Source organism: Anastrepha ludens, chromosome 5 (genome assembly GCF_028408465.1).
Source record: "Anastrepha ludens isolate Willacy chromosome 5, idAnaLude1.1, whole genome shotgun sequence".
Classification (NCBI taxonomy): Eukaryota; Metazoa; Arthropoda; class Insecta; order Diptera; family Tephritidae; genus Anastrepha; species Anastrepha ludens.
Window position 1 is genome coordinate 5,807,965 of NC_071501.1, and position 144,179 is coordinate 5,952,143.

Here is a 144,179-nt window from a genome sequence, read left to right on the forward strand (position 1 = left end):
CATATGCATATCCATCTCTCTTATTATAGGTTCACATATAAGTAGATTTTCTATATTTCTGGGCCTAACTCCCAATCCGTAATTAAAAAGCGCGATTAGTCACAGAAGATTTCTCTCCCGAAATCTGAGATTATAAACTAATCTCTGGTTGTAAATATAATTTTTCCTGTACAGCCCTGTGTTTTGTGTGTTATCGATAATTATTGTTACAAATATAAGGAGAAGCGTAAAAGTAAAAACGAATTAAAATGGAAGCTGGCACAGAAAAGAGGTTTGTAGACATAGCTCTAATAAATTTTTTGCTATATATTACAATAGTAATTTTGCATTCATATAACAGAAAAAAGCGTGTGTCTATAAACGCTTTGTCCTCTCATTACTTATTATAAAATGTTATATTCAATTTCGTAGCCATAATTTTTTGCAACCTCAGTAGACGTCGTTTACGGATCTCCTCCAACTGTCCATTACTAGCAGCCAATTACACTTCTCTTTGCCCTTACTTCATATCGTTGATAATAAATAAGCTAACAAAAAACCATAAAATATTCCAACAAACCAATTTCTAGGAAGAAAAACCTCTCCAAACAGTCTTGGCAGGTAATTGTCAACTTTGGAGCTAATTTGCCATATGCGAACGGGTAGACAAATTTTTGTGGATTTATTGCTAATTACTGCATATGCGAACGTACTTTTATGATAGATTTCATAGATTTTAAGCATTTTCAAACACAGTGTACCCAAGGATTCCAGAATTTCAAAAATTTATTAGAAATACGGGTCTATCAAAAATATTATCGACCAGCAGAATATAATTCTCGAACTATTTCTCCATTCTTTTCGCGCCTGTAACTGAGTTAACTCACCTAAGAGCAATCAATTCACTTAAATCACTTTGAATTAATATTCAAATTAATAAAAATAAAATAAATAATTGGCGCGTACATTTCTGTTAGGTGTTTAGCCTGAATGAATAAAAAATTAATGAATTTCTGTATATTAATTTAGAATTAAGAATTTTATATATATAATTTTGAACATTATTTGAATGACCAAATTTTATGTAGTGAAAAAGTTTATTTCATAAATACACGTTTCTAATTGAAAATACTAATCGTTTCCAGTGCTTAAAAGAAAATTGATATTTTAAGGTCCGTTTTTTGAGCTATCAAACGTACATACATTTGAAATTTTGATGAACATTTTTCGTGTTTTTTTTTTAATTTTGTAAAAATTGTGAAGGTTTGATGCATATGTTTTTCGTTGTATTATAACCTATATTTTTATGAAAAAAATAAAACTGATGAATAGTTTTGAATTTTTTAAAATACTGTAAAAAATGTGAAAATTTTAGATATGATTTTCGTTGTAGTAGAAGAAATATTTTTATAAAACAAAAATAAAAAATTAAACTAAATAAATGAGTAGTCAACACTTGAAAAATGTCATTGTGCTATTATTGTGACAACGTTTGTGCGTTACATTTTTTAGAAGCATTTCTTGAAAGCAGGAAATCTTGAATCAAGGGACTTTATGATATGCGAATTTTTTATATATTTAATACTTGTTGTATGAGTTTTAATATAGCTGATGAAGCTTAGTGCAAACCCCTTAACTTCAAGAATTTTTGATGGTGAAAAAACAAAGGGCTTACAAAATATAAAACATAAAAAAAAAACTTTTTTGTACACACAAAAAAATATATATATTTTTTTATTATATTTTATTGTACAAGCAAAGAAAAAAGAAATATTTTTGTATACACAAAAAACAAAAACTATTTTGGTACAAACAAAAAAAATTTTTTGTACAAAAGAAAACTAAAGGGTGGTTAAATTTCAATGGCCGATGTTGAATGTGAACCACACCTAAACGTCAACGACACTGTTGGACTTCTTTCTTTGGGGTTATTTGAAAGAAAAGGTGTACGTCGATAAGCCAGCAACAATTCAAGAGCTAAAGGATGAGATAATTCGGCACATCAACGGCATAGAATCTCAATTATGCCGCAGCGTCATCGAAAATTTGGACCATCGGATGGAGGTGTGCCGCCGAGGCCGCGGCGGCCATTTGGCCGATAATTTGTTTCATACGTAATTGAGCCATACCAATATTATCATAATAAAGAGAAATTACAATGATTCCCTAAAACAAATTGTATTTTATTCAAAATCAACACCGGCCCTGGAAACTTAGCCAACCCTTATTAGATATTTATTTGTAAACTTTCGCCGAAGATGAACACCACAATCAAAAATGACCATTTTCTGCTTATGGGACTTTGAACCTTTATTGTCTAGAAAAAAAATAAAACTATTAAATATTATATGAGTTAACTATCGTCGGAACCAGAAAAGAGAGAACAAAAATTTTACTTTCAATGCCGATTTTTTTTTTTTTTTACATAAAATATCAAAGTTACTAAAGTAAATAAAAAGTATGCTCTCTGCAGGGCCATTAGTGCACTGAAAAACTCATAAAAACTTGCATTAATTTGGTTACATTTTTTTCCTCCGGCCCTGCAGGCAGCAATAGCTTGGAAATGAGTGAGTTTAAAAATCGAATCATGTCTAATTGAATTTGCGAATTGTTCGCTTTCTGCTAAAAAGGCTATAAAGCCTAAAAAATCTTCAATATCATTAGAAAAAATGTAACTATTCATATATTATCGAAAGCCTGTAATATTGCAAAATTTTTAAAATTTACATTTCTAGAAAATTGTAGACCAAAAATCATCTTATTGAAATTTGAGGTGCAATTTCTTAATGACTAATTAACTGATTAGTCATTTATAGTCGCGCTTAGTAAAATTAATTTCATTCAACCACTACTGCCACGTTAAATATTAATCGCTCTAAATTTGTATAGTAATTTCATTATCGCTTTTGAACGCTTTTATTGTTTTTATCAGCACGCATTTGTGGTTTTGTAAGTTTTTTTTTCAAAAATACAATTTATGCTCGTGTGTATTATTGCACATTCGATTCCGGTTTAATATTTTATTGTGGTAATGATTGCTTGCTAATGATGAACAAGTTTTGTTCGTTATGCTATCGATTAGTCGATAACAATTAAAAAAATACAATGCATTAATGCGTTACTTTTTTATATGAGGCATTTTTAGTGAAATTTTCGCTTGTAATTTCAAATTTTACTTTTATTTTTCGTTTTTCAAATAATTTATTTTTTAGTTTTGTTTAATTTAATTTGTTTTTTTAAGACTGAAACGCCAAATTAATTTTTGTTAAAATTACAATTCTACTCAACCTCATTCACTGGCGTGTCATTTCTTTATTGTTTTCCTCTAAACTCTATTTAAAATCAAGCTACTGTTGTTTGTGTTTTTTAATTTATAAACTAAAATTAATTTGTAGCATCTATGCGTGTAAATTTTATTATTAAACTATCAAACTATTCCATATTAGCATTTTAAACTATAAAATTATTTTAATTAAATTGAATATTAAAGTTAATTGTGTATTCATTTGCTCTACACACACACTCTCATTTTTTGCTCAATTCAGTGTCTTCTCCATCAGCGAATCGGCTGCAATGATGCCGTGCTCATGCAGCTCCTCACCGTTGTGTTGCTGCTTCCCCGCCTTTCCCAACACTTTGCCATTGTCCATCAGCGCTGATGTACTGCTACAGGCCGTACCATCTTTCACTTCATATCATCGACTCTGACATGAGCTGGCAGCTGACGATGATGAGAAACCTGATTGCAGACTGGTCATGGAGCCTTTGTAGTTGGCCGAGCTGAGCACTTCGTAGAAGAAGTTCAGCTGTGCTGGGCCTTCGGGGCCGCAAGACGGACTGAACCATTGCATTATGTAGGAGTGCGTGTGATGCATTACATGGGAGCCCTTAAATTATATGACAAATAAAAATTATAGGAATTTTGATGCCTTCGGCATAGGCTACTACTACTCACCTGTACACTTTCACGGTGTCGACAAATGAGCGTTGGTTCCTCCTTGAAATAGTGCTCGCCTTCGATGAAATCGTTCAGATCAAATATGGAAACGGCGGTATCTGTGATGATAAGAAATAGTCTTTTTAGTGTAAAACCTATCTGTATTTTTACTTTATTTTTTCAATAAATTTACCGGTTTTTGGCGGCAGCTCCTTTGTTGCGCGATACAATGTAAAGTGTAGGTCACTGCGCGTCACATCAAAATCCCATGTGAGTACACTTTTCGGATCCTGATTGGGTATGATCACCTCGTGCATATAACCGGTTCTCAATTCGACTGTCTTATACAGGCTACGATGTTCGTGCACTAAGGCGTCAACCTCTTGCGGTTTCTTCTCCTCCTCTTCTGCATCGTCTTCCTCCAGTGAATTCATTTTGTAGAGTGTTTTTGGCACAAGTCCTCCCTCATGAATGAGTGTCTGTGTTTGTGTAATTGTAATGAGAGAAGCGCAAAAAAAAAAGAAAACATTGAGAACCGATATTTTTTGCACGTATTTTAATTCAAAATTGCATCATTAACACGTATAACAACACAAGAAATTTTATGCAAGTGATATTGAAATTTGATGAGGGTAATCGTGAATTGTTATCAGTATAGGGTCTGGTGGTGAACGAGGACAAAACTAAGTATCTCCTGTCATCAAACAAACAGTCGGCGCACTTGGGTATCGGCATTGTTGGCACCTATGATTTCGAGGTTGTAGAAGACTTCGTATATTTAGGAACCAGCATTAACACCGATAACAATGACAGCCTTGAAATCGAACGTAGAACCTCTCTTGCCAATAAGTGCTACTTTGGACTAAGTAGGGAACTGAGTAGTAAAGTCCTCTCTCGACGAGCATAATTAACACTCTATAAGGCGCTCATCATGCCCGTTTTATTGTATGGCGCAGAATCTTGGTCAACATCTTCTGAGGCGTCACTTGGAGTGTTTGAGAGAAAGATTCTGGGAAGATTTTTGGACTTTTGCACGTTGGCAACGGCGAATACCGCAGGCGATGGAACGATGAGCTGTATGAGCTTTACAACGACATAGACATAGCGCAGCGAATAAATATCCAGCGGCTACGCTGGCTGGGTCATGTCATCCGTATGGATACAAACGCTCCGGCTCTGAAAGTATTCGATGCGGTACCAGCTGGTGGTACTAGAGGAGGAGGAAGACCTCATCTGTGTTGGAAAGATCAGATGGAGGAGGACTTGGTGTGTCCAACTGGCGCCGGTTAGCACGAAAAAGAAACGACTGGCGCGCTTTGTTAAAATCGGCCAAAATTGCGTAAGCGGTTATCGCGCCAATTAAGAAGAAAAAAAATCGTGAATTATTGACAGAAATTTGAAATTTACGAGTCTTGCTAAGTTTGCATTGGCATTTATTATTATTATTATTTTTATTAGGCTACTGCAAACTGCGACCAAGAGAAACCTGTATTTTAAGGCTTTTTAGAAACTTTAGCACATTCTGTGGTTTATTCATCATATTGGCATTACATACAGTCCGGGGTGGACCATTGCTTCCTCCTCTGTGGTTTATTGTTCCATAATTAATATGAATGCACAACAACACCACCAAACTGGTGTAGCCGTTTTCTGCCTAGTGCAGGACATTCAATAAGAATGTGTTCTGAATTCACTGAATGTTCACTGCCCATTTCATAGAATCGGCAAATGATTGGGTCAGAGAGACCAATTTTGTTTAAGTGAGACCTAAGTGAGACCTAAAATTATCAGTTAAAAGCCTAAAAGATTAGACTAATATGCTGAGCGAAAGTATCATAGCTTATTAGAAATTCCCCTGTCCGGCATGCTTCGCTTATCGCTCACCGCTAGAGTTTCGCCAGTGTTCAACGAATTTCTTCTCCTCACACTTTCTTCTCCTACAACTTTTGTAAGGATCAATTAGGGGCATGCTTACCACTTTTTTTAGCTAAATTTCATTTCTCTCGTATCCGTCATGTCCAGGAATAATTCTAATAATACTGTGTTGAAGTTACCTAACGTGTTAAGAAGGCTCATGACAGTCATTAATCATTTTTCAAAGTCACTTGACTATCTGAAAATTGTAAATGTGGGTTCCTCTCATTTTCTTATGGCGACATTGCATGGCACATATATCGATGGCATGAATTTTTGACTAGCAGTTTGTTGGGTGAAAACCCATTGGATTGATTTGTTAACCATCTTCTAATTTCGACCCATCAGCAAACCATATCTGGGAGCCAGGCTTGCAGTTTATAGAATTATTTCTCTAGGCCATAACGTTCATTAATGAGAACTAAAAAGTTCCTGAAGAAAATTGGTTTGGGTGATAATGTATCAACCCTATAAAGAATAGAATTATGCCGAAGTCTTCTAAGATCTTTAAATGTCCTTTCAGGTACTTTTTAGATCGGAGATGCCTTTTAATCTTAAAGCGCGCAAACGAGCTTCTTTTTCAATTAAAATGTGAAGCGGTGGTATGCATAAAAGCACACCTATTGTTGGCTAGATTGTGGACAGAAATTGAAATTGAATTCCCGTACTATAAACTGCTGGCACATCATACGACCTCCTATTAACCAGTAAAGATGGCTATCTGCTAGTTTAATCCCTATGCTATTTGTTATTCAGGCTAGCTGCTGAGGGTGTCATCCATTTTTTTTGGAATGTGCATACATGATAATTGTACGATAAGATTCAAACTTAAGTTTATGTTCAGGTTGAAGTCGCGAGCACGTCAGATGTTGGAAAAAAGGAGGTGTAAAAACAATCCTGACGCGATAGAAGCTTTCGGTTTGCAAAATCATGTTTAACACACAAAAAAACCACCGGAACCAGCCCAATATAAAAAAAAAATTACGTCAATTTAGTAGGCCTGTGTAATCAATATTATATAATGTGCGCTTTTTCAGCGCGCAGTATTTACAAGTATTTCACTTATGGAAGGCTATTTAGATGCTTAAACCAAGTAATAACGATGGAAAAGATGTATGAAAAGTCATATTGGCTTAAAAGTAAAATTCGAAAAATATATTTCGTAGCAAATCGAATACAAAAGGAATGAGTCAGGAACACCAAATAATAGAAAAAGTCTTTTCTAACAGCGATCGCCTATCGGCAGGCAATGGCAAACCTGCGAGTGTATTTCTGCCATGCAAAAGCTCCTCATAAAAACCCATCTGTCATTCGGTGCCGGCTTAAAATGGAACCCTTTGTAGAAAACATCTAGACGCACATCACGCCAATAGAAGGAGCTCGGCGCAGCATCCAATAAAGGGTGTATACATTTGTATACAAAATTTGCTACAATGTGGACTGATGCGCGCTCAATTCTTATCAACGGTCTGTCAGCGGAAGTAGAGCTTATAGAGCTAATCATTTTATAGCAATTTTTAATCACTTTCATTAATTTAGTAGTTCGTAAATTTCATCATAACGAAAATGTAAGCTGCGAATTACATTTTGACATTGTCAATAGATCATACAAAAATGTAAGGGTGTCTTTTGCATAGCAGCCATCTATATGGTGATTCGCAAGCGATGATCGACGGCTCTAACAGCGTATTCGAAGGCGTGATTGTAGCAATTCAGAAGCACATATCTGACTAATGATATTTAGTTTCAATTGTTAAATGAAAAATAAAAACACAATTTTTTAAGCTTTGTGATATATGTATGTATGTATGTGGGTCAGTGAACTGCAATCGAGCGCTTTTTTATCGCTACTGTGAAATAGGAAAATCATATTGAAATACTGGGGACGATCGTACAAAGTACAGCATATGACATATTTATTTGAATTATCTTTGTTTTCTACACACACAAGCACTGGCACAAACATGGTTTTAATAGTGAATGTAAAAGAAATTTAATACGACCACTGAGTACGAGACATATGAGACATTTTGAGACTGGACGAGTGGTGAGATTTCTAGGAACATAAAAGCTAAGTAAAAGCGCCTCTTACACAATCGCAAATAGGAAAAAAGCAATGCGTAAAATACTTTTGATTAATTTGTTCCACATACGGAATGTAGACCAGTGCTGACTGAATTTTGTTAAGGACAAAATTTCATTTCGTAGGCATTTAAAAAAGAGATGTTTGATTAGGTTTAACAAAACAATAAATAACTGTTAAATTACAAACAAACTGTAATATTTCATTGCAACTATTTACAGTAGCAAACAAAATTGTCTCGACCTACCTTACATGGACCACCCAGAAAGTCTGGTATGATCTCCGAATCGATGTATTGCTCTAGGCCGTCCTTCATGTGCAAGCAGTCGGGTCCGCCGTAGAATAGGAATTTCGAGCGTGTATTTTCATCTGTTCATAAATTTAACAATTTCGATATATTTTACGATTTTTAAACATATTTGGATCTTTGCCTCTTGTATACTCACTTATAAATGTGCTAACAATGGTCCAGGCAATGGGGAAAACGCGCGGCGCACGCACCACCAGCACACGACCCATCGTTTCGGGATAATTGTGCTCGACTGTCTCAATGATATTAAGCAGAGCTTTTACGCCCGGCCGCCAGAGATGGCGCATAGAGAGGCCCTCCAAGTCTACAAGCAGACACCAACTCAGCACTGGTTGTCCCAACCTTTCAGCCGATTCCTTGATACGCTGCATGCCCTCTTCACAAATGTGTAGCGTCTGTAAAGAAATAGGTTGTCTTGTAGACGAAATCTCCCCATTCAAATCACACACCAACTCACGAGTTTCAGCAAGCCTTCAGTGCCAATAGACTTCAGTAGGCCCTTCACATCCATATGACCCAAACGTAGTATGTAAATCGGACGCCCATCCTTGTCGTGATGATGCCAAGCGCCGGGAAAGTGATTTACTACCACTGCTGGTGCCTTATATTCCTTAACCAATGAGTCAATGTTGTGTTCCTTTCGCCACTTAAGCGAGTCTTTGAGCATTGTGAATGCTTGGTTCACATGCCAATCGCGTGCTGTCAAAAAACGCAGTATGGTCTGATAACTTGGCATTTTTTCCAAGTCTTCGACACCATTCAGCATTTTTCGCAGCTCCAACAGTTTTGATGCCTGCATTGGCGTTAGAGCGCCCAAATTTTTCGCTATAAAGTCACCATCGAGTAGCACATCGTGTGAGGAGCGGCGCCTTTCGCTATCCTTTTGTTGTTGCATAGTTGGTTCTTCGCTTGCCTCACGCGTGGTCGGCGAACAGGGTGCATCGACTGGCGGCACCCAACGCTCCACTTCGGTTACACCCTGTTCCTTCAATTGATCTATGAAATACTCAATGATTTCTTTACCCTTTAGCGTTGTTTGCGTATACTGTTTCATGCCCATCTTCTCCATGGAGTGTTCGAAACCGAAAAAGTTCTTAATATCCAGTGTGGCTGTCTGGTCGAAACAAGTCCAATCGGGATTGTCGGGATGCGCATAGTAACGGCAGCGTTCGAAAATTTCAATGCGCGACGAGAAACTCTCGTTCACAGCCTCAATATTGAGTGTCCGATTAGCCAGATCGAGGTAGTTGTGTTGCAAGAAATATACAAAGTCCACACCTATTAACTTTTTGAAAATGTATGGCGCATCCACGGCCAATTTGCAGCGACGACTCGTGTTGCGTTTGGCGCCATTATCTAAGACTTCATCTTTGACGATCTCGCAGTCGAGCACGATGGGCATTTGTGGACATTTGGGGAAGCGGCATTCGTAGGCCTGAGAGAAAAAGATATAAATTATTAGGCAAAAAAGAAAATTATTAATACTAGAGCACTAAATAAAACGGTTTAAATTTAATTTTAACACGTTCAATGCTTTTTCAATATGTTGTAGACACTTTGGGTTTTCCTGCGCTCTTCCTGATACCCAAAAATTCTACTCGCAAACCACTCATATTTGAAAGTGTTCAAATTAGAGCAAACCTAGAAAAATTATCGAAATGGAGGCATTATTCGGATACAAACAAAGGTAGGTTCGATTCTGTATAAACTAAGAGTTATATCATATCCTAATTTTTTTTTTAATTAAAATTTAACCAGCTGAGTGATTTGATCAAGCTCAACTATGTCCAAGGCAAATCAGGTACTTCAATCACTCCAAGGAAGAGGAGTTTTACTCCGTCCTCCGCCATCACTAGCAGGTGTCTAAGCGAATATTGATAACTTGTTCGTTTTACCATTCTACGCCTTAAATTTATGTAAATTAAAACAAATCATTCTGCATTTTTGGATTTATATTTACAGCGGATAGGCAATCAACAAATCATTAAGGAATCAGCAAGGAATATTTCATGAAGAAGTTGATATATTGCAAAAGTATTTTGTAAAGCGAATTCTGAAGCTACCATCACATATGCCTACATACATACTTTTCTTGGAAACTGGCATGCAAGAAAATCATTTGTTCACTTTAGAACTGTTCCTTAAGTATATGCACAGAATTTTGTTTATACTCAGAAAATCGGCTGCCACATTATCTGTCTAAAATTGCTATAAAGAAAGAAGTCTTCTGGATTAGAGATCTAAAGAACTTGTTTAGTATAAACGATGGCATTTCGCGAACAGATAACATACAATCAGAAAGCTGGATAGAAGATGCAAAACTGCTTTTAACAAACCACAACCAGGCTAGGATGAATATGTACATTAGGGTGTCCCAGGCTACAAGGGGGAATTTTTTTTTCGGAATTTCAATACGCATACCCTTTATTTTTTTTCCATTTGACTCTAAAAACTTAAATATAAAATATTATTGAGATCGGATGCCATTAACCCGTGCCGACTTGATGTCAAACTTTAAGATTAAAAGTTAGTATGAAAGCTATAGGCTCACAATAGAGAAAAGTTTAACTGAATTTTTAGATTAAGTAAATAAGTAAAAATAAAACACATATTTCGTATTTATTTTCTTTTTATTATATTATAAAAAGGACATCAATCATCGAATTTTCTTTTCAAAGTTTGCTTTTATAGTCGGGATATACCTGTCTGTGTTCTTGTACGCAACGTAATAAAAATAGTTTTTGTTCCTCTTGAACAGTGACCAAATCATGGAAGTCTTGCATTAAGCCAGAATAGATACTTCATTTGTCAAATACCACAAATGCTGGCAAAACTTCTGCAAAGCTGCTTTTGAAAAGCTTTTGTCTATTGTTTCTTAATTTTTCATGGCCTTTAAAAAACACAAATCCTGACGCCTTTACTGCCAAAATACATTGGAGCCAGGGTTTTACGTAGGATGTCACGATGAACATACATACGTCCAACAGAGCTGCCTTACCCTTGTTTGAAATTCTGAATTGAGAGCTAAGTAACGATATTTTTAATAAATAAATGGCTCTCGCCATCCATCAAGCCTGGTGCATAGCACCTGGAGGCCGAATCTTAAATTCCTTCGCTGAATCTCCGCCATGAAATATAATTGAAAGCTCAATTAATTCGCGATAGTCATCTCTAACGATTTCTTTGGTTAATTCAGTTTTGTACAATTTTAGCAGTAGTTTGTCAATTTCCGAAACATTAAAACAAGATATCTTTTCTGTACAGCTTTGTATTTTCTCGGGATCGCCTTTAAGTACTAATTCGTAACGTGATGACGGCAAGCAAAAATAAGCACTTCTCTACCCAGTTTTTTTCGAGAAGCACACATGCTCCATTTATGCGGCCTGTGTTAGAAGCAGTAGTATCACAACAGAGAATCTGCACTTTGTCTTCAAGGTTCCAGTTCATAATAGCATCCCAAACTGCGTCTGCCTGTTCCCTTCCTGTCGAGCTATCCAATTTCGGAACAGCAATAATTTGTTCTTTATTATCGTATGTAATAACTACCGGTAGGCGTTCTTCTTTACTTTTACGTGAATCTAGAGCTGGCAACAGTTTTCCGTCCCAGAGGACAGTTACCGCGCCCGGGACCTTGTTTTGAAAATCAATTCTTATAGATTCAGCCCATTCTTTTCGCATTTCCGTACGAACTCTATGGATGGAGGACTTGCTTATAGGAAATTCATCCGTATTGAGCCCCAGAGCGTCAATAGTAGCTTCAATTATAAAGACAGAATCCCTCACACTTAACTGACATCTGTCTAATGCGGCAAATAACTTGGGAGTTATGATATTTTTCCGCATAGAAGTTTTATCGGGCTGAGAGGGGGCTTCTCTTGCGCTGGGCCTATTTTCTTCTAAATCTATTATTTCAGAATCAGAAGATGACTTTTCTAGTGGTGGTTCGCAAGATGATGTTGATGGTGCTAAGGTGAAAAATATTTAGCACGTCGCTTTTCCTTCTCGATGATTCGAAGGTGCGTCCTTTCCTCTTTGTTTGTTACTTTTTTGTGCACTCCGGCTAAGTGACCGGGCCCCCCTGGTTCTCTTTGGCGCTGCAAGAAGATCTTATCTTCATTTATTTTAATCAATTGAAGAGTATCGGTATGTGCGATGTCAAACCAATTGTTTAAGTTTGAAGCAAACTCCTGTGGACGCTGTTCAAACACTTCTTGAGTTTTTTTTGCATTTTTTTGCAATTCTCTCCAAACTTGGTATAAGTTAACTAGTTTCTTAACACAGTTAGGTATTGATCTGGTCGGCACGTAGCCTTTTCTCAATAAATAATACACTCACGAATTGTGAGATTTGCACTTTCATTGACACTTAAGTTCACTTCACGAATATTATAGAACAAAACTGCCAGTACTTGCCCATTAGAGAGAAGTTTAGAACCGGTGATTTGATGTTTTACATCCCCTATTAAAAATATCTCCTTTTTGGAACTTCGTAACTCCACTAACATGTTGACTACACGAAAAAAAACCCGATTACTAATAAAACAAAAAAGTAATTACACGCAATCAATCCGACAGTTCACGCGCGCCGTACTGTACAAGTACCGATAGGTTTCGACGCAAGTCGGCACGGGTTGCCGTGATCCTAGATAGACGAAACTTTATTTTTAGATGTTTTGAGACCATTCAAACAAAATAAGAGGGTGTGCGTTAAAAAAAAACACTTTAATTTTTTTGGGACACCCTAATGTACATGCAAAAAGCCTTAAGTACTAGTAGGATATATAAGAAAGTAGATTGGTCAAAAGGGCTGGTTTATTTAAAAAAATATGATATAGAATCAAGCATATGGATAATGAGGGCTAGAAGTGACATGGTAATTTTAAATAACAACAGATTTGACACAGAAAATAAAACTAGCTTAATGTGTAATTTGGGCGAGCTTGAAAACATAGCACATTTCCTGGCGCGCTGCCCAATATTAAGAGAATATAGAAAGAAAGTGAAAAGTCTTTTTCGGAAAATTTACCTTAAATGATTCACAGCTGATTGAGATTCTCAATGGGGAAAATGATCATTGGAATTGAATCACATACAGAGATTACTTAATAAAAGAGTTTAACTGGTTTTAAAAACCGTAAACCGAATAATTGTTTTGTACGAAAAATAAATCGACGTCGTTAAAGTATTGCAAATATTTATTTTTTTCTTAATATTACAATAAGTAAATTTCAAATTTTGTATATTTTACTTTTATTTGCAATAAATACTACTACTACTATTTCATTAAGCAATCATCACTCTTTCCTCCTTAGTTCGAAAGAGAGCTCTTCCTCATTTTCTTTTGTTTAGCACACGCCGATCAGTAATCACTCATGCACAAGTCCGCTATGAACGGTCATGTAGCTTTCCTGAGTAAAAACACTATTGAAGTCAGATCATTTAGACGAAAAATTCACCACTCTTGATAAGGGGATTATCACCTGCCACTAGGTAGGAAATTTCATCAGTGCCTCCTCAAGGGTTAACTGCATACTTCAACAATGGGGTTGTTTTATACTTATACAAGGTGGCCCAAAACTAATCACCCTAACGGAAGATTTATAACTTTTACAAATGGCGTCGAGCGTCAATTATATTGGACACTTGTGGTATACAAACATGCAAAATGGAGCGCGTAAAGGCCAAACTAGCTGTATGAGCTTTATGACGATATAGACATAGCGCAGCGAATAAAGATCCAGCGGCTACGTTGGCTGGGTCATGTCGTCCGAATGGATACAAACGCCCCGGCTCTGAAAGTATTCGATGCGGTAGCAGCTGGTGGTAGTAGAGGAAGAGGAAGGCCCCCTCTGCATTGGAAAGATCAGGTGGAGAAGGAATTGGCTTCACTTGGTGTGTCCAACTGGCGCCGGTTAGCACGAAAAAGAAACGACTGATGCGCTTTGTAAAAATCGGCCAAAATCGCCTAGCGGTTATAGCGTCAATTAAGAAGAAAAAAGGCCAAACTAAAGATTTTCATCACATTTTTTTTTCATTTAGTATAAAAGTTATTCAAAAACTAAATTAGATGATTAATATCATTGTATTTCTTATAGTCTTTCTTCAACCCATAAACTCAAATCTTGCAACATTTCTTCAAGTTCCGGTTACTCAACAGCGAATAGCATGAGAATAACTAACCTCCCTTTAATTCAAAAATAACTTTGTCAACCCTGCATTTCTCTTTGCGAACTCGCGCCCCAGCTGTCACTGGCACATCATTTGCTTTGAGTTTTATTATAGAAATCCGCACAAATTATGCGAAGCACCGTAAGGGCACTTACATACTTAAAATAGTTCTTACACACATACATACATTTCTAGTTAGGTGTATGTGAATGCGCATTTCTACGAATTGCGAACCCCTGCCATGCACTATTCATGCAGAAATCGTCTAAAAATAGCCATGTTTGCGCTATTGTAACTGTCACCAAACTGTCTGGGTGGTCCTCAATTGTTGCCGATACTTTTTGCGCTTGAACTTGAACTTTTATAGTACTCCTACCCCAAAAAGTTAACGCTTTGCACTCTTTTGCGCCTATTATTAGGCAACGCGCAGCAGAGTATTTTGCAGAAATGCTAATTTATTTGTACAATTCTTGAGATTGTGGTAAAAATTATATGTTTATATATATATATATATATATATATATATATGTATGTACAAGTCTTTTTTGCCGGAATTTCGATTGTTTTTAGTTTGCTTTTGCCTGTACTGCTGCTCCCTTTGTGTTTCAGTTTGTTGTTTTGTCTTCATTGGACTTCTGGCGGATTTGTGTGACGCAAATGGACGCCACTTATTATTTTTGTTTGCGTAAAACAGAATTTCGGCGCTTATTATAACCAAGTGGTGTGGAATATAAATATTTGGATTAGTAAAAAATGTTGCCAAAAAATGTTTTCTACACGCAAATGTTAAGCAATTAAGATTTTAGAAATTTTAACGCTTGCAACGATTATAGCAGGTGCCGAATAGATGAAAGGTGTTTAGGTTCTTTTCCGTCACTTTGTTGTTTTCTAAATTTAAATTTTGCAAAAACTTAATTATGTTTCCAAGTATTTAGTACGATTAAAAATTCTTCTTAGATTTTCTCTTCTTGCACTGCCAGCTAATTTACTTGGTAAACGCAATTAAAAGTTTGCTCATAAAGTATAATTAAATTCCCACAGCTTCTGCGTGTGCCCACTTACACTTATACAAACGTACAACTACCTAAACGAATATGGGTACCAACAGCTATTAAAGGTCCATAGAAGCGGCCTCTAACCGCATGATGTGCAACAGCCTGGTTAAACTTTTCCTATTCTTGACTCAGTTTTCCACACTTTTTTACAAGGCGTATTATTCAGCCTTCTACTTAACTTCGATTGCAATTTTAGTTGGTAAATATTAATTTGAGCAAGCTGGTACGCGCAGTCTTTCGTTTATTGTATTACCACAAAATACCAAATATTATTATTATTACATAATTTAGCTTGTGAGGTTTTTTTAATTACATTTGCTGTCATGCAACGAATCCGAGTTGGGGTTATGAATTAGCTAAGAAATACATATTTTTTATGTTTAAAATTTTTATTTTCTTTCAGTTCTCTGTATTGCCGAAATCTCTAGTCTTCTTTTTGCCTACTTGAATTTGTATCATACAAGGTGGCGCAAAATGAATTACCCTATCGGAAGATTTATAATTGTTGCAAATGGAATCATACGTCAATCATATTTGACACTTGTGAACTAGACAGCTGCAGTATACAACCATAGAAGAAAAAAAAATTTCCATTGGAAAATAAAAAATGTATTCAAAAACAAAAGCACATGATTAATTCTGCGCCACGTTGTATATTCTCAAAAAGTTATTAAAAAACAAAATTGGATTATTACTTTGGCGCCACCTTGTATATTCTAACAAAAAATTATTCACAAACAAAATTGAATGATTATTTTTGTGCCTCCTTCTATATTCTAAAAAATTCAGTCAAAACCAAATTAGTTTATTAATTTTGCGCCACCTTGTATGTTCTATAAAATTTATTCAAAAACAAAATTGGATGATTAATTTTGCGCCACCCTGCATATTCTAAAAAATTCATACAAAAACAAAATTAGATTAATAATTTTGCGCCACCTTGTATGTTCTAAAAAAGCTATTCAAAAACAAAATTGGATGATTAATTTTCCGACACCTTGTACGTTCTAAAAATTTTATTCAAAAACAAAATTGGATGATTAATTTTGCGCCACCCTGCATATTCTAAAAAATTCATACAAAAACAAAATTAGAATAATAATTTTGCGCCACCTTTTATATTCTAAAAAGGTTGCTTAAACACAAAATTGGGTTTTTAATTTTGCGCCACCTTGTATATTCCAAACAATTCATTCAAAAACAAAATTGGATGATTAATGTTGTGCCACCTTGTATATTCTAAAATGGTCTAAAAATAGCATAAAAATCCCATCATTTGAATTCCGTTGATAAAATTTTTAAATTATATTCGTGACTTTTTAAGGCTACACTCTTCTATTATCTGAAGCTCAGTTTTGGAAAAAATATTTTTAAGAACAAATTTTATTTAAAAAGCTCGATTTTTGGAATTATTTCTAATCAGTCCAACTTTCGTGCATCTTAATATTTTTTCGAAATATTTCAGAGAAAATCTGTTTCCTATAAGTACGGTTTTCTCTGGTTATTATTGTCCTTATATGGTGGTTACTTAACCGTATGATAGCGTGAAATGACAAGTTCATTCTCGCCAAGCTGACACCGAGAAGGGATTACTTATAAAGTAAATTCGTAAAAAAGTCTTAAATTTGTAAAAAAAAAATTATAGTAGACTATAATATTTTAATAACCTTTTAAAATCTGCAATCACTTATAACGACATTTCGAATAAACTATTCGAATAAAATTGAAACTAATATAAACGTCCAAAATTACAAACTTTTAATTTCGAACTAACTTTTAATTATCCGCACCTGGCGCTGTATACTCAATATGAATAGGTCATTAAAATGGGAGCATAGCAGCACACGAAGCGTCATGCAATCTAAAACTTATCCAACCACTGCACGTAAAATGCTTTACCTGAAAAATTCCTGCACCAGCTCGTAATTAATTTTACATTTTACGGCCAACTGGGTGGTGTTCGTAAAAAAATTAAACTGTACGCTTTAGCATTAAAAGTCGCATTTACGAGAGCCTTTCGAAAAGTCCGTGCAAAAATAAGAACTACTTACTTGCTTAGGATAAACCTTTTTTATTTTTCGGCAGGCTTCTTCGACAACCTAAATTCCATCAATCCTTTCTACTACATCAACAGCTGTGACTGGCTGTAGATATCTGCCTGTTGGAGGTCTCATAATGGTATAAAAACGGCGCTTTAGTGCTAGTTGGGAAGTGCCAGAGTGGTACTTCAACCACTAACTACCCACCTCCTTTTAGGCGTATACACTTTGTTCAACGCTGTTGTAGTTTGTTGTTCAAGTCTGAAAAATAGCCATTCGAATCTGCTGTCACGTCCTCGTTTAAATAAAATCTTCAATTGGGGACTAAATTGCAGTCCATGGGATCCGATGAGCCATGTCTGGAGAATAGGTGGGTGAAACGAGTTCAAACCCTATTTCCATTAATTTTGTGACCACAACTACTGAACTGAAGCGTAAAATTCCACACACAAAATTCTTTTTCGTCTATTTTTTGAAAATCACTCAATTTCCTCGATTCAGACGAATGTTAAATAAAAAGAAATCAACCGATCTGGCTGAAACTTGGTGTGCATTATTCCAAGAGATGCTACTAACTAAACATAACTTCGATACGCGCCAGTAGTGCCATCTCTCGGACTTTGCACGGACTTTTCAAACGACCCTCGCATGCACAATAACTTCGCACGCCATTGAAAGCAGAAAGCAAAGGACGCCCGTAATATTTACAATCAACTAAAAAGAGTTGCTTAAATACCTACTTGACTTCTTGACTCCGAAATTCAACTACAAAGCGAATACTTAAAAACTATTTCTTTACATTTTAGTAATCAAACCTGCAACAGTAAATGTGTGCATATCTCAAGGCGCTGCGGCATGCGATCACGTGCTCGCAGGTTGTAGAAATACTCATAGTTGAAACAGCTGAAAGTCACCCAAACACGCACGTGAAATTCACATTGAATGCAAAAACAAAAACTCTTGTTTTCTCCAACAAATAGAGGGCAGTCGTATCGTCCGCACCACTATCGATTTCTTTGGCTTCCATCAATGTTATTTACATATTTACGAGGGATATAATCAAGGTACGTGCAAGACACTGCATTTGTAAGTAGTTTCTCACCTCATTGGCCGCCTAAAGACCTCAGTTCATTTAATGGAGTTTGTGGCAATCGCACTCAAGGATTTCCATTGCGATGTTTTATCGGCGTACTCCGCAATTAACCTTTTCAGCTTGGCGGTGGCAGGTGTCAAGGTTGGCTGCCAGCGAATGCGGGTGCACTTGCACTTGTTTACATTTTAAAATAGGCTGCCCTCTGTCCGCATCCCTTAGTGAGGTTGGCCGTGTAATAGGCCGATATCTTAATAGAAAATGCAAACACGTAAACATACACTTGTGAATTCACACAGAGTATCTTTTTTCCTAATATTTAATTAACTGGAAAAGCTGTGGCGATTCACATGTAAAACATCGCATGCGACTTAGTAGTTAGTGGCGCTGTGGGAAAATGTGTGTGTTTGAGAATTTCAAATTATTTTACTTAAATAATTTGTAGAACACAAATAGATAATTAATTGGAAATGAAATAGAACGCATTTATTAAAATCCAATTTACCAAATTATATGCGTAGAAAAAATAATTATTGAAATGTGTAATGAGAAATTCCATGCCTTTTGACGCCTACGAAACACTGTAAGTAGCACTTGGAATTCGTATAATAAGCGCAAAGCAGTTTTTTGCTACTCCCAAATGTGTATTTCTAATAAGCAGCTACATTTTCTTTTTTCTTTTGTTATACGAATTTCACTCATTTATCAAAATGTGAACTACTACATAGTAGCATTTTCATTCAAGTGAAAAATTGGTTAATTAGGCTTTTCATATGCAGTGCATACTACCCTGCAGTAAATCGAGCTGGTATAGAACCACAGTAGAAATAGCCTATTAAGATGTGCGCTCTATCCCACGCAAAGCTTCCTACCATGGTGAAAAGATTTTAGAGATGTGCTCTTCAACATACCGTTATTTAGTTCTGAGCGAATTTAACAGAATCAGCTGATGGGCTGACGTCACTTGGAATGCATTTACAAACAAACTGAGATTGGATTAGTGATATATGAAAAAAATCAGCCAATAACGCTTCGTTGCCGTCTGAACAACGACTAATTGGACGAGTGTGTGAATATGGGTGAAATGATCGTCCGGAACTCAGCTGCCGTATCTCCAAAGTGACGTAGCAGCCGGAGTTTCCCTCACAATGTTCTTTTCCACCATAGTTAAAGAGCAAACCTGGTACGTTCCCACGACAGTTGGTTCTACGTAACCGGAACGGCCCGGATTTATATCCGGCCAAGGACTGTCACTTCAGCAGCATTTCTCGTATATGCACGGGGAATGTTTATGCTGCTACAACAACAAGAACGAACCTGGTAACTCTATTATCCTTGCTTTCTACTACGAAGTGGCAATTGTCACCATTACATAAAAAATTGTACGGAAAAAAAGCTTTCACCGCTGCCAATGGTATGTATCATAGTCACTGATCGTCATCGTCTAACTCATCTAACAGTTGGTCCAGGAAACCTGCTGTTGCGACAGATTTGGTCCAGAGAGAGAGAGATGTTAGGTGAGTGGGTTTAAGAGGGCACGTGAATAGGTGGTTACTATCGTGCGGGGTACCTTCACATGATGGACATATATTGAGGAAGTAGGAGTTTAACCTGCTACAACATCTAGACCGTAATTGAGTCAAAGTTACTCGGATCTCCCGAGACAGCTAAAGCTCTTCAGTTGTTATGGTTGGTGGTAAGACTCTGACAACAGTATTCCGGGATCGGGAGTTTAGGAAGGGGGTGACAGTCTGTCGATAAATATCGTTTAATGTCTGTTTATATACTGCCCGATTCAGTAGTAACAGTCGTGTTTGATGCTAGATCTCGTTGATATTTCACCAAGATTCGAACCTACGTTCTCTTAGAATTCCGAATGGTAGTCGCGCACCAACCCATTCGTCTAAGGCGGCCGATTTTAAAATAGCAGACCGAATAGAACCGAATATTTTTCTTGTTTAAGTGAAATTCGTAATCGGCGACCCCAAAATCCCTACTATATCAATGTGATTGTTGTTGTTGCCATATCAGCATAAGCACTTAGCATGCTGCTGGTGTGGCAGTCCACTCGACGGCTTCTTTATGGTCGTTCCTGTTGCCAAGAATACCAATTTAGTTGTGCCACTTGATTCTAGGAATTTGGATATCCTAAAGATTCGGGTTTTCCAGTCTTTGGTACATATTTTTAAGGTTTTAAGATACCAATTAAATAATTTGACATCAAATTGGCTCACATCACTGGAGATATGAGTGAAAACATCAAAACGATTGTAATTTTTGTACTGAGGCTTCAATTTGTATAAAAAGTTTTAGGTTAAGTCGATGGTTTCTTACTAGTTTTGACTAAAGGAATATTTGTATTTGTAAACGAATGATATAAGGGCGAAAAGAGTTTAAAAAATTATTAGAATGCGACGTAGGCAACACCTTTGACAACACCTCTGCATGACAGAAACAGGACCCTTACAGGGCCCCTTTATTCAATTTCCAAACTCATAGCGGTGTTCACCGATCACCTGGGAACTCATGCGAAGAAGCATGGACTTCCATACAACTCTCATTGCAGAAGCTGTAGGGATCCGGCAGAGGCTAAGCTTGAGGTTCCGTAGCGTGCCTTTTGAGGATAGTTCTCCAGCCTAGATTCATTTTCTCTCCTACACTACATCAAAAACACTGAATCTTCTTCCTTTAAGTTTTGTAATTTTTCGCAGGGGGTTGGTCTACATAAAGGTATCAAAACGACGCGTGTACCCATGGTGCTCTTGTCATCTCACCTCTCCAGGCAACACCTTAAATTTAAAGTTACACCTTACATTAAAAAGAAGTTACTTATACAGTTTTTCCTGCCCAAACCTGGTAATCTTTCATCCTTGGTACTAACTCTCCCACTAGGCATTGAACCACTTCAGAGACAGTCACGAAGCGTATGGAAGTAGTATGAAACTAACTCTTTAGAACACACTCACTATTTTTAATGCAGGGTGGCATTGCTTTATATGTGCCACGCGCACATGCGGCGCCTCCACACCACATAATTACTGCCACAAAGAGCAGAATGGCAAACTGACACAAAGAAAAATAAGTAAATGTGTATAAATGTTCACAAAGAGAAAGGATTTGTCCAGATTTCATGCAGTGCTTTTAAATAAGGATAAACTGCTGAATGCCTTTTTTGCAGTGGTTTAGGTGCTGATGTGTATGTACATACTTACATATATAATATACATATAAATGTAGAACAAAAGCTCGTGCGAAAATACGTTTCACAGTTAGCAAAATGCTTGCTTAAACGAAGGCTCTATTACGTCACCAAATATTGAGAATAAGTATTTCAAAAATTATTATATTGAAAACTCATCCCATCCGATTCTTATAAATATCATTTGCGATTCAGAGATGAGATAAAACAGAAGAGCTTTCCCTTTGAAGTAAATAAGCATAGATGGATACCAAGCATTTTTTAGGCTAATATTGTTAGTAAAATATATTTCAGCACACAAACTTCTGGTGTATATAGCACACGAGTTTTCTTGCGCTGACTGGGTAACACTCGATTTCGTTTCTCCATTCATTCAACAACCCAGCACAGTCAGATATCCTACAATTTCATTCGTTACCGCACTTCACTTTATTTCTGTCCAGACAAACAGACATAAAATTATACTTAAATGGAAGCAAAAGCAAACTTTTACTGAACGACTGCAAAAACTTGTGTTAAAAGTAGTCAAAAGGAAAATAGAAGAGAAAATAATCTCGGCGCAAGAAATGAAAAAAGCATAAACAAATCTATCTGTTTGTCTTTTACATTTACTATATTACTATAAATGAGTAAAAAAAATAACAATTATTTGCAATTTGCTAGCCATCCTTATACGAGTATGCATGACTAAGTGCAACAGCGTGAAGCAGGCAAACGGACGCCACAATGCCCAGAGTGCCGCAACCCTAGACACACTGGCAAAAACCGCACCCTCACATGCACATAGTAATTGCATGGTGTACAGCAGGAGCAGGCCAATAGTCTGCTCGTGCAGGCGCAAATGACCTGCCGCCTCCACAGAAAGTGGAAATTTACAGCACGTGGCAGCTGCTGTAAGACTCACTATCGCATTCGGTCTATATAAAGTGCCCGCATGTAGATGTTGGTCTTAACCAGGCTTAACGGGCGCGCCGTCCTTGAGAGCGGCAATCACATTGAAACCATGTAGTCGCGTGCAGTGTGCACGCATTTCCGCTGTTGCTTTGGAAGCTCCGTTTTTTCCCAAAGATTTGCAATTTCTAGCCATTTGCCGCACTTGTTGGCTGTTGCTGTTGCTGCGGTCGTTGCAAACTTTTGCCTATTTATAGCTGCATTGAAAGTTTAACACTTGTGTCGCTCGAGCATAAGCGCAGTTTGTGTTGCTGCTACTGATTGCAAATATTTGCATGCCGTCCACGCCTGGGCGTTGCCATGAATGCTAACGATGCATTTTTTTCTCGCTTTCTTGTTTTTTTTTTTTCTGAATAACTTTTTTCTGCGGTTCCTGGTTAGTGGGTGGCTCAATAGTTGTTAGTGACTGCGGCTCTCGTTGTGCTTCCTTTGAAGTTCACATCGCATTGAAATTTATTCCCACGCTACGCTCTTGTCCACCTGTTTGCTGTGCGAGCGGTTGCTGCTGTTGAGATTTTAAATTTATAACTTTTATATGCCATTAGCAATGTACACAATTTTAATGGTAAACATTTATGCACGATTGCATTACCGTTAGCCATTCATGCATTGTGCGCAGCAACGTACGTAGCATACAGGCATAATGAAATTTATATGTTTTGCGGTATTTAATAATGCATTGTATTTGCAGCCTCAGCTGCTAATTAAAGTCATTTAATTAGCTGGGCATACTAAATAAACAAATAAATATTAAATTGCAAAGAATGCTGGAAAACATAATGCTTGTATGCGTGTATATATGTGTAATGTAACATTCCCTCATATACAATATATAACCACCCTGGAGATTAGTGACCTGGTGACTGAAATTCAGAGTATTTTATACACTCCTACTCTAGCTAAAAAAACCGGACTTTTTCTTGTAGGTAGAAACAGCATATGGCACTATCTCTTGCAATTATTTGAATTCGATACGCAAATCCAGAATTGCCATACTAAGAAATCACAACATTTTAGCTAATCCCTGTAGTACGGGGAATACCGGCCACTGCGTTGTGATCGCTGAAATCAGACGAGAACTATCATGTCATGAGTTCAGGCATGAATGGCAAGCGAATGCGGAAGGGTTGGGCGCTCACGAGACGGTAAAATAGAAGACGATGAGCGCAGAGAGCTTTTGGATCACGCCTAGGAAATACAATATAAAAAGCGAACAAAATTTTGCTTCAATTCAGAAGGCGAATATATTGACTAATGAAATTAGAGAATGTGGAACTCGATTCACGAAAGTGCTAAAGCTTGACTGAATGATAGAAACAAGCTTTAAATAGTTAGTATCCCAATATTTTATTAAAAATAAATAACATTTATGACGTGCGTTTAGGTATTGTTCCACAAATGGAGAGACCCACAGTTTTAAGCCCACTCCGAACCGCAAATCGTCCCCTTTCCGTGTTAACCTCGTAACTTAATTTTTTTCGAAATTGAGATTTTAAGTGAAAAACACTCCTTAGCACTCCTGTTACGTAAAACAAAACATACAATGTTCATAATGATTATAGAATTTTTTTGAGAGCGTTTCGATTTTTTTCGTATCTACATGTTCGAATTCAAAAACCTCGTATCTACTATAAGTATCGTATCAAAAAAGTTATAACTTTTCATAGAAGTTAAGTAACTCCAAATATTTTTATCGATTTACTGAAAATTATGATTTTGTAGACACGAGGTTAACACAGAAAGGGGACGAAATGGTTTTTTTTTATGAGGAGCTTTTTCATGGCAGAAATACACTCGGAGGTTTGCCATTGCCTGCCGCTATTAGAAAAAAACTGTCTCTATTACTTTACTGTTTCATGCACGCAGATTGGAAGCTACGCACTGCCGAATGGTAGTCAGGCACCAACCCATTCGGCTGTTGACGTTGATAAATCTTCCAAATAATCTTGCAAAATCGTACGTGAATCGTATTTGACACTGTAAACTAAACAGCTGCCGTATACGAACAGGCAAGCAATAGACAAGCAAAATTATAATTGTTGTTTGATGCACATATAAAAGACAGAATCGTCTTGATAGTACAAAAAATATAAAATAAGTAAATGAAATAAAAATGTTTATGCAAAATGTACACGTTTTTATTTCTATTTATAAAATTTATAGACTTCCAATGAGCCTTTGTAAAAAAAGCATACGATTAGTTACTTTCATCGCTTTATACGATCTGTCTGCTTTAATTTCATTGGCATTTATTTCGCTAGAAGTCCTAAGAATAAGCACAAAAAATAATGCATTAGAATTCCCCATTAGGCTCAGTTGCACTTACTGCTGGCGTCACATGGAGAAACTAATTAAGATGTTGTGACCAATAACATACCATATTCTGGTTCTCAGCGAATTTGACCTAATCAGCTGAAAGGCTGACGTAGCTGGGCTCACGGAGAGGTTTTTTGACAAAAAAATTATCATTGTGTTAGTGATATACAAAAAAAAAAAATTAATAAAATGTCAATTCATTGCCGTCTGAATAACGATTGGTTGGACTAGTGTGTGAATACATGTGAAATGATCGTGCAAAATTCGGGTTGCTTCGTTGTCATCTGAACAATGGCCGATTGAACGAGTGTGTGAATGCATGTGAAATGGTGGTGCAGTGTTCGGCTGCCCAAGTGCACAGGTGACGTGACAGCCGAAGTTCCCTTCACAATTTCCTTTTTCACCATAGTTATTGGCCACACCTTGTACATAAATCTATCATCCTTCTGTCATCCTATGGGTTTCTACTTAACCGCAATCTCAGATGAAATGGTTTTGAGAAATTTTCAAAAATTAATATCTCCTTTTCCGAGCAACACGCAACCACGATGTTATCTTACTCGACAGTTTCACAAAAACAAAATACTTACACGTAACAATTACCAAGATATAATCAGCGAAGTTTTTAGCTTATCTCCTATTAACATAACTAAACTTATCACAACAGTTCTGAACTTAAAACACGTGTAAGTAATATTTACTATCTACTGCCTTTCTTCGCTGTTTACTTCTAGTGCTACTAGTTAACAAAATGTTGCATAGACAGACTCATTTGTTGTTATTTATTATCTAACCAAATATCTGAAAAGAAACCTGCCCCGCAGGAAAAACTTGAATAGGCGAAACCGATTTTTTGTTTACCGCTAGTCCGATTCCGGCAATTGAAAACCACTCCACTTCTTATGTTGACGACAGAATTTGACAGCGTCAAAGCAGAAAAATATACACCTGTGTTCGAAGTAGAAAGAGCGCGAGGATTAGTTTTTCAGTTCTTCTGGTGCTGATTTGACATGGCCGTATGCCATCTTAGTCAACCATCTTTAAACGTTTTTTATTAAATAAATAAAAAAATAAAATACAAATATAGTCTGCAATAGCCCAGGTAGACGGCGGTGTTAATCGGGACTATCGGCGTAGTTAATTCTGATTAAAATTGTAGTGCGACAGATGGTGGTTACGGGGATTAGTGAACAGTTGATTGCTAACTGGATAGTTCTGTCAGTACAAGATGGGCCGGAGGCCACATCCACGGGTATTAGCTGCCCTGATACTACGAAATAATTATTTATTAAAACAAACCAGATTATAAAGTTTGAAAGTGGGAATTATTAGAGTTTTAAGAAAATCGGGTGTAAGACCCAGAATCGGAATCGGCCTCTTGTTAAAAAACGGAACATATGCAGACCTATGTAATCGAAACTAGAACCTCCTTAACGAGACTACACCAAAGCTTCACTTCCATTTAGTAAAAACTGCAGTTTCCTGTTTCATAAATATAATTTTTTGAATTACACAAAAAAAAAAAGGAATGCAGAACACATTAATTATCATTAGTTTGAGATATCGGAAAATAGTTGCTGCGGACACAATTAACACTTCCCTTGACGGCCGCGAACCGCTCATGGTGCGGGATTCACGTGAATACAGGTATAACCATTTCGGTACTAGTCGATTTTCGTGCACTTTCAGTAGTTAAAATAGACCCATACCACACACCACACATAATTTCTTACACTCATAAGCCATTAATAATACCCATACCTTCCTGGGCCTTAATTCAAATGCCAAAACAACCCGCTTTACTACCCAGCGTCGTGACGTAGTTAAGCTCGGCGTGTCGTATGAGTGACTAACGTCTTTTGTTGGCGATATCTACTCGCACATACATATATATGTACATGGTAGTTCTGCAAGTAATAGTGCATGCATATGCAAGCATGTATCTGCTCATAAAATACTAGTCCCTGCTGCTTAGCATTGCCTCACAGCCTTGAACTTCAACTGTGGAGCAATAAATTGCATGCAGGCATAGTTGTTTTTGCATTTATGCATTCATTAGTGTTGTGTTTCTTTCGTTCGAAACGATTTTGAAAATTAGCCAATTCTTGTTTAGCGGCAAGCAGCATGCCAAAAATACAAGGGAATTACGTAGTAAATCAAGAAAACTTTGCAACCATTTTTTACAGATTGCGGGAATGATAATATTTTATGTGAAAATGTTCTAGACATTTGCATAAGGTTGTGGAAAGGTATGAAAAGACCCCACAGCTACTGATATGAATTAAAATATAAAAAAAAAATGAAAATTATGCAATAAATTCTGAATTATCAGGGGGTTGAAATTTAAAGTTGTACAATTTGTACAATATGAGAAAAATAAATTTAGAATTGATTGGGTAAACCGAGAATTTGTAACCTGAGCGCGAATTCATTAGTTAAGCAAAAAAGTAAATAAATCAGGATTTCTTCCTAGTAAAAACCATTGCGTGCATACAAATCTCTTAAATTAAATTATGAGCCGCCATAGCCGAATGGCTTGGTGCGTGACTACCATTCGGAATTCGGAATCTCGGTGAAAGACCAAAATTAAGAAAAAAGTTTCTTCTAATAGCGGTCGCCCCTCCGCAGACAATGGCAAACTTCCGAGTGTATTTCTGCCATGAAAAAGCTCCTCATAAAAAACCATTTGTCGTTAGGAGTTGGCTTAAACCCTTAATTCCGTCCATTTGTGGAATAACATCAAGACGCATGCCACAAATAAGAGGAGGAGCTCGGCCAAATACCCAAAAAGGGCATACGCGCCAGTTATAGATATATAAGTTATGAAGAGATTTAGCACTACGACTGGAAAAATCCTTTCCTTATAATATTTGAGGGAACGAGGGTAAAACAAAGTATATGCTGTCTACAACGCGGAACACACGGCGTGTAGGAACGCACGTCATTGCCGTCAACTATACTTTCGAAGTTGTGCCAGAATTTATTTATCTTGGCACCGCCGTTAACAGCAACAACGATATCAGCCTGGAGATCAAACGGAGAATCACTCTTGCTAATAGGTGTTACTATGGGCTAAGTAAGCAATTGAGTAGTCGAGCCCTCTCTCGCATGACCAAACTGACACTTTACAAGACTCTCATCATACCCGTGTTGCTTTATGGCGCAGAGGCATGGGTAGTGTCACAAAGCGATGCAGCCGCTCTTGGGGTGTTCGAGAGAAAAGTTCTTCGTAAGATCTTCGGTCCTGTGCGCGTTGGCGAAGACTACCGTTCAAGAATGAACCACGAGCTGTATGAGCTCTACGCCAAAATTGACGTAGTTCAACGCATTGCCATCCAACGCCTGCGTTGGCTAAGGCATGTCGTGCGTATGAATGAAGAAACTCCAGCAAAGAATGTGTTCGAGGGCGAAGTCCAAGAGAGCCGACGCAGAGGAAGATCATTGCTCCGGTGGAAAGACCAGGTGGAGGAAACCCTATGCTCGCTTGGTGTACAGAATTGGAGAAGGCGCGCGCGGAGCAGAGGCGCCTGGAGAGAGCTAGTGAGGTCGGCCGTAACTCGGTAACGGGTTGTCATGGCCACCTAAGTAAGTAAGTAAGTATAATATTTGAGGAACACTTTTCATTGATTACTCATGTCCAAATAATAATAATGATTCAGAGTCCACAATAATTTGTATGAAAAGTGTGTCTAACCGAAACTTTTGCAACGCAGGAAACACCCATATCCACCTATTTCTTTGCATTACTATTTTGTTTTTTATTATCTTATCACTTTGAATCATAATTAATACCAAACAACTCATGTGGGCGTTTGTTCGATTGCCAAATGCAAATATATAAAGACATAGATAACACGTCGACAAATTTAATGCAATAACAAATAATTAGCTGACAGTCACATTTTTACCCCAAAAGTTGATTTTATTATTGGTAATTCGCTCAAGGTGGTTTCTATATAAATTTGAAAATGACTGCTTCAGGCAATTGAAAGTTACTTAAAGGTACAAAAGCTTGCTAAAAGTATTATCTATGGATGTAGGCAAAAAAAGGGATTATGAATTGATTTTGCTGGACAGTTTCTTTAGTTCAGACAAGAAAGTAATGAAATACAAACGACTTTGGCTTGAATTTCCGATTGACTTAAATTTTCTTATTTAATAGTTTTTGGGTAGCCTCATATTTCTACAGGGTGTTCCGGATAATGCCAATAATTTCAGAAATAGGTTGTATAGAAATAGCAGTCTCTGCCTGGTCATAGCATTACCTATTTCAGTATCCCTGAGTACTGTAATTTTCAAGAAAGTGACGCTTTACATTTTCTTAACAACGTAACATCTCACAACGGTGTTGGTTGTTTTCTTTCATGTAAAAAAATATCGAGCATTTATTGTATGTACCGACCAGGTAGGTCTCTCTATTTGCGAATCAACATCAAGACGCACGCCACAAATAGGAGAAGGTCTCGGTCAAACACCCGAAAAGCGTGTAATCGCAACAAGACAGGCAACAAAAAAAATTTTCAGAAATCAACACGACTCTTAACGAAACTTGCACTTCATTATACGAAAATTTGATGGGCTATAAAACTGCATACTCGAAATTTTTCTAAAAATTTTTACTAAAAAAGTGTAAAATTTAGATGAAAATTTGTTGAATTTTGTTTTTAATTTACACAAATATTTAAACTCGGATTTATATGATTTTTGTAATAGAATGAATTAAGTAAATTTTCATACAAAACTTCTTAAAATTGAGTGAGAAACAAATATATTACTAAAACTACTTGTAAGTAAATTCCTGTATTTAACGCAGTGCATGTTTAGAATTTGAGATACATCGAACGATGAATACGATTTTTTGAGATATGCCGATCATAGCGCCACCTATCGGAAAATCATGTGAATTTCTTCTAATTAGCTGGAAGGCACAAACTCAACGCGAATTGAGTACTGAAGGTGACGTCTTCCCAAAACAATTACTCTACTTTTCGCGATTTCTTCAAGTCTGACGTCAGGTCCCTTTCCAATACCAAACAGTGGAACAAAACGAACAAGAGGAGAAATTACATTTTTGCAAAAATTCAGAGAATGGCTTGGTAATAATGTAATTTGTGTGAGCTAAACTAAATATATATATACACTGAAGAGCAAAACTGTAACAAAATGTAATACTTTCTATTTCAACACATTTTTTTTTTAGACATGTTTTAACAAATCAAATATTTTTTTTGCATAACTTTATTGGCATGTATGTACTCTCTCTCTCAAACCGGTTTGGTGTCAATGCAACAATAACAACACTAGTAGCAAGCAATAATGCAAATAAAGACAAATGTTACAGTTTTGCACTCACTCTTAATTTTCAAATTTTCCGTTATTTTTCTCGTAATTATATATTTGGCGGATTTTTAATTATTATAAACGTGACCGTGAATAAGACAAAATGTTAAATCGGGAAGTACAACGCCAAATAATTGATTTGCTGAAGAAGGGCGAGTCTATAAGAAAAATAGCTAAAAAATTCGAAGTGAGCCACATGGCTGTGCAAAGGCTGCGGAAAAATGTACCAGACGCTGTTCCCAGTAACAAAGGAGGCCGGCCAAGGAAGATAAGCGACCGCGATGCCCGCCATCTGGCAAATTTGGTAACAAGCAGCAAGGCGGTCACTCCCAAGGAAGCACTAAAGATGCTGGATATTGATGCCAGTCAGTGGACAGCCAGGCGCAGCCTGTCAAAACTGGGGCTAAAGGCAGCGGAGAAGAAAACCAAGCCAATGCTGACAAAAAGACATGTGCGGTTGAGGCGGGATTTTGTTGCGGCTCACCAAAGCTGGACAGTTGAAGATTGGGATCAGGTACGTCTTTATAAATGGATTATAAAAGACCTTTTTTTATAAAATTTCAAAACGATTGCAGGTTATTTGGTCTGATGAAACCAAAATCAATCGATTTCAGTCAGATGGTCGGGCCTGGTATTGGGTTAAAGACCCAAATGCAGTCCAGCCACATCACATCAAGCAGACAGTAAAACATGGTGGTGGCTCCATTATGGTGTGGGGCTTCATTTCCAAAAATAGTGTGGGTCCTTTAGTACGAATAGACGGTATAATGCGGAAAGAGGAATACCTGGCCATATTGCAACAAAATCTGCCGGGTGTAGTGGAAAGTATGGGTCTTGCTGCTGAAAAAGTAATTTTTCAGCAAGACAATGACCCTAAGCACACCGCACATGTTGTACGAAATTGGATGCAACGCCAAAAATTTCGTAACTTGAAGTGGCCTCCACAATCACCGGACATGAACCCAATCGAAAATTTATGGAGTCATGTAAAATCGAAGCTTGCCGAATATTCAAGTCCGCCCAGTGGAGTTAATGAGCTGTGGGAGCGAACACGCGATGTATGGGATGCTATTCCGACTGACTTTGCCTTGAGGTATACACGAAGTATGCCCAATCGTATCCACGAGCTGAAAAAATCCAAAGGATATTGGACATCTTATTAATATTTATTTTATTTATTGTAAAAAATAAAAAATGGGTTGAGTGCAAAACTGTAACATTTGTCTTTATTTGCATTATTGCTTGCTACTAGTGTTGTTGTTGTTGCATTGACACCAAACCGGTTTGAGAGAGAGAGTACATACATGCCAATAAAGTTATGCAAAAAAAATATTTGATTTGTTAAAACATGTCTAAAAAAAAATGTGTTGAAATAGAAAGTATTACATTTTGTTACAGTTTTGCTCTTCAGTGTATATATAATTGGCGCGTACACCCTTTTTGGGTGTTTGGCCGAGCTCCTCCTCCTATTTGTGGTGTGCGTCTTGATGTTGTTCCACAAGTGGAGGGACCTACAGCTTCAAGCCAACTCCGAACGGCAGATATTTTTATGAGGAGCTTTTTCATGGCAGAAGTACACTCGGAGGTTTGCCATTGCCTGCCGAGGGGCGACCGCTATTAGAAAAATGTTTTTTTTTTTTATTAATTTTGCTTTCACCGAGATTCGAACCAACGTGAATTCCGAATGGTAATCACGCACCAACCCATTCGGCTACGGCTAAACTAAATCAACAAATGAAAACGAAGTGACATGTGTTAAATTGTGAAAGCACGAAAGGAATATAAAACCTCCTCTTCACAAACAAGTAAATTTTCTTCCTTTTATTTGTTTATTAATGGGCTCTGACGACACAGCGAATTCGGAAGGCGCATCCTCGTATTCTATCATACTTGCCTGTGAATTTGAACTCATCTAGAACAGCTGAATATTACTGAACTTAAAAAGTACAATAGATCTTTACTATAAAATAATTATTTGGCAAACCGTGTGACTGACTAGCTTAAGCACTTAGAGAAATAGTGTTATAAAGGAGATGAGTCAAGATCAACCAAAGTTGCTAAGCCCCTAAATGTTGTAATCGTTTTAAACAAGCACTCCTTTTGTGATAGCATCATTAGTGAGGAATCTAAGTTTATGCGGGAATGTTTTCAAATTTTCACAAGCCTTAATATTTTTATTGGCATGTTGTTCTTACATTGATTTTGGCTCCCTTTGTTGGTTTGTGAAAAAATTCTCCAGACCGATAATCTGATTCGGTTTTAGAGCGGGCCAGAAAAGCTCGCATTCTCTAAAAAATGTTCGGGGCTATGTGATATAACAACAATACCAATACCATCCAATTCCGACCTTAAAAAATCGTTAATCATCTCTCGATAGCGCAATCCATTCACCTGTTACACCTGCTATTGGAAAACCCTATACTTAACATATAACTATCAACAATACCTTAAATGACAGATTACTAAATGCAAATAACAGCTAACGGGTGATTTTTTAGCTATTATCCTTGTAAACAGTTGGGTTAAACAGCTGACGCACGTTTCGTGTTTTGTTTCACTGCCGAACATCTTCAGTTTGGTCTATAATTTAACCATGAATCGTCTCACAAACGAACAACGCTTGCAAATCATTGAATTTTATTATAAAAATGCGTGTTCTGTTAAGAAAGTTTAAAGTCGAAAAATTGTGTTCAGCTACGAAGCTAAGCAGAATTGTCGATTTTGGAATAAGAGCTGCCAATGTATCCAGAAAAGGTCACAGTTTGGTGCGGTTTATGGGCTGGAGGTATCATTGGATCGTACAAAGTTCAAAGATGCTGCGAATCGTAACGTAACTGTGAATGGTGAGAGCCACCGTGAAATGATATCTAACTTTTTTTTGCCCAAAATGCAAGAGCTTGACTTGCATGACATGTGGTTTCAGCAAAACGGTGCCACATGCCACATAGCACGCGTAACAATGGACTTGTTAAGAGGCGAATTCGGTGAATATTTTAATTCATGTTCGGGACCAGCCAATTGGCCACCCAGATCGTGCGATATAACGCCTTTAGATTAGTTTTTGTGGGGCTATGTTAAAGCTCAGGTCTGTTCAGACAAGCCTGCTTCAATTAACGCATTGGAAGACAACATTAAAGCATTTATATGTGAGATACCGTCCGAAACATTGGAAAGAGTATGCCAAAATTGGACTAAGCGGATGGACCATTTGAAGCGCAGTCGCGGTCAACAATTGCATGAAATAATCTTCAAACATTAAATTGTATGGACTGTACTATCGACTTAAATAAAAATTTCATGCATTTTTCTGAATTTTAGGTGTGTTTTTTTGAAAAAAAAATCACCCTATACTTAAATGCAAACATGAGACCAATGCCAACTATTATCAGAGTAGTGGTATATTGACGCAGTTATTTGAATACTATCACCACAAAAAACACCTCCCTAAATATAACATTTTGCGCTGCAGCTGTCTATCTGCTATTATAATTACGAATTATTGTTTCTTATCAAAGGCAAAGTGTCTCAAATGAAGGGCGTTAGTTTCGAGTTATCGTTTTGTGAAGTTCATATGCCTAATAAACAAAATACATAAGCAGTTAAAAGGTATAAATACACCTCTTTTTTTAATAATACAATACTATAAAAATCATGTTCTTGCTCACTAAAGGTTTAAATTGAGTTCGAATTCGAACTCTTATCAAATTGGCGCACTGATTTCAATGCAAATAAATGCATTTAATATAAATAAATTTAGCAAAATATTACGATGTGATTTTGTAAGCATTAAATTCAGGTCTGCTTCTTCTATTATTTACAAGCACATATGTACAGCAAAATAGTATGTAATCTACACATACATACATATAACACCTAAGCCTACACAGGCAGATTGTGGTTACTTATACGCCACACCACTTCTATTTGCGCAGGCCATATTATTGAAATTACTTAGGGTATTAAATACAACTTGAATCTAATATATACTCGGTTGCATATAATCCACTACACATTAAAGATATACGTATATACGTAAAAATGTGAGCAATTTGCTATCCGATAATTAGTTCGTTTATCGAAATGCTTACAGCCAAATGTGGGTATAAGCAACACTTGGTCTACTCGATTTTTTCAATGCTACTATAATATACATTTAATTAAGCAATATTTTATATTATATTATTATTATAATTTTTTTTTTTTGATTTTTGAATATCTTTATATCAAATCGAAAAGGCAAATATTAAGAGCTTCACATAGCGAAATATTAAATATTGACTATTGTGGAAAACACAAAACTGGTTATCATTGTGGGTGAGATATCTGGAATGGAGAAATGTCTTATTGTTAAGGACCCAACTATTAATTCAATACAACAAATTTGACTACTTAATGGAACAAAAATATGAAACGGAAAGGGACCTGCGTGCCCTAACCACCATTAATTCGCACCATCACGGTTTCCTCTCATATACACCCGGTTGCAAAATTATACGCACACCTATTTTTTTTTTTTATAAAAATATAGTTCATACTACAACAAAAACCATATAACTCAAAGTTTTATACTTTGTACAACTTTTGTTTTTTTTTAATTTCATCAAAACTTGGAAATTTGCTAACAAAATTTTTAGCAATTTTCCAGGTATGTAAATTTTTACCATGGATTTTTAGTATAACAAAGTGCAAGTTTTAAGTGACTATAAAATACCACTTATTTTTGACAATTTTTTTTTTTTGTTTTCATACAGGTAAAAACAAAAAATTCAAAAATTATCTGTATTTTCTAGTCACTTTGAGCTTGCTTCCTAGATATCGAAAAAGCGTTTGTCCAAGTATGGATAGAAGGACTTATAACAAAACTTATCGGATACAAATTTCCTCTCCATCTGGTTATATTAATTTACAATATGCTCTGTAATAGAACATTCTCGGTATGGATAAATAGTATAAAAAGCAGTCGAGATTACTATATAAAAAATGGACTACAGCAAGGAACTCTAAATGCCCCCACCCTCTTTAACATATACATACTAGACCTACTGCATAAAATCGACAATATAATAGCCTTCGCAGATGGTGTTGTTATTTACCACTCAGACAATACAACTGCCAACATAAACACACATCTCCAACTTAAATACAATACTGTAGAAGAATATACAACGGACTGGCAACTCAAATTAAACACCAACAAATGTGAAAATATGCTATTCCGTCCCCTATCAAAAAATGCAACACTAACATAAAAAAAATTGGAAAAATTTCAAAATTAAATCTGAGAGCACAAATACCACAATTCAACAAACCGATAAAGTCAAATACCTCGGCATATACTTAGATAAGTTCTGGTACTACAATCACCACATTAACAACCAAATAAAGAAAACAACTAGAGCATATTATGTTTATAAGAAAATGTTCTCGACGAAATTTCTGCATAACAGGCTAAAATCAATTATGTATCAGGCATTGGTAAGACCTATACCCACATATGGGTCTCCTATTTGGTATAACTTGTCACCATCTTACATGGAAAGGATAAGAAAACTGGAAAGAAGGATTCTAAGATCATGCACTTCCTTATATAGGACAGCAAAAAGCAACTACACCAAATATGTAACGAATGCAAAAGTATATAACACAGCCAAAGTACCCAGAATCGACTGTCATACCTATAATAAATCTAATTAGGAGACACATAATGCGCTGTCTTTACAATAATAATAACACTCTAATAAGGGCACCTTACCATGAAAGCGATGAATATTTCCTGTCAGCCATTAAAAATGGATTTACACCACCGGAAACATTCCTCTATCTTGATAAGAACGGTTTTATACAAAATAAGGACCATATACCGATAATTTATCACATTCATAGAAGAGCCAACGTTAAAACAGTCACGACAAAAGCCCTTAACAGAGATACATACATCTCCCCCAGAGACAAAATAGAAGCCCTTGATATTAATAAAAAATGCTGGTGGCTAAACAAACAAACACTATTTCATGCCGATTACCCGACATAACTTCCTTTTAAACCATTTTATCTTCTATTAGAAAAGCGAATCATGCACTGTTTTTACAGGTTTTTTTCTCTGCAATATAATCATAAAATATTATAAAAGCTTCAAATTAAAGCAGACACTTCTAAAATACCATCAATTAATAAAATGTTACTATATATATCTATAAGAAGCTCGTCATGTACTTGAGAATTCGTCTAGAGTCATTGTATAATCATATCATATACTTAAAACTATTGTTTATTTTAGTACATAACATTATTAATACCAAATAAATAAACAACTTAAAAAACAAAACGAGTCACGCAACAAGCCCAGAAATTATACAAGAAATGAAAAATCAACAGAAGACGTATGCTTTAGTGAAATAGACACGAATTGCCCCGAAGACGCTATACAATTCTGTGGATGATGTGTTTTGTGTTTTTGAAGAGCTAAGAGGGAACCATCGTCCGTAAAAATCGATTTCCACTTTTTTAGCTACTGGACTTCTAATGCCAAGAGGAAACTTAGCCAGCACAGGGCAACTGCATCAACTTGCAACGTCGCGAGATTCTGCTGGCCACGGACTAAGGTCAATAAAGCCGCAGCTCTCGAATTTTAGCTTTACCGAGTACCTTCTCATTGCTGTTGTTATTTTGTAGCAATTCATAAAGCCCTTCTAGTACGGCATAGCCACTCATCATCATCTTTTATTGAGTTTGTCAGGGTCAATTCTGGATAAGTAGGAGTTTAATCTTGTACAGTATCCAGAACTAAATTGTGCCAAGTCTCACGAGGCAGCTGAAGCTCTTCGTTTGCGATAGGATGTGGTTGGACTCCGATGGCGGCATTCGGAGGCCGGGAGTTAGGAAGGTGGTAAGAGACTCCGGATGAATGTTTAATGCCTATCTGTAAACTGTCTGATCCAGTAGTTTTAGTTGTGCAGCTGATTCTACATACCGGAATGACTCGGGATTTTCCTGACCAAGAACTGCCGCCAATAGACGAGCCCTGTTCAGTGCGTAGAACCTCATTCCAACCGTCTTGTTCTCGCGTTGCTAAAATTGAGGCATCTTGGCGCTCATTTCTTTCCTACGTCTACGGATAAAAAGGCCCGAATATTAACCACCTACTGAATTTTATCAGTTGTTGCTGTTGTTGTAGCAGTAAGAAAAGCCTCGTCAGTGTAGAGTATATCACTGGTCGTCTTCGTCAGGCTCATCTAAAGGTAGGCTCAGGGAACATGCTGTTTCGGCAGGTTGGGTCCAGAGGGAGAGGGGTGTTAGATGAGTGGAATGATCGAATTTTATCAGTCGTAGGATGCGGTTAGCCCAACGTTCGTCCCTTAGATATTTGCTTCTTAACTTCACAGTTGTTTTCTCGAATTATTGATTCCCGATATTATTCACTGAATGGCAACAAAAACGCTATAACGTGTCGCGTAACGCTAGTAAAGCTGCTCAGTGCTCGTTTAGATCAGTATGAGTTAATAACTGAAGTGATGAGCAAATTTGTATGTACGTATGTTTGTATGTAAAAGAAGCGACAATAGTAGCAGCTAATAACCGTTCTAATGAGTTTTGATAAAAACGAATGCATTTGTTTCACAAACAATAAATAATAGAATCGCTTTGTTGTGGGTAATAGCAATTTGCGGCATTTACAAATGCAAATAAAAATCTCATTCGAATAAATTAGTGTGCATTTTTCTCATTCAATACACATCAATTTTCATATCCCATAACACAAACGGGTTTTAACTGCTCAGTGGTCGGCTATTGCGTTTCTGCCAATTGAATAATTTCGATTCTAACTATTTGCGCGTCATGCCACCTCCTCTTCGGAGACTAGCAGTTAAATTGCAATTTTCCCAGCTATTAATCGCGCGGCGCAATTTTTTCATTAAACTACTTAAACATTTGGCATTTTCGTTCAATTTGTTTGCTTTCACGCGCACAGCTGTTCATACCAGATATCTCTGGCTCAGTGATAATATTATCACAAGCGTCACAGCTACGGGAGCTCACAGCTAAACGCTCATATCTCTTTGATTAAATTGGCCACAACTTTCCCTCGCACTCGTGTGAGCATTTCAATACATTTAATGTATCTGGCTAATGTTGTTGCCCTATTATTGCGCATAAGTGTTGATATATGTATGTCAATAACTATGTATGGGTGGATGTATGTGTGTATATATTTTGGTATGCATGTAAACAACCTTAAATTGAGTTAAATTAACACTCAGTCGCTTGATGATGATCACAATGGAAACTTAAATTTTGCACGCGCAAAGTTGGCAGCCATGCTGAGTGGTCCACTGCGCAGATATGTATTTATGTAGGAGGTTGACAGAGCGGGCACTAAACAGAGGTGCTAACAACCTGCTGCGGTTTTTTCGTGTCATTTTAAGCAATCTACTTACTTAACTAAGCGACTCAATTGAGCGCTTTTTGCATATGAAAAATTTCTGCAAGAACTTTGTAAAGAGAAAAAAGCTTTATGAATAAATATTTAGTTATTTGCAGATACGAATTCGAGGCAATATGCGGTATAAGATGCGGAATGGAAATATAAAAAATACTGAATATAAATCTGTATAGCAAGAAAACAAAAAAACAAATATAAATATTAACAAGGCTCTGACAACGCCCTTTTGTAAAAGATTCAACGAAAAGAATTTTTCATATAATATTTTTATATTTCATTTTCATATAATACGCTTATGTATGTGTGAATATTTTCGTGGCGGCCTATCAGAATAATAGTTTATTGTCCAATACTAACATCCGTGGTTTAAATATTTTTCTTCTTCCTTATCCAAAAAGTGAGGGCGAGAGTTGCCCAACTGATTTTAATTCATCTGCGTATACAAAATAGTTGCGCAAAAACTTTAATTCTTACAAACAAAAAAAAATATTCTTCTATATTCCAATACTCAATATGCACGCTTACCGGGGACGTTGTCCTAATTACTTAAAGACATTTTTATTTAAGTAGGTTCAGAGACCCACATGCCAGAGGTAAAACTTATAAAAAAAAATATTTGTTTCGTAAAAGCTATTTTGAATGCAATGCAGTAAATTATAAAAATAAAATAAAAGCTCGTGGACGCAAACCTACTACGCCATCAATAGGTGTGAGTCACTTGGTACGCTATAGCCATCGAAATTCTTTGATGTTTTGTTTTTATTTATTTCACATAAATAATTGTTTATTTTTAATACACAAATTTTTCAATATCAAGAACTGAGCTCTCCCGAAACATTTGAATGATAATTTTAGAATAGTAACGACACAGCGATAATATTGTCAGCCTTGAAATCCAACGGAGAATCTCTTTTGCCAACAAGTGCTACTTTGGACTAAGTAGGCAAATGAGTAGTAAAGCCATCTCCCGACGAACAAAACTAACACCCTACAAGACTCTCATCATGCCCTTCCTAACACTGCGTTACAAAAACTAACTTTTTTTCTGTCCTATGAACCAAATATACTTTTTCGGAATGGGGAGAAAAAATAAAAATACACGTATATCGGCGATTTTCATGTACACGTCAGAATATTTTTTTATATGTATAAAATATAGAGTTCGTAGTTCGCCTGTGTGAAAAACTTTGGATCAATTTTTAACCCTTTTTCCGTGATCCAATCGCGCTGAATTTCTGCAGGCAGACTCGTGGAAATGTTTTTATTATGTAAAATTAAAAAAAAAAAATTTATCAATTCTCAGATTTTCTTGAATTTTTTTTTTCTAAAACAAAAAATTTTTTTCCAAATTTTCGGCATAACTCGAAGGGACTCCAAATTTTTAAACAACTTGTTAACCTTTGATTTATTGTTTCATACAACACACTCCGTGCCGTTTGTGTGTTTGTTACAGTTCCGATTCCGATTCCGAAGTTCCGATCATCTGACAGTTGCGCTAATAGGAGACGTACCTATACTTTGACAATTTTTTTAAGTTCTGTTGCGCGAAAACGTCTTTCTGTATATTTCATCTTACGAAAAATGCAGTGCCCGACTCGAAATAACTTTTGTTACGTTTGTAGCTGCTTATGTTCCTTACTTGTGGTATACTCCGGAAGTCGTGTGCGACTATTGCTATAGAAATTTATGCAAGTTTACTGATGAAAAGTCAACAATAAAGTACTCTGCACCAACAATTTGGCTACCACGTACGGAGCACTGCAGTGAACTGTGCTACTTTTGCGTAACTTTTACTCAAACTAAAGGGTACCAATACTTTCGCCGCAACAAAATTCGCTACGCTAATGTAGAATCGGTTATTCCAGCGATTCTGTACTCACCAGAAGAACGAATAGCGGCTTCAATGGAGATTTTTGATGATGTTCCCGAATTAAGGGATGGAGAACCAACAGTAGCACCAACAATGCTATCAACATTTCTTGCATCGAATGCGAGATGCGGGGAACCAGATGTATCGGAATTTGTACCAACACACAGTGAACTTGGGACTGCAGTGCCGCATTTAGTAACGCAAGCCGACTTCAATGACCTTGTACGAGAAGGAAATTTGGCAAAGAGAGCAGCCGAACTCTTTGCATCACGCTTTAAGCAGTGGAATATAGTGGCGGCTTATTTTAAAATAACAGCCGATCGTGATACTGACACAAATGTTTACAAACGCAAAAATAAAAGGCCTAAGTTTCTTTAAAAGCATTAAAATTTTTAATGTAACAATTTTTAATTTTAATATAATAAAATTAATAAAAAAAATCGGGGTTTTATATCTCTATTGTAATGCGGAGTGAAATATCTTTCTTTTATACCCACATCGGCATATCTCATGCAATTTTGTTTTAATTTCGAACAGGTGGCAACCCTGTGAAACATTGTCAGTGGCAACACCTAGGTGAAAAGTTTAGAAATGTGATACACTATCTGTGTGCCCAATTTCATTCAAATCCGTTAAGCTAATCCTGAGATCGTGTGGCTATGCAATCGTATGGCAAGATATGCATACAAGAATTACTCGTTTAAAGTTATAAAATACAAAAAAAAAATTGTGACGTGTACATGAAAATCGCCGATACACGTGTATTTTTTATTTTTTATCCCCTTTCCGAAAAAGTAAATTTGGTTCATAGGACAGAATGTGTGTAACGCGGTGTAATATATAGCGCAGAAGCTGGGACGATGACAACATCCGATGAGACGTCCTTTCCCTGCGTTGGAAAGATCAGGTGTAGAAGGACTTGCCTTCATTTGGTGTTTCCAATTGGTGCCGCGTACAAAGAAAGGACTGGTGCGCTTTGTTAAACTCAGCCAAAATCGCTTATGCGGTTATGGTACCAATGAAGAAGAAGAAAAATACGAAAAGTATCAAAACTAAGAAGGTTTCTACATTGAAATCAGTTAACTCAAGAAGGAATGAGCAGAAAGAATTTCAAGAAAAAATGAAAAGTCCAAAAGAGGTCGTCTGTTATTTGATGATAATAAATCAATTAATTGGCAACGTGAATTACAAAGAGGAATCGGTTCAGAAAAATGTAAGGAGTGCAAAGCAAAACGTAGGAAAGTTGTCTGCACTCTCTCCAATAGATTTATATGAATTTAAGCCGAACAAATGAAGAGTTTTTGTTGTTGTAGCAGTATAGAATCTTGAGTGTATATATGTTCAGAAATTGCGAAGAATGACGTTTAACAAAAGCCTGTGTGCATGGCAAGTGACTTTTTTTACATGTCTTCAAAAAAATTATTAATAGATAACCTTTAAGACATGAGGGTTTTTTTTTTAATTTTTAATTATGTGCTTATTCTATTTTGAATTGGATTGAGGCTATTTTAAAAATAAATACATGCACTCGTACATATGGAATTTTTCAAAGAGAGCCCATGGTTGTTATTTCACTTATCGTGGCTGCTTGCTTTGTTATTTGTTTGACGGCAGTTGTATGTTCTAGTCATGTTTTAGTGAAATGAACAAAATGAAAAATGGAAAAATATTAATGAATCATTAGTTTCACCAATTAAATGAGGTCAGGGACATAATTATATATTTTTAAATTGAGATTCTGTGGGCAAGAAAGAGAAAATGGTAGAACTGATTTCGGGCCAAAACTATTAGAAAAGTTCTGCTTAGAGCTTGTTGTTGTTGTTTTAACAGTAATAGAGCTTGCTTAGAGCTCGCTCCGATCAATTGTTAACATTACAAGAGTTGCAGTGCGGCGAAAATAAGTCCGCAGTTAAGTTCTTATGGCATTTGCACTTTGACGCTCAGCCTATTAGCATCGAATTAATGTTCATAGCTAGCAGGCTGATGTATGAATTTTAGTCGCCTCTTGCGACAGGCATCCGTTACTGCGGCCAAATTCTAACCCCCTAGCCCGCTGTGGGAAGAAATCTATCTTATGACTAAGACTAAGAAGACTATATTAACATTTATTGTTTTTTAGATGTAGGCGTAAAAACAATTTTCAATTGTGAGAAGTTCATGCTTGAAATGACATCATCTAATAGAGAAAGGATATTTGAAGTTAAAGTAGATATAAGATCCACTTTTAAAAGATATAGTACAAAAAACCATGTCTTAACCATTATAGGCGACGTTAATCGAGATTAACGACTTCATTCAAAATTGTCTCAGGATCAAGTGCGAATTGACAACTAGACTTAATTCTCATAACTTAATTTTCGATTGGAACATTTCCAAAAAATGACAGTTAACATGTATTGTGAATGAAAAATAATAAAACTTTTAAAGAAAAGTCCTTTGGACTCCTCGCCATTCAATTTCAAAACTCGTATACCGGTAAACAGTCACTAGACGATCGGCACACACGCGGAAAAGCTAGAGTTACCATTTAACCCCCATTGCAGAAGCTGTGGCGACCTTTTAGAGAAGGAGGCTGTAGAGCATTTTCTCTGTAAATGTCCGGGTTTGGCAGCTGACAATTAAGATCACTCGGTGCTCCTTTCTTCGACAGCCTGGGGCAGTGCGAAAATCAAAATCCCAATCCCACCAATTTCTCCATCAACAGCTCTGTATGGCTGTAAATATCTACCTGTTGGTATCAAAACGGCGCTTTATTGCTACATCAAGAGTGCCAGACCAGCACTTCACCCATTTCACCTACCTACCTAAAGAAAAGAACAAGAAAGACTGGAAGCAATACTAGTTTGCACTCTTTCGAAATTACATTAATTGTTTTGATATTTCAGAGCTGTTTAAGAAATATCAATTTTAGATTTTTTTTTAAATAAATAATTTTTTCTTAGTAACAGGGCAGCTAATACCCGTATTTGTTGTCTGCTCTCCATCTTTTACTAACAAAACTATCCTATAAGCAAATCAGCTGTTCACTAATCCTCCTAACAACCATCTGTCACACTACAATTATAATCAGAACTAACTGCACCGTAATCCCGATTAACGCCGCCGTTTGTCTAAGTTATTATACTTATGTTGGGGTTTCTTTTTTGTGTTGCCATTACAAAAACCTCAAATAAGCTGTGAACGTCTCGCCGCAATTAATATTCGGACAAGTTACTTTAACGCCACTTTTATTTTTAAAATAATAAAATGCAAGTTTGAAGTCGCTCGAAAGGGATTTGATTTTTTTTTAATTTTTTTGCATATATACAATGTTAAGCATTTTCTCGCATATAAAAGACATGTGCTTTATGTATATGAAAATTTTAATTAAAATTGTATGGGCTGTAAAACTGCATACTCAGAAGATTTCTAACCATTCTGAACAAAAGCTTTAACATTTTTGAAAAAATATTTCGAGTTTTGTGTTTTGTTAAGATTTTGTGAATTTCGTAGAAAACTTGGGGCTTTGATTCATAAGGTTTTTGTTATATTATGAACTATATTTTTATAAAAAAATAACGAAAAAAATTACAAAAAAAACATTATTGCGATTATTGTATTGTAAAATATATGAGCACAAGTGTAAGTTAGTCAAGGAGCATTTGGAGAACTCCAAGATTTTGTTTTAAGAAACGGTCTAGTGTCTGGTGCCTTCCGTGCAGGATAACTGGGCACACGCAGAGACAATGAAATATAGTTTCCAACATTATTTTCCAATTTGCAGCTTTGTCATCGAGTGTTTCACGGATACCCAGTTTTTAACGAGCGCCTGCAATACCCTGTAATCTGGACTTCTTCTTCGTTTTGCCCTTTTTAAAAGAATGTGGAAAACTGCAACACGACAATATGCGTTTTCGCGCTTGAAGCTGCACCCCTTGCGTCATTTCGTTGTTATTATTTAAATGTATACAATAATACATTACAGTTTATGCATTCCCACGCACTGGCAACGCATGAAGTAATTTCAGTCGAATTTTCCGCATTCCTGCTTTTTACGCACTAAACTTTGTCAGACAACTTGATAATCAATATTCATGTGGAAAATTCCCACATGCATGATAAAATAATTTCACACAGTTATATACTCATGTGTATGTATGTATGCATGCTCACAACAACAAATGAATCTTGTTCTGCGTCACATATAAAAAAATGTACGTAAAAAGCAGAGATTTATACTTGACTTTATGGCGCTTAATTTTTTTTTAATTCATATAAATAAAATATATACTTTTTTAAGGTAACCCCAGGTTTGCATTTGCATAAATATAAATTTAACACATTTTTAATGAATGACTGTATTAACATAAATAAATATGCAAGTTGGCATCCTTTGGTTTTTTTTCGCACGCTTCTGCGTTGTATTTTTTTTTTTTTGTTTTTTGTAATATATTTTTAATAGTGCGTGGGTGTTGCAAATGAGCTGTGCGTGCCAAAAATAAATGTTCGTTGACATTCTCAGCACTTTCTTTTTTGTTATATAGGGTGATACAAAAACTATTGAAAAAGAAAGAGAAAGGTGCAGCAATAATTTTTGTATAGTTTAGTGTGCGGTTCTATTAGGAAGAACAAACATTTTAATTTTGCATAAAACACCACTCACGTGGCTGCCGCGCCTAGGCCCCAAGACCTTGTGAACGGTATCTGGCTCTATCGTGCGAATGGCTTAGATGATATTCATCTTATGAATCAAAGAGATGCCTGAATATGTACAACCCTGACCAAAACATCTGTATCTTATATGATACAGATATATGCCTTTACAGTTACTGTACTGTAATGTACTTTATTGGCACATCAATTTCACGCAATAGTGGCATAAAAAGAGGGCTCGGTGCAAGACTCGAGGTTGTCGCAAGTACTAAGTTTTTTTTAATACAAATTGAAATGGTTGTTTTACTGATAGGAACCCAAGTTTATTTGTTTTTATTACAATATATTAATTAAATACACTCTAAAGCGTGAAGTTTCATTTGAAATTAAAGAAATTTTCGATTTTAGTTTATTGTGGTACACACTCGCTTGTTCAGTACCACTTTGTTTCTGAGACTCTGCGGCGTCATAATATCTTTAAGCAAGCTTTGTTTTGCTCTGCACAATTCAATCATACTTGTATATTGAATGCTGATATTGCCTCCTCCTCCGGCAGCGCTTGGCCGGGAAAAACCCGAGTCCTTCCGGTAACGTAGAACCGACTGCTATAGGAATGTATTCTTCATTTAAAGCTGTGAGTTCCTAATGAGGTTCAACAATCCCTTGCACGAATTCAGATTGGGAGACTTGCTGTAATGGTTCATCTTCCCGAAGCAAAGTTGCCATGAATTGAATATTGGATGCATCATCAGCTATCTGGAATCGTAACTCCGAAAGAAGAATGATATCGTTACAATCCCAGTCAGATGTTTTCCCATGCACTACCAAAAAGCATATTGCATTTTTCAGGCCGGTATTTCGTAGTGACTGATCGATAGTTTCTCCACGAGTAACAATGGGACTTAGAGAGTTTTTTCTAGTTCAATTTAACAAGCCTCAAAGGGCAATCAGGTTAAAGGAGGTTGACCTCTGGAGGCAACCTCTCAAGGGACATGGTAGCATTTTCAGGCAGTCAAAACCCTATTTCTCCGAACTTCGAACAGATCTCTCTATCCGCAAACTAGAGTTCGAGGGTCGAGGATTGGATCGAGGAGAAAATCTGCACGGAAGCTTACACCTCTGTTGTTGCTGTTGTAGCAGCATAAACATTCCCCATACATATATGGGGAATGCTACTGAAGTGACAGTCCTTGGCCGAATATAAATCCGGGTCGTTCCGATAACGTAGAACCGACTGTCGTGGGAACGACTCTGTCTTCACTGACGGTTCTAAGATGGCATCGGGAGTCGGGGCAGAGGTTTTCTCTAAATCAGCCAATTTATCTAACTCCTTTAAACTCCTCACGGGAGCGAGGGAGATATTAACATTTTCTCCGATAGTCAAGCCTCGATCAAGGCTCTGACGACGCCATGGTGCAGAACGAAACTAGTAAACTCCTGTAAGGAGGAGATCAAATCTCTTGGGCGTGCAGTAACATTTCTCTAATCTGGGTTCCAGGACATAAGAACATAGAGGGAAATGAAATTGCTAATGAGTTTGCCAGAAAGGGACTGAATTGGCCTCAGAGACCTCCTAACCGGGCATCGGAATCCCCCTGATAGTTGTTAAAGGGGAACTGCACAAATTATTTCTAAGGAAAGCACCGAAAAGATGGAGCTCCATTTCTTCATATGCTATTTCGAAAACCTTTTGTCCCCAATACAATATACGGAGGGCTCAGAAAGTCCTTTGGATTCCTCGCAAATCAATTTCCAAACTCGTAGCTGTGTTTACCGGTCACTGGGCGATCGGCACCCACGCGGAAAAGCTAGGGTTACATTTAACCTCCATTGCAGAAGCTGTGGGGACCTTTCAGAGAAAGGGACGGTTGAGCACTTTTTCTGTAAATGTCCAGGTTTGGCAGCTGACAATTAAGATCACTCGGTGCTGATTTCTTCGACAGCCTGGGGCAGTGCGCTAACCTCAATCCCACCAATTTTCGCCATTATATCAATAGCTCTGGCTGGCTGTAGATATCTGCCTGTTGGAGGTCTCCTAATGGTATCAAAATGGAGCTTTAGTGCTACTTGAGGAGTGCCAGACCGGCGCTTCAACCATTTCACCTACCTTCCTACCTACTAAGCCTTATAACGTTTTGATCCATGGGTATTAGAACCGTACAGTTTGGAGGAAAGCACATTACTGATATTTGACCGTCGTAGCTCTTTAACTCAAAACTGTCATGCTTCAGCAAATAAAAAAATATTGTGTGGCAAGTATCGAGTTCCTACTGTACAATATTTCTCGATTCGATACAGTAAACGGCTAGTCGGTTTTAGAAATATGCAAACCATTTTTATTTGAATTTAACTAAAATTATTTATTTGTTGTTGCACGGAAATGAACTTGCACCAATTTCTTAATTATTCTCCAAAAACAAAATCATTTCTTTTTAAAACTGTTAATGTATTTTACTTAAAACACAATGTTTTAAATTCTATAAAAGTGATTAGAAAAGAATTATAGTAAAAAACAAAAATAAAAAATAATATTAAAAGTAATAAACCATCACTTCCCTTCATAAACGTCCAAAATAATTTTTTTTAATTATTTAATGATAATTTGTAGTCGTAGGTACTTTCTAGACTATAACAAATAAATATACTAGATATTTTTTATAAATCGAATGTGCATTCAATATTTTTTTTCTTTTTGGAAACGAACTTACACCACTTTCGAAATAAACGCCTCACATATGAAATTTTCTTGCTGCTACAGTTTGAAGTCAAAATTATCCGATGAAAATTATAATTATAATTAAGTGCCTCATTAAATCGGCTACTTGTGTGAATGTGTGAAATTACTGTAAATCACGCGTGGTTGTTCAGCATGCGGATGTTCGCGTTGCAAGCCGCGTCATTAGCTGCTTTATACTTTGACGTATGAATGTAGCTACATATTTGCTACAGACATACATATGTATGTTTGTACCTGTGTAAGAAATTTTCAAATTCATGCATTCAAAAAAATGGTTTTTCGCAGAATATTTTACTTAAGGCAAAGTTAAAAAGTGGTTGGGAAACTTACGCATTATGAGACATATGCCGCAGGCCAAGTAAAATTTTAGGACACCACAAAAACACATTTTTCGATATTAATGGACAAGACCAAGCACTCAGTCAGGAGACCATTGTACTACACCCGGGTCGATTTCAGTAGAAATAATAGAGAGTTAGAAAAGATAAAATATGGGTTGTAAGACGGAAAAATTAGTTTGAAATCCAAATCTATTGGATTCATTAATGAATCTTAAGAGATCCGGAAGATAAAGGTGTATTACTTTTAGTGTCTTCACGAAGTAGAGTGGATTTTTGAAGTGAAACTTCTTAGGCGTCGATGGACGAGCGAGAATGGAGAGTAAAATTTCAAGGTCGTTCAACGTTTTGGGCATTTTCGTTCCGCGAGAGAGAAAAAGATATAACGTAAAGGAAAAGGAGAGAGAGAGCTATACCTTATATATATCTTAGATACACCTTAGGCTATTTTTCCTGAGTTTTTCCTTGTGGTTTGTCATTTTTAGTGAGAAATAAAACTGCCTACTTTTTCCCGCCTGTTTATGGGTACAAACTTGTAGGAAATATATTTTTGGTGCCTACTTTTTGGCGTTATATTTCCTTGATGCCTACTGTTTGGGGCGTTTTTATCCAAGGCAAGGTGCAAAACCTACAAGGGACCAAAAGTTGGCACAGCGAATGGCGTCACTTGACGAATGGCAGCGAAGATGGGATCATTCTTCTACAGGCCGCTGGACGCACGAACTTATCCCTAACCTTGACACGTGATTGCGGCGAAGACATGGAGAAGTGGATTACTTCCTTTCCCAGATGCTGAGCGGACATGGGTGCTTTCAGTATTATCTGCATAGGTTTGATCTCTCCACTCCAAGACAGAGTGTCTTACCTGCCGAGAGAATTTTGAATGCGCTCGACACGTAATCTTCTACTTTCCAAGATTCGCAAAATAAGTGAGGAGTTAGCCACTATCCTTGAAAGACAGCCAAGTGAGACTAATTTAACTGGTAGTATGTGCATTTCAAAACATTGTTGGGATGCTGCATGCAAGTTTTCCAAGCAAGTATTGCGTACGCTACATAAGCAGGACGCAGAAAGGCGAACAATAGAGCTGTTTCAGTACCGGCAGCTAGAGCAAAATAATATTAACGCCCTGTGCCGCGTCTGATCACACCGAACTCTCCAGAAGTGCTAAAGTGAAACAGTGTTGCAGAGGAGGTCGACTCAGACATACCGAGAACAATTACGGATGCTTGAGTTAATGACTCACGACCAAATCATACGCAGGCGACGGAATGCACACGACATTACCGCACACTTTCGAAGTTCCATTTACTTCTTAATGGAGTAATGGAGACTATCACCGACCTATAACCTCCATAGGTCGCAGGTTTCTTTTGTGGTTGTTCTCCACAATCACGGCTCCACCCTCGATGTAGTGCAAATGCGGCCCCGGGATGGAAGTCAGCCGAAGAGGTGAGGTCTGTTTTAGTGGGAGGGTGCCTCACATATCATTGGCGCGACGGCATCAATTGAATGTTTCTAACATTTTTATTCTCCCCTCCCACAAAAAGAAAAAAGAAAAAAGCAAAAGGACTAAGAACTCACAGCATCATACACCAAGGTGGCTGTCAATCTCAATAGGAAGAAAAGTGTTTTTATTTGTATTTCTGCTGCTGAAGTGAAAGTCCTTGACAGGATATTAGTCCGGGTTTTTACTTGTATTTCTGCTGCTGAAGTGACAGTCCTTGGCAGGATATTAATCCGGGTCATTCCGGTTACGTAGAACCCACCGCCTTGGTCACTTTTGATGCTGCCCACTATTGACAAAGTCTGACTTATTATTTATTAATGGATTTCCTTAGCATGTTCGATTCTTTAAAGATATAAGGGCCTATTTGAAATACTCTACTCAAAGTACAAGCACTTTACGCCATTTAACTACGGGTGGGACATATAGCGTTTGCTTTTTGACCCACCTATTTTTTTGAGAATGGTAACACAAATGACATGTCAAATGTGTTCATAATTTACTTAAAGGTTTGACATTTACGAAATAGGACGCTATACGCTTGAACAAAATTGGGAAATATTGAAAACCTATTTCCAAAGTGGTGAGTCTTCTTCTTCTTCCGCGGTTACAGCAAATGGCGAGCGTTGCCGTGACATGCTCAACGAGTTGTTTCCAAAAATTGAAGAGGATGGCATGGACGACATTTGGTTTCAACAGGACGGTGCAACTTGTCACACTGCCACAGTTACACTCAAACTTTTGGCTACCGTTTTTGAATTCCGATAAGAATTGGCCGCCTTGGAGCTGTGATTTAAGCCCGTTGGACTATTTTTTGTGGGGAACCGTTGAGGACAAATGATATGCGAACCATCCAGAGACGATTGATGCTTTAAAACACGAAATCGAAGATGCCATTCATGAAATTGGAGCCCAAACAATCGAAAATGTGTTCAAAAATTGGTTGATCGAATGACCTACTGTAAAGCCAGTCGTGGCAGTCATTTGAACGATATTATTTTTCATTCATAAATGACAATGTTCAATCTTCAAATTAAAAAAAAAAGTTTGAAAAAAATTAATTATTTTTTTTTTATAGCCGATTTAAAAAGCAAATTTTACATGGCCCACCCTATATCTGCTTTTCAAATCCGCAACTTAATCTTTTTAGTGTTAGCTAAAGCTAGTGATTATTTGAAAATTTGTATGCAATATTGAAGTACATTAATTCTTTCTCATACTCGTTGAAGTCATAAAGTGTGTCTTCATACTTAAGTTAAAGAGCGAAAAAATGCAGGAAAAGGCCCTTCATTCATACAGACATACACACATTCGAATGGAAATATGCATACAGCTCTACATTTCTCACTTTAGAAATTTTCCATTATTAGCTTTTAAGTCTCTATATTCTACTTTGCATGTCTTACGATATAACAAAAACAACAAGAAAAGAAAGAAATACATTCCATTTAATTTTTCAAAACCGATTTATTGCGCTTGCGAAAAGACTGCTGCACCCGTCTTTCATACAATACGAGAGTGATTATGGCTGAAGGTCTGCTCTATTGATGAGTGTTTATGACTGGCGCATTCGCATACCAGCCCACCCGGTGTGTTTTGATGGCATTGTTAATGTATTTTTTTGTAAAAACATTTATAAAATGAAAACGATTTCAAAAGCTTAAATGGTTCGTAGGTACGTACACTGAAGAGCAAAACTGTAACAAAATGTAATACTTTCTATTTCAACACATTTTTTTTTAGACATGTTTTAACAAATCAAATATTTTTTTTGCATAACTTTATTGGCATGTATGTACTCTCTCTCTCAAACCGGTTTGGTGTCAATGCAACAACAACAACACTAGTAGCAAGCAATAATGCAAATAAAGACAAATGTTACAGTTTTGCACTCAACCCATTTTTTATTTTTTACAATAAATAAAATAAATATTAATAAGATGTCCAATATCCTTTGGATTTTTTCAGCTCGTGGATACGATTGGGCATACTTCGTGTATACCTCAAGACAAAGTCAGTCGGAATAGCATCCCATACATCGCGTGTTCGCTCCCACAGCTCATTAACTCCACTGGGCGGACTTGAATATTCGGCAAGCTTCGATTTTACATGACTCCATAAATTTTCGATTGGGTTCATGTCCGGTGATTGTGGAGGCCACTTCAAGTTACGAAATTTTTGGCGTTGCATCCAATTTCGTACAACATGTGCGGTGTGCTTAGGGTCATTGTCTTGCTGAAAAATTACTTTTTCAGCAGCAAGACCCATACTTTCCACTACACCCGGCAGATTTTGTTGCAATATGGCCAGGTATTCCTCTTTCCGCATTATACCGTCTATTCGTACTAAAGAACCCACACCATTTTTGGAAATGCAGCCCCACACCATAATGGAGCCACCACCATGTTTTACTGTCTGCTTGATGTGATGTGGCTGGACTGCATTTGGGTCTTTAACCCAATACCAGGCCCGACCATCTGACTGAAATCGATTGATTTTAGTTTCATCAGACCAAATAACCTGCAATCGTTTTGAAATTTTATGAAAAAAGGTCTTTTATAATCCATTTATAAAGACGTACCTGATCCCAATCTTCAACTGTCCAGCTTTGGTGAGCCGCAACAAAATCCCGCCTCAACCGCACATGCCTTTTTGTCAGCATTGGCTTGGTTTTCTTCTCCGCTGCCTTTAGCCCCAGTTTTGACAGGCTGCGCCTGGCTGTCCACTGATTGGCATCAATATCCAGCATCTTTAGTGCTTCTTTGGGAGTGACCGCCTTGCTGCTTGTTACCAAATTTGCCAGATGGCGGGCATCGCGGTCGCTTATATTCCTTGGCCGGTCTCCTTTGTTACTGGGAACAGCGTCTGGTACATTTTTCCGCAGCCTTTGCACAGTCATGTGGCTCACTTCGAATTTTTTAGCTATTTTTCTTATAGACTCGCCCTTCTTCAGCAAATCAATTATTTGGCGTTGTACTTCCCGATTTAACATTTTGTCTTATTCACGGTCACGTTTATAATAATTAAAAATCCACCAAATATATAATTACGAGAAAAATAACGGAAAATTTGAAAATTAAGAGTGAGTGCAAAACTGTAACATTTGTCTTTATTTGCATTATTGCTTGCTACTAGTGTTGTTGTTGTTGCATTGACACCAAACCGGTTTGAGAGAGAGAGTACATACATGCCAATAAAGTTATGCAAAAAAAATATTTGATTTGTTAAAACATGTCTAAAAAAAAATGTGTTGAAATAGAAAGTATTACATTTTGTTACAGTTTTGCTCTTCAGTGTATGTGCATATGCCTGTCTGCCTGTTTGCATTTTTCCATTTTTGCAAAAAGTAAGTGTCATTTTAATGGTAAATTAAATAATAGTTGCCATTCTCTAGGTTAAACAAAGCATCTTTAAATCTTTTTATATTTGTTCATGTGTGTGTACACTACATTTATTATGTCTTTCGTCAACATTTCATCAAACAAATCATAAAATTGAGATACGAGTGCTCAAAAAGAAATTAAATGAAATTTTTCTGTAGCGAATCGCGAATCGCGAATCTTATGCAAGCAAAATATAATATAATATAAAATAATAGCTTTTCCGCTCAAACCACTTGAATTAATAGCTCACAAGTACATGCATACATACATATACATATATGTATTCGCTTGTGGATAATGCACAAGAAGACGTTAGATACAGATAATAAAGTGCGACTATGAATTGTTGGCGAAACGCAGACTGCACGTGGAGACAATTCAATAGGGAATGCCTAAACGTGCGCTCCATTCATTTTCCGCGCTTTGAAAGTAACTGCCTTCGAAACCGGATATACAAATTACCTTCACAATTGTTTTGTTAATAATTATGTGAAAAATAAGTGCCCTCTCGGCCTGCTGGCAAACATTTAATATGCAAGTCTGCTTTTATTCACATTTTTATTTAACACCCTTGAACAACAAAAATGAAAAAGCTATTCGTATGAAGTATTTATTTTCCGCGCTCACTTGGCTGTCGTTCGTCTTCCATTTGTTTTGCAAAGTCTTATACGATACTGTGACATTTTTGCTATGTAAAATTTGTTGCACTTGGACGCCTACTTTGTACATGCAAACATAATTACATATTTACGGCTATATAATATTTTTCTGTGTACGCTGTGAAAAGATGCTAATTATTCACAACAAAATTGGCTGCGAGACATGCAAACTTTGCTGTTGCCAAGAGCTGTAAATAACATCTAAGCACTTATGAAAATATCCCAATAATGAGTTGTTTTCATTTTGCACAGTGTGTCAGTTTTGTATACATGTTTACCGAGTGCTATAAAAATGTGCTTCGTAGATTTTGGCAGTCTGATATCTAAATTATCAATACGATAGCCATTGAAATATTTCTTTTTACATAATTGCAGTTTTTTATTTTCGTAACACGCTTTTGAAATATTTCATATCATAAGCAATGAGCTTCTGTCTATTTATTCCAATGCACTGGTAGTGGCTTTACTGGATTCAAGCAGCACATGAAAATATGGCCAAAACGAGCACCTTTCCAATTTAAGTAATTACATTTCAATAACAACAAGAATGGTAAAGGTGATTGCCTTAATTAATCGAACACTCAACTTCAAATCTCGCCAATTGTTTCCAACAGTGTTATGTATGTGGCACTTATAGAACAAAGTGTATACAAGTATAACCAGTTGAGAGCCAAGTGTGATTTCGTTTCTCCCAAAAAATATTGCCTTTTATTGCTCTCCACTTTTTTCGTGCCCGACTCTAAAATAAGAGTAGTCCGGCGAGAAAATTTTGTATTCAATTCTAAAAATGAGACGCTTGACGCAAAGGCAAAGGAGGCAAATTGTATCTCTTGAGTAGCATCCATTTTAAACCTACTCGTCAAACCCGCAGTAAGTGTCCGCCTTGGCTTCTTTCGAACTCGTCATTTGTTAATTGCTTTCAAGGTTATCGAAAGGACAAAACTTGTGGTCTTATCTACCGACAAATTTTCCTTCAGCACAAACGAGAGTTAAATCAAAAATCTTTCAAATTCATATTTACCGATGGCTCCAAAACTTACTTCTCAACCTCTTTTGCGGTTTTATCTGAGGATCTACTAGTTCTGAAAAAAGGTTTGATGCACATCCACTGCTCACCATTTACTAGTGAAATCTTTGCTATATATCAAGCCACTCTAATAGCCTCCAAAAAGAAAGGTAAATTTTGCATTTGTACTGACAGTCAATCTGCCATCGATGCCGTAAGAAATTTCAACAATAACAGTGTTGTAGTAACTCGTGTTAGAGATTTACTTGTCAAGCAAATAAACAAAATTAAATTGATGTGGATACCAGGTCACTACGGAATTAAAGGCAATGAGTTCGCTGATTGTATCGCGAAAAATGTTCATAAGGAACCGGCTCTGTATTTTGACGTTCTGGAAAAAACTGACTTAAAACTTCTAATAAGGCATTACCTACATAACAAGGCTCTATTGAGTACTTTCATCATTACGCGACAATTAATCCCTCCAGAGTAAAGCCTACCTAACCAACCGAATCTAAGCATGCAAACATTTTGTTGTTCTCACGACTTCGTTTAGGTCACACGCAGATCACTCACAGTTACTTGTTAAACTCTGGAGATGCATCCTGCTGTTTTTGTGTCATCTAGAACATCAGTAAAGCATATCCTAGATGAATGCACCCAGTTTACCAATACCAGGCGAAGTATTTTTGGAACAGCTCTCCCATCGCAACTTCTAGTAAATTCTATATTATCAAATGTAAATACTGTATCTAACTTTCTTGTACTGTGCAACTTAGCTCATTTATTTTAATATACTTATACTTAGACATATTTTATTTACTTGTATTACATATAAATGTATTCCTTATTTTAATATAAGACTAGCAAATATTGTAATTAATCCTAGTTTATTGTAAAACCAGGTGATGGCCTTAAGCTAGTGCTGTTCTTTTTTTCCTGCTATTTTCTGTATGTTCATATACTTAAAATATATTTAACATGATTCTTGAGTAGCTTTATTGTTGTGTTGTTGTTGTTGTTGTTGTTAACAGCATTGTTGTCGTTATAGCCGCGTAAACATTCACCATACATGTACGGGGAATGCTGCTGGAATAGCAGTCCTTAACCGGATATAAGTCCGGATCGTTCTGACAACTTAGAACCAACTCTCGTGGGAACATACAGCTAATCTCGGTAAATTTCCCATAACAATTAGTTTGAAAGCTAATTGAGAAGTGGATTACGAAAGGGAGAGCGAATTACGAAAGAGGCAGCGCATTACGAAAGAAAGAGCGAATTACGTGCCGTGGAAATATATCAGAGAATTTATAGGCTCTAAGGTCTTCAATTTCATTAAAGCTTTATCTAAGCACTAACACACTTTTACATATACCCGTTTGGAAAAAAATATAATAACTTAAGTTAAATTAAATACTACAGGTAAGTCTCCACTCACTGAGTTTAAAAGATCTATAACTTTTTAAATCAAATTAATATTTGACTAATCGCAGTTTTCCATACAGCAATGATTAATGATTACTCCATTTAATTATTTTTAGATCTCCAAAACGCTCTCTGAAAGGCATACCGTTTTATGGTATGTATGTATGTACACACAGACATCTTCTACTTAGCGTCACAGTCCTTAGTGAACTATTGCTTCCTTCACAGCTTCTTGCCATCTATCACGATTTACAGCCACTTCTCTCCAACATTGCACGCGCATTTTCCTAAGACCAGCTTCCACATCTTCTATCCACCTTTTCCTCAGGCGTCCCCTTTTTCTTTCTTCAATTGGGCGAAGATCTAGTGTCTTTCTCGTTGATCGAGCCCTTGACATTCTAGCCACATGTCCTAGCCCTCTAAGTCGTTGAGACTTAATAAATCGTATTATACCTGTAGTTTCTTTCTTAACTGTGTCCTCCAGTTCGGCATTGTACCTAATGCGATAAGTGCCATCTGTCAGTCGAAGCGGACCATAGATCTTTCGGAGCACTCTTCGTTCAAAGCACATTAGCTGTATTGGCTCGTTTACTTTCAGCGTCCATAGTTCACAGCCATAATGTAAGCACAGGTCGTATCAGTGCTTTAACCATTCTGAATTTTTGCTCACGCGATAATATTTTAGGTCTGAGCAATTTTAGATGAGCATTATATGCTTTGTTGGCAGCCCGTATTCTGTCATTGATTGCTACCGACATGTCTTGGTTGGCTGATAATGTAATACCGAAGTAGGTGGAATGTGTATGCCCTACACTCCAGATCATTGGATACAATGTTTAATCTTGATCGGCCCATATATGTATTTAGTTTTTTCTGCATTGATTATCAGTCCACCTAGATGTATTCTTTCCTCCAGCTTTTTGAACGCAGCCTGCAGCTCGTTTTTAGTTTTTGCCCTTATTAGTATATCATCTGGATAGCCACACATTTAGAATGGCTTGTTGCAAATGCTTCCATTCGGGTTTATTTCGTTTAGTATTGCATGTAGCGCCAGGTTAAATATCAGTGTTGAGAGGGCATCTTCTTGTTTAACTCCTGAGGCAGTAGAGAACGGTTCCCTACATTAACCTTGCACTATAACTTTTGCTGCCGTATTTGTAAGGGTCATAAAAACAAGTTCAATAAGCTTTGTTGGGATGCCTATAGACTGCAAAGAGTATTTTATTTTACTTCGGTCTATGCTATCAAATGCCTGCTGAAAATCAATAAATAGGCAGTGAATATCAATGTCGTATTCAAAGGTTTGCATGACGATCGTCGACCAGTTGGCTCTAAAGCCTGCTTGGTAATCATCTAGTATTTCTTCAGCATATTCACTCAGCCTCAAATATAAATAGTATATTTGTGAAGACCTTGTACCCTGAGTTCAGTAGCGATATGCCTCTGTAATTTCGACAGTGTGCTTTATATATTACATACTTATATATGAAAAAGATTTAAAAAATCTGATTACAGTTTTTGAAATTGTAATAGAAAGGTAATGTACTGATTTTTGTAAGGTTTTTAAAAAGTTTGGGAATTCGAAATATAAAGTTTTTATTAGAATATATACTTTATTTTGTTTAAAACATTTTTTACTAACTATTTCAGTGGCATTCGCTATTCGTTTTGCTCAGTTAAAACTGCCTGGTTGCAAAACAAAAATAAAAAATAAAGAGAATACAAATTTTGCTTGGTAATTTTTATTGCTTTTTTTCCTAATGTATGCTTTGTATTTCTAAATGTTGTTATTGTAAAACATTAACATTCCTCCTAAATGTTTGCGGAATACTGCTGGAGTGACAATCCTTGGCCGGATATAAATCTGGGGCATTCCTCGACTATCGGCATTCTAAGTTAAAACCGTAAAAAAAAACTTAAAAAAAAACAAAGCGGAATTGAAATTAATCTACTTAATGACTGTAGTACTCATTTTGCTTGATAATTTTATTACTATTATTTTTTTTTTGTTTTGGTTTTGGTTTTTTGTGTTTTCGTTGTTGTTATAACATTTGTTGCTAATAAAATTATTAACATTGATTGTGCAAAATAACAGGGGTAGCAGCGTTCTTCAGATTAACGATTTAGTGATACTTACTAATAAAAAGTATTTGTTTTTTGAGTCCAAGCATCGATAAGAACAGCGGTATTTTCATACACAGCTTTTATATATCAAAACATAATTGATTTAATTCACAAATAGTATGAATCGGTCATGGATAATTGGCCATATTCCACAAAGTTTTAAGCATTTGCTTTATTTTATTACTTTATTGTTGTTTTCAATTAAATTTAAGGTAATTTTATTTCATTTTTTCACATACGAAATTTGCATAGGAGGTACTTGAAAGAGTATATTATAATATCCCAAAGCGATAAAAGCTCTTACGAAAATATTTGCGCAATTTATTAGACTAAAGTTACTTTACCCTTACGCAACAAAAATATTTTAATATTGCAAAACCTATTATTCGCATAATTGCACTCGTATGTGCCCATTTCTATCTCAATGTGATTTATTTGTTGGGTGTTGGGCATGAAACAGCACTTTATTGTTCTCCAAAGTAGAAATTGTGTAAAGTAAACAATTATTATTACATGAGCATCATCAATAACGTCAGACTACCTTAAACTAATGGCACCACCTTATTTGAGGTACTCACCTTCATAACCAACTCGAATGGGTGTTTGTAGACCCTAACGGGCGACTGGAATTTCTGCACCATTGTTAAATGCTCTTCTCCACTGTTGTTACAAGAAAACTCGTGAGCAAGAAATGCGCCTAGCTTCTGCTGCTTCTTCTTTTATACTTTTATGCCACCAGTATTTGCTTCGTTGTTTGGGTTTTTTACTGCTGTTGTCTTTTAATGTGTATAAGTAGTCTTACACTCACTTTTATTGTATTTTCTTAGCTTCTTTGACTGGCGTCACTTTTTTTTTGTAGAATTTGTTGTGCTTTCAGGTTTTCCACTTTTCGTCGACACAGTTTATTTTGTCACCAATTACTGATTACAAAGAGAAGTGTAGGTAATTTTTTGCGGTGAGCGAGTTTTTCATAAGTAAAAAATAATAGGGAAATGAAAATGAACAAAAGAAAAATTAGTGGCTGGTTTCGAGCCTCCACACGCCAACGAACGACCCAGCGAGCGACCAACTGACTATCTGCTGCTTATGTAGCGGAGCGAATGCCACACAAGGCGAACGACCGACAGTTAGACCAACTGGCTAAGAAATCTCTACAAATTCACAAAGGCAGAATCGATTTCCGCTAATTGATGTTTACTTGCTGGTTGGTCTAGTTCGGACGTCGTTGTTTATTTTATTTTATATTTACTTTGTTTTTTTTTTTTTTCTAATGCTGCTGCAAAATTAGGCTAACCCTTCAACTTGGTAGTTTTCTCAACCAGTTTTGTTGGAGTTCGCAGACATTACACAATAAACCAAGGTGTTCTTTGACTATTAACTTATGTACTTATGTATGTATGTGTGCATTTAATTTTAACGCTTTTCTGATTTTATTTTTTTTTTTTATGTATCTGCCTCTTTCGCTTTTAAACGCGAAATACAAAACACTTTGCCACGACCACTTTGTACTTGTAATTTTGTATATTTTCTGTTTTACCACTAGTGAACGTTTCCGGAAAAATCATAAAAAAATTCAATTCTGCATTCTACTTGTGAAGAGTGCTTCAAAGTAGCTACAAAATTGTGCTGTTTTCGTTCTATAATTTTATGCCTCCGTGTTGTTCTCCTAATAGAAAGCAAATGTCACAAACCGTGAGCAAACAAGCTGCTCAAGTGGGTCTTCATTGATTGAAACCCCTACATTTTTGACGCCTCTCCCATATATATGTACATGCATCTCATACATAAATATTTTTTATTGGGATGTGTATATACACACACACATAAGTGCTTATGTTTGGCTGTGTATCTGCATTGAAAACCATCAAACTGTTACCACTTTTATGCACATTTTGAGCGCCAGTTTTTATTATTTGCTCTCTCACTCTCTTCGTTGTTCAAATTATCACAGAGCATCAAAAGGGATTTAAATATACTCGTAGATATGTACATACTTTTAAAAAATAATCAAATTATTTAAACTCTAAAATTCCTGTTATCCGCTTATAACTTTATACACCTCTAAAAACAAAAATACATAGGTTTGTATTTGTTGTAAATGCTCTCTTCTCTACTTTAAATAATATAAATACACTCAGCATTCGCACTCATCACTTTCGACGTTGCCCACTTTCTATTGTCTGCTTCTCACCAAAATACTTGTGCTTATGCACACATATACATATGCGATATAAACAATTGATTATTCTTATAATATATACATATCAACGCACCCACATACCAATAATAGGTGTACTATCATTTGTTTGGAATAGCGGTTTTTCAGAGCGAACAGCTGCTACTACCACCACTTTTATACACATATACGTATGTAGATAAGTCCCTGCAGGGAATATGTAAAGTAGTGAAAAAAATTTCCTGGTGCAGAAGGGAGAACCACTTTAATATTGTATTGTGAGTAGTGGCATCAATGAGACAGTGAACTTAGCGCCGTGACATGATTCCTATCTTGTTGCCGATTCGTCTCATGCTGGAAAATTACCATATATGGTGTTCTCAAATTTAATAAAAGTGAATTACTGACACAAATTTGCATATAAATAAATGTAAATCATAAATTTTGCATATTAAAAGTTATTATATCAAACACTTTAAGTACAAAAAATTAATATAAGATTTTAAAAATATTAAAGCCTTTCGCCTCTACGAAGAACTAAACCTGGCGCATATTGACCGCTGCTACACCGTATCAGCTATCCGAACAGTGGAACGTTGTGAGCTAGAACACATTTTTCTTTGTCACTAACATTATTCGAAGAACTTAACGAAATTCAAAATGTTTTAGAGAATTGATTTTTCTTAAAACACTGCCATGCAAAATGCATCAACTTCTAACACGAACAGAGAAGGAATGCGAGCTACTCATGAATACAATTTCCCTATAAGTTGTTGTTGTTGTTGTGGGATACGGTACACTAGACGGGGCTAGTTTACTGGGGCGGCAGCACTTGGTCGGGAAAACCCCGAGTCATTCCGGTAACGTAGAACCGGCTGCCATGGGAATGTAAATCCCTATAAGTAATTCGGTATTAATGGATTTCCTGCAGGGTAATGACTTCGCATATTTGCTTCTACTGGAACACTTCCCACTATTTTATATATAATTCCAGTGTTGGAAAATTGCTTAAATTTAAGACTGATTATTCAACTTGAGACGAGATTATTTGCCGACTTTTAGACTTGTTTGGCGTTCAAGTCTTAAACATGGCTTTTTGTATATTGATAAGTCAAGTTATTCCGATAGAGGCAAAATAATGGCAGAATAGGGAGCCCCATAATAATAACTTTAAGTAATGTGGGCTTCCAATGGCTCAATCCAAGCTGCTATATCCACAAAGCCTTAGACTTAACATACCCTCACAAATAAAAGACTAAAAATATGATATCACACGATCTTAGTGGCCAATCCACTGGTCCGAGACGCAGTAAATCCATAGTTTCACGGGTTGTATGGCAAGTCTTTTAGCGTCTTTTTGGACCCAAATGTGAAGACTACAGTTCACGGTCTTCGTTTTCCGACATCAAAAAGTCGTTTATTATGGCGCGATATCGTTCGCCATTCACTGTTACATTCGCACCAGCCTCGTCTTTGAAGAAATATGGTCCGATGATTCCCCCAACCCACCGAACGGTTGTTTTCAATGGATGTAATGGCTGTTCTTGAATGCTTTCGGGTTGTTCCTCAGCCCAAAATATGGCAATTATGCTTATTGACGTAGTCATTAACCCAAAAATGAGTCTCATCGCTGAACACCATAAGTTGGCCCAAAAAATTATGTATTTATTGCAGTTTAACAGTAGTCACGCGTGATCTATCAAAAACCCTTATTGGATAAAGTACCTCCAATCTGATCACCCTTTGTTATAGCTTAACCTCGATGCTACACAATTGTTAAACCATTCAGCTAACCAACGTTTTTCCAAAAGTAACACTCAGGCCTGTTCTGCAATCCAAAAGTTAATCGTTACTGTTTTTTGTCTGAATTCGTGTTGATTTTTGCATTTCCGAGCAAGATCGAATACATCCTTTCCATTCCAACGACTCAGAAGCAAAATACTTGAGTCCAGAAAATCTAATCGGAGTCATAATAACAAAGGAAGTACACTTAAAGCCTCAGAAAATAATACAGTAAGATTTTGCAAAATTCTTATATTATTTTTTATAAGCGACAATACACCGAAGCTTTCTAAAAACCCAAAGTTAGGTTAGTGTGGCTTTGTCTTAGATCGATAATTTTGGAAAGAGGCCCTCTCGAAATTTCTGGCAAGTTATCTTGGGTAAACATAAAGCACTTTTATTTCATGCCATGCCTCGATAAATCATTATTAAATTAAAATCATCATTTAATATATTTTAACAGAATAAATTAAAAAAAAACTATTACAAATACAATTCACATGGCACTTATGTAAACAATTTTTGAGTAAAGTTTTTTCTGCAATTATATAAAAATAATAACATAAAACATAAATGAAAGCTGATGCGGTGTAAATTTTTTATAACAAATACAATACCTCAGTTATAAAAAAAATCCATTTAATAAATACACCGTTATGTACAAAATGCACGATATACACAATAAAATGCCTACCCAGCAGCGTTCTCGAAAAAATACGCACGAAATAGGAGACCCAAAGCGCCCTCTTTACTTCTGACTACGACCATAGACTGCCACGCTGCAAGGAGAAAAGAATAATGAGAGTAATTAGTAAAATGTTTTCTTTTTCATTTGCCCATAAAAATCGCTTACCGATAAACGCAGGTGTATTCCAGATGTCCATGATTCGACTTGAACTTGAAACGCATGTAAAGATATTTATTCTCACACTTCACTGCGAAATTTTGCGTAAGTGGTTGTTGATTTGTATAAGTATATTCTCCCATTTTGAATTCCTTCCAGGAAGTGGCCATGATGCCCTGTAAAAATTTAATAGCATTAAAAATTTGATATGAAATTATTTCGGCAAAACTATTTTTGCGCGTAATTCTTGCAAAATACGTTATTTTCTAAATCTCGCTGCATACTTTTAGGCCACAACCACAAAACACACCGATCTGACTAACTTTAAAAATTCACCTTTCTTAGTAGAAGCAATATTTTTCGTTGCAGATATTCTTCAAAATTACTTATTTTTACAAGAACAAAACTCACATAAACTTCAAAGTCCTTTGGCGCACTCGTTGTGTCATTGTTGGGCGCATTTCCTTTGCAAAGGTGCTCCAACTCAAAACTCTCCACATATATCTGCGTGTGAATTAAAAATATTTTAATCACCATTAGTTACACATACACACGGAACTCGTATTGCATACCGCCTGCGCCAATTTAATGGTGACTACCGCATTGACGCGCTTGAAAGCGAAGCAATTACCCGGCTCCATGCCTGGCTTTAACATATTTATGGGCGGGTTCGCGCTGTATTTTAACCCCAGCGCCGTTCTCACCACATTTCCACCATCAATCGGCTCCGCTTTCACATCTAGCACCTTTGCGCCCAACTCCTCCGCCGCATAGTTGACACGTGCTGGCATTGAACGTTCCATTAGCGCACCCTCACCACCCTCGGCCGTGCTCTGTGCAGACCCCGTTGAACGCCCCATACACTCGCTGAGTCGTAACTGTTTTTTCATCGCATACAAATCATCCCAGATACCGGCAAGCCGTTTCTTCAAAATGCCATCAACGATTTCATTTAAATGCTTTGTGTCACCCTGTCCTGGCACGGTATGCAGCACAACATGCTAAGGGGCAGGAGGTAGAAAGGAAGAAGCGGTAGGAAGGTCATTATTTTTACAGTGGTTCTCACAATTACACACTCACCGCAATCTCATCCACATCCTCGCGCAGTCTGCTGAGTTTCCGATTGTTTTCCAAATTGCTCGAAACTAGTATGTAGATGAAGAAGGTAATTAGGAGTGTCGATATCAAATAGCAAATGCAAACTCGTGTGCGACTCGGTTCCATCGCCTGTGTATTCGCAGTAGAAAACAACAAAATGTGTGTTTTTGAAGTTTACATTATTTCTTTGGCGATAGTCAAATTTTAAAAAAATTTGAAGGGTAAAATTTGATTGTTTTGTGCATTTGTTTGGGTAGCGTAAAAAAGGGGACATTCACAATGGAGACCTACTGGTAGAATTCAAAATGCGATGGGTGGAAAGTTTGCAATCGGTTTTAGTTAAAAAATGGGGTTTAAAATATTATATAGTTTTTAATAACCAAATCGATAAATTTCTAGCAGAAAACTCGATCTCGGATGAATAAATATTGAAGATTTCGGTTTCACAAAGCTTCGAAACGAATTATTGTAGTTCAAAAATAGTATACGTTCTTGAGACAAATAGAATATACAGGGTTTCATTGAAAAGTAATGAGCCTTATTTTTTTAAGCAGTTTTATTAAACCTTTTGGCTTATACAACTAATATTCTTCAAAATAGGACCCTTGAGCGTCAATACACCGTTGGTAGCGGTGCTTCCACTGCAGGAAACATTTTTTAAACTCATCCGCCGGAATCGCGTTCAATTCGGCTGGCACAGTTTTTTGGATCGCCTCGATGGAGTCGAAACGCCTCCCCTTCAGCTTTCTTTTCAGGCGCGGGAACAAGAAGAAGTCCGGAGGGGACAGGTCTGGGCTGTAGGGAGGGTGGGGAAGCACCGGAACTCCCATCTTGACCAATGCAGAGGTGCAGAGGAAGGCGGTGTGCGCCGACGCATTGCCGTGATGAAGGGTCCAATTGTTGACGACGTCGGGCCGAACCCGGGCGAAGCGGTTTTTCAGCCGAAGGAGCACTTCTTTGTAAAATGCCGCGTTTACAGTGCTTCCTGGAGTTACGAACTCCTTGTGGACGATGCTTCGAGAGTCGAAATAGATGATCAGCTGCATTTTCGCCACTGCGAAATCCTAACACACTTTTAAAACAGCTTTCACGCGCGGAGCGATGTTGACTGCCCCGCTGTTGCCAGCGAACTGGGACCGGTTTCTAGTGGAAGGTCTAACGATCATTTTCCCCCACCAGTCGATTCGGTTCATCGCTTGGCAGACGCTCCGCGCGGGAAGGCTCATTACTTTTCTATCAAACCCTGTATGGCAACAAAAGGGCGCGGAGGCACTAATTGGATTCTTGGTGAATCACCACTTCAACCAACCAACAATCCAAGAAAATTTTTTCCACGGCATAAAAGCATTCTATTTATGAAAGGAGGGAACTTTGGGGGAATTACATAGAGAAATACAAAATATCGAACCATACCACAGTCAGCGCTTGTATGGCCTTTCAATGGCAAAGATTTTCACTCATCTATAGCAAACAATGAACTTTCCCAACTACGATTTGATTAAAGCGTGAATTTATTAAAAACTTTAGAAGGAATGTATGTGATTGTGTATATAGTAATTTATTTGCCTTGCTTTGCTATGCCTTTTTAAGTATATGTTTTTAACTATGCATTTTTATTTTTATTATAAGTTGTCATGCCTTAGCGCCAACGCGTAAATATCAAACGCATTAGAATACTTAAAAAAAATTAAAAAAAAAACAAGAAACATAAAAAAGAAATTAAATTCAGTGATTTTCAAAAATGTTGGTCTTTAACATTAAACGCACTAATTAACGCTATCCATCGTACATACGTATTAGGTATTCATATTTTCTACACTGCATCTCTCTAAATACATACATACATACATTTAAGTGAACTATGCAATGCCGAATTGTGTGCTGCAGAGATTTTGGTTGTGGAAAGAACTCCTCGCTTTCCATATAGGGGCGCGCATGCACTGCTACGCACATACTACAATAAATTTATGGTACATACATACATCCATGTATATGCTTTAGCTGCATGAATGTGAACTATTTAATATTCGCTTGATGCAGGTGAATGAGTGCAAAATTACAACATCCTAAATGCTATCGACTAATTTGTAATATATATTTATATCATATTTTGTTGTTTGCTTCAACATATAAAGTTTGAGTATATAAATATAATGGTGTATAATATATATGTAAATATATATAATATATAGATAAAGGAATAAATTAATTTTACATGCAACGTTTTGCAGTGCGCTTGAGCAAACGCTGCCTCAACAGAACAAACGCTAAACAATCGAGTTGCCATATTTGCTATGCCTACATACAAACATATCAGTTAATCTGTGTAAGTTGCGTTATGTTGGTAGATTACTTGACGTTTATATGCCATATGTTTAATAATTACTAGTAAGTAATACATAATTAAGTTTACTTCCGTTTGTTTTTGTTACTTCATTTTGATATTAATAATTCTATATACTCGTAGTTCTGTGTTTGAGTTTTAATATTGCATTCGTTTATGCATAACAACATCAATTTGTATATGCGTATGATTATGTGTGATTATTGTTGCCTTCGTTTGCGCATGAAATAACTCATAGTATAATTTTTATTTTTTGTTTTTTGTTTTTATGCTTGAACGTAATGTATAAAACAGCCATGCAAATCGCAGTTTCTAAGTGTAGCAGATTTAAGATTTTCTTGTAAGCCTTAAAACTCCAGCAGGATAGTACTGTGGTATCATTATATATTCAGGCAGTGCCCGTCGTTGTGAGCAACGTTGCTGCGCCTGCCGTATGATATTGGCAATTTTGCCTGTACAAAAAAGAAAAATTTTTATTATTATTATTATTATTTATTAGAATAATATAAAATATTACACTAACTTAAAAACAAAAAAAAAGCACACTAGCTGCTTGGGCCTTCGGTGCTTGGTAATTATAAGGTTATGTTTAAGTTTTAAGGTATAGGATAAATGACAATTTTACAAGTTTCAATTAGGCCAATTGCCTTAATACAGTTATATATTTTAATGACATTCTCTGTTGTGGTATTTTTCAAAAGTTCGGAGGGGTTTTTGGAACCAAAGATAGGTACACGTTTGGTATTTAAATTTGCACAGATGTCAATTATGTGTATAAGGTTAAGTTGATCGTTAGAGCAAGGACATGTGGGAGGAGACGTGGATAGAAGAAGATGTTCATGGGTTAGCCTGGAGTGACCGATCCTTAAACGCACGAATACAGAAATTTGATTCCTTGATAATGTGGATGCATATATTGCTTTTTCACACTCTGGGTTAAAAGCTTTATACGGGTGCCTGAATTGCGCCCACGATGCATATTTTTGTTGTTGTAGCAGTATCTTCGCCCTGTGAGTGTAGTGTAATCACCGGTCGTCTTCGTCTAGCTCATCTAACGGTAGGCCCAGGAAACTAGCTGTTTCGACGGGTTGGGTCCGGAGGGAGAGGTTTGATGGGGCATGTGAAAAGGTGGTTAGTGTCGTGCGGGGCGCCTTCACATGCCGGACATATATTTAGTATGTCGGGGTCGATTCTGGATAAGTAGGAGCTTAACCTGCTACAGTACCCAGAACGTAATTGTGCCAAGGTTACGCGGGACTCTCGGGGAAGTTGGAGCTCTTCGTCTGTAATAGGTGGTGGTTGGACTCCGATAACGGCATTCGGGGGTCGGGAGCTTAAGAAGGTGGTAAGGGTCTCCCGATGAATGTCGTTTATGGCCTGTCTGTACACTGTCTGATCCTGGAGTGGTCTGTCTGTTTTGTCCTGGATCTCGTCCACGTAGTTGAGGAAGTGTCTCCTGATGTGCCTGGGAGGTGGCTCAGGCTCAAGCAGGTGTCTGCATGGGTGAGGCCTACGGTGACACAGAAACTGCTTGCCGAGCATTTTGTTATGCTCCTTTACAGGAAGCATGTGAGCCTCGTCATGCAGGTGTTGAATTGGGGATATCAGGAGACATCCTGTCGCGGTCCTAATATCAGTATTTTGGCAGGTCTGGAGCTTCGTCCACTGCGTATCACTGGTTCCGGGCGAACCGGTCGGCCTATTGCTTTGAAAGTCGACAGCAATATTTCTTTGTCTTTGCCCCAAGTGCTACCGGCGAGCGACTTGAGGACTTTGATGCGATTCTGTACTCTCGTTGCAATGCCGGTTGAGTCCGCGGAGAAGGAGAGCAAGCTGTCAAAGGTGACTCCCAATATTCTGGGGTTATTTACCGTCGGTATTGGGCTATCATCGACGTGTACCTGAAGTTGCAGCTTGACCTCCTTTGTCCAGGTGGTGAAAAGGTTGAAAGATTTAGTGGGAGAAAGTTTTAGGCTTCTCGCAGTGAAGAAGCGAGAAAGGCGGGCGGGGTAGTCGTTTACTTTGGTGCATAGGCCATCAATGTCATTGCCCGATGCCATTATCGTGCAGTCGTCCTCGTATAAGACCAGTGAGACTCCCTCTGGTGGCTGGGTGGCTGCATATTTTTGTCGAAGGAGATAACTGTTTATGTAGGCTTGAAGGTATTTAGAGGCAAGTGTAGTAAATAGAAAGACTGGGGATTGGTGCATGTATTTGGCCGCTAGATCTGCCAATTCATTTCCCAGAATGCCTTTGTGACTTGGCATCCAGACGATACGTATTTTGTCTCCATTTTTTATTAAGTAATCCCGTCTTTGGGAGAGAATTTGACCACTACCGTAAATGTTGGATAGCCCTTGTATTACCAAAAAGCTATCAGTAAATATGGCAAATTTACCTTTATTTATTTATTTTCAAATAATTTGTGACTTTTAAGTCGTTAACAACTTACCCAAAACATTTGTCTCTGCGAAGCGCTTATCTAAATGCTTGAGTACCTCGAGATTTTTCGTTCGCACCCAATGTTGCAGTATGTCGGTGACTCTGATGGGCACCAGTATTGTTGAAGTCTCCTCGGAAACCTGGAAAAAGTAAATACAGGTATAAAAATAAAGTAAATAATTGGCGCCTACACTTCAGTTAGGTCTTTGGAAGAGCTCCTCTTCCTAGTTGAGGTGTACGTCTTGACGTTGTTCCACAAACAGAGGGGCCTACAGTTGTAAGCCGACTCCGAACGCCAAATGGTTTTTATGAGGCGCTTTTTCATGGCAGTAATACACTCGGAGGTTTGCCATTGCCTGCCTGCGGTATATTAAATGCATTTGTGGCTACATTCGCCAAATATTTACCTGCTCAAATTGCACGTCCACCTGCTGCCGTGTGGCAAATTCAATCAAACATTTCAGCTTATGATGGTTGCAATGCTTCTTCGATTCATGCATTAGTAAATGTTTCAAATCTTTAAGTTCTTTAACGTTTTTATGCATCTTCAACTTTAAAGGCATTGTCGTTGTTGCTGTTGTATTGGCAGCATTCGAGGCATAATAAAAGTAGGATTTAATGAGCTCCAAATTGTATGATACATGAAGTTTGTCCTGAAAGTGAAGTGAAAAAATGCGTAAAGCACGCAAATACTCAGCGCCGTTTTTCGGTTATTCTTACCAGTGCCTGCACTAGCAACTCCTCGCTTAAGTTTAAAGTGGCAACTGTGACAAATTCCTTTTCAGTCAGTACTAAGTTCTTCAGCAGCTGCAAGCAAGTTAACAAAAGTTTATTAACAGTTAAATAATCGCCCCCAGTTTTGCAAATATTTACATGCTCGTTGTTGATGTCATTCGTTGCCCGTCTTTGGTTTATTCCCTCTTCTTCGCTCTTCAAGTGCTGCAACTCCTCAGCGTCACAAGTGCGTGCACGCACACGCGTACGTACGCGCGGCTTGAGTTTACTATTGCCAGCACACGGCCCACTATCATCACAGCTAACACTATCGCCCAGCCATCTATCGTCCTTCAGCATGCGTATATCTCTGAAAGCCGAAGTCGCCCAGTCCACATTTCTTGGCTGTAAGTTATCACCGCCTATGGTTTCGAAAATGCAATCATCACGGGTATCTCTGAAGATCAATGGAGAACCACTACGACAACGCGTAGCGCCAGTCGATGTTTGTGCGGCACGTTTGAAGAGCGCTATGTTGCTGCTACTGCGTTTGCGGCAACTGGGACACTCATTCAAATCCACGGCCTTACCAATGGTATTGGCCAAAAATTCTTTCTCTAAGCAATCCAGGCAAGTGTCATCATTCGCACTCGAATCGTCGCAGTCGTTAGTTGTCGTGGCTGTGCTGGTGACTAGGCCGGTTTCCGCATGCATGCAATTTTCTGTGCTGGCACCCATCTTGGGCGCTGCGCACCGAAATTCAGTGCAGCTGGCACTGCGCTCATCAAAGCTTGCGCTATTGGAGAGCGTTGTCGGTGCATATGTCGAGCGCAGCGAATTGCGAGATTTCGAAGAGTTCTTGGAAGATGTAGATGAGGATGTAGAGAATGTTGAATAGCGTTTTGGTTTGGCGCCTGTTAAAATTAACATTGAAAAATATAAACACTTTGTGAAGTAAGAAAACATTAGTCACGGACCTGTTACTTTCGAGGGGTTGGCTTTGCTCTCCTCCTTTGTGTGTAGTACATTACGCCCGAAATTCGAGAGCAACGCATTGGGCAGCGAATGAGCCGCATTGATCACACCAGTTTTGGGCACCGCATCGACTGTGTCATCGACCATACCCAGCGCTGAGGTGCGGTCACTGTGTGTGCGCTCGTAAGCATTGCAGTCGCCATTCTCTCCCTTAATTTGATCCAAATGCATGGTGATGCGTGCGTAGTTCTTACTCAAAAGTAGTTGCGATTGAAGTGTCTTGGTTGGTGGCGGTGGCAAGCTGTCATCGATTGGCGAACTGAAAAGCAAGCGTTGCGCCCCAGTTGTAGCGTTGGTATAGTGACTCAGGGTCGCTGAATGACGACCACTCAAATGGCAAGCATCGCGTTGCATTAGGAAGGCGTCTGCGTGACCAGGCGCCGTTTCCACCGAACCGTACTCCACCTCTGACAACGGATCTGGCTCGAAATCCATTTCAAGGAAGTCTGTTTCATCATCGGCCATACAGGTATTGCTAGTGCCATGACCGCGTCCGGCAATAGCATCTAAAGCGAGATCAAAATCCGCACCGTCACCACGATATGCATAAACACAATCATCTGAGTTGAGCGAAATCTCCTCCGCATCGACATCTACATCGTCAATGTCATCGTCGCCCTCCAACAGCAATAAGTCATCCGCATAATTATCACTGGTGTAGCTGAGATTCTCGGTGGAGTTGTTGAGTGAGGCACTGCGGGATACCACTGCTGTAGCGGCAGCGGCGGCTGCTGCTGAAAAAACATCAAATGTGCACGCATTGAAATCACTGGGCGTTATTACATCAGCAGCCGCCGCTGCCATTGCATCCTGTGTCGGAATAGGCGTAGTAAGGGCAATGCAGGAGGCGCAATTTTGCTACAAAAAAAGGTATATATAATTACATGTGAGCTTTTGAATTTGGCAACATATGTTTCAAATATAAGCAAAGAGTTTCAAACCTTTAGATCGCCAATGCTCTTGGCTGTTGCACCCGCCATTGCATTGCAAGTGCTATCTGCCGTGGCAAAGCCTGCGCGTACGCCAGCTGGTTTTCTTTCAGTACTGTCATCTTCGATTCCACCACCACCTTCACTTTTAATTCCAATGCCGGTACATGACGCATCTGTTGTCGAAATTGCCAACGCAACGGTCGCAATGCTAGCAGCCGCTGCCACCCCTGTTGTTGTTATGCCAACATTGTACTTGGCCTGAACATTTGATTCCGTTGAGTTATTATTATTGTTATTTTGTATATGTTGTTGGCCACAAGTTAGCCAGCTACCACTGCCACTGCCATTTCCAATGCAATTGCAGTCATCCTGCACTGCTGCGAAATTGTTTGCTGCTCCAATGCCTGCGCCTACATGTGCCGAGGTGCCACAACGCCCAGCAGCTAATTTTTCCGTCTCTGAATTCTTTTTGAAAAAAGTACCACTACTACCGTTGCGCCCTTGCAAATTTTCCATCGCCACGGCTGCTCACTTTCGTTAAGGCGTTGGCGTTGCGTTGATAATTCAAATGAAACTTGTCCTTCACAACACTTTTCACTGACCAACTTATTTCTTCAAAATCTAGGTGTTTGCAAATTTCAACTTTTTTCTTCGACTTCAAGTCTGCGGAGTCCACGACGTGTTTACTTTGTGGCTGTCTATGCGTATTTAACGTTTTCGAACTTCTGCATTACTACTCAGCCACGGCCGATGAAAATTTAGTTGTTTCTTACCTGTTTTAAGTTTTCAACATTTTCTTTGTTTTTTGTGTAGTATTCTTTTATTACAAGAAGCGGAAAATTTTTCTTATGTACAAAAGTTGAAAACAGCAACAACTTTGACAGAATGTTTTGTGCTCTGTTTGCTTCGTCTTATTCTTGATGCCTAACAGTGATGCCATACCCATGCAGCCGCATAGGGATAATTTGTGCCCTATGCAAAATTGCTGAATCCAATAAAAATTGTTTTCATTGAATATAAATATTTTCATTTACTAATTATTCATTATTGAGTGGTTAGTATTTGTTGCCATTTACTGCGCAGTAGGCTAATAATAAATATGAATGGATCGCCATTTAACTACACAGTATATGCGCACTTGAAGTGTGCGCGATAAAATCCACCAAAAGAGAACCGATATGTGGCTGCAAGGCAATCCCGCTATTAATTTATTAATAGGGTTATAATTTGTGAAGCTGGCAGCACTGCTTATTTGTTTGTTTTTAAATTGACCGCCGTGGCTCGTTAAGCACAAAAAGCGTGCAAGGATTGGCTGGTAATTTCTTCAGGTAAAAATATCATAAACTATTTTTTCTATTTATTTTGTTCATTGTCTTGAGCAACATAATACATAACAAAACATGCTATTTACTACAGTTACAATGACCACCTATTCCTTTCGTGGCACAGCAAAAACATGGACGCCACGCCAAGAGGATGAAGCCCAACATATGGCAACAGCTGATTGTAAACAGGAGGTTATATAATTAATGCCAGCTGCCTGGGAAAATCTATTCACTAATCTCTTCATATCACTTAGCTTACGAATACATGCGGCTCCCCGCTTCCACTCAACTTAGATGCTGTCAATGATAAGTGGAATAATAATCAGCTTTTCCGTCTCCTGCGTTTCTACGCAGCTCACACATGTCTCTGGGACACTTCCAATCCTGGCAACCGTAATCGGAAACTGCGTAAAGCTGCGCTTATGGATATCACAGCGGCTATGGGCGATGGTGGAACATGTGCGCAAGTATTGCAAAAGATCAATGTGCTCCGGGCAACCTATCGTTATGAAAAACGGCGAATTAAGCAGCGCATACGTAAAGGGATAGGCGCTAAAACGAAATTAAAGTGGTTCGCTTTAGCGGATTCCTTCTTAAGAAAAGTGCCTAGATCCGAGAGAAACAGGAAGAAAGAGGTACAATATTCGATATTATTTTTCCCTTAAGTTAATATACATTCACAAGTGATACGCATATACATACATATACGTAATAGGATGCCGATAGTAATTCGGATTTGGAAGATGTGGTGGTGTTTACCATAGATCCCGACGCGCTGTTGACAGTAGAAATCAACGATTTTTCTCAATACGAAGAGGTGTATATTAAAAAGGAGACCGTGGAGGTAATGACTATCGTAACTCCATACTATTAATAAAAATTAAAAATATATAAATAATTGGCGCGTACACCCTTACCGGGCGTTTGGCCGAGCTCCACAAATGAACGGCGGCCGCCATAGCCGAATGGGTTGGTGCATTGGTACCATTCGGAATTCAGAGAAAACGTAGGTTCGAATCTCGGTGAAAGATCAAAATAAAGAAAAAGTATTTTTTAATATCGGTCTCCCCTCGGCAGGCAATGCTAAACCTCCGAGTGTATTTCTGCCATGAAAAAGCTCCTCATAAAAAATATCTGTCGTTCGGAATCGGCTTAAACCTGTAGGTCCCTTCATTTGTGGAACAAAAATGAAAAATGCCTTTACCAAAATATTTCTTTTTTTTACTAAATAGTTTGAAATCAGTCGCATTATACTCTACTAACACTACGTTTTTTATTCAGAATCATAAAACAGTGGAAAATAAAAGTTATCCAGTGAACGAGATGTCCCCGCCAACCGAAATTGAAGTCAGCTCCCCAATTAAGAGTGAAAGTGTTTTTGCTGAACAACGAAAATGGACCACGCACGAGTCCTTGCAGTTTATTTTTCTACTACGCTCTTATCCGTTACTGTGGCACTTGTCATTGAACGACACAGAAAAGATTGAGCAGCAGTCGTATCAACAAGAAAATGCGTTAGAAGATATTTCTCGCATAATGCAGCTGTCTAAGCAACGCTTGCGAAAGCGTTTACAAACTTTCTTTGCCACTTACAGGTTAGAGATGGAAAAAATCACGAAAGATACCAATTACAAACCGAATTTTGTATGGTGGCCAATGGTGCAGGAGTACATAGAGAACACAAGAATGGAGCACGTAAATGCCAATGAAAGCGATATAGATGGTAAACAGGCTATTCACAATAAAATTAAGCCTGTGGATCATTTAGCTCTGGATGCGCCTGCTTATAAATCAACTGATGCGCTTGCTTTAAGCGCATGTTCTTCCCCAACTGCGTCCCGTGTTTGTTCACCACCACTTCCAAATAACGAAAACAGTAATGGCATGAGTAGTTGCTCTTTCGCGGATCACCAAATCTTTAGCCAGCCACCTATGAAACTCATTTGGAATGGGCTGGAAGATAATCTGCTTGAAGGTAAATGGTCACTCAAGCACTCTGTAAAATTTTTACGTCTCTATGGGTCGCATCGCTGCCTTTGGGATCTCAACGATCCAGATTATCGTTCGCGCGAAATGCGTACTGCTGCTATTGAAGATATTGCCGCCGCTATGGGCTATGGCCTAGACGCTGACTACGTGGCGAAGAAAATAAAAATTTTTCGCATTACTTATATGCAGCATCGGAAACGTATGCTGGAGGCCACTAAGCAAAATCACGACCCGGATATACAATTGCGTTGGTTTCCCTTAGCCGACAGCTTTCTACGTCCGCATATTGGCTTACGCTCGATTAAGGAGCAAGAACGTGAAATGCCGCAATTCGACTTTCAATATGTCTATGCGAATTTGAATTTAATTGATCCCGGTCTGCTGGCGGATTTTGATTGAAAAATAGCAGAGTATTATACAAAAATGTACTTTCTAAAGTCCTTAAAGTAATATATTGTTTATATGTAAAAATGTTATTACATGTAATTATATGCATACATATGCACATGTACCTATATATGTAAATGTGTAGCTAGTGTAAACTCCTAGTATTTGTAATAAATATATATATACATTTTTGCTTACAGTGTACCGTTGCAATATCTGTAGTATTCTTTAGCCTTAGCAACTGATTTCCCCATCCCGATTTCGTGGAAGCGCGTGATTCCTTTGGGCCAGTTCTAAAGCACTTCTGGTAACAAACAAGCAGGCAAATAGTTCATTGTTATATTTTATCAACGATTTTCGCCCTTAATTCTGCCGCTCAGGTAAACATTTATGTAAGTCAGGCTGTACGTATATATGTATATGCAATGACACGGGCATAGCTAAACGGAGATAATGATTCTTCTTCTCGGCACTCACGAACGCAACAGAAGCGTTATATAATATGAGGCCTCTTATTTTCGCCAAGCGTTATCAAGTGGCGAATAGATGAAGAAACTGGTATAAATGAACATAGCTTGGCAACGCGGGAATTGAGCTGCCTTAAATTACATGTGTTTGTACGACAGTGAGGTATATCAGTCTAATGAGTAATAACCACACTCGCTAGCGGCGAATCTTACTCAATAACTTTGTTGTTGCTTTCGCATGCAAATTTTTGGTCAAGTTAATTGAGCATAGAGATAGCGAGCGGGGAAATGGCAGATAGAAGAGGCCTATTGTATTTTTGAAGTTTTCGGTCTTTGCCGTACTGACTAGCGGTTATATTGGCAAATACGATGTATTTTGATATATTTGTATTTATTTATTATATACATGAACATTTTCTAACATAGAATACTATATACACCACATCCTCATTCTGTTCACCCTTTTTAAGTTGCACGATGGATGCAGGCAGCATCACCACGTATTGCAATACAAATACGTCCTGCTTTTCTGATTCGATCAATATCTGCCTGTGTTCCATAGATTTTCAGTGGTATGCCACATCCACTAGGACATACAACGATACCAACTTTGCCAGTTTCCACGACAGTCGGTTCTATGTTACCGGAATGACCTGGATTTATATCCGGTTAAAGTCTTGTCACTCCAGCACCATTTCATTTCAAATTTTGCTATCGTCTCATTTGGCTGACTTGTACCACGACGTTCCAATACCTGAAAAGTCTTCGTCCTTACATATGCAGATTCGTTGTATTCCTGCTCATGTAGTGGCTGTTGATGGGCTAAAGGTGGAATTCCGATTCGAATTTTGATAATGATGCCATCGTTGTTGGTACTGCGGTAAATCATCATGCCCGCTTAAAGGTTATACGAATCGTTCAGCGAAGGAATCTTATTTATTTCTATTATAATCATTCAAGAATGGACCATAATTGGGTAGTACTTTGAGTGCTAAACTCTTGTCTCTTGTAGGGATTCGGTCCGATCTACTTGAGTATTATGAAATCTAACGGCCTACGTATGGTGTACCACAAATATTCGTATGTGGTGTGCTTGTGTGAGTGGATTTAGGAGTATTAGGACGGCTGGAGGATGGTTCCATATGTAGAAGTCCACGCAAGTGGGGAAAGTTACTGATCGCCATTCACTTGGGAGTAGCCGGGACGATTCACCTGCATATGGTTCGAGCAGCTCACAACGTCCGGGATTAGCCCATGTATCCTTTGGGTAGCTTCCGAACACCCGTTCGGAAGTGAGTTGACGTGAGAAGGCAAAAAATTCCAGGATAGCTGGTTGTGCGCTGGGTTTGGGACCCTCCACTTAAAAATATGATAAAAATTAGATGTACGTACGATCCGAGGACCCCAACATTACGTTGTTGCAGCCAAACTGCGCACACGCCTCTGTGCAGCAAAAAAAGTGCATCTATTTATGCAAAGAATGCTCAACATCGAAAAGCTGCAATCACAACAGACAGCCAGAAGATTCACCACTCGACTCTCACTGCTGCTCTCAGAGAGTGCTCCCCAACAAACCGGCTGCAACATTTTTCGTTCCCTACGACGTTGGTACGTCGAGGAATGTCGTGCTGCCACAGAAAGAAAAGATGTTGCCTATAGAGCTACGCTGCGATCGCGTGCAACGCGAGCCATGTGGGATCGCTACCAAGAGCTAAGAAAGGAAAAGAGCCATATTATCCGACAGAAGAAACGAGAGGCCGAAATATGTGAGTGTGAGGAGCTTGAGATGCTGGCCAACAGGAACAACGCCCGAAAATTCTACCAGAAAGTTCGGCGGATTACAGAAGGTTTCTAGACCGTAAGAACAAAGACGGCGATCTGGTGACTGATATTCAGAGCAATCTTAAAATATGGAGTTAACATTTCTCGAACCTGTTAAACAGTGATAGCTGCGCACGTCACAGAGAATGTGAAGATCCTGATACCCCAATCGTCGACGACGGAATTGAGGTGAGAATAGCAATAACGCGGCTTAAGAACAACAAAGCCGCGGGCGCCGACGGACTGCCGGCTGAGCTATTCAAACATGGCGACGAGGAGCTGGTAAGGTGCATGCATCAGCTTCTATGCAAAACATGGTCGGATGAAAGCAAGCCTGCCGATTGGAATTTAAGTGTACTCTGCCCAATCCATAAGAAGGGCGATCCTGCAATTTGTGCCAAATACCGCGGGATTAGTCTACTAAATATCGCCTATAAGGTTATAGCGAGCGTATTGTGTGAAAGGCTGAAGCCCACCGTCAACCAACTGATTGGATCTTATCAGTGTAGCTTTAGACCTGGAAAGTCTACTATCGATCAAATATTCACAATACGCCAAATCTTGGAAAAGACCCAAGAAAGGAGAATCGACATACACCATCTTTTCGTCGACTTCAAAGCTGTATTCGACAGTACGGAAAGGAGTTACCTGTATGCCGCGATGTCTGGATTTGGTATCCCCACAAAACTAATACGGCTATGTCAGATGACGTTGCTCAATACCAGCAGCGCCGTCAGAATTGAAAAGGAATTTTCCGAGCCGTTTCATACCAAACGAGGTCTCAGACAGAGGAACTCGCTGTCGTGTGACTTCTTTAACCTGATGTTACGCACAATTTTTTATAAGAGCGTACAATTGCTGGAGTATGCCGATGATATTGACGTCATCGGCCTTAGCAACCGCGCTGTTAGTTCTGCCTTCTCCAAACTGGATAAAGAGGTAAAGCGAATGGTCTGGTGGTGAACGAGGACAAAACGAAGTACCTCCTGTCTTCAAACAAACAGTCGGCGCACTCGCGTATCGGCACCCACGTCACTGTTGACAGTTATAATTTCGAGGTTGTAAAAGACTTCGTTTATTTAGGAACCAGCATTAACACAGATAACAATGTCAGCCTTGAAATCCAACGTAGAATCTCTCTTGCCAACAAGTGCTACTTTAGACTAAGTAGGCAACTGAGCAGTAAAGTCCTCTGCAAAACTAACACTCTACAAGGCTCTCATCAAGAATGGATACAAGCGCTCCGGCTTTGAAAGTATTCGATGCGGTACCAGCTGGTGGTAGCAGAGGAAGAGGAAGGCCTCCTCTGCGTTGGAAAGATCAAGTGGAGAAGGGCTTGGCTTCACCTGGTGTATCCAATTGGCACCGGTTAGCACGAGAAAGAAACGACTAGCGCGCTTTGTTAAGCTCGGCCAAAATCGCGTAAGTGGTTATCGCGCCAATTAAGAAGAAAAATGTTAAGTCTAAATGCTTTGTGGATAAGCCAGCTTCGATTGAGGCATTGGAAGTCAAGATTACTAATATTATTCACGAGATACCGATAGAAGTCCCCCAGCGAGTCATTAAAAATTGGGGTTTACGGACGGCCGAATTATGACGCAGTTGCGGTCAACATTTGAAAGGGATTGTCTTTAAAAAATAAATGTCATGCATGATTCTACACAAAAATAATAAAGATTTCTCAATCAATTTGAATTTTTGTTGTTTTATTTCAATTTAAGTCCGATACCTCTAAATTTATCACCCTTTACATGTGTAATAAGATGACCCAAAAAATCATTTTTCCCCCAAATTTGTACCTTGGCCTCAAAATGAGACACGGAATTGTTTAAGTTTTTGCCCTCAACGCTTGATACCAAAAATAAAAATAAAAAATAGTTTAAAGAAACTAAAAAACACGCTTTTATTGCTAATCGAACTAAAAAGTAGAAAATAAATTTTAATGACAAAGAGACCTATAATGAAGTAATAGCGAATCGAACGATCAGTCATAGTCAACTACCTCAGAACAGAATTATAACAAAAATTAAGATACAAATAGAGTAATTCAAATTAGAGTTAAAAGCGTGGGATGCTTGATATAGTAAATATTACAATCATTCTATTGGCAACTACCTATGTACAGAGGGTTATGAAAGTGAAGCAAAATGCATCCCACGCTTTTAACTCTAATTGAATTACTCTATTTGTATCTTAATTTTTGTTATAATTCTGTTCTGAGGTAGTTGACTATGACTGATCGTTCGATTCGCTATTACTTCATTATAGGTCTCTTTGTCATTAAAATTTATTTTCTACTTTTTAGTTCGATTAGCAATAAAAGAGTGTTTTTTAGTTTTTTTTAACTATTTTTTATTTTCTACTTTTTAGTTCGATTAGCAAAAAAGCGTGTTTTTTAGTTTCTTTAAACTATTTTTTTTTTATTATGAATGAAAATTATTGTTATCATTGCAGTCAGTGAATAAATGATTCGATATATTCGTGTAATATTTAATTCCTTTCTTATCGACTGTAAGTCTAGAGCAATGCAGTAGTCGGCCGTGATAAAGAAGTAATCGGGATGAAGAACTTATTTCGTGGAGGGAGCCTGAGAAACTGATTTACAAGAATAAATAAAGATTTTTCATTTTACAACCAAATTCACCTTAATTTTTGCCCACAGTAAAAAAAAGAAAATATTAATCCTGGCAATCCTAATAAGAATAATGGAAAACTTTTATCAAATTATTGCATTGTCATCGGTTCTTGATAGGTGTGCAAAATTTCAAGTCGATCAGATTTTTAGAAGCCAGTGAAAATTAAGCTCAAAGATTCCGTTACATACATACATACATACATACATACATGCAACCCGACCTAATAAAAGTGTGTTAAAAACGAGATAAATATTTTTTTTTTCCTACATATATACATAAAATAGCTTTTTTTTATGGACATTTGCGAAGAGATATTAAAAGAGAAGAAGGAATTATTAAATGAAAAAATTAAATTTTGGGTGTCTCATTTCCTTGACCATAGAACAACAAAGGGATGACATCAAGAAAACATTTTTTTTCGAGCCATCCTAATACGTACATACACTAAGCCTGGAATTAAATTTAATCTTATATCACACACTTGTATTCCCATCAATCATCCCAGTATAAGTATGTGTGTGTGTAAATCCGCACTAAACACTTTATCAAACACAGCTAATATAAAAATAAAATAAAAACAATAAAAGAAACAAATTATCATTTACTCATATCTCAACCATTCATTTCCAATTACTGTTGTTTATCACACCTGAAATCAAACGAAACCAATTGCAGTATCCACCAAATCGCTTACCTAATTATCACAAAAGAATTCTTCGAGCACGCTGCTGTGTGCGTGTGTGTGTGTGGGCAAAGAAGCAAACAATTTACCAGATTACCACGCACACTTGCACAGGCAACGGTAAGAGTCCGATATCTTTGGGTGTATCATTCTTAAACACCTTAAGGCAAGGCCTTCCTTGCGGCGACAGCGTTTCTTGTTACCTTGAATGCCCCATTGAATTAATGATATATGAAGGAGCCTACAGGCGAACGCAGTACCAAGAACTGCGTACATACCGACGTTTGGCGCGTATGGTTGTGTATACAGACATACAATACATAAATATGCTGGCCATAGACAGCAGCAGAAAATGAAAAAACCCCACAACAAGAGTAGTTACATACTACCTACTTCGTACCTACTTAAAAACTAGCTTTAAACAGCTGTTAGGTGTATCAGTATTAATCCGAATTCTCACTCTGCTCACGACGTTGTCTGCATTGCGATTTTGTGCAATACTTTTGACGTGATAACGTCTTATAATTCGATTTAGCAGGCTGCACGCACGAAAAAATGTGTCGTTACCTTGCTCATTAGTGTTACCTTGCTCATATGTAGTTACCTTGCTCATTGCCGTTACCTTGCTCATTGCATTGAATGAACTGCAAGCGAAAGCGCGGAACGAACGACAAAGCAAACAAAGCAAACGAACGGCAACGTTCGACATCTTGCTCTCTCCTACTTAAGTGAGCGTATATATGTATGTATATGCGCATATGTACATATATAAATTCACGTATTTGTATTTGCATATGCCTTCTTATTGATTATTATTAATTTGATTCACTTGAAGAATTTAAAATAAAACCAAGTTTGTTAATAATACCTGTTGTTTTAATGTTATTATTATTAATTTTTTTATTATATATGAAGGAAAAAATGTATGGTAATATTTACCATATACCTTATAAGATATGTTGTCTATACTAATATTATAAAGAGGAAAACTTTGTTTGTTTGTAATGAAGAGGCTCAAAAACTACTGGACCGATTTTAAAAATTCTTTCACCATTCGAAAGCTACATCCTCCACGAGTAACATGGATTATATTTTATTTTGGAAATAGGGCTCGAGATATAGGTCAAAACGTGGACCCGGGTAACCTTCGGATGTGTATGTACAATATGGGCATCAAATGAAAGCTGTTGGTGAATGCTTTAGTCCAAAGTATTTTTCATGCCGCTCCGTGACGAGGGTCTCGAGATAGAGACCAAAACGTGGACCCTAGAATGTGTTTGTACAATATGGATATCAAATTGAAGCTGTTGGTGAATGCTTTAGTACAGAGTATTTTTCATGCCGCTCCGCGACTGGGGTCTCGAGATATAGGTCAAAACGTGGACCCGGGTAACCTTTGGTTGTGTATGTACAATATGGGTATCAAATGAAAGCTGTTGATAAGTGCTTTAATACGGGGTAATTTGTTATGTTATGTTATGTTATGTTATGTTATGTTATGTTATGTTATGTAATGTAATGTAATGTTATGTTATGTTATGTTCTGTTATGTTATGTTATGTTATGTTATGTTATGTTATGTTATGTTATGTTATGTTATGTTATGTTATGTTATGTTATGTTATGTTATGTTATGTTATGTTATGTTATGTTATGTTATGTTATGTTATGTTATGTTATGTTATGTTATGTTATGTTATGTTATGTTATGTTATGTTATGTTATGTTAAAGTATATTATGTTATGTTAATGTTAACTCATTCTCTATATCCATACAAAATATTTATCAAACAAACAAAATTAAAATTTTCTTTTGAAAAATGCAACCATTCAATCAGTATTTTCTTATGACGTTATCACGTTAAACTATCGTCAGTAAACCGACTTTACAGACAACCTCTTTTTACTATCAATTTAGATGTTAATTTGATAGTGGACATCGGCTGTGCATTGAGTGTGCGGAAATTCCGTCTCTGAAACAATCTGGTGAATGAAGATGGCTATATACGATACTTTCTCAATAACACTACACCTTATCAAGTTCAAAATGCGAAAATATAGGATGATAATGAGAAAATGTAAGATTATATTGAGAATGTGTAAATTGAAATTGAGAATGCGTAAATTGCAATTGAGAAATGAAAGTTGAAATGAGAACATGTAAACCAAAATGAGAAAGTATAAAATTGTAGTGGAAATATATGTATATGTGAGTTCACATTAAGAATTTGTAAACCCATAATAAAACCTTTTATTTTTTCATTATGAACTTGAAAATGGGTAATAATGTAATTCGTATCATATATAATGCATAGAAAAAAGTAGAGTGGGGGTGCGCATATGTAGCTAGTATATTCATACATAGTGAGGGGTATGTTCAGTCAAAAACTTTGAGTCAATCTGAAACTTGCATCAGAATTTTCTCTCGGGATAGCCTTGAGGGCAGCGCAACTTGAGCTGAGCTGATACCTCACAGTTATCTTCTTCTTCTTCTTGATTGGAGTGATAACCGTTTACGCGATTTTGGCCAACTTTAACAAAGTGCGCCAGTCATTTCTTTCTCGTGCTATCCGGCGTCAGTTGGACACACCAAGTGAGGACAAGTCCTTCTCCACCTGATCTTTCCAACGCAGAGAAGGCCTTCCTCTTCCTCTATTACAACGAGCTGGTACCGCATCGAATACTTTCAGAGTCGGATCGTTTGTATCCATTCGGATCTGGATCTTTATTCGCCGTGCTGTGTCCATGTCGTCATACGCCTACGATACTCACCGTCGCCAATGTGCTCAGAAAATCTTTCCCAGAAAGATGAAAGATTCCATATGTAGAAGTCCACGCAAGTGGTGTTAATGCTGGTTCCTAGATAAACGAAGTCACTTACAACCTCGGAATCATAATTGTCAACAGTGACGTGGGTGACGATACGCGAGTGTTTGTTTGATGACAGGAGGTTCTTGGTTTTGTTCTCGTTCATCACCAGGCCCATCTGCTATTACAGAAAGCTTGTATACTGTTTAGGCATTTAAACAACATGGCTTGAACTTAGTCTTATCTCAACTGCGAATTGAAAGTATTTGTTGTTATTAAAGCTGGATATTGGAATAGGAAAATTTACTGCTGGGTTATTTGCACGGATCATATCGTTGTCTTCCGTAGTCCGCTGTCCGCTGTCCGCTGTCCACTCTATGCAAGTTGGTGTAGTGACTTGTATTTTGGAATTTTCAGTAGTGGTCCCTTGTATGCTCCAACTCAACTTGCTTTTCTTTATTTTTATATTTTCTTAGTCCATTATGACCGTCGCTTCTGTTCTTTTCATGACCTCAGTGTTTCTCTGACTTCTTGCTTATAAAATATATCTTTTTTTTGCGTTTTGTTATCACCTGCTTTGTTTTGTTTTCTTTGTCATATCTTTCTTTAACAGTTTCCCGCAACGTGTAGCCAATAAATTTAACTGTTGCAATACATCGACTCTTTATGGACACATCTCTTTCGTATGAGTACTACATCTCTTGTCTCTCCCACTATCGCTTGACCGTTTGGCTGGCCAGTTGATCTGCTTGCTGCTTTTTGTGTTTTGATTTTGGTTTGACTGTAAACTTTTTTGTTCTTTTGGTTGTCTTATTTCATTCTATGATTTGCTATGGAGGAGATACACCAATTGGCTTTGTGGTCGAAAAAAATCCATTAAAATTCTTACACGTTACGCATTTTAGGTTTTATGTTTCCTCTGTTCTAGACAAAATACCTCTTCTACTAAATGCTAGTAATGGAGATGGTGATTCTCAGTGATTGATTCAAGTCTTTTGGTTGCAATGAAGTTATTTCGAAATTACATTCCGGGTTAGTTTGTATTCAATCAATATTACGTAAACTTGATTTGTTGTTTTTGTTTTTTCTACTTGGACTGACACTTTAACTATGCGTGCGGGTCGCTATAACTATTTCTGGCGAGTTCAAAAATAGCCATGAGTTTGTTTTTTCCCCCGAACAAAATTGGTAAATGTTGCCCTCAGGAGGGGCAAGCTGCATGGGTTGTAATTTATAATTTTATTTTAACTGTGAATGAGGACGGGACCGCGTTAGCTTCGTTCACGATGTCGCAGTGGACGGCTGAACAACATTGCTTTCGCAATTGAAGCGTATTTCAAGGTCAATTATTCGTGTGTAGATTTTACAATATTCGTCGTTTACGTGAAGCCTCAAGTGAAGATTTGATTCATTTATGGATGCGAAGGTTTCGGTCAAAAAGTTCTTTTTGCCACCGACCGCAGCCGGGGCCCAGACGGGCATCGAGAACAAATGAAAATCTTGAACTGCGCGCTACAAAATTGCGCGATAATTTGCGTCAGTCTATGCGCAAGAGAGAGGCTGCCCTGATACTTCCAAAAATTAAAGTGCTGGAAATATTGCGGAAGGATCTTAGACTTCACCCCTTCGAAATTCAAATCTCGTTTAAGCCGTTTAAGCCGCTTAAGTCTAAGGATTACAATTTGCCCAATAATTTCTGGGAAACAATGTTGGAACGATTTCGTAAGGTAAGCGCTATATTTTGGAATGATGAAGCCAATTTTCATTTAAATGGCACTATAAAAACATCAACATCACCTTCACAGTCCCAAGGTAGCGGTTGCTGCATTGATGTTTTCCCACAAATGAAGGGACCTACAATTTTTTGCCGACTCCGCACGGTAAAAGAGTTTTTTCTCTTATGAGGAGCTTTTTCATGGCAGAAATACACTCGGAGGTTTGCCATTGCCTGGCGAGAGGCGACCGTTTCTAGAGAAAACTTTTTCTGTCATTTGATGTTCCATGCTCGCAGACTCGAACTTGTGCACTTCCGAGTAGTAGTCACGCACCAACCCATTCGGCTATGGCGACAAACGTGAAAGACTATCTATTTCAATTTCAAGCTGAGGTTTTTAAGCTGCTACCTTTGTTTGGTGTCGTTTACGGGAAAGTTTCGAACGGCACTAAGCTGAGTTAACACTGGCGTCGTAGACCTTGAGTGGGTCTGTTACGCAGTAAAAGGCAGAACGAAATATATCTTGAAGTTACAAGAAAAAAAACTGGTTCTTTTCTTCTGACACAGACTGCATACCATCCCATACTTAGATTCAGACGTGTTAAAGAAAGGTATTCGAAATGTAATGAAATACTCAAGGAGATCACATAACTACACAGATATAGTAAAGTTGTAAGCTTTCAAGCTTTTTAAAGTGATTTATAAGTTGCATTGTTTATTGTGAGATCTGAGATCTGATAGCTGCAGCATTTTTAAACATGCATTCTAGAGTGTGCTCAGAGCTCAACTTTTTCGATTTTGATTTTCAGAATCTGTTTTTGTATACTCTGCGATTAGAGTTAGATAGGTTTAAAACATTTCGCCAAAAGACAGGAATAAACCATAAATTATTATATTTTTACTAATCTGACAAAATTTTGCTTAAGTCGCTCAAATATTTTTTAATGAACTTCAGTTCCCAAAACCATGAAATTGTTCAATGAATGCGCCTTCTTTTATTTTGCAAATAAAATTTTTCTGCCCTCTAAGCCTTTGCCATGTCATTGCCTCTAGCAAAGACTGGGCCACATACTCAAGCGAATTGTTCTGTCTTCTTTTACTCTTATGCTTCATATGTGCTCGTATATGTACGTATGTATGTAAGTATGTAATTTTCTTCTTGCTCATACATAGCTTTCAAAAAGTCAATGTCGTGTCGATTTCTCGTACCTCGTAAGCCACGATGGCTATTAGTGTGGCACGTACGGTCTGTTAGAACAATACTTAAGAATCAGGAATATCCAAAGTGAGGCGACCGCTTTTTATGTAAGCCAACTAACCAGTTTCTTAGCGCGTCGAAAAGCCCAGCTAGACAGCAAATAAAATTATGCGCAGAGAACGAACATGTTCGAGTGCGAACGCAAGCGAAGCGAACACAATCGAACATACGATAAACCCATTGGGAATACCAACAAAACACACACAATTGTACAGGCTAAGTGCGCTCAACGATCAGCCCCAGGTGAAACAAGCTTCAGCATGGGATGTATGAGAGAGTTGGAACAACTGAGAGCATTTCAAATTAATGATATTTAAGTATTAGACAGGCCGGGAGTAAAGGTAATTAGCGCCAGAAATGAGTGTATTTGTTTAGTCTGTCGTACGCGATTCCAACAACTAACAGCTAACAAACTGGCAGTGCGCTTGGACTTGTTGAAGCCGGTCTTTTTGGTTAGACAAACGACTGATGTTAAGAAAGTGCCCAGCCGGGAGAGTGTAAAGCGATCTTACCAATGCAGTGATCGGCGGCTTGAGCGTAGACTTGGTAGTCAATCAGTTACTTTTTAACGTTGAACTTAAGCGCAACTTGATTTTCGGAAAACGTAGCAAAGTTCAGTTAGTTGGAATTCTAGCAAAGGATTGCGCGAACGCGGGTAGAAGAGTGTGTGCTATGCGATACAACAAAAAGCAAAGGCATGTAGTGCATGGCATAAATCTTAAAAGAAAAATAGCTCAAAGCCAAAAATGCGTCACAAAGTTCGTGTTCAAACGTTTAAGCCTAAAAGTAATTATTGTTGAATGAGTGAAAAGGTTCTAAAAAATGGTTATTAAGTAAATTTAAGAAAAAAAGTGATGGAAAGTTGGAAAGAAACCGTCAATTCTTTTTCAGTAAAGATAAATCGTTTAAAAATGCAAATGAAAACTTGAAAAAGTACAAGTCATAAAAAAACGTGAAAAATAGCTACGTACATATATATGTACATGCAGAGAGATCGAAATTTTTATAAATTTTTTGTGTACATACATACATAATGTGCCAAATTTACATTTATCTCTAATTTTCGCGTGTTGAATTACTTGTGAAGTCTTCCTTAGCTGGTTTTCTGGCTGTGACCTAAAATAGCCGAAATGCGTATGCGAATTAGATAAGTAAATAAAAAATGTGCTAATTGCGTGAGTTTTAAATAACAACACAAATTCATAAAATACTAGAAAAAGAAAAAATATTTTAGAAATAGGTAAAAAATAACAAAAAAAAACATTTTTTTACAAGTTAGTAAAAAAATACCAACAATTCTAAAAAAAAAATATAAAAAAATATTTTACAAATCAGTAAGTAACAGCAAAAGTAAAAGCAATTCTTAAAAAACATAGCATAAAAAAATAAAAACAAGTAAAACGTATCATTAAAAATAGCAGGCAGAACGTCGCGGATTCTATTTTTTCTAATCATATTTCATCAATCTGCTGTTGAAAGTACGTAAAATTCTTAATAAACCTGCATATGCGAATATGTAATAATAATAATAACAACAACAACAAAACAGTATTTCATTCATCACCAACTGACTAATCAATAACTCAATCAACCTTCTTGCTTACATCTACAAAGAAAAAAAGAGAGTTTTAACAACATTTTCTCCTCCAAACATCACATCAGCTTCAGCAAAACACAGTTTTCAACCAAAATTCAACCCATCATATTCCATCAAAAACACTTCTATCATTTTGGAAGCATTTTTATGTGGATTTACGAAACAGATTTCCAAATGAAATTTTACGGTAGCGACTAGCGGATATTTTTTACGTTATCTTCGAAGGATAATGTCAAAAAAGTGAGTAAGCATTTGATTTCCCATTGTTTGTTTGACTTTTAATTTAAAATTTCATATTTTTACATACTGCGCGTGGAAAAACTTATATTAACTCTGATAAAAGGTGCCAATTTTTTATGTACGAATTCTAAATATTTGAAGTAGCACTAAAAATTTTGCTAGTTTTATTAACATTTTCTAGACAATAATTGCAAGACATGAGCTGAATCTTAACTTTGCAAAACTAGTTTTGTAGCTGTTTGATGCTTGACTAATTTGTTCGCATACTTCGACCTTAGAAAAGAAATTAAATCAGCTGCCTTTCGGAATGACAAAAAATGACTCATTCTCTGCCACCATTCAATTCACAAACTCATATACTAAGATTATTTAAATTACGCGACTATGAAAATTGAAAGTAATTTTATTGTTGACGTGCAGGAAAATACATTCAGACATGCACATACATACATATATATCTACATTAGCGATGCCCAAATTTGTTCAGAAAATGTGTAAAGTTCTTTCAGTATTTTTTTTTGATTTTGGTTTCTTAACTGCTTAAGACTTAGCATCAGAGTCCGACACTCTACTTAGCAAAATAAAGCAGTCTACTATTGTCAGTCGGTAGCTTTGTGGACATAAAAATTCAGAAAAAAAATATAATTCAATTTTATTTCATCGCACATGTATGTACAATATGTAAGTAGCTTAGCTTAATTTTTCACTTCATTAGTGTCCAAACTTACACCGATCGGGCCGTAATATTGCATTCTACGCTTCAAGTTGGTAGGAATAAATAGAAGCATCGGATGTAAAAATCAGCAACTTTCGGAAATCACCCTAAACTTATTTACATACATAAATACGCAAACTGCCCGAAATTTGAGTATTCTTACTTGGATTTTTTATTTATAACACGTGGGCCAAAAAGTCCCGGGCCTAACACGTAGCTGGAACTAGTATTATTGCATTCACTTCTCTTTTCAGTTGGTGCTAATCTTAAAAAAACGGCTGTTAAATTTCATGATATTCGTTGATAAATAAAACCAATTTTGAACAAAAAACTAAAAACCCGATTTCTTTGTAAGGCTCGAGATTTTTCAACCTATGTTTTTGTAAATTATCGAAAAATATGAAAAAAAAAATGTTTTTCAATAAATAATTGAGTTTTTACTGAAACTTCTCATAGACTTCGAAAAAAAATTCAAAAAACATTATTAAGGGTGGTTAAATTTCAAGGGCCGATGTTGAATGTGAACCACACCTAAACGTCAACGACACCGTTGGACTTCTTTCTTTGGGGTTATTTGAAAGAAAAGGTGTACGTCGATAAGCCAGCAACAATTCAAGAGCTAAAGGATGAGATAATTCGGCACATTAACGGCATAGAACTTCAATTATGTCTCAGCGTCATCGAAAATTTGGACTATCGGATGAAGGTGTGCCGCCGAGGCCGCGGCGACATTTGACCAATATTTTATTCCATACGCAATTGAGCTATACCAATATTGTCATAATAAAGAGAAATGACAATAATTTCCTAAAAAAATTGTATTTTATTCAAAATCAACACCGGCCCTTGAAACTTAGCCACCCTTTATGTGCTAAACATCCAATTTTATTTTTATACAATACTTAAATAAAAAAAAAAAAAATCTGCGCCTTTGAATGCCAAAATAGTTATGTTGTTTATAGTGAAGTTGTGTGAGCGCCAGTGAGTGAAAATGTTATGCCCGGTGGTCTAGAGCTCGAAAATTTATGGTATTTTCAGGAATTTTTTTTACAATAACAAAATGAAAAACGATATTTAAATTTTTAAGCTTTTTATTTACCTTCTTTAACATACAAAAATGGAAAACAAAATATTTTTTTTAAATTTTAATAATTTTAAAAATTGCACTGAAGTCGGCCCTTCCGGAAAATTGGACCTGGACGGTGCTGTCTATTTTGGCTCTTTTATTTATCTGAAACACAAAAACTTAAAAAATTATTAAACAGTATGACTGTAGCTATGCCCCGCTACTAGCATAAAAAAAATTGACAAAATGGCGCGGTTTTGAAATTGCCACTCTAAAAATCGAGTTTTTCAATAAAAAAACGATATAATTGAAATAACAATATGAGTCTAGTATGGGCGATAACCATTGATAACCATTTTTACAACCCCAGACCGAAAAAAGTCGTTTCGAGATAAATGAGTTTAAAGTTTGAGGTACAGGAGCGCGCAGGCCGGTCTCTACCTAGTTAATGGGCAGTAGAAGCTGCAATATTGGGAATTTCCGCATGAAAATTTCATAGTATATTCTTAAGATACTATACTTTCGAAATACTAAAAAATTGAAAAAAACAAAAAATCGATTTATTGAAATTTCTAGACCACCGGGTCTCTTTAAGTACTGAGATCCAAATCACGACTCAATTACCGATTGAGAATTAAAGAGGCGTTGATTAGCATTATTGATTTTCATTTTCCAAAAATGGTAGCCTAAGGATTTTGTGATTTAACAAATGAAATTACCACGAAGAAAATGTAACAAAAATATCAATGAATATACATATATGAATATGTATGTAAAAAAAAATTGAATCACGACAACTATCGAGCTGAATCGCTCATAAATTAACGCATCATCTGCCGTGTTCAGCAAAAGTTCAAATATAATAAATGAATAACAAATAACACGAATTTATAAATTTGGCAAAACCACTTCATAGGCAAATTTATTTACATGAAGATATGTGCGTGTATGTGTAAAAATATATTCATCTTTTACCTTTTTCGTGCTCACTTTACACAGATGTGTAGCCCGATTTGGTATAATTCGTTTTGGTCGTTTAAAGCAGTTGACATTTGCCACGCCATCAACGCGAAATGCCAAAAATATTTATTTACTTCTGCTTTGTTTATAAACAAATTGGAAATGTTGTAGGGAGTGTTTGTTATTTGTTTTTTTTTATTACTCTTTCTTTTTGCTGAAGTTAATTCAAGTCGTGTCTGAAATTCTGTCAGCGTGCGATGTGAAGCCAGATATGACAGCAAAGATATTTAGTGTGGGAGTGTTTGCTCGAATTTGGAAGAGCAGTCACACTTGAATAAATGTAAAGTCGACTTTCAAGTCATTTAAAAAGTAATTATTTACTTTAGAAAAATGTGCTAAAATTTAGTTAAGGTGATGCACAAATTGTATATACAAATACAAGACTAAAATAAAAAGAACCAAAAAAAAAAACACAAAAAAGTCAAAGGGAATTTCCTTAAAAATTTATAAAGGGCTTTTGAAAAGACGCGCGTGGATGTTGATTTAAAATAAAACATGCAAAAATTTAAACTCTTTTAGGTTTGACTATTTTCATTCAAAAGTACTTTACTTTTGGAAAAACTTCACAAGAAGCAGTCGAGTGGAGTTTGATCATATGATCTAAGCGCCCGGTTTATGTCCCATTATGTAAAATTAAACGACCAAGAAACTAAGATCGCATTAATGCAATGCTTTCCCGTGTTGTGTGACTTATAGCTTCATCCTACAGAAAATAAAGATCGGCTGTGTCTATTCCTTTAGGTTCAGGCCACGAAAAATCCTCAATCAGTTGTGTACAGCGATGCCCAATGACAGTAACAGCTTTTTCATTTTCATCTTCGGAGAAAAAAGGGGTCAATTATTCAACCAGCTCAAAAACCACAATAAATAGTACATTTTAGTGATTGTAATGGTTTTTCTGAAATTTTCTGAAAGTGCTCAACAGTCTCCTTCTCTGAAAGGTCCCCACAGCTTCTGCCCTGTGCCGATAGATCAATGACCGGTAAATACAGCTACGAAAATTGAAAATTGAATGGCGTGGAGTGCCCGGTACTTTCTGAGTCCTCCGTTTATTGTTCTGGAGTTAGAGGGTTTTCGAAATGGTATGAAGAAATGAGGCTCCACGCTCAATAGATTTGATCTCTTCTTTACAGAAGTTGACTAGTTTGGATCTGCACCATAGCGTCGTCTTTCTCTAAGCATTTTGCATGCCTGCAGGATTGAAAAGACTTCTGCGTGAAAACAGTCGGAGTATTCGGCTATTTTAAAGAAATAGATAAATTGGCTGATTTACAGAAAACCCTGATTCGACTCACCATTCCATCTTTGAGCCATCAGTGAAGATAGTGGTACCATCTTCGGTGCAAATTCCCCTTTTTTTCCTGCCTACTTGTTAAGATTACCCTGACACAATCCTCAAACTCCAGTTTGCGGATAGAGAGATTTGTCCGAAGTTCAAAGAAATGCACTGTTAACTACCCAATAATGCTACCATGTCCCTGAGAGATTGTCTCCAGAGGTCAACCCCCTTTAACCTGATTGCACTTTGAGCAGCGAGGAAATAACGAAAAATTCAATGAGAAGTAAGAGCAAAACAACATTCAGGGCAGCACTGGGGCAAGTTCTACATGCACCGGTGATGTCAATGCACGCGATATTACAGCTCTTCCGAAGTGTTTCCTACGTTAAAATTGGCAGAACCACTGCGTTGTAAATCCACAGCACCACCTGTGTGAGCTATACTGGCCTTCTTTACCCGATTTATAATGTGTAACTTCCAATGGAGTTTGGAGTCAAGTATCACTCTAAGATACCAAACTTTCGATGAAAGTGGGGAAAGTGGTTATTTAATTTGGGAAGTCTAAAGTGTGGAGGTTTATATTTTCTGGTAAATAACACCAGCTCCGTTTTGTCACAGTTGACTCGGAGGCTGCAACCGGCAGCCCACCGACTGAGTCCCAGCGAGTGAAGACTATTTTAAGTGCATGCCTTCCGGTTTTTTATATCCACTTCTGTATTTAGAGAGAAAAAACTGAAATGAGCTGCCAATTTTTCAATTCTTCGCAACACCTTTGTTTTCTTTCTGTATTCTCGTCCTCCTTTTCCAACCTACACTGCATACATGCAATGCACATGTGAGTGGACGATTTTTGCGCGTTCGCTGTGGCATGCAACAATTTCTAGGATGAGTGCATTTTCATTCTTCCGCTGCTGCAAATGCTGCCTTTGCCTTGCCGTGGTGGGTTAGTTGCATGCAAACATGAAAAATAAAAAATGCATATATTTATATATACATATATGTATGTATGTGTATAGGTCAACGCTGATATTATTGGTGATGGCATGTCGCCGGCGGTTTTGTGGTGTTGCCAGGCGTTCTTTGTTTTTAATATAATAACTAAATTTTCTACAAAAATACATCGACAAATTTTGTTACTGGTAAAATGTTTTTTATTCATATTTTCAATGGCCGAACTGCTTGCTTTTGAAAAGTAAAAAAAAATTTAATCAAAAAAACATTTCTTCAATACATCTGGTAACACTTTACACCAGCCATATGCTTCATGAGTTTCATATTGCGTTTCATGTTGCATGTCTGGCTGGCCACGTTGCATGCACTCACACAATTTTTCAGTCACATGCAATTTTCGATTCTTCTCCTTCTTTTTGTGTGCTGCAACGTTCAAAATTGTGTTGAGTCGCAAGCAGTTAAGAATTCATTTCATGCGTAACATAGCCGCATAGTTAGTCAGTTGGCTAATAACTACCGCAGAATTCTGCAACAAATGAAACCAGCTATTTAGAGAGCGATAGAGAGAGAGAGATAGAGAGAGAGTGCAAAGCGGTTAAAATGTGATGACATGCCACAAGACGAAGCAGAGTTTCGCATGAAGTGCGATAAGATGTGCGGTAGAACTGTCATTAAGTAGTGCTCACGTGAGGATAATGACATTTAGGTGGATGCGTGCAAGCAAAGAAAGAAAAAAGTGTAAAAAAAAACGCAAAATAATTAAGAAAACGAGTTAGTTGGTGGCTCGATCTGTTGGCTGGCTGAGTTTGCGTGAAAAAGATCGTGGCGATCGGCAACCTGTTCCAGGAACCCGTTTGGTGGCAACTTACTGTATACATATGCATGTATGTACATATGTATGCAACTATTATTCGCAACCTTTTGGAGAATGTGGCCGGATTTGCGGAGTAGTGGCCTAAAAGCGTGTGTGAATGTGTTTTTTTTATTGTATGCGTGAGTGGGTCTTCGTATGCTTCATTTCCTTGGCTGCGTGGCAAAGAACATTTCCTTACAAAATTCGATACTTCAATAGAGTGCGTCCGGTTTCGCCACGTTAGGGGAAAAATGTAGGATTTGGAAAAGAAAAAAAATAATAATAAACGTAAAGTAGGCCCTTGCATTTCCATTGGCATCGAAATTAATAATGATCTGATTCCTAAAATTTTTTTATGATTTCCAAAGCGTTGATTCTGAGCCGCCAAAGTTGAAAAATTTGATTTTACATAGAATTAAAAAAAAAAACTATAAAAAGTGCAACTAAACCGAAATGCAGTAGATTTGGGCGTAAATTCACCGACAACCAAAACCGTCTGAGTACTGCAGAATTTGTTCCAGCGCTAACTCTGGAGGACACCTAACATTTTTTCTATATTTTGAATTAACCTTAGTTATTTAACAACCATTAGTCGTTGATTGCTGCACAGAGGGGTTAGAGAAGCAAAAGTTGGAAATTTGAGAGAAATAAATATAGATACACCCCACGACAAAATGGTAGCACATCAATGCTTTGACCAATTTTTTTGGAATTTTCATTATTTTTTTTATAAAAGAAAGAACTTTTTTATGAAAGAAACAGCTTTGTTGCGGTTCTGTACTTCGGTTACGATTCATTAGCATGCAATGAGATTCAGAGCAAACTGTGAACGCTAAGCTGTACAAAAAAAAATCGAAATTATCTTTTCTACTGGAGCACACAATAGAATTACACACCCAAATATCTTTTTCTTTTTTATGCGTGCTTTGAAAGTTGTTCTTATCTTATTTTATTTCGTTTTTAATAAATATTTACTGCATATTCTTCCCCTTATTCTAATTGAAAGAAAAATGATCAGCAAATTTTCACTCTGCAACATAACATAAATATCTATCAGCACCTTGTTTCCTGTTTTATGCATTTTTTATACTTACCGCTTTTTACCGTTATTCATTATTGTGATGTTGATTTCATCGCTAACCGTCTCAGCTTTATTCGCTGCGTCACAGATTACATTAAGCTTTAGTTTAATTCTCCGCTTAAGGTGGCTAACGGTGGGAACTTTTTCGTGGTCTCGTATTACCAGGCTTCGCATTGACATTCAACACAATGGCACTTGCAAACATTTAAACACACATGGATATATACATTTAATGCATTTTGTTATGCGGTGCATCCATCCATCATAAACATTTTTTTTAATAAATTAGCATACAAAAAGTGGGAACAATTGTAAGCCATTGGCTTTTGCGGTTTTGTTTATCTTCTGCTGTATCTGACTTTAAGTATGTAATTTAAGCTATTAACCATTTTTCTATATTTTGAATTAACCTTGGTTATTTAATATCCATTATTCGTTGATTGCTGCAGAGACGGGTAAGAGAAGTTGAAGTTGGAAATTTGAGAGAAATAAGTGTAGATACCCCCACGACAAAATGGTAGTATATTAAGATTTTATTTTATTGCATTTATTTGAATTTTCAGTATTTTTGTGCAAATGCATAGCTTATTATCTACTAAAAACCACATAAATACAAATTTCAAATTTTATACAAAAATTAGAAAAATTGGACAAAATTTTCATTCCGATTGTACGGTTTTTAATTAGAATTTCTAAACTCATTTTTCGTATGCACTTGTATAGTTTATTAAATTTTAGTACGATAAAGTGCAAGTTTTAAGATGCTTCAAAATCTTTGATTTTTTATAATTTTTTTTCCAAAAAATTTAAAATTTGGATTCATATGATTTTTATTAGGCAATCAGCTATACTTTTATAAACAAAAATATTGAATATTCAAAAAAATGCAGACTCTATCAAAAAGACAAATGTGGCGGCTCTTCGACAGATGTCGCTAATCGGCTTACAAAAGCTGTACAAGCTTTCAGCGCCCTAGGCCCAGTGTGAAACTTAGGCGTCATTTCGCCCCGTACAAAACTAAAAATCTTCGAATCGAACGTGAAATCTGTTGTACTCGTATGGATGCGAAACGTGGAATACTGCACCGATCAATACAGAAATTGTAAAACGTAAGTGGAATTAGATTGACCAACCGCTACACAGAGCCCCCGACAAAATCGCTAGACAAGCCATTACATGGAACCCACTTCAGCTAAGTTGCAAGGAGGCCAAAACTTATGCAAACGACAAAACAGCTTGGAAAAAACTTGTTACAGCCCTTTGCTTCTTAAAAAAAACGCAGTAAAGAACGCAAGCGACCTTGAGATGAATATCTTCTGCGCCAATTTTCGGTTACGGTCTTGTTTCGACATGATTTTATTCTCTAAATGTAAAAGTATTATCGATCTTTACGTCCGAGCTTTCCTTTCGGAGTTTCTTCTCCATAGATTATTATCATATGATTCGATCAGCCAGAGGTGATCATAACTTCTTCCTCCTTTGAAAACTAAGCACACATTTCTTTGGTTTCTCATACGATCTGAGATCTTGCAGGGGCTTGAACGAAATCAATAATAGATAAAATGGTAGTGAAGGAAAAATATGGTTTCTACTCGGGTGAAGCCGCTGGCCTTCTAACATGTATTTAGAAATTGTGTTCCATCTTCAGGTGCCTTCAAGCACACGTTTAGCAAAGGTGTTCGAAATTTATAATGAAATTTGCCTATATATGACTTTAACCCACCTAGAAGTGCACTTCAATATGGAACTGGCAACAAAGGGCTCTGCAAGACCCACAAAAGCGATAAGAAGCCCAGGTTTGTCACTAAGTGCACCAATACAGTTCACTCAAGTGTAATGAGCTGCCTACAAAGAGAAATATTTGATAAAGAGTAATGCAGAAGTTACGAAATATCGCCGATTTCATTTGAAATATTCATACTCTGAGCGAATCACTTATGCATGTCAATAAGACTTTCAAAGCTACTTTCATTTCTTTCTGAGAAAATCTGGTCAAACCAAATTCAAACCTGGGATCAGTTCTCCTCGCAGCTGTCTCAAAATGCCACTTCATTGTAGCAATTTTAACTGAATTCGTGGCATAGTCGATACGTCAAGTGCTCGATCTTTACTTTGTGTTCATTTTGTAACATAAACTATTTAAATAATAAAAAAGTAGCTTTCGAACATGTAGAAGTAGTCGCGAACAACTGACACTGTGGACAAGGAATTTAGTTCAAGGCGAATATTTGAAAAGCGGTATCGGTAGACCAGCTGATTTCCTTTTTTTTCTTTCGGCGTGTACATCCGAATGTCAAATGTCAGTGATGGATATCTTATTTAAATTGGTAGCAAGATTCTCAGAATGCTGGAGAAAATAGGACCGTTGGACCTGAGGGAAATGTAAGCAAAGTTCTGAACGTAAATATTCTCAGCTGTTCTTCGTATACTCGTACACTGCTAGGCCCGGAAACATTTTCTGAATTATACGGAGGTATCGAATAAATATTTAAAGTAGGAAGAGCCTACGACAGTTTGCCTAAAAAATCCCTATTTAAGCCCTTACACTCCACTACAATAATGATAAAAAATGAGATAATTTTAGGAGCTTATCTCTAGTGGCACAATGAAATGTGCTCGACAGTTTGGCGATGCACGCCAATTGATCACCGCTGCATACCTGAAGTAAGGTTCCGTAGCTCTGATAGTCGGACTAACGTACCGGCAGAAAATTGGAATGGAGTCAAAAATTGATACTGCCTGATTATCTTTTAAGGTTTTCTATATTGATGGCTACCATACAATCCATGAAGCAACAATTGAACGAATTCTAGAGGAGGATCTGGAAATATCTGTCAAGAAGGAAAATAGTAGAGTCTCTCAAACGGGAGGATATTTTCTGATGTACCAAAGAATCTGGAAAATTCTCACATGTCTAATTACCTACGTTTCTCTATTCTACCCTATCTTTTTCCTTCTGTCACTTCTCTCCTTTCCTCCTTGACTATCTATCCCTTCACTTTCCGTTAGCCTGAGTGTTTTAGGAGTTACCAAATCTCCTTGTTTCTTAGCTCGATGTTTCAACGATTTGCTGACATCTTTCGCATAGGGTATTAAACCGGCTTGCATTTCCAAATAAATTTATGGTGTTTAAAGTGATTTATGATGGCAAGGATAAGCAGCTGCACGAGTCGTCAATTTATGACCATTTTTCAACTTCCTTCTAAAATGCATCAGCCCTTAAAATACGTCGCCTAAACCTCGACTACCTTTGATGTGTATCTTGACATAAAACATTAACAAACAGCTCATGCGCGGATTAGCATTTCTCACTAAAACAGCTGATTGAAAATTTTAAATTTGAATACATTGAGTTTTGAGTTTCCAAACACTGTCTTATTAACACTGGTAGTAAATTATGCTATATTTATTTTGTTTTAGTTTGTCTTCTATTTTATTTATTGGTATTTTTGTTGCACAAGAATATAGTAACGCAAAACCAACAGACTTCGTTTAAATTACTCTGGATACCAAGTCTTTTTGGCATTTGTGGTAATGAAAAAGCAGATGCACTATGCTACAACAATAAAGACATCAAAAGAGCTGCCAACTCGATAGTATCTAACATCAGCACTCAAAATTGGAATAAATACACCCCCTTTTACAAACAGGGAAATCTCAACAAAGGAGCCGTCGCCTTTGCCTGATTCCGAATCGGCCACATTAGGTTAACCAGCAGATGCTTATTTGTATCAACTGGCAAACCTCCGTGCGCGCTGTGCAATAATAACAACAAATTCGATATGGTTCTCCAATCGGAAAGATCTACTCGGTAATGGCAATAAACCAAACATAAAAAGGTTTTCAAAATTTTTAAAAAGATACACCAGTTACACTAATATATATATATGGCCAAGCTCCTCCTCCTATATGTGGTGTACGTCTTCATGTTGTTCCACAAGCCACAGTTTTAAGCCGACTCCGAACGGCAGATATTTTTATGAGGAGCTTTTTTCATGGCAGAAATATACTCTGAGGCTTGTCATTGCCTGACGATAGCCGACCGCTATTAGAGAAATGTTTTTCTTAATTTTGGTGTTTCACCGAGATTCGAACCGACGTTATCTCTGTGAGTTGCGAATGGAAGTCACGCACCAACCTATTCGGCTAAAAAATATGTATTCATTTAACGGGACAGATACCTGCAAACGGCCATATTTTCCCTGATTTTCATTAAAATTATTTAAAATGAAGAAGTCAATATATTTTTTTCAAAATTGGCATACAGTTTATTCATACATTAAAATATTATATAATTTTAATTTTTTTTTTATTTTAATCATTTAAAATGGCGGATGTGCACTAAATTCTTCCAGGAAGGTCGCAGCGGGGCTTCTCAATCGGTGGGCATTGCAGCATCGACGTCAGTGACCTGAATACAAAAAACCAACAATTTTTTTGTTTATTAATGTCATAATTTCTATATGAATTAAAACAAAATGGAAAAAAAAACTGCGGAATAAAATGTTCAAAAAAAAAAAAAAAAAAACTGAATTTTCCAACTATTTTTGCTTCGAAAAAATTATTTTTTTTGAAAAATTTTCGAAAAATTGTAAATTCACACAGAAAGTAATATCATAAAAAAGAAGTGTGCAAAATTTCAGGGAGATCGGTCATTAACTTTGTAAGCCAACTCGAAAAATATAGTTTTGAGAAAAACGCGTCTAAAGTTTGAATACATGAAAATTCAATGATTTTTGTGACATATCGATTAATCAGCAATTCCAGCTCCAAATAATTGTTCTTCGGAAGCCTTGTAGAACTCATTCTGTTCAATTAGTTGCTGTTGACGTGCTTTACGAGTTTCTTTAGTGGCTAATGAGCTGAGCCGATTTCCCTGAATCACGCTCTCTTTTCATCCAGTTTTTCGGCGTAAGATTTACATTGTCGGCCAATTATTATATTTGAGGAGTTCATTGTTTCTAAAATGTATGTATATCGATGTATATCCTTCATTGAATAATCCAGCAGCAATGTATGAGACCATTTCAATAATGGACAGGTAGAAAGGTGAAGACATTCAAGAGACAGGTAAAAAGTCGGCAACGTAACTATACCTCACCCAACGCTCGAACGCAAAGAATAGAGTCGTCACGGTCGACGATCTATAATATATGAAATACTTAAATTTACGTTCTAAAATTTTTTTGACATATTCTTAAAGGATTATATTAACATTTTATGGAAAAAAAAATTTTTTTTCGAAATTTTAGTATTAGACGATCAGGGACTAGCCGAAGGCCTTCAGTTGCTAGTGCCAGAAAATGAAATTTAAATTTATAATTTAATTATGTTTTTGAATAAATAAGAATAATAATTGTTCGGCAGTCAATTGGGTTTTCAAGAGCAATTTGTAATAATTGATAATTATCAATCATTCACAAGAGTTTTTCTTCAATTGTGAATATACAAGTATCATATAAGTGCTAAGTTATTTGTACCAGTTTCTAGCTTCTGATTCCACTTCCGGTGTTTTATATTCATACAACTCACAATTAAACACGCATCTACTTGTAGATCTACCGTTGAAACTTCCTTTTTGATGTAAAAATAATTGGTACATCCTACAGCAAAAAACAAAAAGAAGAAAAGCGCTTACAAAACCTCAACGTCTTAATCAACACTTAAAATGTGAGAAGATTCTCATGTGAGGTTGATTTCAACATTTTCTGTATAAAGTGACTTTCGTCATGAGTATTCAAATAAATAAAGATTTATATCCAAAAGTGTAATTAGTATGCATGCAGGTAGATATGTATGTGTGTATGTATTTACATATATCTACATACTTATATGCACGAGTGTACATCTTCCTTTGGGCCATGACTTGCTGACTGAAGCGTGTTGAAAAGTCTATTGTTTTGTTAAAAGCGAAAAAAGTGATAATTTTTGTAATAATAAAGTGAAGATGTGTTGAATAGGTGAGAAATGAAGAATATGTACACATGCAGAGATATATACATACACACTTACATGCATACATGCCCACATATACCATATAAGTACGTGCTATTCGCTTTAATGAATGGTTTAACCGGTCGGCGTTTAAAGTCGTCTATGCAAAAGTATGAATACACTCGCATAATTTATTTGTATGTACATCTGTGTGTATGTTTGTGTATAATTTAATCATTTTGCTTTATAATTCACATAAATATGTTTATATGCTTCGCACAGTGACTGCGCAGCAAAGCGATCTTTATTATCTGATAAATACACAAACTACCAGGGTACTGTACTGTTTTAGACAACACATTTCCAGTAGTTTATTTAAACTACTTTAATTCTTCTTCACTAAAACAAAAGGAAAATATGTATTTTCAACTTATTGCTGCTTATGCATAAATCACTTCCGGCATGAAGAAATTCAATTCATAAAATACTTACAGTCCTGTGCAAACAAAACCGGACAGCTAATTTACCCTATTTAAATTTCTATAGCTTGAGTATAAAGCTTCTTGGCGATAAGTAGCTTTTTTTGTGTATAAATAGAACAGTTTTGAATTAATTTGTATCATAATTTAACCAATAAGTGAAATAGTTGATACGTGGCAAGTGTTAATATCAAAAATATGCCAAGATCGAAGCAAACGGGAGCTGTCGTTAAGGGGCAAATTATTGCACTATCATAGCAAAAATTGTCCGTTCCGTCAAATTGCTGCTAAAGTAGGCTTCAGCAAATCATCTGTTGCCGATTTTTTAAAGAAATTTGCAGAAACGGCTTCAACGGAGCGAAAGAAAGGATCTGGACGACGAAAAAAGACGTCGCCTGCTGAAGACCGGATGATTAAGCGGATGTGTATCCAGGACCGTTTCAAATCTTCGGCAGACATCAGGAAGGAGTTCTTGGATGCAACTGGCGTCGAAATAGATTCATCTACTGTGCGTAGGAAAATGATAAATGCCGGTTTTGTAGGAAGACATCCCGCAAAAAAGCCGTTTTTGAACGAAAAAATGCGTCAAAAACGATACCGATGGGCCAAAACTCATGAAAACTGGACTGTCGAGCAGAATGTGATTTTTTCGGATGAATCCAAGTTTAACCTCTTTGGATCGGATGGTATCCACCATGTGAGGCGCAGATTTGGCGAAGGATATAAAACTGGATGCATACTGCCTACTGTAAGACAGTCAGTTGGTAGAATGGTATGGGGCTGCTTCATCTATGACGGAACGAAAGCACTGACTCTTATTGATGGTCGGGTGAACGGAGATGCTTACATTTCAATTTTAAATAGGCATTTAATACCTGTAATTGAGGAGCAGTATTCTCTAAGAACGGACATTATATTTCAGGATGATTCTGCGCCATGCCACCGATCTCACAAAGTAAGTTATGATTTTTGTTAAATCTCCCGAGTGTTTTGTTTAAATGTCGAATCAAAAAACCAATGATTTATTCCTTATTTGTTGCAGGTAAAAGAATTTATGGGAAAAAACGGAATTGTCCAATTGGAATGGCCGGGTAACAGTCCCGACCTAAACCCAATTGAGAACCTCTGGGCCATTGTAAAGAAGCAGGCAGCTGAAAAAAAGCCGAAGAACAAAACTGACCTGGATAACATTATAATGGACACTTGGCACAACGATATTTCGGAGGAATTGTTGCAAACCCTGGTTACATCAATGCCGAGACGTATTAAAGCGGTAATTAAGGCGAAAGGCGGTGCGACTAAGTATTAAAACTTCAAATTATAACGTTTATAATGAAATAATTAATTTTGTTTTGAATTAATTAGCTGTAAGATTATATAATAAGGATAAACTAATAATAAAACATTCGCTATTGACTATGCTAAAACAAATAAAGTATGAAAATATTAAAAACACGTATGAAATTAATTGATTTTATTTCATACTTTTGTATTAAAAACCCAATGGAATATAACCACATTCAAACATATTTGATAAAATCCATACTACTTCAAAAAATGGAGTTTTCAGACTGTCCGGTTTTTTTTGCACAGGACTGTATGTCTATATATGTGGCTATGTATATATATATGTATAGCTATATGTGCCTATGTGTGTATGTATATCTATATGTGTGTATGTATGATACATATGCTAGCAATTTTTATTTATTTATTTTATTTTATGTGCGGTACCTAGTTTTTGTTTTTGGTATTGTTGTTTTTTTTTTTTGTTTTTTTCTGTTTTTTTTTCTTTTGTTGCCACTTCTGCGGTCATTGTACGCATCGATAACATAATTTTTGCTCAATAAAAAAAATTTTCCAAAAATTTGTGGAGTGAAAAAATCAAGTTTTTTTCCGTTTTGCTTAGGATTTATTCATGCTTTTATTTATGTAGGTACACCTCTAAATTAATTTTAACGTCTTTCACATAACTTTGTTTTTCATATCTCTTTTGTTTACAGATTTTTGTATATTTATTTTCATTTTAAAGTGTTTTGTAACGAAATTAGGCAATTGATTTTCCGGTGGTGTTTTTCCAATAATTTTGTTTGAAGATTTCGTTGTATTCAATTTAAAATATTATCATAATGTGCATATGCATGTTTTTTGGAAAATATGTTTGAATTAAGACGCAAGGTTGGTTTTTGAAATTTAACAAATAAATTTAATGTTTTTGGATTCTTTTTCTTTTCTCACAATTTTTTATAATGCTTACAGCTCCAAGCCGAGCAGTTTCGCATCGAATATAGTTTATAGTTTTATTGGCTACCTTGGTAAAATTTATTGCGGAAAGATTTTGGTAAACTCGACAGTAAAATCAATACTAATAATTCCTCGCCTACTGCGATTCCTATTTTTGACAGCTTATCTACAATTTCTGAAAATTTACTTAAATGTTGCGATGCACTTTCATGATCCGCCATTCCAAGATTTATGAGCTTTTTGTACAGCGAAACTTTTCCCCCAGGCCCACGCGGCTGACGCACTTGCTTTAACTTAGTCCAAGCAGCAAAAGATGTCTTTTCATGTTCGATGTGACACATCTATGTGGATTTAATATTTAGAATAATTAAAGCCAAAGCCTTTTCATCTTTCGTTTCCCATTTAAGCACATCAGCACTTTTCATTTCGCCACTCTTCACCGATTGACCGCTAGCCACCGTCCAAAGTTCTGCATTGACCAGCAAGCTACGCATCTGTACAGACCAGAAATCATAATTTCCCTCGCCTAGCCCATCAATCTGGTACACGGTGCTCATACTGAGTTCTTGTCTTTGAATTTACACTATTCACAATTTAAATTCTTTACTTTACAGCTCTGGGCCCATAACTAACAGAGCCGAAAAATCCACGTGTTACTCAAAGCTTACTTGCTTTTGCAATAAAATTGTGGTATCTATTGTTGAATGCTTCTTTTGTTGAGTTGATCATCATGATGTTGTCAGGAATGACTTAAAAGAAATTTTCTTAAAAATTAACAAAATTGCGAACGATATTGGCCTTTTTGTAAACGAGGGCAAAACCAAATATCTGTTGAAATCGAGGCGGCCTGCACAGATGCCAAATTTCCATGTGTGAACCTATACTTTTGAAGCAGTGCAGCATTTTAAGTACCTAGGACTTATGTAGCGGTGATTCAACTTCCGCCGTCAGGGATCGCATCATGTCCCAACTTTTGTCTAAAGGTACAAAGTTCACTATGTACAAGACTCTTATTCGACCAATTAACATATGGTTGTGCGGTATGGACTCTTAGGGTTGATGATTGTGCTCAGATTGCTCGTATGGAAAGAAACATTTTAAGAAAGATCTTTGGCCCAATAAGAATGGATGATGGTACCTATAGAATTCTGAACTGAACGATCTAACTCAGAACGAGACAGCTGTACGTTTTGTTAAATATGATTTGCAAAATATGATTTTGAATATACAGTTATATTTTAAGTCAATCGAATAAAACTCGTACATGTGAACAGCAGTGTTTTGTGTGAACAGCAGTGTTTTTGAAAAAGGAGCTGCGAAAAAAATTTAAAATTTTAAAGCCAGAAAAACAAAAACATAGCTCAAAAATTTTTTTAAAAAGAGTAAACTATGTAATATAACAATAAAATTAGTCCGTATTCTTCATGGAATTTGCGAATAAACAAACAAATTTTAAGTCAATCAGACAATATTTGAGATATGATGCCGGCTGATGGCTTGAGAAATTTTGTTTCGAGAAAAAAACGCTTAAAAATTAGGGACTAAGAGGGTATGCGCTAAAATTAAAAATGTTATTAGGTAAAAGGTTTCCTTCAAGCAGAAAAAAATAGATTTTTTTTTAATTTTTATATCCGCAAGAAATCTTGAGTTACGCTCCCAATACTCCTCTGACAAATTAAGCGCACATTTTTAATTTTTTTTGTTTTTTGAATGTTCATTATTTTTGTATAACAACGTAACTCATTGTCTAACAAAAACCAAACAATCCCAAGTTTCAAATTTTATATTAAAATTAGAAAAATTCGAAAAATTGGACTTTTCATTCCAAACCCGCTGTTTTTACTTAGATTTTGTTGAAAAATTTTGGTATGCAGTTTTATAGCTTATTAAATTTTAGTATAATAAAATTCAAGTTTAAAGCTGCTAAAATATCGCGTTAATTTTTTATGATTTTTTCTAGACCGTGTTGCGCATTTTCTCTATATAACAAATGCAAGAAATGTTTGTGTAATTTTTCTAATTTTTGTATATTATAAGATTTAAAAATTGGCCTTATAAGATTTTCACTCGACAAAAAGTTATACTTTTATACAAAAATTATGAATATTCAAAAAAAAAAAAAATAGTCAAAACAGGTCGAAATGTTTATACGCCATCGTTTTGTCTCGGCGTATATGGCCTTTTATGCCTTTTAGGCCTTTTAGATTACTCAACACTGAACTTTTGTAAATGACACCGCTGTGCTCGTAATCGACTCTAACCTCCAAAAGGCTTCACCTTAAACTAAAAAAACTTTATATTTTAACTCAATGGTTAAAAGATTGGAGAATAAAATCAAATGCGACAAAATCAGTAATCAAGTAACTTTTACACTCAATCGAAGCATTTGCCCTCCCGTGAAACTCAACCATGTTGCTTACCCCAAAATAATGCTACGAAATATCCTACTATGCACCTCAACAGCAAGCTTACATGGAAAACACCTCTTCTATTCGCCTATTCTCTGCTCGCCATCTCTCTGCTCGTCTAACTTGACGAAAAATTTGCTTGTTTCCAACAACAAAGTTATCAAGAAAGATTCGCCCCTAGCGAGTATGCTAAACCAAGTAAAACTGATATAACTTACTATTTTACAAACAAATGTTTTTTAGGTCTGATCTATTCGCTGCTTGCTAACGCGTTACGAAAAGAAGAGGTATAGAATCACGAAACGTGAGGCACTTGGAGTCAAACTTCGAAATCTATACTGGTTATTTTAACGAAGTTCTCATGTTTTTCTCAAAAGCAATCTCTCACTCTACATAGCCACAACTAAACCGATATTGATCTACGGCATACAGCTCTTGGTTACTGCAGCTAATTCTAACAGCGAAATACTGCAAAGATTTCAATCGAAACACTTAGAATGATTTCAAAGGCCCAAATCCATCGTAATCTCAAACTTCCCATAATAGCTTAAGGGGTCCAGGGTCCAAATTTAGTGTATTTTCAGGAATTTTGTTTTTACAATAAAAAATGAAAAACCGTGTTTAAATTTTTCAGACTTTTTATTTAACTTCTTTTACATACAAAAATGAAAAACATTTTTTTTTTTTATTTTAATAATTTTAAAAATGGAGCTGAAGTTGATCCTTCTGAAAAATTGGGCCTGGACGGTTCTATTGTCTGACTCTTCTATTTATCTGAGACACAAAAATCAAAAAGATTACTAGAATAACAAAAAAAATAAAAATTTACAAAATGACGGGGTTTTGAATTTGACACTCTAAAAATCGGGGTTTTTTCAGTTTTTTAATGAAAAAAGTACGAAATAATTGAAATAACAGTATGAGTCTAGTACGAACGATAGCCATTGATGTTGTGAACAACATATTAAAATTTCAGACGATTCGGTTGAATAGTCTTTTGGTTTTTGACAACACCAGGTCGAAAAAAGTAGTTTTGAGATAATTGAGTTTAAAGTCGCCGAGCGACAGACAGTGCGACCATTGATGCGCCGCGTGACGAATCTGACTTACCTGCTAAAACGGCTGTAGAATCGAAAATACTGGGAATATCCTTCCAAAGATTTAACAGAATATTCTTAAAAGCCTATACTTTCGAAATATCAAAAAAAAATTCGATGTTTTGAAAACTCTAGACCACCGGGACCCCTTAAGAAATAAAAAAACTTTCCACATCATACAATATACCTAAGACTCCGATCGCACCCAAACCCTTTAATTGAAAAAATAACTCTGAGTTCCATCTCCTTTAACACTGAAGAGGAAGCCAACCACAGATCTAGTATGTTAATAAGCATAAATCTAGAAATGTTTACATCACTGGGTGCTTTCCATGCATATCTAGAATAATATCCTAGTTGTAAGCACAAGTTTTGCTAAGTATTTAAAACAAATGGATTTAAAAAATAAGAAAAAATGAAAATAATATCTACTTTAGCATTATACTTTATTTAGAAAGCACTTTTCTTTCTACTTGTGACTATTATTTTGTCGCTTAAATCTTATATGGCGACCTTTTTCCGGATTTTCAAAGTGCCAAAGCTGAAGTAGTTTTTTATGTTTGAAAAGAAAAAAAAATTTAGAAGGTTTGGCATACCAATTAAGGGTAGATTGAAGACCTTTGCAATGATAAATATTAGCTAGTGATGACTGTGTATGAGAAAGTTTTGACAATCAGCTGGATGAATCATTAATAAGGTGAATGTTCTTCTAAGTAAATCTAGCGGATCTACAAGAAAATCACCCATTTCGAAATTCGATTTTTCATTTCTATCATTTTTGTATGCTAATCCGTTACAATAATTTATGTGTGTGGCTTTACGTTTATGGCCATATGTGCCCACTAAGAAATAGTTACAGCAAAAGTCACTTAAGCCAAGCACTAAAACGGATAAAAGTCATAAGTCACACCTCTGCAAGTGTTCCTAAGCGCAACTTTGATGGTTTTGCAACACTTTAAAACTCATTTACATGCATACATACATCCTTACATCGATTTCATAATTTCACGCATATAAAAGCCCACCGGAAAAATTAAGTATCTATGAAATGTAGCGTAAAATATGAATGTTGCATGTGCGCAGCTGGCTACGTGTGCCTGTGTGTATGATCCAAAACACATATTGCTTATAAAAGTTGTCTTCTGAGTGATCGGCACGCTATTGAGGTCAACAGCAGCGTCTGTTCTAACGAAAAGAACATACACACAAATATATTGAATGCTGATGGATGTGTCGAACCTGCAAACGCAGAGGAAAGAAAGTAAAGCATTGAGACTGGCTTGTAGCGCTTGGTGGCGAAACGATTGCTTTCAGCTAAGATCTATAGAAACAATTGTGGCAATATAGTAGATGCTGTTGCCACTCACTGCTATTGCCGCTTTCATTAACATGGTTTCATGCTTTGGGCTTTGTGTAAAATACGTTTTTTCCCGCTACCAATTGATGAAAATGGAGAGCGTTCGTAAAGCAAAGATAAAGGTATTAAAAAAACAAAACAGAAGCATTGTAAAAACTTAAAAAGCTAGAGAAGAAAGAAATGCCTCTGGCCAAATACAAACACAAATTATTAGAAAGCATAGAGCAATAAAGAAGCAAAAATAGCAACAAAAAACAGAACACCAACATAGCAAAACACAAAGAAATCGAAGTTTTTCTAATTGGAGTATATCTAATAGACATTGGCGCGTGAAAAGTAGCAAACCAACAACCCACCAACAACCCACCACCAACTACAACAAAAAACACAGCAACAATTGGCAATCGAAATAGCGAATCGCATTACAAGAAATTGAAAAACAGTAGTGGCATTAAAAAGAAAAAAGTGCTTTCTTGTGGTTTCTGCTGTCTTATGACGATTGTTTTGTTTTTTTCTTCTTTTTCTCTATTGATGACTGATGGTGTGCAATGGAGCAAGAATTCACTGCAAATCGTAGATGGATTGTTTGTAAATAAGTAGGTGAAATTGAGCGAGTTGAGTGGTCAATAAATGCAGAAAGAAGCTATAGAAATTCAATAATCTAACAACTGTTGCAAGTTTGCTGCGAGCTAGTTGTCGCTTTTTATAGCAATTTTAATTGGCTACCTGAGAAGTAAGTAAAATAAATACTGCTACTTTTCTTGGTTTGTCGAGTTCCGTGAAGGAAGTTGTCGATTTGCTACGCTTCGTGCTAAATGAAAGTTACGGGAGGAGTTTTTTGTGTTATAGCAAGTTGTGGTATGAATAATTGGAGAATACAAACATATGCATGTATGTGCAATGAATACACACATAAATAAATGTGCAATGAATGCACATTGGCAAAATATAATTTATTTAAAATTTAGCTTAAACGTAACCATGATGGAAAGAATAATGAGATGGCACCTATCGTGGTACCGTTACTTTGCTCTCAGTGAATTTTACAATGAGTTACGTGGTTTTAGCATCAGTATGGCCAGATTACCATTTTCGAAACTTGATTTAGCATCTTTTTTGTTGTCTCATAGTTTCAGTTATTTCTTCATGACGTTTTTCTAGCCTGTTCTAATTAAGGGGGTGGTAGGGTTTAGCGCTAAAAAAAACACTTTTTTTTTGAATTTTTTACAGAAATATGGCTTAAGATACTTTAATAAAATCAGTTGCATGTTATTGTACATCTTTTCAATAAGTTTTTAAAAAATATTAATAATAAAATATTGACAAATAAGCCCATGACAGAGTTTTTTTGGAGATATGTTTTTCGAGAGCTGCCCTGCGGTGCCAATCGGCATTCGTCGTATAATCATCTGAAACTAAAAAAGTCGAATTTTCCAGTTTCCCCCCCCCCCCCCCCCCATTAATAAAAATTTTTTTTTTTCATTTTTGTAGTTTTGGTGGCAAAAAAACGTAAAACGAGCATTTTTGGCGAAAAATTTCGCCATATTTGTAAGTGAAAAACAACCTTAAAAAAAAAAATAAAAAAAAACAGTGGGGGGGGGGGGGGGGGGAGGTATTTTTGATTTAGAAAACGTGTGCCAAATTTGAAAAGAATCGGTTGAATAGTTTCGGAGTTGTGATTGGCACCGACTTTTAAGAAGTCGTTTCGGGAAAAACGCGTTTGAAAAAATGATGCCGACAGCCGAGCCCTTGGGAATTGCCAAGCATCTATCGATGCTCCGCATTCGAGGTAGAGTGCCTACAAAGGCTATAACTTTGAGAGTTCTGCTCCGATCCACTTAAAATTTTGACACAACATTCTTGAAATGATTTACTATAAGATGAGTGAAGAAAAAAAATTTCGATTTTGTGACCCTACCCCCCCCTTAAAAGTAAACATTACTTTGTAAAATATACATTTTTTTTTAATTAGTTCAACAATTCACTCAGTTTTATTTAGCTCTACTTTTTTATAACATCTGGTAGCATAGCCCGCGATTGCAGTTGTTGTTGATGTTCTTCTGCTTTCAGCATTCACATCTCTCTCCCGCTACTGCAGTGTTGCCTAACTTTGGATATAAAAACGCACTAAAATGCCCATTTAAAGAAAAGAAAATACCAAATTTTTATTAAATTACTTAAAGAACTTTGTATGCGTGACAAATTGTCTTTAAAATGTAATTGTCTAATAAATGTGTTATGGATATGTACAATTTAATTTATGAGTTCTTTTCTTAAAACAAACTCTTTTGCTAAAGGAACAACTTATTTACTGTAACTGTATTTACTTGCTTTCGATTTACGACTTTTCTTTTCCACTCTTTGTGAATAAACATTAATATTATTTTTATAAAATAAGGAATATAAATATTTTACTATTACTCAAATTTGTTTATTGTATAAGTAAAAATGTCAAAAAAGTTTTTGATACTTGTTCACGTTTGTGATTAAAAAAGAAAAAATGCCTGCCTTTTGATGCGATTCTTAAAGCGGTTTCATTTTCTGCCTCTTTGTAGCACAGAAATGTTGCTCACACAGGACTTACACCGTCAATCGGTGCAGATGACAGTTGCAAGAAGTAATGTCTGGCCTATACAACGGGTGTTTTTATTCCACTTTCGGCATTGTCAGGATGGTTTTAACAGTCTGATCCCCACATGGTGATGAGCAGTTCTCTCTTCAATGGAGAGCGTTGCATCTTCCAGTAAGATTTACCTTCAGCCCATAAGGCAAAAACGACCCTAAAAAACAATATTCCTTGGTTCATTGCCGCAGAAGTTGGCCGTCTGAAAATCCAGATCTGAATCCATTGAACTACAGTTTGTGGTCAGAATTGGAGAACATGGCCTGTATAACACCTCACAGAAATTTGCAGAGTCTCAAATAATATTTGGTTCGAGCAGCGACGTCAATATCCATGGCAACCGTGCGTGCTGCAATACCTGAATGGTCTAATCGTTTGAAGGCTCGAGTAAAAGCAAATGGTGACCATTTCAAATAAAAATTTAATTTTTTTTTTAATATTTAAATGATTAAATAAAACTAACTTCATTAAAAACTTCATTGTACCAGAACTTATGGCAGGACTAAGCATATTATGCTAAGTGGTTTACCCGCCTTCGCTATCGACAAGAATTGTATAAAAAGGAAGACAAATAAATTCTGTTAAATTGATTTTTTTCTGCTTTGGTTGCATGTTTTGTGTTTATTTTTTATTTAAAAAAATCGTCTGAATAAACAGTCTATTCATCTATCGAAGTATACGTCACTTGATCTCCGTTTATTTTTTTTTTAATTATGTCGTTCATTATAGCTGGGTGCTAATTTTTCGGCATCAATATAGATCGATCGCATCCATGAGTTTCTCTTTTCGAAATAAGTTTTCGTCTAATGCAAAGTAAATACACCTAATTTATATTACAAAAATTTCAATAATTTTTAAATTAAGAACTATGTGGCAACGCGTGATACGCACACCCTAAAACTTAATTCTTCTATACACTATGATAAAAAAAAGTATAAAAAAATGGAGCATCAGCAGGGTTTTTACGCGTAATTGTAGATAAATGTAAATGCTAATGTGTAAATATTCAGTTACAGTAACATGGGCGGCTCAACATAATTCCCTACATTGTTTCTCTATTATCTCAACATATTATATAAATTATTTAACAGAGAATCAACAGTATCATTAACATTAGTAAATATACCAAATGTATACGTACATAATTCTTGCTTTGTACTGTATTCCGTATGCATTAACAGCAGTAGAGCGCTATCATTTGTGCTGTGCAAGTGAGCAACGCTGTTATGTGGGCGTGTATGTTTGATTTGAAACGATTTTCAAAGTGTGAGTTACATTTTCAACAGAAACATTTAATCAATTTTTTTGCCTAGGCCAATGAGAAACCCAGCGAGAAGAAGGTCATAACTCAAAAATCAAAAATTCGAGAAAAACGGCGACAAAGCTTTTAATGCCTTCTTAAGTAAATGTAAGTAAATATTCACATCTCATGTTACTTAACATCTAACATCTTTACATTTTACTTAACATCTCTACCTCTGATTTAAAAATATGTAAATAATACAAAAAAATTTTCTCACAAATCATTGAGCTCATTAGCAATTATATTACCCTTTGGCATTATCGGAAACTCAATGAACTCTGTTGTACGTAACAGTAACTAATTATTTCTAAATCATTTGTTTCGTTTTTAATGCCCTGAATCCCGTTTTTATACTCTCGTATATGTAGTTAATTCACATGAGGCTACTATCATATAATTTTTATGTTGTAACAAGTTTATGTCTTTTTCGATTATTCAAATGGTTATGAAGACCGCGGCCATTGTTTCAAGAGAAGCTCTAATGCGATTCCCCGGCTGAGACAGCTGTAATAATTATCTTTACAATAACACTGTGAATATTTCATTTGGTGAAAGAAATCGCATTATGCCACACAATTAAATTTAATTGCTCACGTGAGTTCAAAGCTTAGGCACAAGGGGTAAGAAAGGCTTGTGGATGAACTGGAAGAAATTAAGTTTCAATTGAGTAATACATTTGAAAGTAGTTGTAGAAGTGGGATCATTTGTGCATCAGTATGTTAAGAGATCGAGGAGATTATCTATTTTCGAAGCTTCGTACATTCTCACCAAAGGCTTTGCTTTTTTGGGATGAGTATGGAAAAAAACCTTTAGTAGTGTAGTTCCTCTCAAAGAGGACCTCGTTCCTTTTCAAAGATACAAGAACATGATAAGGTTTCGCATAAGCGGAACAAAGAAATGATTCTTAGCATAGGCAGGTCATCCTTTCGCTTACTATCTTACCTATTCATAATTTTAGCCATGTTCTGGCTGAAGAAACGTTTTAGTACCTCACTTGGTTCCTGAGATGATTCGAGTATCCAAGTGGAGGGTCCCACCGTCCTACAACCGCTTCTGTCTTTTAGGTCGAATTTGCAGTATTCGAATGCTGGCATCCTAGCTATTATTATTATTTTGGTCAGCCATTCACGATAAAATTCAATAGAGCATTGGATCTATGCATTAGCACCTCTCCATCTCTTCGATTTTTTCTTCCTCTTTTGATAGCTATCGTGAAAGTTTCTTTGTCGCAATGTATCTCAACCCTGATTGCCTCTAAAGGTCTTCTTGACGAATGAAGCAGAAAGATGGGGGGTTTCATCCGACGCTGGCGGTCCTTCAACGATCTCGTTTGCATTAGGAGGCAGACATGCGGCACATTCCTGTCCTAAGAGTGTCATCCTCTTTGCTATGCTACTCTTGCTTTCTGCTCACACAGATCTCAGGTTGGTAACGGAAGATATTTTCAGAAAAGACGAGCTATCATCCGTTTGTTACGCTTTCCTGTTGTAATTTCGGATGTCGAGTCTGAAACTAAATAATGTTGAGTACTTGGCCATCTATATATACTGTATACAATCGACATTAACGCTATTTTTCTGGTGTGCGTCTCGATGTTTTCTGCCAATGAGGGAACATACAGTTTTACCCTGCAGATGGTTTCTATGAGGAGCTTTTCATGGCAGAATTACATTCTGAGGTTTGCCATTGTCTGCCGAGGGGTGACCGCTAATAAAAAAATACTTTTTCTATCTATTACTGTTTCGTGCTCGGGGTTCCGAACCTGTATTCTTCCGAATACCACTCACGAATCAATCCATTCGGTTATGGCGGCCATTACTTGGCCATAGCCTCAGCTCTGTTTGCTTTCATCTCCTTGTCTTCAGTTCTTTCGCGGTCAGTTTTTTGCGTGTTTGAGGATCACAAATACAAGATTTTACCATAGTGGTTGTTGGTTTCACCTTTGTTCTTAGTCCCGCTTTGAAGAAGGAGAATAATCATTTAGCATCTCTACACCTTTCACAACCTTTGATTGTTCTAGAGTGCTTTGATGATAGTACGCCCTTTACTTCATTCAAGGTTTGTATTAGAATCTTTAACTTACTGATTACCACGTGCCGAGATATCAGGATTGACTTCACCATGAGAAAAAGGCGCGAGAGAAGAGGATTGCATTTTATTCTTACTGTCAAAGAGTAAATATTTCAGAGGTAATGAGCCATTCGGGAGGCTCCGACCTACAGATCTTGACCATCGTTCATGAAAGAGATCAACTCAAGAGAAAAGGGTGCAATTGGTTAGAACTCGGATTTACACAGTTACAGCACCATCCGTTAATAAAGTCTGATATGGGATCCGATTAAGTGCTCGCTCCGCGCCAAGGTGCCTGTTCCCTCAAGAATCTGAGCAGTATATTCCTGTGAATTCGATATTACTTATGTGCATATTTCCAGGTCGCCTTTTACTGGTCTCTCGTTTTTAAGGTAAGGAACTATGTATGCAGCATGCGTCTGAGTGAAACTTGCAAAGACGTCGATTGTCGAAAACTATCTGGTAGTTCATGTTAGATCTTCCTCAATTCTATACTTTTCTATACCAACTTTCCTGTTTCATGTATTATAGTATATGTATACTCATTTGACTACAATACCATTGTTCTGGTTTCTATTGCGGCCCAACAGACTGTAGAAACTTCTGAAAAAATCGTCTGCTCAGCGTAACCTAAATCCGGCATGTTTTGCGAAACCTTAGCGTCCACTTCATGTCAAACTTTCAAGCCACTATCGATCCTCTCCGTCACATACCACTTACGCGATTGTTCAGCCAATCCTTAGTAGTTGGTTGCCACACAAAAGATCAGGAAGGCATCCATAAAAGATGAAAGTTGCAACAGCAAAATAAAAGGTAGCTAATATTCCATTTTTATGCCGTAAAATCTGCAAAATAAGTGCCAGTCATAAACAGATTTGGAAACCTCGAACCACGGGGCGTAAAATGAGTCTGGCCATTATAGCCTAAACACAAGAAATGCACCATCAGCATCAAACGACTTCCTTCACACAATATTCAAATTACTACCCACATATTTACACACATAAATCCGTGTCCATATGTAAACGGGATTTTAGTTTTAATGAAATGGCCCACCACAAAAGAAACGTACGGTCCGCTGCATGTGAAAAGTGAGCTAAGATGTCATAAAGGTCCGTTTATGTAAAAGGAGTTGGAAAGCTTCATGAGTTTTGGAGTTAAATACGTGGGCGTTTGGCTAAGTGAGGTGCTGCCTAGACCAGCGGCAGCAGCTGAACGTTTTGTGTGAATGCGCTAGGTCATATGTGACGTGCATTAATGATTGAGCTGTTGTTGTAGGTTATTGTTTTTGCTAGAAATAAGCGCGCTTGCAAAATTCACTTGCCTCAGCTAAGTTGCAGACATCTTCTGAGAAAATCGCAACATCTGCGCTACAAGCAATGAATGAAAAGCGCTGCAGGAAGCGAGTGCACTCGTAAGCACTTACAAACATATCTGTATGTATAGGGAAATCGTGAGAGCGAGAGATATGAAAATGAGATAGCGTTGTAAGAAAACAATAGCATCAGCAACATGTTTGGCTGGGTTATTCAACTCGTCTGATTGTTGTGCTTTTCTTTGCATTTTTTCAGCAGCCTTTTTTCCTTTGTTTCTTTTTCATTTTTGTTTTTTGGCATTTTTTGTAGCGTTTTTTGTGTGTGCCAAATGTTGTTGACGTGGGTGCTGCTGCTGTTCGGTTTCGCTTGCATTTGTGTTTGCTCTGTTGGTGCTGTGTTGCTGTTATTTAGCAAACAACAGCTGTTGCCAATGCTGTTGCCTGCTGCTAATTCATTGTTTGGCGATTGCAATTGCAAATTTTCGCGCGCTAAAATAAATGAAAATAAAAAACATTTTTCCACGGCTGTGAAAAATTGCCAATTCAGCGAGTGGCTAAAAATCTGCCCAACTATCCATTGCGTTTATTACGAAAATAGCCAAAAATAGCAACGCAATGCTGGGTGTACTTTTTTTGTTGTTTCTTTTACGCTTGTGTTTGTTGTTGCATTTATATTGCTTGCAGTTGTTGCAGTCTGTGTTGTGTTGGCTGCATGATTACAGTATTGTTTTGCTTAACCTGCGGCTAGTTGCATACACACAGTGCTCGTACCTGGCAATTTTGCCTGGCGGAATGGCTCGCGCCCACTGTTTAGCAGCGGACTCGCAGTGCTGGGCCGCTGATCGTTGTTTTTGCGCCGCTTGCCACGAGTATTTCTACAGAGTTTGTTTATGTATGTGTGTTTGCTTGGGTGCTCAATTTTTTTGTTCGTTTGCGTTTTTCTTAACAAGCGTCTGTCTGTTGTTAGCCCGCCTGTTGCTTTCGTTTTCAGCTGCATAATATTTCAGAAATTGATTTTTTTGCCTGCTGCTTACCTGTAAGTGCCATAAATTTATTTATTGTTTTTTATTTTGTGTTTTTAATTTGTAATATTTTTGTTGTTTGTTGTTGCATTGCCAGCTTACCACTGCTTGACCGATATTTCTCATTGTGTTTCGGCAATCGATTTGTATTACAAATGCGCCTCGCAGCTGTCTTTGAATTATGTTACGCCTTTCGTTTTTCTTTAAGCTGCATTTTGTGTGTGCCTTTTTTCGTTTATAGGTTTCATACTCAAAAGCGGAAGTAGGTTAGTGTTTCAGCTTCGAAAAGATCCAAACTGAAAAGAAAATAAAAAATAAATTAATAAGAAAAAAGTAGAGTATAATAAGATACCGTAATTTGTGACTCACACACAACTGGGTTGCTAACGGAAATTAAAAAAAAAAAAATGTTTGTAAGTCACTCTTCTCTTACGTGAAACCTAATCTTCTTTCAACATTTCACATTACAAAATTTGTCGCACAAACTTTGTTTAATTTTATGGGTCAGTTCATTTTCCCACTGCCAGCGTTGCTAAAAGTCTTTCCCACCTTGACGCTGTTAGTTCATTTTAATTCGCAAATCAACCCAATTCGGAACATTGACATGCTTGCGTTGACTTGAATCTACAGCGTTGGCCGAGAAATTCAAACTTTGTGTTGTTGTTGATTATTCGATTACGGTATACACTTATTTTCAAAACCAAGAAATATTTGTTTATTTATGCCTTTAAACGTGAAAATTGCTACAAACACCCAAAACAATTTCACGTTTTTCATATCAAAAACTGGTCCACTGTGCGACTAAATTAAGTGAAAAAAATGCGAGATGCAATAATGAAAGTGAAAGAGCTGTAGATTGACCACCTGCCGTTTTATCACCAAACAACACAATTTGTTAAGTGTAATTTGTCATTAAAAATTTCAAGTTGTTCTAAATTATTTTGTAAATTTTTTGGTCAATTTGTCGAGTGTAATTATTTCAAAAATCATGCATAAACTACATTCACATTCATATTGCCTTGAAGGACCTTTAATAAAATTTAATGATGCATATTTTTGTGAAACAGTTGAATCCAAAATATCGTACGCGTGTGGGTAATTTTGACCCTTATTTTTAAAAATCTGAAAAATATTTAGTTTGTAGTGTCGATGGAGAGTTAAAATGTTCCACAAAAATATTTTTCTAAAAACTTCAGTGAAGGTTTTTTCAAGCGAAAACAGTGTGGGATAGTAGATAAAAGTACACCTTCAATTTTTTCTTACACTATTAAACAAAACTCGCGGCCGCCGTAGCCGAAAGGGCTGGTGCGTGATTACCATTTGGAATTCAGAGAGAACGTAGGTTGAAATCTCGGTGAAACACCAAAAATTAAAAAAAAAATGTTTCTATTAGCGGTCCCCCTCAGCAGTTAATGGCAAACCTCCGAGTGTATTTCTGCTATGAAAAAGCTCCTCATTAAAGTATGTGCCGTTCGGAGTCGGCTTAAAAACTGTAGGTCCCCTCATTTGTGGAACAATATCAAGACGCATGCCACAAATAGAAGGGTGAAAAATATAAAACCTCATCATTTCGATAAGTTTTGATTTATTTATTTTATTTTTATTTATTTTTTTTTATTTTTATTTTTTATAAAAATATAGTTCATTCTATAAATTAATTTATCATTTTCGTTTATTTATTTAAGTCTTTGATTACAAGAACATTCCTGTATGACAAAAAAAATTATTTTTGTTGCACAGTGTAATAAATGTTTTTTTTAATTCACGTAAGTTAATTTTTTTAATTAAACTTCCAAATTTTTTCCCTACTCAACTTCGCTAGAGCAAAAAAGCTACGTGAATCCATTCCCATCTAGAGAATTTTAATATCTAGGATAGTGAGAATGTCGTTGTCAAAAGCACAAAGGCCCTAATCAGTAAAAATATTCTTCCCATACAAAAATTTCGAGATATTTTGACCATTGTTCATCCAAGAGGGTCCACTTCTGTTAAAAATATTATTTCGACTTCTGTCTCAAATTCAGTTCGGTTTCGCCAAAAAAACAAAAAAACACCGAACTTTAGCCGAATAGAACAAAATGTCTGGCAGAGGGGCTTAGAATCCGATCGCCATGCAAGAAATTTATTTACAGATGGATCCAAAACGACGGAAGGACCTCCAGGATTGGGTCGCAGTTTAATCTTCAATAGTCTTCAGGCTTCCTAATCACTGTCACATATTTCAAGCTGAGAACTATGCTGGAACCAAAGGAGCTGAATTAGCGTTGGAATTTACTTCCCTCGACACTCGCACAAACATCTTCATCAATAATCAACTACGGACCCTTGTGGCGCATGCGAGATCTATTCAAATCAACCAGATATACAGGGTGAACGATATGAAATGTTTCCTAGTCAAAACACTATAACTGTTTTGTGTGAAATTAGTTTTTATTGGTTTCAAAGACAAAATTGTTCAAAAATGATTACAATTTTAACATATGTATATTCACTTTAGCTCGATATGACCTCTTTTTGCCTTGACTATAGCCTTCAAACGGTCAAAAAATGAATTGCATGCTGCCCGAATGTGACCTTGAGGTATTTTGGCCCATTCTCGTATTATCGCTTTTTTCAGTGCATCCATACTGGCATATTTTTTAGTCCTCACCCTGCTCTCCAAAATGGACCAGATGGAATAGTCCATCGGATTTGCGTCTGGCGAATTCGAAAGCCATTGAGTGGGCGAAATGAAGTGTGGAACATGATTTTTTAACCATTCTTGGTTCACACGAGCTTTATGAGACGGTGCCGAAACCTGTTGGAACGTGCATGGTGTACGACCGAAATGTTTGTGTGTCCACGGCTCTAAAGCAGCTTCTAAAACATTTTCCCGATAATAAGTCGCTCGATGAAAACGATTGGAGAGCGTCCATCAGCGGTCACTGCGACCCAAACCATTTCTTGCGATGGGGAATTGCTTCGAGTGGCCAGACGTAGGCTCAAATTCTCGTATGAGCGTTTGGTCAAGTAAACACGATTGTTTTGAGTGTTTATGAACTGCTCAATTGGACAATTTTTTTTATCAGAAAACACAATGTTAGGAAATTCGCCACGTTTGTGCAAGCGCAACAACTCCTTTGCTCTTTCGCACCGAACTTTTTTTTGCTGTGGTAAAAGATCGTGTGCTTTTTGGCACTTGTAAGCCTTGACCTTGAGCTCATTTTTCAATATGCGTCGAATGCTGTTTTGCTATATTTTCAGTTCTTTGGCCATTTTTCTTCCACTTCGACGTGGATTTCGTTCAAATCGAGCCTTCACTTTCCGAACCATTTCTGGCGTTGTTGCGGTTTTTTTGGTCCACCTCCATAGCGTTTTGCAATGCTACCAGTATCATTGTGACGTTTTATAGTGCGATACACAAACATTTTATTCACTTTGACGCGACTGAGCTCACGAACAATGGCTGGTTGTGATTTTCCAGCCAAATATAACGCAATCACACTATTACGTTTGAATTCCATTACTGAAAAAAAAAAAATTCAACAAAACTGAGACGCAAATGCATTTGGTGGCTATATAAACAATATATTGAACTGTCATTTGAACAATTTTGACGTTGATGTCATGAGCTGTTTTACAGATACAAGCAGTGTGAAGTTGGTAACACTTCATATCGTTCACCCTGTACATATATCTATAAGCTAACCAAACCGAATATTTACTAAATTTTAATTTCTTCAAAATTATTTGAGTACTGGTATTAAAGGGCATATTTTCTGTTGGGAAAATTTTTAAAACACATTTGGCATATATTAAACCTTTTCGATATATATTGAACGCAGCGATATCTAGCGTTTAAATTTTTTTTATAAATATTTTTTTTATTTTATAACTAATGTACATTCAGAATAAGAGCTCAATCGAATTATAAATATATTTTTAAATATCTCCACCCAGCGCCATCTAGTGGGTTAAAAAATGAAACTCTTTCTTTCGATACCAGCGAAGCGAAGCGAACCAAGCTCCCAAGTTGGTGAGCGAAACGAGTAGGAGTACTTACTAGTAGTTACAAAATTGGAATACTGAGATACTTGAAGCGTAAACTTGCTCAATCATTTTCAAGAACGTCATGCCATTTTACCTATGACTCCATTAGTTCTATTTTGGAATTGCTAAAACTATGTTAAAAAAATATAATAAACTGAATTCCAAATGGTTGCGAAAAGGCGTCACAAAGGAGAAAGAAAAAACTTTTGCAAATTATTTGCGACAAAAATGCGACTGGAATTTTTAACCAGCAATCTGCTATGACTGGGTCGGTATTTCAATTTTTTATTTATTGTTTTTGTGTTGTTTGTTTACACTTTTTTATGAATTTTCGCGATGATTATTATTGTTTTTTTTTTATTTTATTTTATTTTGTTTTTGATGTAGGCAACATGTGTTAATTGTTATTTTTGTCTGTGGCTAACGCCCTCGTATTGGAGTTGTACCTGGAATTTCAATTAAAGTGAAAGGCTTTTATATGGCGAAATAGGATGAAATTATTGGGCGTTGTGTATCATTGATGGCATTTGACGACTTTATTATGGTTTTCTAAAGACATAAAACACTTTATTTTTCGAATTAAATAAAGGCACAAGTAACGAAGGCATGAAGGTGTTGGTGATTAAATATGCCGAATAAAATTGCAATGCTACGAAAGAGGCTATCGCGAATTCCTCGTGTACAGATCAAACCCATAAATTGAAAGGCAATACAAAAGTAATGAAAATATAGAAATTATAAAATTTATACGCGAATATATACAGGCACATATATATGTATGTATGTCTGCAAATAAGTTACGATGTGTTTGTAAAACTTGTACCTTCTGTATTGCTTTAAGTGATCTAGGCTCGGTTTGTGGAGTGTAGACAACCCAATAGACTTTCAAAGCGATTTTTTTGCACAATTCTCATTTTGGATCGCCAGTTTTCTTTCATGTCTCTCAATGGCAGTAAATATAATATTAACATAAATACTTTTTGTTGAATTTCAAAGCAATCTTCAAAATCTTTGATACCCTGAAAGGAGTTCAGCCGTGTTCGGGACGTACGATATTTATAATAAAAGGCAAGTTTTTTGAAGATATTCTACTATGTCTTAAAGGAAATATACGAGCTCCCACGTATTTAAAACGTGGCTCAAATTAATCGCCCTACCGGAATATATTAGTTTGGGGAAAGGGAAATTCATTATTTTCTCGGTAGATGGCTGTAGTGATCGATATTTCGTAAAGCATCGAACAAACAATTTCAAGTTTATGCTTTCAAGGAGACATTTGACACTAAAAAATTCTCTCGCTGGTTTTTTGTTTGTTTCATACAGTTGTGAGTTACAGGGTGTTAACAATGGAAGTCCACAAAGAGAAAATTTGCTACATTTTATAGTTTTTCTTTGATAAAAACGAAAATGCAAGCCAGCCCGCTGAAATTGTGAATGGCACAATTACAGAAGGGAAAAACTCTATTGAAACTTCGATCTTCTCTCGAGCTACTACTTAATTTCATCGATCTCAATGAATGACGTTGACAGAAGATTTTGCTATGGGGTGCTGATTTTGCTGTACTAATAACTCGTATTGACATCATCGGAAAGATCAGGTGGAGAAGGACTTGGCTTCACTTACTTGGTGTGTCCAATTGGCGCCGGTTAACACGAGAAAGAAACGGCTGGTGCGCTTTGTTAACTCGTATAGTATAAATCTTCTGATCAAACTTCAGTTGCTGTCAACCTTATATATGTATATATGTATATGTATATAATTGGCGCGTACACCCTCTTTGGGTGTTTGGCCGAGCTCTTCCACCTATTTGTGGTGTGAGTCTTGATGTTGTTCCACAAATGGAGGGACCTACAGTTTCAAGCCGACTCCGAACAGCAGATATTTTTATGCGGAACTTTTCATGGCAGAAATACACTCGGAGGTTCGCCATTGCCTGCCGAGGGGCGACCGCTATTAGAAACACTTTTTCTTAATTTTGATCTTTCACCGAAATTCGAAGCGACGTTCTCTCTTTGAATTCCGAATGGTAGTCACGCACCAACTGATTCGGCCACGGCGGTCACCTTAACTCATAGCATTTCTAGCTATGAGATACCTTAACTCATAGCATTTCTAGCTATGAGATGGCAAGACCAAAATGATAATAACATATGCTGTTTGAGTAATTGGTTGTTGATAACATTTCAGGTTTCTGAAAATTTTTGTGTGTATAAATGCATACAGACATACATACCTAAACACATACATACACATCTAGGCCAACCTTGATCATATCTCCATATCTTCTATAAAAAGACATTGGCGCTTCAGGTTCGCCGTACAATTGACTGCGAGAGTAATTTATTTGGAATTATTAAATGTGAGCATATTGAGGAATCCACTACCAAAAAAAACCATAACAATAATGAATCTCTAACCAATTAATTGGAATGCGTTTCTCCAAAGCCACACATATTTACAACAATGCTAGTTGGACAACAATAATTTCTTCAAGAAAGCGGAATTGAGTGAAGAAAAAAGCGACGTATAGACATTGAAAGACGAAAAACTGGAAACTGAAAACTGACAGCACCGGAGGCTTGACGTTGGCCTCCTTCCGCACGTTGTCGTGAATATGAACGTATTGCAAGTGCACTTCTACGAGTATAGCGGATGGGTGACTGCGAGGCTGGATGGTTGATGGAGTGGAGTGGAGTCGAGTGGAGGTCAGCTGACAGCTGCCACTTTGTATACAAATACGGAGGTATTTCATGAGAGCAACTACTTGTACACCATAAATTTGAAAAGAGGAATGCAACATTAATCAGAGATTCTACAATACAAACACCTTAAGCAATAATAAATAAAATAGTGTCTTAAGTATAGAATAACAACAAAAACAAAAACTCACAACAGAACAGTTATTAAGTGGAAAAAGCGGCGGATAAATTTTCAATGAACACGCAATGCACGCGTATTTGTTTACATCAATTATGTTATGCAGGTGTGTGCGTATGTGTGCGTACTTAACATGACCCTGTAGGGAAATTGGCTCGCTTCTAGTGAACTCAAAAACATTACCAGCTCGAGTCGCATCTCATTTCCATATAAGCATCTGGTAAATTTTACAAGTATGAGTACTAAATCCATCCAATTATATCCATGAGAAATCAAACTCAGTTCTAGCTTGCGCCGTGCCTACGTATCATTAGAGATTAGGGATTCGATATTTTATTACACTGTAAGCCATTTCATGATTTTCTTCTGGGGAATCAATCCAACCAAGTTTGTTTAAAGGGTTTTTAAGTTCAGTTTCTCAGATTGGCGATTATTTGGTCTATAATTTCATTTTGAAGCTGCTGGTTTAGCCTATGATCGATTGCATTTCCAAAAATTATTATTCATTGCAATGCAAATATTTCCACTGGGATAAATTGGAGGTTAGGTTAGGTTTTTTGAGTACGAGGAATCTGAATCTGCAATGTATTTGTTACAAATGCTGACGCTAGCGAGTGCTGTAGTGCAAAAAATATGTAAAAGTACATGGGGCATGTGCTAACGCTTAACCCAGTCCTCCAATCACCCCTGGTACGTCGACGAAGGAATGGCCTTCAGCTCCTTCGTCACATTCTCCTTGATCTCCTCTACCGACTGAAATCTCCTCCCACGAAGTGGTAACTTCAACTTGGGTTGTTTAAATTAAACATTACCGGTACTTTCTGATAATAGGGTATAACTTCTGCTCAAATATGAACGAGACGAGAACACACTCGAGCTTGACTTGTTTACAGTAGCATAGAAAACAAACTATATGACATATCACGCTGAAATTTGCCATGTAAGCTTATAACAGTCCTACCAAAAAACAAAAAATTTATTTTTGCCATATGTCATCCGCGGACCGTTTTATTGACAACGTCTCGTTCATATTTGAGCAGAAGGTATATGTATATAGTATATGGCTATAAATTCTCGAAACCATTATTTTTCTTGTTGCTCTTTATCAGATATGCTATATTATATATGCAAATCCCACCGATTTAGAAAACTTTAATTTTCTTAAGTGCGCCCGTTCAATCGTTCATAAGGTTCACCGTAAATTGGAAGCATCGGGTGGTGACGCAGAATCTGTTAGAACGTTCTGAAACTGTCTGATCCACAGAAATTATTCAACAAGTGTAAGCAATCACTGCCGTGAACCCTTCAAAATCAATTAGAGCCATTGCGAGGCAGCTAATCTTAATGTTTGTCGAGTTGCTCATGAAGATCTTTGGTATAAATGCTGCCTTATGCGCCAAAGACAGTTTATGTCGAAGCAAATACGAGTACAGGTAGTTATCCGATCAAAACGACTTCTAAACAAAATTAAACACCTAAAGCGCGTGAGATATTATACGTTTTTCTGATGGACAACATTTGGACAAACCAAGTTTCTAGCTGCTATTATGGTTTTAGCTGTTGCGAGCAATAAAGGACATGCCATGCCACACCACTTCTTTACTCAAGGATTTCGAGTGAATTCAGCTGCATATAACAAAGTGCTGGAGACAGTAGTGAAGCACTAGTGATAGTGTATGCGGTGACAGCCGATACATCTATCAACAAGACTCCGCTCTCCGCAGGAGTGGGCGGTTATGGTCAATGTAAATAAGGAGCATTTGATTCGGGCATGAAATCCTTTTCAGTCCCGGATCGAGGAGGTTATTGCAGCTAATGGAAATTTTATTGTATGTTTTTATAGGCATACGATATAATAAGTCAATGTTGTATAAAACACGTGCAATATTTTTATTGTTTTTTTCGACTGAAATGATTTAAAATGATATTTAAAAATAATAATAGTCTTCTCAATAATAATACTGAATTAAAACCGCTTCCTATATTTGGAGTGTAAGTTCGAAAAAAATTACATTTACTTCGATAAAAATTACAAAAACTTTTATATTTAATTTAAAAATTATTTTCGCCTCGCGTTTAGCTGTTATAGCAGGATCTCATCTATTCCATTATCATCACGATGTAAAAACACACAAATTTGGTGCCAGCCTTTGCTGCTTTGTTCTTAGCGAATCTGACAGAATCAGCTGTTTTGAGTGATGCCAGCTGAGATAATAAACAAGTCTTTGTGCGCAAAGAAACCTGTTTGTGAATCTTCGCTAATCCTTCATTTTATTTTTATTTGCTTTTTTTCTGTGCTAACATAACGGTCTTGGATGGAGTAATCTGGTGCTTATTTACTTTCTTTGCATTTGTAATTATCAAAAATCTTCTAGTAGTCAGTTCAAGTGAGCTAGAAGATGATTTGATCTTTACTGTATGAGAACTTTTCTGCTTTGACGCTATTAAAGCCTGTCAACAAGTGGGGTTGTTCGTCACTGAAGTAGCAAAATATTTCACAATTAGTGATAGCGTGCCAGTTCTGAAGCAGACATTTATTTCATTAACTCAATTTTTTCCTACAGGGGAGTGATTTTACAATCCTGCGGTTGTATTGTCTATATACTCACAAATATACCAGAGGGGCGCTGCCTGCTGTTGTTGTTATTAATTTATTTTTATATGAATGCAATTTGTTGAACGCTGTTCTCGACGCTATCTTTTAACTGTTTTATTCGTGGATTATTTTTGTTTTTTTAATTGTATACTTGGCTTTTCTGCTTTGCGGTTTTGTTTACTGTAACAATGTTGCATTTTTTGCTTATTTGGCTTTTTTGCGCAGCCGCAACGGTGTTGAATTCAAGGCGCAGTCAGATAAGAAACAATAAACAGGAAAAAATAAATCTACCCGAAGTTACTCTCAACAATAAAAAAGAAAATAAATTAAAAAAAAGAAATACGTAGTATCTTATAAAAATTAGCTTGATTAAAACGTGCAAAATATAAGTAGGTATGCATATTTATGTTAAAGAAACTACAAAGATTCAAAGGCCCGGCAGTCAGTCTTCAATCGCTTTCAACATCTCCGCCTACATCCACTCTCGTCACACTAACAGCTGCATCTTTTGCTTGAGTTTTAGCGATTCCGCAAGCCACACCGCCAGCCGGGAAACCAACCACACAAATCACAAAGTCAGACAACAAGTCAAGCAGTTGCTCAACTAGCCGCTTAGTCTGTTCCGTCATAGCCAATCCCAAAGATAAATTGCTTGTTGGCGACCTTGTTCCCATCGTCAGTGAATTTATTGTGTTATTTGCGCGAAGAATGTGCGCCGCGTTATTGTTAATAAGTAAGATAAAAATAAAACAAGCAGCAAAAAACCCAATACAATCATCATTACTCCGTAATCTCCATACTTATTGCATTTACTGTACTGTAGTGCTTGTGATGCTATTAAAGTGGGCGGCTATTACATAATTAACGAAATTAAATCAATTGGGATCGAAACAGATGAAATAGACCTCAAGGCTCTGGGTGGTGGGTTTCTTTTGAGAGCACAGGAAAAACTTAAAACAGTAACAAAATAAACTTGTAGATCCAACTTTTACAATTATTCCTGCTAAGCGCAGTAGCCGCCTCAGCGAGTTCAATAAAACGTGCCGGTTATTTCTTCTAATTTGGCATAAGTTTAAGATAAGACTTCTGTATCCGAGTCTGGGATCGGGGCTGCCGGCTTTGCCACCAGGCTGGCGAGGCGTGAAGACTTCTTCTTCACTGATGGAAAGGTTGTCAGGCTCGGTCGACGTAGCCACGCCAGCAAAAACAAAGGGTACCAAGGTCAGGACACGAAATCTAGGTCAGTGGGTGAAGGTTGTCGTTTGGAGAGGGTTAGCTATGTTATTCGCATGACTTTCCCATAACCCTCCCTATTTAAGGAACCTTCTTCTTCTTGATTGGCGCAATAACCGCTTACGCGATTTTGGCCGAGGTTAACAAAGCGCGCCAGTCATTTCTTTCTTGTGCTAACCGGTGCCAGTTGGACACATCAAATGAAGTCAAGTCCTTCTCCATCGATCTCTCCAACGCAGAGGAGGTATTTCTCTTCCTCTGCTCCTACCAGCTGGTACCACATCGAATACTTTCTGAACCGAAGTGTTTGTATCCATTCGGACGACATGGCCCAGCCAACGTAGTCCATTGATCTTTATCCACTGCGCTATGTCTATTCGTCTTAATGTGCAAAGGACCAAAGATCTTCCGCAAAATCTTCCTCTCAATCCCTCTCAGGGACGCTTCAGGGGATATTGTCAGCGTCCACCCTTCATACAATAGAACGGGCATAATGAGCGCCTTATAGAGTGGTAATTTTGTTCGTGGAGAGAAACTTTACTACTTCATTGCTTATTTAATCCAAAGTAGCACTTGTTGGCAAGAGAGATTCTACGTGGGATTTCAAGGCTGTCCTTGTTATCGGTGTTAATGCTGGTTCCTAAATAGACGAAGTCTCTTACAACCTTGAAATCATAACTGTCAACAATGACGTGGTTGCCCATACGCAAGTGAGCCGAGTGTTTGTTTAATGACAGGAGGTACTTCGTTTTGTCCTCGTTCACCACCAGACCCATTCGCTTTGCTGCTTAATTCCATTTAGGAATACACAGATGAAATCTTTTGGGCTTGGTGAAAGGTGTGTGTGTGTGCTGGTAAGTGAGTGTACTACACAAATCAGAATATTCTCTCAAACTCGATCAAAATAAACTGGAAATATATTATATTAAATATAAATGAAGGAAGAGTAATTAATAATCATAAAATTCAACTGCAAAGCATTTCAACTGGTGAAAGGCATGAACACACAGAGTAAGACTAGCAAATTGTAATAATACACAAATAAGTGGAGAAAAATGTGTTAATATTTCTGAAAAAGTCAAATATTTGAAGCGAAAAAAATTGAATTATTTCCCGCACTTTTACCACCAACTGTGCAAATTATATTTCGGTTTTTTACACGCATTTCATTTTTCAAAAGTCCCAATAAGCTATTGTGCACTTGAATGGATATTTACTTTAGTTGTGAACTGCGTGACAAATCAAAAAGTAAAAGCACAAAGCAAAGAAAGCTAATTTTTCATCACGAAAATCAGTCAAAGGCAGCAGTTAGTTGCATCACTTCAGATTTGCAGAGAAAGGTGAAATTCACAGCTTTAAATTTTTCCCACAAATATTCATTATATTTTCTTTATATTAACACCTATTAACTACTATTATACTCACACATATAAATACGTTTGCCTTATTTAAAATAATTTTTTTGAACAATGCCTTTGTTATATAGTCTCTTGTTCACTGTGTGCCTAATTACAATGATTCCTTTGTGCGACTATTTTGGGTGCCTTTTCTTTTTACTTCTCTGCGTGTGCTTTGTCATGAATTTGCGCTATTTTCTGGTTCAATGCACTTTCGGGCACTTAATGAAACTGACGCGCACGCACAAATTAGTCGGCGAACGAAAAGGAATATATGTATGTGTGTAGGTATGTATGTATGTGTCTGTATGCCTAAGAATTCTGATAAAAGAACATAATAAATAATTAATTTTGTTTAAGTACATGTATATATATTTTTTTTTATTCAAATTATATTTTCATGTAATTTAATTAAATGTTTTTATAATTTTTGTTTATTCTTGTCAGCTTTTTTCATTCAATATAATTTTTGGCTTAATTTAATGAAATTTAATAATAATTAGTATTTTAATATTATTTGCATTATGCTATGTTGAGTTTAGTTTTGTTGTGTTATTTTACTTTGTTATATTTTATTTTGATGTATTTTATAGAAGAAAAAAATTAACAGGTTAGGTTAGGTTAAATGGCTGCCCTAGCTACGGGCTCACTTAGACAAATATTAAAAATTCGTCCGTTGTGGTGCCATACATGGGAGAGGAGAAAGGAGAAGCGAAGGAAGAAGGAGCCTTGGGATTTGAGACTATGATGACCATACATTTTACGTCGACGCCGACGGTGGCTGATTTGCGTTCGTAGTTAGCCGCAACAAGCTACTGATGAGCTTCACCAAATTTATGATATTTACACCGGCTATATCCGCAGGCGTAGCGAAAAAGTGAGAGCCCAGATGTCTAAGTCTTTGCCAGACGAGAGCAGGGCAGCTGAGAAGAAGGTGTTGAGATGATTCCACCTCGGCCTCCAGACAGTTTCTGCAGAACGGACTTCAGGTAATCCCAAGTCTCACGGGATGAACACCTAACGGACAATGTCCGGTAAGGATGCCCACCAAATTCGAGAGTTGGGGCTTTGTTAGCCTTAGGAGTTCCCTTGAGCGTCCCTGATCTACCCGTGGCCAGAAGGATCTCGCGACCTTGCGCACTAGCCCAGCACTTTCTGAGTTGACTCGAGGCCTATCTTTCCAGGAGCAGACTACAGGTTCTCAGGGGAATCCCAATTCTCTCATTTCGCGACGAAACCGTCTCCAAAGTTCCCTGTCTAGCCAGCTCATCAGCCTAGCAGTTTCCCTCCATGCCGCTGTGCGCGGGAACCCAAATGAGTCTGATGACGAAGTATTCGGATGCAATCGAGAGAGAAGCCAGACATTCCCCGATCAATCTCGAACGCACAAACAGCGAGTCCAAGGCCCTAATTGCCGATTGGCTAACGGAGTAAATATTTACTTCCTTAACGGTAATTGCCGACTTAAGCAACCAGTCCACCGCTTCCTTAATTGCGGATACCTCCGCTTGGAAAACGCTACAGTGGTCCGGGAGCCTAAATTTAAGTTTGATGGGAGGCTCCTTACAGAATACTCCCCCACCAACCCTTCCGTCCAATTTCGAGCCATCCGCGAACATGTTTGCCATGCCTTGCCGCCAAATATTGCACCCCGCCCACTCATCCCTTGAGGGAATGTGAGTAGAAAAAGGTCCGCTCGGACCTAGCGTGGGTGTACAGTGGTCCAGCACCATGGGGATGAACTCAAAGTTTTTAAGAATGCTAGAGTGTCCGTAACTTAAGTCTAGCCTATGGCCCGAACATCTTAGTCTGATTGCGGCGCGTGCAGCGGTAGTTTTTCCAACAGAATTAAAAAAATTAATGAAATTAATGCAATTTTCATTTCTTAAATTTGGTTTACGTTTCATTTTTATACAATTTTTTTATAATTTTTATTTATTTCGTATGTGTTTTACTTTTTTTGGTAAGGAGGTTGAAATCGATATGTCATTATCAAAGGTGCCGTCCCATCAATGGTATGTGGAGCATGATTCTACTAACACTATAACATTCCTCCTCCTCGCCTGATTTCCACCCTGGAACTGCGTTAGTATTTCTTCAAGGTGTTCAAAAGCTTTTGCGGTGGAGCTGAAACATCGGAAAATGTGCAATAGTCTATTGTCTGGTCTTCTGTTTTATACTGTAGTGAGTGTTTGACTCAAGCGTCTGTATCTGCCGTCAATTTGTCTAAAACAGTTCATCTCCACTGTCGGGAAAAGGTGCTTACAAAACTTTAAAAACAAAAGAAATATATACAGTCTATGTCAGAAGAAAGATATATTTGGTTCTGCTTTTTGCTGCGTAATAGTCCCACTCAAGGGCTACGAAGCCAGTGCCAACTCAGGTTAGTGTCGTTCGAAACTTTCCCGTAAACGCAACTAAACAAAAATGAGTGAGAAGTTCGCGAAGCGTTTTGAGGCGGTATTTTAATGCACGCATTCGGAAGGACCGAAGTTATCTTACGACGCGACTGCAAAAGTGATTAAAAAATCAAAAAAGTTTGTCGTGATGTCGAATCAGCGGTATAAGGTGTACAAAAATGTTGATAACTTTTCCGAGCGCGGCTTGAAGCGAGTGACGACAAAAAAGCAGGATAAACTGATCGTCCAACTTTTTATGCGGGACCCTACTTTGCGACTACGCCAAGCACAATCAGTGCTAAAAATGGAATAGATGTGAATATTAACACAATCGAACGTCGACTGAAGGAGGCGAACATACCCTACCATCTTACATCATCAAAATTACTGCTCTCAGAAGAACACATTGGAAAACAACAAAACAAGAAAATGGCGTCACAGTATTAGACTGACCTTCCCAGTCCCCAGACGCCAACCCCATTGAAAATGTGTGGGGAAATATGAAAACGCATCTTGCCGGAAGGCCAATCCGCGAATTAAAGTAACTCTTGCGTCAGGTTCGCAAAATCTAGTGCTGCTTGTCGACGAGGTACTCAGAAATACTGGTTCAAAGCATGAAGAAGATGCCAGGCTATACTCCACAACGATGGAGACTACACTGTTTATTGAGTAATTGCGACTCGTAGTTTTGTACATACTTTCATGTAAAAAAATTTTAAATATATGTCTATTATACTTCACTATAATCGCGGTACCTTTTTTCTGACACAGACTATAAATATATATGTATATATGTTTCTTTCAAAACTGTCGAATTATGCCTAACTGAATTAAGTACTAACGTATTAGGCGAGATATGTATGTCCAGAAGGATTTTAATAAGAAAACAATCTGCCTGGTCTTACCACTAATTAATTACAAAACTAAATTAAATATCATATTAGTCGTTTCTGGGCTTTCCTCTCCCAGTTAATCTTGTTGAGCCGCGAACGTTGTTACGCCGTATTTACGCCGGAAAAATATTGTTCTCCAGCATTGCTCGTTCTTCGGTGAGATGTTTGCATGGGAAGGTCACATGTTCTGCGCTCTCAACTAAATTCGAGCAACTTGGGCAAAAACGGCTGTCAGCCAGCTGAAAACGGTGTAGGTATATCAGGAAGCAGCTGTGTTCCGTGAGTATCTGAATTATGTAGTAGTTGACATCGCCATGCGTCCTACTCATCCACCCTTCAAGATTTGGTATGAGTTGTATGTCTATCGGTCTTTGGTTGACTTTCAAGTATTCCATCTTCTTTGCCATCGATCGCGTTCTTTCTGCAGCCTTTTTTACTCCTTTCACTCCATATACTATAGGTGATACAACTTCGTATCATGGAGGTCCACTGGTATCTTTTTGGCAACAAAGCATATTACATCGTCTGATACCTTACTATAAGCGCATGCAGGACGTATAAGCGCATGCAGGACGCATATGGCGCTGCTTGTAACACGATACAGTCCGCGACAGTTGATATGAGCCGTCTTCTCTCTCATTGTGGGCCACCTATGTTAGGCAGAATTCCTGCGAGTAGGCCAGTGACAGCCGCTGCTTTACAATTAACTGGTCCAGATGACACTTGAAGCTTAGTTTAGCGACGAGCATAACTCCGATATGCTTAATCGCCTCCTCTGACACTATTTCGTGCCCACCAACTGTAATCCTCATAACCCTTTTTGCTTTCGGGCGCTTATAAGCATGACCACTGTTTTCTGGGCTGTCAGCTCCAAGAACCCCCATTACAGAGCCCTCGCTGCTGCATCATTACATTTTGCTTCCAGCTGATTTAGCCGCTTGTCTAAGAACTTCGTATGATATGTTTTGCTATGCTGACTTATGTTATGCCATTTTAAGTTAAGTTGCTTTGTGTTAAGTTTTCCTGTGTTATGTTATGCCATTTGGTTTTACTTTTTTATTTCGTATTATTTTATGCCATTTTGCTTTATTTTATTTGATTTTGTTTGTTTTTATTTTATTTCGTTATACTTAATTCAATTTTACATTATTTTACTTTATTTATTAACTTTATGTTATTTAACTTTCTTTACTGCACTTTTACTATACTTTATTTTTTTTTTCTCTACCTTGCTAAGCTTACTTTAATTTATTTATAATAGTTTTTGTTTTTTAATTCACATCTAAGTTTTAAACCATTTCCTTTTTCCAAACCAGTTCCACAGCCCAATCAAACGCGCTCCGTCACCCCATGCGTCATTTTGTCTGCCACCCAAGCGCATGGCTCGCACTGCCCTTTTTTGTAATTGTCGCCATTTATTTAATCGCAAATTAACATGCTTATTAGTTGGTTTGCGCTACCGTGAACTGCTTTTTTATTTCAGTCCAAACATTTTACACATTTTGCTCTTTCAAAAATGGCACATTTTGTGGTTGGTCTTTCGGCGTCTCAGTTTCTGGTCTTGCTTTGAGAAGTTCTTTATTTGGCAAAACCGGAATGTTCGCGATATCGCACTTACTTACATAGGAGTATGTACTTAGTTGCTGCCAATTGTGGCTTGTGGCGTGCGACATGCGACATGCGATGTTGTTGTTAATTCCTGACATACAGCATTTTGCTATAAAACGCTTTTGGTCGCACAATTTTAATAGTTTAATGGTTTAACAATTCAATTTTGATTTCGAATTGATATGATTTTTTGGTAAGTCAAGTTTGCAATGGCTGTCTGAGCGTGCAGCAGAGTGTGTGAGCGTTTTCGCTTAGCTTCAGCACTTGTGGGTAATTTGTTGGCGCTTAAAGTGGCATTTGTGTAATTGGCTATAGATTTGGGTGTCTGGCTTGTACATGTGAACTCATATTTATGGGATGTAAATGAAAAATATGATAGTTTTGATGTCTATATATACTCGTGTGGAAAAATGTATAAAAAAATGTGTTGATATACTGTAGAGAAATCCAACGATGTTAGATTATCAAGTTTGGCCTTCAGCTGTGGTGAAAAACGAAATCGAGCGAGTAACTTCGGCTGCCACGTCATAGGGGATCCGGCAGCAGAATTCTGCTACAGTGAAATCGGCTCAGCTCATTAGCCACTAAAGAAGCTCGTAAAGTACGTCAACAGCAACTAATTGAACAGAATTAGTTCTACCAGGCTTCAGAAGGACAATTATAAGGCGCTGGAATTGCTGATTAATCGATAAGTCACAAAAATCATTGAATTTTCATGTATTCAAACTTAAGACGCGTTTTTCGCAAAACTATATTTTTCGAGTTGGCGTACACGATAACTCGAAAAGTTATTGACCGATCTCCCTGAAATTTTGCACACATGAATTGTATGATATTTTTTTCAATGTGAATACAAGTTTTCAAAAATTTTTCAAAAAAATTATTTTTTTGAAGCAAAAATAGTAACAAAATTCGCCCCAAAATTAATTTTGTTTAAGCATTTTATTCAGCGAATTTTTTTTTTCATTTTGTTTTAATTCATATAGAAATTATGGCATTAATAAACAAAAAAAATGGTGGTTTTTTGTATTCAGGTCACTGACGCCGATGCTACAATGCCCGTCGATTGAGTAGCCCCGCTGCGACCTTCCTGGAAGAATTGAGTGCACACCCGCCATTTTATATTAAATTATTAAAATAAAAAAAAAAATTATATAATATTTTTATGTATAAATTAACTGTATGCCAATTTTGAAAAAAATATATTGACTTCTTCACCTATATACAATATTATATATAAAAGAAAGTCATGTTAGTTACACTATTTATAACTCGAGAACGGCTGAACCGATTTGGCTGAAAATTGGTGGAGAGGTAGCTTAGAACCAGGAGACGGACATGGGATACTTTTTTCTAAATTTGATAATATAAATTTTGTCAGAAATATATAATCACAGTAATGTGTATTCTCTTTGAATCATCATTATAAATGCCGCGACCAAGACGATCGAATCTTTTCCGACAAAGCCGTAACGCAAGAAGGATAGGAAACATTGCGAATGAAACGATTGAAGAAGCACAAGGAATGTCCGTGAAGAGCGCCGCGTTAGTATGGCTCGACCTCGTGCTTCTCAATGACTCGAGATGTTTTGGAGGCGCTATGATTTTACTGTCTGGGGACTTCCGCCATCAACAGCTGCTGACGAAATAAACGCTTGCCTCAAATCATCGAATCTATGGCGCTATGTGAAGAAACTTCAGCTGACAACAAACATGAGAGTTGCATTACTTAATGATACATCTACTCAAGATTTCTCTGAGCAATTACTGACTATCGTTAATGGTCGAGTACCTGTCGAGCGGATTGATTTCATTTCCTCAGAATTTCTGTAACTTTGTCTCATCGAAAGACGAACTTATCAATAAAGTATTCCCAAATATCATAAAAAACTACAAAAATAATGAATGGTTGAGTGAGCGAGCAATTTTAGCGGCTAAGAATAAAGATGTAGATGACCTAAACTACTCATGCTTCGAAACATAAGCCCACCAAAACTTTGCAGCGGTACGCGTTTGGTGGTAAACAAATTGATGAACAATGTGATTTACGCCACGATACTCAAAGGAAAATTCGAAGGTGAAGAAGTTTTCATTCCGATGATGCCGATGATCCCAACCGATCTTCCGTTTGAGTTTAAAAGACTTCAATTTTCGATCCGTCTTGCATTCGCCATGACCATTAACAAACCACAAGGCCAATCGTTGAAAGTTTGTGGTCTGAATCTAGAAAATCAATGTTTCTCACATGATCAATTATATGTGGCATGTTCACGGCTCGGAAAACCATCTGCGTTGTTTGTTCTTGCACCTGATAATAAAACAAAAAATGTCGTGTATCACAAGGTGCTTAACTGAAGAGTGCAATCTATTAAAGCTTCATTGAAATACTTGATTAATAAAAAAATTGACTTAATAAAATCAAAAATTTGCTTTTTTATTGCCTCTAGGGCGGAACAAAGTTCGCCGGGTCAGCTAGTTTTAAATAATTTGAACAAAAAACAGGGAAAATATGGCCGTTTACAGGTATCTGTCCCCTCTATTAATTTTGGGGTTTGGCCGAGCTTGTCCTCCTATTTGTTGCATCCGGAGGACCTACAGTTTTAAGTCGACACCGAACAGCAAATGACTTTTTATGAAGAGCTTTTATGGGAGAAATACATTCACACACATGCCGAAGAATTTTTTTCTATAATTTTGCTGTTTCATGCACGGAGATTTGAAGCTACGTACTTCCGAATGTTAGTCACGCAACCACCCATTCGACTACGACAGTTGGCAAATATTTTATTATTTTAAAAATTTAAAAATCTTATTTTACAAGCAAAGCTGTAAAAATGTTGCTATTTCTTTGGATAAAACACTAGTTTTATTACTTTGCTGCACTGCCCCATCTATTTCAGTATATATTTAGTATCATTAAATAATAAATCTTCCAACTTTGCTTAATAAATATTTTTTCTTCTTTGCAGGTATGTATTGCACTTGACCGCACTGTTCTTAGCGGCGTTAATTTAGCCGATATTGTAAGTGAAATAATATTAAGTACTTTTGAAATGCATAAAAATTGCTTTAAGACAACTGAAAGACATCTTTCTCCCCGCATATTTCAAACGTAAAAATACCAATAAGAGCTATGCTAGGGGACTAGTGCTGGTAATGGCGGTACGCAGAATTTTTTTCGCTGCTTAATTATGAATTTTTAAACGCTTTCCTTTCAAAATTACTTTTTTCTTCTTCTCCTTCTTAGTTGTGGTCGGCCCTCCTCGTACGCAATCTCCAGATTACTCGACCTTGGGTTGTCGCATTGTTGATTGGCTTCGCTGCATATCGGTTTTAATAGTGTTTAGCCAGTACTTAAAGGGTCGGCCACGTCCCATTGATGGTAGCGGCTGTGTTACCCATTTCTTTGTTGCATGCTGTTCCGGTCTTCCCTTCTTGTGCCCATGCCAGCGCAAGCGATTTGCTTTCAATTTCTCTGTTATTGGAGTCACATGGCAGCTGCCTCCGATATGTTTATTGCTTATCTTATCCACTTTTGAGTGACTTCCGATGCCCATCGCAGCATTCTCATCTCCGTCACATAGATTATTTGGTCCTGTTTAGCAGACATTGGCCAGCATTCTGGAGGCGAAATTATTTTCTTTATTATTTATAAATATTTATTTACATTTCTTCACCTATTCCCACTGCGTTGATTGAGCGCCATTCAGTAAAAGGCTATAATGGCTTAAATGAATAATAAAATTAATCTATCCGCAAATCATTAATAAACATATATTAATTAAGGAAGTCCATCCTGTAAGCATAATTATTCTTTCACTTATTCTATAAATGAGATTTGATTAGAAAATAATGAAAGCAATCGCTAATTAAATTGTGTATGTGTTAGTAAACTCGTCAATATCACTCTTTCACTTTATTAGCAAATTGTCTTGCGCTACTTAACACGGATCTACTTATTGTAATGTGTTATTATACACACATTTGTATACATTCGTATGTATATATGTATGAATGTAACAGAAATTTCAATCATTCAAAAGCAATACCTTACATTTCATATTATTATTATAAACCTTCCTTGGCTAATGCACCGTCTTCTAAAACCACGTTTCTTCGCAGAATTTGTTATGCTAATGCCAAGTATGTATGTATGTATGTATTATAAGCATACGTTATATGTATGCCCATATGATTGTGGAGCTGTTAAAACTCGTATATGCCAACACACTCTCCTGCATACAAAGTTATGTGGCACGCAGCGAATTATGATTATAATCACCATAAAGAGAAAAAGCGGCAAGCGAACCAGTATTTAAACTTGCGCAAACTTGTTGGGGGCTGTATCTATGCCGCTGAGCGCAAGCCGGAGCTGCTTAAGACCAATTGCAATGTAGTAGCGCTTGACCAAATGGCTCAACATATGCATTAGCTAATTGCACTTGCTACTTATGCATTGTTGTTTGTGTTGTGAATTGAATTTGTGGCTCTAAGTAGTCGAAATGCAACTGTGTATTGATTTATTTGTCAACGAAGATATTTTAGATAAATACACGGAAGTGTTCAATGGATCGCGGCAATTCAAGAAAGAAAAATCAAAAATACAAAAACCGTTTGTCAATAATTTCTTGGCACAATGCAGGAACTGATAATTTTCAATTTAAGAAAACGCATTACCTGCTCGTGGACAATTACTAATCAAAGTTTATTCAGATAGAGTGGCGAAACTCAGGAAATTTGAAAGTAGTGGGTGTATTAAAGTTAGCTTTTACAAGGCTGTTACAAAATTCAATTCAAATGATTTTGCCAAATTTTGCGCTGATTGCGTCATTTAATCCCAGTCTCCCATCGAACGGTTTAGCTGAGCGAATTTTACGAAAAATTGGTTTGCTCAGAAATTATCGATTGGAAATCGAATACCCGCTGACGAGGTTAAAATTTGGATCGAGAAAAACTATTTGGTAGATATTTTGCGCCTGAAAAAGGTGAGATCTCATTTAGTTCCATAAATGCACTAGCTCACACTGTACTGATTCTTCGCAAGCATTTAATTTCAGGGTCCGGCACTCATTACAAGGTCCGGCACTCGAGGTGTAACCAACTTGAGACCGGTCATCAGCTGTCTGTTAGTTGGCTAAATGACAGTCCAGAGTATTGTTTACAAGTGCGCGGAAGTATTTTGCCGAGAGTAAATTCGAAAAAAGAAAATCAATAATGGATTTCAAACGTAATAGTCTGATTGCATTATATTTGGCTGGGAAATCACAACCAGCGATTGTTCGTGAGTTCGAGTAAATAAAGTTTTTGTTTATCGATACAATGATAGCATCGCGAACCGTCACGGAGGTGCTCGTCAAAAGACTGCAATGTCACGTGAAATGGTTCAAAAAGTGAAGATGCAACTTGAGCGAAATCTCCGACGAAGTGCCAATCAAATGGCGAAAGAACTGAAAATATCTGACCGTAGCATCCGCCGCATACTGAAAAATGATCTCAAAGTCAAGCCTTACAAGATCCAAAGGGCGTATGATCTCACACCAAAACAGCAACAAGTTAGACTTGAGAGAGCGAAGGAGTTGCTTCGCTTGGCCGAAATCGGTCAATTTCCGAACATTGTGTTGTCTGACGAGAAAATTTTTCAAATTGAGCAATTCGTAAACCCCCAAAACGATAGGGTTTATTTGACCGACCGTTTATACGAGAATTTGAGTCATCGATTGGCCGCCAGGAGGCAGCACCCGCCACGGGTAATGGTTTGGGGCGCTTTAACTGCAGACGGGCGCTCTGAAATCGTTTTCATCGAGCCTAGCGTCAAGGTAAATGCGGAATATAATCGGGAAAGTATTCTGGAGGTTGCTTTGAAGCCTTGGGCAAACAGACATTTCGGTGGTAGATCATGGACGTCTCAACAGGACTCGGCATCGTCTCACAAAGCTCCAGTAAACTGAAAAAACAACGTTCCGAAATTCATAACGTCCACACATTGGCTCTCAAATTTTCCAGACGCGAATCCGCTGGATTATTTTCTTTGGGCTATTTTGAAGAGCAAGATCCGAACTAAAAGATTCACCAGTGTCGAGGCGCTGAAAAAGGCCATTGCCCACGAGTGGGCAATAATACCTGCAAGTCACATTCGGGCAGCTTGCGATTCGTTTCTGGACCGTCTCAAGGCCATAGTCAAGGCAGAAGTTGGTTGTATCGAGCAAAAGTAAATTGATTCTTAATTTTGCATTATTTTCACATATTTTTTACTTTGAATGGAATAGAAGTCATTTTCCAAACTAAATTTATGGCCTTTTTAATTAGATACACTACTTCGAGTGCCGGCCGCTGTATTCATGTTCACCTGACTTAGCAGCGTGTGACCTCTGGCTACGCAATTAACTCAAAAGGCCGCTTCTATGACACGATGTCTTCACGATTAGTAAATAAGGCGCGTTTTGAAGGCTATTCCTTAAATCAAACTTAAAAATTAACTAAATAACTAATAAATAACTAAAATAGGGAGTCAGATGATAGAGTGTTGCAGTTTGAGATGTACTAAAGGACTGCTGCGCTTCGCTTTGCTTATGCTCGATTAGTAACTCAAAAATACAGCTAATATTGCTCGAAACACCTGGCTGGCTCAATACAGAGAAATTACCATTTCCTACGCAGCTTTGGTATGAGCCATTTGAGAGGATGACTAGGGCTGAAATAAGCTTAAATGGCACATATATTTAGTTACGCCCATCTTTCTGTGTATGAATATTTAACTAGCCAATTCAAACTAAACTAAGTTCAAAAGAATTCTAGTTTTCCGAGAGTAGTAATCGTGTTGTTTCATATCTAGAATAAAGCTCCAGCTCCAGCTCCTGCTCCGATTTCGGATCTAAAAGAAATGTCTGCAACTTGTTCCAGCCAAAATAGGTTGTTCATTAGGGCGGGTCGATTTAAAAATCGCTCATTGCTCTGTGAAAACCGTATTCTAAGGATCAAAGTAAGAAACTTTGCCGAAGGAGCCATACCTCTAAAACGAATTCTGATGTCCCCCAATTTGGGTCGAACGAAAAATCTCACTTTGGCCCATTTAGAGTGCTCCAATCGAGTCCAAATGTGTGACCGACCCCCACTAACTTTGGACGGCCGATCCACCCATGCCAGTGGCACACCCCCTGGAACTCCCCTGGGGGATTTCCCATACAATCATTTCAAAATATCACCATTTTTGGCCTTTACATGAGAAAAGAAACTAAAAAGTTCGACCCAAATTGGGGAACATCAGAATTCGTTTTAGAGGTATGGTTCCTTCGGCAAAGTTTCTTATTTTGATCCCTAGAATATGATTTTCACAGAGCAATGGGCGATTTTTTTGCCTCCCCACAAATCGACCCGACCTATTGTTCATACTTCGTAAAGTGGTCAGAATTTTCCTATTTCTTATTTCTATAAGATGAAGGTATTTATCAAACATTTTATTTAAGAAAACAATACCTCGCTTCATTTGTGCATTTTTTCCCTTCCTTCATATTTTTCTTTTTGCGACCTGCTAAAAGTTCACTGCTTTTTGGGACCAAGAACTATTTTCTAACTACCGGCATAAATCAAGATTTATATTGATACTTTGAATGAGATGAAAGGGTATTAGCAATTTTACCTTGTGGTATGAACAGCTTCAATCGACAAAAAGTCGTTTTTTTTCATCGCAAAAGGCAGTTTCGGCAGTAAATACTCGTAATAGTCGGAGGACATGGAAGGAGGTAAAAACGGCGACGAAATAAATTGTCTCTTTGCCAGAAATTCACTCACAACTCTTGGCCGATAGATCGATTTTTTAGTCACCTGCCCACTTGTGTAGCACCAACCTTGCATAGAGCTAAAGACTCAGTAAAAATTCGTTTTATAATTGCCTAAGTGGTCACCAATTAAACATCACTGCATTCGATAAACGATTTCTTATTATTTTTATTGAAGTATCGCACTTTTTCGATATTTTCTATGGACGCCCTGGTCCTTTATCGTCACTAAGCCTTTCTCTACCCGACTATAATCGCTTGTGTTACTCGCAGACTTGCGTGTGGGAAAACACTTTCACAAACACTACGTGGCATATAAAGGGGTTTTCAATAACAGGTGTTAGGTACAGGTGAGGATTGCGCTATCGAGAGATGATTAACGATTTTTTATGACCGGAATTTGATGGTATTGATCTGGACAGTGTTTATTTTCTACAAGACGGCGCTATGTGCCACACGAGCACCGAAATCATTGATCTTTTACGGGAAAAGTTTCCGAACCGTGTTATCTCTCGATGAGGTGATCACAATTGGCCACCGAGATGTTGAGATTTAACACCTAGTGACTTTTTTCTTTGGGGCCACGTGAAAGAGAAGGGGTATGCCAACAGCCCAGGGTCGATTCAAGACCTCAAAGATGGAATTCGTGAGGCTATCGAGGACATAGAGCAGCCACTTTGCAATTCGGTTATGGAAAATGTCATGAAAAGGATATTGTCCTGTAAGCGTGGTCGTTGTGGTCATTTGCATGACGTTATTTTCCACTATTAGCGGCATACTTTCCACTTTATAAGGAAATAAACATTAAAAAGTAGCATTTTTCTTTGAATATCAAAATCTCTTATTGGAAGACATTTCATTTGAAGAACCAAATCCTCTAACTCTATTCGCTTGAAGTTTTTGTGAACATAACGAAATCTTCCAGGGAATATATTTCTAGAACCTTTTAGCCCTCTAACTCTTATTTAAGTACTTGTCAAATAAAGAGTCAAAAATACGCGCTAGAGAGACAATATGGAATAATGGGTAAAATATGATCCCGAAATTTTATTGCATATTTCTGAACAGTATATTTATCTCAGATTGATATCCCAGATTCGAAGCAACCTTGGTCACAAATAGCAAAACTCAATATGACCGCCAAAAACGTGTTGATATTCATGGAGCGGATCTTTTGAGGGTTTTGATATACTCACTCGACGTCATCGTTTTGAAAAAGAATTTGGCATTCTCACGCCTTCAATTTGACGCACAGGGTTACTTACATTCAAATGCCTTATTTATTTCTTAGTATATCAACTCTGGTCTTGTGTACCGAATAAAAAAGCTTTCAAAAAGATGACCCGTTAAGTTTTACTTATTTATGAAAAGTTCTATTGTATTTTCTTTATATAGACTATAGCATATAGTAAAATGGAGCACAAATGCACATACATATTTACAATAAAAGTGGTCTTACTTCAATTTAGCAAAGTATTATAAAAAATTTGCAAATGATGCATTGGCTTTTAAAGCTGTAGGAGGACAATGCGTCTAGACTATCAAAAGTTTTCACACAGTCAGGTAATTGCGGTCGATTATGCACAACGAAATAAATGATGAGAAATATGATTTTTGTTGAATGGAAATTTTCATAGAAAGTTAGACAATTTTTAGATTATATATATAGGGTGGCCAGAAAAAAAACAAAACAAATTTGTTCCATGCAAAAATACTTTTCATTTGAAGATAGGTTAGGTTAGATTGAAGTGGTTGTTCGTAA

At 37.0% G+C, this 144,179-nt stretch overlaps 4 protein-coding genes across 11 annotated transcripts; 1 reads left to right on the top strand and 3 right to left on the bottom strand.

The window, feature by feature from the left end:
• Window positions 1–3,330: 3,330 nt before the first annotated feature.
• LOC128864168 (protein real-time) lies at window positions 3,331–60,652 on the bottom strand. Of its 5 annotated transcripts, none has more exons than XM_054103699.1 (8): window positions 60,496–60,652; window positions 59,080–59,421; window positions 8,681–9,658; window positions 8,360–8,618; window positions 8,161–8,282; window positions 4,110–4,395; window positions 3,935–4,035; window positions 3,331–3,866 (listed from the first exon to the last, which is right to left on the bottom strand). In XM_054103699.1, the coding sequence occupies exons 2-8, from the start codon at window positions 59,140–59,142 to the stop codon at window positions 3,675–3,677; spliced, it is 2,001 nt and encodes a 666-aa protein (XP_053959674.1). In that variant the 5' UTR covers window positions 59,143–59,421; window positions 60,496–60,652; the 3' UTR covers window positions 3,331–3,674. The 5 variants fall into 5 exon arrangements, with proteins under 5 accessions (XP_053959674.1, XP_053959672.1, XP_053959671.1 ...); XM_054103697.1 differs by lacking the exon at window positions 60,496–60,652 and adding an exon at window positions 60,039–60,219; XM_054103696.1 differs by lacking the exon at window positions 60,496–60,652 and adding an exon at window positions 59,796–60,219.
• A 2,071-nt stretch (window positions 60,653–62,723) lies between these two features.
• LOC128863633 (SUN domain-containing protein 3) lies at window positions 62,724–64,722 on the bottom strand. 2 transcript variants are annotated; one of them, XR_008454618.1, is made up of 6 exons: window positions 64,384–64,722; window positions 63,876–64,304; window positions 63,715–63,807; window positions 63,313–63,479; window positions 63,077–63,238; window positions 62,724–62,997 (listed from the first exon to the last, which is right to left on the bottom strand). XR_008454618.1 is itself a non-coding variant. In XM_054102882.1 (5 exons), exons 1-5 carry the CDS (start codon window positions 64,525–64,527, stop codon window positions 63,208–63,210), a joined length of 864 nt encoding a protein of 287 aa, XP_053958857.1. In that variant the 5' UTR covers window positions 64,528–64,722; the 3' UTR covers window positions 63,021–63,207. The 2 variants fall into 2 exon arrangements, 1 of the variants encoding a protein (XP_053958857.1); XM_054102882.1 differs by lacking the exon at window positions 62,724–62,997 and having other exon boundaries at window positions 63,021–63,238.
• A 2,266-nt stretch (window positions 64,723–66,988) lies between these two features.
• Window positions 66,989–72,749, bottom strand: LOC128863443 (uncharacterized). Of its 2 annotated transcripts, XM_054102603.1 has the most exons (8): window positions 72,642–72,741; window positions 71,878–72,566; window positions 70,879–71,794; window positions 70,061–70,815; window positions 69,908–69,994; window positions 69,595–69,840; window positions 69,198–69,327; window positions 66,989–67,197 (listed from the first exon to the last, which is right to left on the bottom strand). In XM_054102603.1, the coding sequence occupies exons 2-8, from the start codon at window positions 72,382–72,384 to the stop codon at window positions 67,073–67,075; spliced, it is 2,766 nt and encodes a 921-aa protein (XP_053958578.1). In that variant the 5' UTR covers window positions 72,385–72,566; window positions 72,642–72,741; the 3' UTR covers window positions 66,989–67,072. The 2 variants fall into 2 exon arrangements, with proteins under 2 accessions (XP_053958578.1, XP_053958576.1); XM_054102601.1 differs by having other exon boundaries at window positions 71,878–72,749.
• Window positions 72,750–73,089: 340 nt separating this feature from the next.
• On the top strand, window positions 73,090–75,788 carry LOC128864227 (uncharacterized). 2 transcript variants are annotated; one of them, XM_054103792.1, is made up of 5 exons: window positions 73,090–73,196; window positions 73,285–73,385; window positions 73,448–73,828; window positions 73,909–74,037; window positions 74,475–75,787. In XM_054103792.1, exons 2-5 carry the CDS (start codon window positions 73,290–73,292, stop codon window positions 75,579–75,581), a joined length of 1,713 nt encoding a protein of 570 aa, XP_053959767.1. In that variant the 5' UTR covers window positions 73,090–73,196; window positions 73,285–73,289; the 3' UTR covers window positions 75,582–75,787. The 2 variants fall into 2 exon arrangements, with proteins under 2 accessions (XP_053959767.1, XP_053959768.1); XM_054103793.1 differs by having other exon boundaries at window positions 73,162–73,183; window positions 74,475–75,788.
• Window positions 75,789–144,179: the final 68,391 nt, after the last annotated feature.

Coding starts and splice junctions, on each gene's coding strand:
- LOC128864168 (XM_054103699.1), bottom strand. CDS start 59,142: ATGGTGCAGAAATTCCAGTCGCCCGTTAGGGTCTACAAACACCCATTC. Junction 9,659..59,079: donor CATTCGAGTTGGTTATGAAG/GTGAGTACCTCA, acceptor TTTTTCTCTCAG/GCCTACGAATGCCGCTTCCC. Junction 4,396..8,160: donor TTCTGGGTGGTCCATGTAAG/GTAGGTCGAGAC, acceptor ACACAAACACAG/ACACTCATTCATGAGGGAGG.
- LOC128864227 (XM_054103792.1), top strand. CDS start 73,290: ATGACCACCTATTCCTTTCGTGGCACAGCAAAAACATGGACGCCACGC. Junction 73,386..73,447: donor CAGCTGATTGTAAACAGGAG/GTTATATAATTA, acceptor CATATCACTTAG/CTTACGAATACATGCGGCTC. Junction 73,829..73,908: donor AGAGAAACAGGAAGAAAGAG/GTACAATATTCG, acceptor TATACGTAATAG/GATGCCGATAGTAATTCGGA.
- LOC128863443 (XM_054102601.1), bottom strand. CDS start 72,384: ATGGAAAATTTGCAAGGGCGCAACGGTAGTAGTGGTACTTTTTTCAAA. Junction 71,795..71,877: donor AGAGCATTGGCGATCTAAAG/GTTTGAAACTCT, acceptor CTTTTTTTGTAG/CAAAATTGCGCCTCCTGCAT. Junction 70,816..70,878: donor CAACCCCTCGAAAGTAACAG/GTCCGTGACTAA, acceptor TAATTTTAACAG/GCGCCAAACCAAAACGCTAT.
- LOC128863633 (XM_054102882.1), bottom strand. CDS start 64,527: ATGGAACCGAGTCGCACACGAGTTTGCATTTGCTATTTGATATCGACA. Junction 63,808..63,875: donor CCATTAAATTGGCGCAGGCG/GTATGCAATACG, acceptor ATTCACACGCAG/ATATATGTGGAGAGTTTTGA. Junction 63,480..63,714: donor CAAAGGACTTTGAAGTTTAT/GTGAGTTTTGTT, acceptor AAATTTTTACAG/GGCATCATGGCCACTTCCTG.